Raw genomic sequence first — 143,460 nt, forward strand, 5'->3', positions numbered from 1 at the left:
CCAGACCCAGACAACAAAAAATGCAGTAAAATATGCAAAGTTTCAAATCCAACAGAATGCTTCCTCCAGAGAGAAACTCTGTGGCACTCGCAAGCTTCTTCCATTGGTACAAAATAATAATAATAATAGAACATCTATTAATCGAAGTAAAGAACAAAAATCTACTGAAGGCCCAACAGACGAAACAAGAATACAGAAAAGATGTGATAAAATCAAGAATGGAGAGTTGGCAGAACAAAGCACTGCATGGCCAATTTCTGGAAAAAATAAAAGATAAAGTGGACAGTGAACAAACTTGGTTATGGTTAACAACAGGTACATTAAAGAAAGAAACAGAGTCACTAATCCTGGCTGCGCAAGAACAAGCTATCCGCACAAATGCCATTAAGGCCAAAATCGAAAAATCCTCTGATGATGCCAAATGCAGACTTTGCAAAGAAACTGTTGAAACTGTTGATCACATACTCAGCCGCTGTAAAAAAATCGCGCAGACTGATTATAAATTGCGGCACAATTCAGTAGCACAAATGATCCATTGGAATTTGTGCAAAAATTATAATATTAAAACAGCAACAAACTGGTGGGAACATCAGCCTGAAAAAGTCACCGAAAATCAGATGGTCAAGATCTTGTGGGATTTCCGTATACAAACCGACAAAATACTGGCGCATAATACACCAGACATCACACTGGTTGAGAAAAATAAGGTCACAATCATAGACATCGCAATACCAGGTGATAGCAGGGTCGCCGAGAAGGAACATGAAAAAATCGCAAGATACCAGGACTTAAAAATCGAAATTCAACGACTATGGCACAAACCAGCAGTGATAATTCCAGTGGTAATTGGCACACTGGGTGCTATTCCAAAAGCACTGGAATTACATTTAAAACAGTTAAAAATTGACAAAATCACCATCAGTCAAATGCAAAAAGCCGCACTGCTTGGAACTGCACGCATATTACAAAAATACGTTATGATGTCCTAGGCCCCTGGGTGGGGCCCGACTAGTAACCAATGCCAAATCCGGCGAAACAACTGGCCGCTGTGATACAATTGTATAATAATAATAATAATAATTATTATTATTATTATTATTATTATTTTACAAGATACATCCACAAATTGCAGCTTCTTGCAATAACACCAGCAGAACTGCAAAAAACCGCGCCACTCGGAACATCTTATATTTGAAGAAGGTCCTTGGTTGATACCTAGGACGCTGGCAGCAAACCGTATCAACCATTAGCACCAGTCACTGGTATTTGCAATGCATTTTTGAATGTTCAGTTGGCTGAGTTTCATGTTTAATGAATAAAGTATATAAATGTGCAGAGTTTTGAGTCCTTTCTACCTTCTCTGAATCAGCTGGACTTGATAACCCATGTTTTTAAAGCCCAAAATTCTTGCCTAGCCCAAACCTGGCATTTAAAGATAGAACTGGCCTGAATATGGAAGTTCTACTTAACTCTCTCTCTCCCTCCCTCCCTCCCTCTTTTTGTCTCCCTCCCTTCTCTCCATCCCTCCGTCTCTTCTCTCCATTTGTCCCCCCTCCTCCTCTTCTCTATCTCTCCCTTCTCTTCATTTTTCTCTCTTTTCCCTCCCCTCTTCTCTCCCCCTCCCTCTCTCTCTCCATTTCTCCCTTTCTTCCTCCCTCTCTCTATTTTTACTTCTCTGTTTGTCTCTGTAGATATTCTCCATCATCCGGCCCCAAAGATGCTTTTTTTCAAGAGGCAACTGGATTTTTTTTTGTTTTTTCTTTGAAGACTTTTTCCTTCCCATCCAAGAAGCTTCTTCGGCTCTGACTGGATCCCCCCACCATCCAGGTAGAACTGAAGAAACTTCTCTTGGGTGACGGTTTGCGAAAATACACCAGATTGAGGAAAATGTGTACCTATAACAACGGAAAGAGAGGATGGAGAGAGGAATAGAAGGAAAAGTAGAAAGAGGAGAGGAGAAAGGAAAGGAAAAGAAGAAAGGGGAAAGGAGAGGAAGAAATGGAGGGGAAGTAAGAGTAAGTAGGAAAGGGAAGAGGAGGAGAGGAAGGGGGGAGAGGAAGGGAAAGGAGAGGGGGAAAGCAGTAGAGAAGGAGAGAAGAAGGGAGGGAAGGAGAAAGGAAGGAGAAGAAGTAAGGTTGTTGTAAAACAAGATGGGTGCAGGGCAGGGGTGACCAAACTTGGGAACTTTTAAGACTTGTGGACTTCAACTCCCAGAATTCCCCAGCCAGCATGGGGAATTCTGGGAGTTGAAGTCCAGAAATCTGGCTGGCTGGGGAATTCTGTGAGTTGAAGTCCACAGGTCTGGCTGGCTGGGGAATTCTGGGAGTTGAAGTCCACAGGTCTGGCTGGCTGGGGAATTCTGGGAGTTGAAGTCCACAAGTCTGGCTGTGTGGGGAATTCTGGGAGTTGAAGTCCACAGGTCTGGTTGGCTGGCTGGGTGGGGAATTCTGGGAGTTGAAGTCCAGAAGTCTGGCTGGCTGAGGAATTCTGGGAGTTGAAGTCCAGAGGTCTGGCTGGCTGGGGAATTCTGGGAGTTGAAGTTTAGAAGTCTGACTGGCGAATTCTGGGAGTTGAAGTCTATAGGTCTGACTGGCTGGGGAATTCTGGGAGTTGAAGTCCAGAAGTCTGGCTGGCTGGGGAATTCTGGGAGTTGAAGTCCATAAGTCTTAAAGTTCCCAAGTTCGGACACCCCTGGTGTAGGGGATGGCAGGAAAGTAATCTCGATTACATTTTTAACTTTAATTTCAGGAGGAGGAACCGATTGTTATAAATATTAAAAGATAATATGTATTATGAGATCGTATATCTGTGAATGTATGCATGAAAAATAAAAAAATAAAAACTTTTTTTTTAAAGAAGCTTCTGGAAGAAGTGAAACGTCTTCAAAGAAAAAAACCAAGAAAGTCCAATTGCTTCTTGGGGGAAAAAAAAGCACCTTTATGTCCACAATTTCATTATCCTCCTTTTTAAAATGATTGTCAGCCGCCTAGACCAGCCCCAGGGCGAAACAGCCGGCAAATAAATTAAAATGTAAGGTGCCAGCTGTTTCCCCCAGCCACTGAAATGCCAAAGGGAGTGAGACTCTAGATGAGGCTTGCAAAACAATAATGTTTCTAACACTATGAAGATCTGTGCAAGCTGTGTAAAGGCTATAAGAAGTTTGTCAAAGTTGTTTTTTCCACGCCTGGAGGGTGAATCTCTCTCTCTCTCTTTCTCTCTTTCTCTCTCTCTCTCTGTTAAGGTGGGAGACAAAAACATCTTTTTGCTTTCTGCAGAAAATAAAAACTGATTATCAGTAGCCTCGTTGTTCCGAGTGTCATTGGAATTATCAGATTCTGAGCTGAATTCAAAAACCTTACTGTTCCTTTCTCTATGGGGCCTGATATTCCCGTGTAACAATTTCTTCTGCGTTTTCAAGAATGTGCCTAGCTTCGAAGCCAAGAATAGAAGCTGACACCAGATAAGCCGAGGTGGCGCAGTGGTTAAATGCAGCACTGCAGGCTACTTCAGCTGACTGCAGTTCGGCTGTTCAAATCTCACCCGCTCAAGGTTGACTCAGCCTTCCATCCTTCCGAGGTGGGTAAAATGAGGACCCGGATTGTTGTTGGGGGCAATATGCTGACTCTGTAAACTGCTTAGAGAGGGCTGAAAGCCCGATGAAGCGGTATATAAGTCTAACTGCTATTGCTATTGCTATAATATTTGCAGTAATGCCATCCCAGTATGAAGGCTCCAATTTGCTAGGCTAGAAAACAACTCATTTCTGACAGTATACAAGAATACAAGCAGGAGCAAATATAGATTCATATTGATTCCTATACTCCGTCATAACAATGAATGAATTAATAACGTGTTTTTTTTTTAAAGAAATCCCCCAAATGGTGGGAAACAGGCATGCCTTTCTAATGGCAACCGACTTCTTCTGTCAGGTGTGCAGAAATCGCAGAGACGGTTTTTGCAAAAAAAATGCTTCGCTGCCACACATTTGTGCAACCCCAATTCCGCACGCTTTTCCCGTGCAAACACAGCCTGGGGTGCAAATCTTTGTACGCACCCAACCCGGGGGTGCAAATCTTTGCACGCACCCTTCCGCACGCTTTCCCCGTGTAAACACAACCCGGGGATGTAAATCTGTGCAAACACAAGGGGGTGCAAATCTTTGCCAAGGTGGCGCGGTGGTTAAATGCAGCACTGCAGGCTGACTGCTAGATCAGCAGTTCAGCGGTTCAAATCTCACCGGCTCAGGGTTGACTCAGCCTTCCATCCTTCCGAGGTGGGTAAAATGAGGACCCGGATTGTTGTTGGGGGCGATATGCTGACTCTGTAAACCGCTTAGAGAGGGCTGAAAGCCCTATGAAGCGGTATATAAGTCTACTGTTATTGCTATTGTTATTGCTATTATTGCTATTCCGCACGCTTTCCCCGTGCAAACACAACCCGGGGGTGTAAATCTGTGCAAACACAACCCGGGGGTGCAAATCTTTGCACGCACCCTACGGAGGGGGGATGCGTGTGGAATCGCACCCCGATTTCGCTCTGCTCCACCTTCCTTCCCGCCTCCTCGTTTGCAAGCAGTTACGCAGCGGGGAAGAGAACGCGGTGACGGCATCCGCCGGCCTCAACTGAAATCCTCGGCAGTTGGGGTTAAAAAAGCAAAAGTCAGCCGCCGAGGTGCGTGGGGTGACCGGGAGAAAGGAGGGAGCGGGGCGAATGGAGGTTTTCTTTTTTGCGGGGAAGGGGGACGAAGCGGAGAAGCGGAGCGGGGCTGGTGGCGCAGAGAGAGATCGGAGATCTGTTTGGGGGTGGAGGGGGGGAGAGGAGAGAAAGGGTTAGGGTTAGGGTTCAGCCCACGCGGTACCCCCAACATGTTAACCAAAGCCGGAGAAGGCAACAGCCCTAGAGATGAAAAAAATCCCGAAATCATGAAGATGGGGAGGGGGCGACAATCCGGAATAAAACTTCCTAAAATTTAGGAACTCAATATAAAGTTTTTACCCTCCTTCTGATCTGCGCCCTAACTGAGCCTAGAGTCGTTTTGGATAGTGAGATGGGCGGTGATTGATTGATTGAGGGGCGGGGAAGATCGATAGGTAGGTAGATATAGATAGGAGAGACAGGTGAGGATGGAGAGAGAGAGAGAGAGAGAGGGAGAGATGGATAGAGATGTGGCTGATAGAAGACAGAGATGGAGAGATGATGATGAATAGATAGAGATGGAGAAAGGTATGTAGATAGATGGATGAATGGATAGATAAGATAGATATGGAGAAATGGATAGACATGGATGGATGGTTGGAGAGAGAGAGAGAGAGATGTGGATGCATTGATAGATATGGATGGATGGATGGATAGATAGATAGATACATACATACATACATACATACATAGGTAGATGATAGATAGATAGATAGATAGATAGATAGATAGATAGATAGATAGATACATACATACATACATACATACATATATACATATAGAGGTAGATGATAGATAGATAGATAGATAGATAGATAGATAGATAGATAGATAGATAGATAGATGATAGATACATACATACATACATATATACATATATACATATAGAGGTAGATGATTGATAGATAGATAGATAGATAGATAGATAGATAGATAGAAGATAGATAGATAGATAGATAGATAGATATAGATAGAGGTAGATGATAGATACTGAGAGATATAGATACAAACATAGACTGATAGATAGATGATAGACAGATAGATAGAGACAGAGCTAGATATAGATATAGAAGATAGAGAAATAGATGATAGATAGATAGATGATAGATAGGTAGATAGATGATAGGTAGATAGGCAGACAGACAGACAGACAGACATGAATGTATTGACAGATATGGATGGATGGATGGACAGATAGATAGATATGGTAGATAGGTAGGTAGGTGGGTAGATAGATATGAAGATGATAGATAGATAGATAGATAGATAGATAGATGATTGATAGATAGATAGATAGATAGATATGAAGATGATAGATAGATAGAAGATAGATAGATAGATAGATAGATAGATAGATAGATAGATAGATAGATAGATAGATGATAGATAGATGACAGACAGACAGACAGACGTGGATGTATTGACAGATATGGATGGATGGATGGACGGACAGATAGATAGATATGGTAGATAGGTAGGTAGGTAGGTAGGTAGGTAGGTAGATAGATAGATAGATAGGAAGATGATAGATAGATAGATAGATAGATAGATAGATAGAGATAGAAGATAGATAGATGATAGATAGATGATAGGTAGACAGACAGACAGACAGACGTGGATGACAGGTATGGATGGATGGACGGACAGATAGATATGGTAGATAGATAGATAGATAGATAGATAGATAGATAGATAGATAGATAGATAGATAGATAGATAGAGATAGAAGATAGATAGATAGATTATAGGTAGACAGACAGAAAGACGTGGATGTATTGACAGATATGGATGGATGGACGGACAGATAGATAGATATGGTAGATAGATAGGTAGGTAGGTAGGTAGGTAGGTAGGTAGGTAGGTAGGTAGATAGATAGATAGATAGATAGATAGATAGATAGATAGATAGATAGATAGATAGATGATAGATAGATAGATATGGTAGATATGGTAGATATGGTAGGTAGGTAGGTAAGTGGATATGGTAGACAGATGAATAGATGGATGGATATGGAGGGATAGATAGATAGTAGATAAACAGATTTGTAGTGAGAGTGATGCAATAGATGTATGAATGACTAGAGGTAGATATAGATATAACATACCAATCCCTTTTAGGCTAAACTTTCCTAATTTATTAAATTAAATGTCATGATCGTATTAAAAGGCCTAAGATCGGGAAAGCTGGATATTTTATAAGGCTGTACTGGAAATCTCCTTCCTAGTCTAGAGATTGCATCAAAACCCTCGCCCGCTATTTGTGCACCCCACAGCCATTCTCATGATTTCTGCTCATTTATTTTCTCGGCCTTTCGGAAGGATCGTTTGAATGCCCTCCAGAACCCCCAATGCCCCTTTTCCCTCTACCCATTTACACGTGTGTTCTAAACACACACACACACACCGTGAGAAAAAACGGGTGTATCCCAACGACACGAGAAACCCTGGACGCTGGAAACTTCCCCAGTCTTGCTCCCCACCTCGAGGGTCCGATTGGGGAGTCGCGCGCACGCGCAGACACGAGTTAAATGCGTTCACACGACCCAGAGGTTCATGGAAGCTTGCAAAGGGGATGATCTTTGGCAAAGGGGCCTTTTTAATGTCTCTTTCCCCTCCCCATTTTCAGGGAGCATGGCCCATACCCTTCCTGTTCCCTGCCCGGTCAAACTCGGGACAGTGAAAGTCGAGAGTCCCGAAGCTCGTCTACATGACTACGTCAAGCAAGGCAACTACGTCAAAGTGAAGAAGCTACTCAAGAAAGGTAACGGGAGGTTGGGTGTGAGCAGGAGGGGGCGTGCAAAAGGAGAGGCGGGCGTGTTTTGCGCCGTTGCTTCGCTTTCATGTTGCAAACTGGCGGGTCAATCCTGTTTTCTTCCAAAGGCGTTTTCTCTAGCAAAGATTTAACAAGAGTTGGAAGGGACCTTAGAGGTCATCTGGTCCAGGGTACTGCCACCTGCAGCTCTGGAGCTGCATGTGGCTCTTTCATCCCTCGGCTGTGGCGCCCTGTCGCTCAAAATACATGTCACAACTGCCTAATCTTAAGCATAGGCTATCTGTAATTTCTTAGTCCCATATTTGTTTTGTATATAGTCAATCCATTTTTTCCAGTCTCGTTTATATCTCTCATTTGAATGGTCTTTAAGATATGCCGATATTTTCGCCATCTCGGCTAGGTTTGTGACTTTCAATGTCCATTCTTGAGTTGTAGGCAAGTCTTCCTTCTTCCAGTATTGCGCCACCAACAGTCTTGCTGCCGTTATTAGGTGCAGAACCAAATTAGTCTCTACCACTGTAAAGTCCGTACATATACCTAGTAAAAATAACTGGGGAGTAAACTTTATCCTTCTTTTAAAGATATTTTGCATAATCCACCACATTTTTATCCAAATGCCTTAACCTTTTGACAAGTCCACCATATATGAAAATATGTAGCATCGAGAGAACCACATCTCCAACATTTAGGCTGTACATTCGGTACATAGAAGCCAGCTTTCTAGGATCTAAGTGCCATCTATAAAACATCTTATAAAAATTTTCTCTCAGGTTTTGTGCTTGTGTGAATTTTACATTTCTTACCCAGATTCTTTCCCATATGTCCAACACTATTGGTTCTTCAATATTTTGAGCGCATGTGGCTCTTTCATCCCTCGGCTGCGGCGCCCTGTCGCTCAAAATACGCGTCACAACTACCAATGTGCAATATCCACCGGCACGCGATTTATTGAGGTTTTCGACCCATCTTCCTCCACCACCACCCCGGAGTTCAAAATGTTTTCGTTGCATGCAGAAATAAAAATTTGTTTTCCCGGCAAGCAGAAATCGTTGATTTCATAAATGCAACACGCTATAGTTTTTTTTTTTTAATCCTGTTGGAAGAAATGTCCTTCTGGGTTCCGAGGTGGCGCAATGGTTAGAGTGCAGCACTGCAGGCTACTTCAGCTGACTGCAGTTCAGCAGTTCGGCTGTTCAAATCTCACCGGCTCAAGGTTGACTCAGCCTTCCATCCTTCCGAGAATGAGGACCCGGATTGTTGTTGGGGGCAATATGCTGACTCTGTAAAACCGCTTAGAGAGGGCTGAAAGCCCTATGAAGCGGTATATAAGTCTAACTGCTATTGCTATTGCTATTCACTTCCAAGTGGGGAAAAAGACACTGGAGACACGGAGGCTGCTTGCAAAGATGGTTTAATGGTGGACAAGATCTGGCTTGAGCTCCTGAACAGAAAAAGGGGAATTAGATGCTTCCAGATGTTGGGTGAAGAAGAAGAGAGAGAAGGAGATGCTGAAAGTCCCTGGCTTTATGCCCTCTCTGGCCTTTGATGTTGATCTTGCGTTCTGCTTGGTTGTCAGACTCCCATGGGGCCATGCAGGGGCAACTCTCTAGGCTGTACTTCGAGTCCAGGTTTGGTTGAGCATCGCTTCTTCCCAGGTGCCCTGTGGTGAGATGGCTAAAGGGCTAATCCTATCATGCCTTAATGCCATCCCGCTGGAGCCGAAGGGGGATATCTTTGTTATGTAGAATAGACTGACCCAGGCCTTTTTTTTTAAAATGGCCCATCGGCAAAGGTGGGGGCTATTAAGAGTGAGTCTGCTTCGTGCCTAAAAACATGTTTTCTCCACTTCTGATCCAGGGAATGGTAAATGGTAAATGGTAAATTTATTTATAGGCCGCCCTTTTCCCTGGGGAGACTCACAACAGATAGGGCGGGAAGACACACAATGACATATATAAATAACATATAATTAAAATAAAAGCAACATTCATTCATCATTCGGGTGGGGACAGACTATAATCTTTAACCCCAGGCCTGACGGGATAGCCAGATCTTGAGGGCTATGCGGAAGGTCTGGAGGGTGGTGAGGGTACGAATCTCCACGGGGAGATCGTTCCAAAGGGTCGGAGCTACTACTGAAAAGGCTCTATTCTGCCTTTTTTCAATATTTCCCAGGAGATTTCATTTCTCTGCCGGAGGGATAGGTTTTTAACTCCCTACAATGCATAGCCTCAAGGTAAAAACATAATATAGGCAGTGCTACCTTCACTTTAGATCAGTGTTTCTCACCTTGTCAACTTGAAGATGTCTGGACTTTAACTCCCAGAATTCCCCAGCCAGCGAATGCTGGCTGGGGAATTCTGGGAGTTGAGGTCCAGACATCTTCAAGTTGACAAGGTTGAGAAACACTGCTTTAGATAGTCAAAAGGGTTTTGTGGCTCCAGGTGTTTCCTTTTCTGTGGGAGACAGGTTCCAAAATCACTCTTGGAGCCTTTAAAGTTGCCAATCCCTGATTAGTTCAAACCCCACTTTGCTCAAGCAGGGGACACGTGAAATGCATTTAGACACGGGTGCCTCGTTGTGTTGTTGTTGTTTTCCTGAGCTCGCGGAAGCAGAAAGGGCCTTGCACACAGGGCTTGCATGCTATTTGCGCTGCCCAATTGCAAGGTGGATTTCGGCGCGGCAGGATTCGGGAATTTTTGCGTGGCGCATCGCTTTTTACTTTCCAAAACCGGTGCTCGGATGCAACCTTCTGCCCTCCCATTCTTGCCTTTGCCCGGGTCCCCCCCAAAATCTGCGGGAGTGTTTTCCTTTATTTTTTGCACGCATGGTCCTGATTTACGGTGAAGGCTAGAAGAAAAAAAAGGGGGTTTGAAGGATGGCGAAGGACGTGGAATCCGCAGACTGTAAACGGGGCACTATCAGTTCACCAGATAATAGAATGATTGAATGAGCTGGAAGGGGCCTTGCAAGGTCTTCTAGTCCAGCCCCCCCTCCTCCCACTCAAACATAAATGATGCACCCCAGGGGTGATGCAATGGAGAGTTGCCATAGGTTGACAAGTATCCAGCTATAATGTGATTTTTTAAAATTCCTTTTTCATATGTCTTAGTTTGGGGATCAGCTGAGATCAGAAGTTATGAATTGGGTATGAATCCAGGTGCAATAAAAATTAAGAAGGTTGGTTTTCCCACTGGTGTGGGCATGTATTGTTTAAGAAACAAAAATTATTATTATTATTATTATTATTATTATTATATTATATTATTATTATTATTATTATTATTGTACAATTGTATCACAGCGGCCAGTTGTTTCGCCGGATTTGGCATTGGTTACTAGTCGGGCCCACCCAGGAGCCTAGGACGTCGTAACGTATTTTCGTAATATGCGTGCAGATCCAAGCAGTGCAGCTTTTTGCATTTGACTGATGGTGATTTTGTCAATTTTTAACTGTTTTAAATGTAATTCCAGTGCTTTTGGAATAGCACCCAGTGTGCCAATTACCACTGGAATTACCACTGCTGGTTTGTGCCATAGTCGTTGAATTTCGATTTTTAAATCCTGGTATCTTGCGATTATTATTATTATTATTATTATTATTATTTTAATAACAATTATAGTCAAATGAAAATGGATATATGATGATGGTGACATGTATGAATATTTGAGTTAAAATGCTCGAGTTAATATGAATTATGTTTGTTGACTGTGGAAGAGATGCGCAAAAGTCTATTTGTAACCAACTGATACACTTTCTATAGCATGTAAAGAAGGATGTTGTATTTGTTTTAAATTAAAATTTTTTAAAAAAATTAATAATAATAAAAAAATTAAGAAGGTTGGTTTTGCTGATCCCCAATGCAAATCCCAGAATTGCACCAAATCCTGCCTCTTCTTATTGGCAAAGTTTGCAAAACTTACTTGAATTGAATTTGAAGGCATTCATTGCAATAGACGCGCGCATGGAAGGCATTGAAAGCGAGTTAATGAAGCTCCGCCCCTAAATGAAACCTGATTGGTTGTCCCGTTTCCCCGATGCAAATCTAAAAACCAGGAGGCCTTATGGGCTCTCTCGTGTTTTGTTTTTGCGAATAACATACCCTCCGGATCAATATTTTTCAAAATAAATTCCGCGGGTTGTGTTAGAGACTTATTAGTGCGGAGGCAACGGAGGACGCGGCGCAGCATTGGTGATTACAGTGTCGGTCGCTGTGACCTGAAGAGCCGTCGCTGCGGGTGACGCCGTGGAAGCGACGGAGGGTTCGTTAAGACTATACTTTCAGGGATCATTTCTATAGTATCCAACTAGAGAAATGCACTCGAAAGTGATCAGCTGAGCAAGCCACGAGGAGGAGGCGTAGTGTTCTCTCCTGAGCGCGAAGCCAGCAGGCGGTGCTACTTTCACGTGGCTGCTGCCTGCTATTGATGACCGTTCCGCCTCTTCCTTGCGGAGAGGCTGGAGGGAGAGAACGCAGTCTGAGTGGTTTGCTCGCTTCCCCCACCCCTTTTTTAACAGTGAAATGAAAGAAAAATGTTGTTCTGTAATAATCTCGCGCATGCTCGTTCTTGCGTTTCCCCCGGTTAAATTCCCACTCTGAATTGAAAGCAAGTGGCGGATGCCATTAATGTCCTTTAAAATTGTCTGTGCGGATTGCCATTCTTTTTTTTGAAGAAATTCCATCGTTTTATTTGTTGTATTCAACCTGCACACAGACCTTTTGCAATCTTTCAGGAGAAAACCCACTTTTCCAACAGGTTTTTTAAAAAAAAAAAAACGTTTGCCATTTTTAAGAGGCTGGGATTTCCCCATCCGGTCGGCTGGCTTAGAGGATTCTGGGAGTTGAAGTCCGCACGTGTTAAAAAGTTCTGAAATCCGAGAAACTCTTTTAACACGTGCTTCCGGGTTCTGCGAATGGGTAACCCATTCACATATTTGCAGTATAAGTATCATCTTTATTATCATCGTACTTAAATATGACGAAATTGGTTGTGGTTCAATTAATTGAAATTAGTCCAGGTCTTATGGATTTTGATAGCTTTTAAAAGAATGTAAGAATTTGTTTTTTTTTTGTTTTTTCTTTTCTTTTTATTTTATCAATTTCATATATACATTCACAATTATATGATCTCATAACTGTTATTAATAATATGTGTTTATAACAATTTTTTCCCTACAGTTGACAATATACTTGAAGATTGCTTTTTTAACATCCCATAGATCCATTCTTATCTTACAACGGTCCTACTTCTTCCCTCCCTCCCGTCCCTCTTTCCTTCCCTCTTTCTTCTCTCCTACTTCCCTTCATCCCTCTTCATTCCCTCCCTCATTTCCCCTTCCACTCCCTTCCTCCCTCCTCCTTCCTCCTTCTCTCCCTTCTCTCCTCCCCTCCTTCCTTCCTCATGCTTCCTCCCTCCTCTCCTCCCCCTTTCTACCCACATTTCTTCTCTTTCTTATCTCCTTCATTCCTTACTTCCTTCCTTCACTTCTCTCTTCCCTTCCTCCCCTTTACCCTTCCCCTCTTCTTCCCATACTTCCCCTCTTTCCTACTCTTAGAATGTAAGAATTTGATTCACAGTCCCGATCTTAAGAATTGCAAAAATCTTCAAAGATTAAGAATTTAAATTCTAAAGAACGGTCTGTGAGGATATCATTTCTCTTCTGTTTTAGCAATTCTTTAGCACTTATCTTTTCATGTCTTGGACAATAAAGAATTCCATTCCTTTCCTTTATTTTATTTTTATTTTACTTTGTTTTATTATTTGGTTTTATTTTGTTTTATTATTTATTTATTTTATTTTATTTATTTTATTATATTTATTTATTTATTTTATTATTTTATTATTTCCTTATTTATTTATTTATTTATTTATTTATTTATTATTTTATTTATTTTATTTATTTTATTATTTATTTTATTTTATTTATTTATTTTATTTATTTTATTATTAATATTTTATTATTTATTTTAAATTGTTTATTGTGTAAATCTGCCCAAACCAGTACATTCATTAAGTGGAAGCAAAGTTTTGTAGGGTATTTTTAACCTCTGCAACTTTTAAGACAGTGTTTCTCAACCTTGGCAACTTGAAGATGTCCGGACTTCAACTCCCAGAATTCCCCAGCCAGCTGGCTGGGAATTCTGGGAGTTGAAGTCCGGACATCTTCAAGTTGCCAAGGTTGAGAAACACTGTTTTAAGATACTGGGACTTCCACTCCAGAATTCCTCACCCCCAGGATGCTGAATCAGGGATTCTGGGAGATGAAGTCCACAGGTGTTAAAAGTTCTGAATCCAAGAAACTCTTAACATGTACTTCCAGGTTCTGCTACTGGGTAACCCATTCACATGGTTCCTAGTCCAGGTTATAAGATATTATGAATTCTTAAGATAGAATTTAAGAATTTAAATTTCTACAGAATTTTCTGGAAGGATTATCATTCCTTTTCTCTTTTAGCAGTGCATTAATTGAGTGGAAGCGGAAGTTTCACAGGACCTTGTTGGGAAAGGATATTTTTAACCTCTGCAACTTTTAAGAGGTCAGGACTTCCACTCCCAGAAATTCTGGATGCTGACTAGGGGATTCTGGGAGTTGAAGTCCACACATGTTGCTGAGTTTGAGAAATTTGTTACGTGTGCTCCCAAGTTCTGCTGATGGGTCCCTCATTCACACATTCGCAGTCTAGGTCAGCAGAAGACTCAAAATCACCTAGGCACAACCAGTTCTTTGGAATACAAGTAGTCCTCGACTTATGACCATGTTTCAGACTTAGAACCATTGCAGCATCCTCATGGTTACATGACCAGAATTCAGATGCTTGGCCAGTGACTCGTAGTTATGACGCTTACGGTGTCCCAGGGTCATACATACGGTAGGCAGTCCTGCAGTTAACGACCACAATGAGGCCAAAGAAGGCATGTTGTGAAGTGAGTGAGAACATTTGTGAAGCGAGTTCCATTTGATGGCTTTTCTGGCCACCGTTGTTAAGTGAATCATTGCATTTGTTAAGTCAGGAGCAGTGTCGTTAAGTGAATCTGGCTTCCCCATTGACTTTGTCCCCCTTATCTAATCTCTTGTCTGTCTGTCTATCTATCATCACCCTCTTTCTTCCTCTATCTCTTCGGCCTGCATGTCAATCTATCTAATCTATGTACTTACCTATCTACCTATCACCCTGTCTTATCTATCTCTTTTCTATCTATCATCTACCTACCTACCTACCTACCTACGTACTTATCTATCCCTATCCCCCCTATCTATCTCTTGCCTGCCTGCCTGCCTGCCTGCCTGCCTGCCCATCCAATATTCTGCCCGCCTCTGCATTTCTGTTGGGCGAAGTCTCCATTAATCAGATCCACTTACGGCATTAAGCTACACCGCATGTTTTGCAAGCAGTTGCCCTGTTCCCTGATGCAAAGCGATGACCAGGGGAATTATGGGTATTGCGCGGATTGCTGAACATATACGCTCCGGAACAGTATTTTTCTACATAAATTCTCTGGGATTTCCAAAATGTATTACTGGCTGTGGAGGAAACAGAGGCCGCGAAGCAGAATTTGTGGTTAAGGGAGGCAGTTGCCGTGACCTGAAGAGGGGTGGCTGCGGGTGAGGCCGTGGAGGCGCTGGGAGGTCCATTAAGACTATACTTTCAGGGATCATTTCTATAGTATCCAACTAGAGAAATGCACTCGAAAGTGATCAGCTGAGCAAGCCACGAGGAGGAGGCGTAGTGTTCTCTCTGAGCGCGAAGCCAGCAGGCGGTGCTACTTCATGTGGCTGCTGCCTGCTATGGATGACCGTTCCGCCTCTTCCTTGCGGAGAGGCTGGAGGGAGAGAACGCGTCTGAGTGTTTGCTCGCTTCCCCACCCCCTTTTTTAACTGAGTGAAATGAAAGAAAAATGTTGTTCTGCAGTATAGCATTCCTGTGCTTGGTTATTTCAAGCCTTTTTTTAAAAAAACTCATTGTGAAATAGATACAGATAGTCCTTGATTTACAACAGTTTACTTAGTGACAATGGCAACTGAAAAAATGTGACTTATGTGACAGAGCCGAGGTGGCGCAGTGGTTAGGGTGCAGTACTGCAGGCCACTTCAGCTGACTGCTAACTGCAGTTCGGCAGTTCAAATCTCACCGGCTCAGGGTTGACTCAGCCTTCTGTCCTTCCGAGGTGGGTAAAATGAGGACCCAGACTGTGGGGGCAATATGCTGACTCTGTAAACCGCTTAGAGAGGGCTGAAAGCCCTATGAAGCGGTATATAAGTCTAACTGCTATTGGTATTATGACTGTTTCCCCACACTTAAGACCATTGCAGCATTCCCCATCATCACGTGATCAAAATTCAGATGCTTGGCAACTGGTTCATACTTACGACTGTTGGTTGCGGTGTCCGGAGGATCATGCATTCCGCTTTTACGACCTTCTGACCAGCAAAGGCAATACAGGAACCAGATTCCACTTAACTACTGAGTTACTAACTTATCAACTGCCGTGAATCACTTAACGGCCATGGCAAGAAAGGTTGTAAAATGGGGCAAAACTTGCTTAACAAATGTTTCACTTGACAACAGGTAGTCCTAGACTTAGAGTAGTTTGTTTAATGGCCAAAGTTTTAACGCCCCCCCCAAAAAGCGACTTGCAACCGTTTTCCACACGTACGACCGTTGCAGAATCCCACATGGTCATGTGATCAAAATTCAGATGCTTGACAACTGACTCAGATTTATGACGATTACCGTGTCCTGGGATTGTGTGTTCCTATCTTGCGATCTTCTGAAAACCAAAGTCGATGGGGAAGCCTGATTCATTTAACGGCCATATTACAAACTTAACAACTGCAGTGACTCACTTAACAACTGTGGTAAAAAAAGGTCGTAAATGGGACAAACCTCACTTAACATATGTCTGACCTAATACCACACCACACCAACCTGTTTGCACATGGAAGGATTCGTTTTAGCGGTTGTGTTCACACACCACATATTCATAAACACTTGTTTTTATTTACTACTAGCCGATAACCGGCGTTGCCCGGGAATTTCTTTATAGCTAAATTTTGATCATGTGACCACAGGGGGGGGCTGCACGGTCTTAAGTGTGAAAAATGTCACAGCTCACTTTTTCCAGTGCTGTTGTGGTTTCAAATGGTCACTAAACAATGGTTGGAAGCCGAAGGACTACTTGTAGTATTGTTAGCTGGAGAAAATGATAGAAGATTCTTGATTTTTTTCGCTGCCAGAAACCTTGCACAGACCCATGCATTAAATTCAGGGGAGTCCAATTTTCAACCATGGCAACTTTAAGATGTGTGGACCTGTTCTGCCCTTGAGCATTGTAGCCGTGCTTCGGGACATGCAGTTAACTCCACTCTTAGGAATCTTATTCAGATCAAGTTTATTATCAGGCATTCTTAATAGCAAAAGGTACCGTGAGTGTTAAGTACTTCTGACTTTCCCTAATCTGTCCCATCACGTGAGGGGTAGAAAAATGATGATTTCACTCCCATGTTGAGCGGAGATACAAAACACTACTATTCCCGGTTCACAAAGGCATTCAGACTCACCGGTTATAAACTTTGCCCGTGGGCAAATGCCCCAGTGGCCAATCGTAAACAGAGATGTGATCACATGTCATGGAACCACATTTCCCATAAGGCAGTCTCTGCCTACATTTCCATGAGGTAGTGTTTGAAAGAAATGTCCTTCTGGGTTCAGCTCCAAGTGGGGAAAAAGACACTGGAGACATGGAGGCTGCTTGGAAAGATGGTTTATTGGTGGACAGGGGCACATGGCTTGAGCCCTGAACAGAAAAGGTGATCACATGCTTCAATGTTGGTGGAGAAGAGAAGGGCTGAGGGAGCGGCTTGCTAGGCTTTTTATAACCTGTTCAGTCCCCACCTCTCTGTTTCCTGTTCCTGTGTAAGAAATGTATTCTGACTGGTGTCAGACTCCCATGGTGCCGTGCAGGGGGCTACTCTCTAGGCTTGTGATGAGTTCTCAGTTGCCTTGTGGTCAGTTGAGTAATACCCTTCCCCCTACAGCTGCAGTGGGGAGAAGTCTTATTATGTAAAGTGGGCTAGCCTGGCCATCTTAATGGCCCATTAGCTGGGGATGGCAGAAAGCTATAGGCAACTATTCTGTCTTTTAAAACATGTTTCTTTTCACATCCAGAGAAATATTCTGCCTTTTCAATATTTCCTAGGATATTTCCTTTTTTCTGGGAGAGGGCTGGATGATAACTTCCCACAGAACAATGGATGGAAACTGACCAAGGAGAGATTCAAGCTGGAAATCAGGGGAGGAATTTTCTGACAGTGGGGACATCAACCCATGGAACAGAAGTTGCCTTCGGAAGTTGTGTTAGCTCCATCACTGGAAGCTTTGAAGAAGAGACTGGACTGCCATCTGTCAGAAATGGGGGGGGGGGGTGTGTTGAACTAGATGACCTACAAGGTCCTTCCTTCTGTTATTTCAATTGAAGAAGCCACCTATTAGCCACTATCCAAAGTTACATTAAGCTACACACCAGGTCTATAATCCATGACGTTAAATGAGATCAAATCCAATGAGAGTTTAAGGAATTTGGGAATTAAAGTAGTGTAGTATATTTGCAAGGGACTCAGTGGCTGAGATGCTGAGCTTGTTGATCAGAAGGTTGGCAGTTGAGCAGTTTGAATCCCTAGTGCCGCGTAACGGAGTGAGCTCCCGTGACTTGTCCCAGCTTCTGCCAACCTAGCAGTTCGAAAGTACGTAAAATGCAAGTAGAAAAATAGGAACCACTTTGGTGGGAAGGTTAACAGCATTCTGTGCACTTTTGGCATTTAGTCATGCTGGCCACATGACCACCGGAGACGTCTTTGGACAGCGCTGGCTCTTCGGCTTTGAAACGGAGATGAGCACCACCCCTAGAGTCAGGACACGACTAGCACATATGTGCGAGGGGAACCTTACCTTTACCTATATTTGCCAAAAACAGTTGGATTTGCAATCATAGGATACACATTGATTTACTTATTAAATGTACGTGCACTCCATCTCACTACCCAAGCAATTAAAATATCAGAGTTGGAAGGGACCTTGGAGGTCTTCTAGTCCAACCCCCTGCCTAGGCAGGAAACCCTATACCGTTTCAGACAAATGGTTGCCCAACATCTTCTTCAAAACGTCCAGTGTTGGAGCATTCCCAACTTCTGGAGGCAAGTCGTTCCACCGATTAATTGTTCTAACTGTTCGGAAATTCTTGCAGTATAAAAGCAAATGATAAATATATATAAAAAAAATTAACACAACTTTGATCAAAATTGTACCATGTTCTCCGTCTTTCCGCGGTTGGAAGGCTTTGCAACCCTGGGTCACAAGTTAAGGAGCATTTATTCCAAAAAAAACACGTGCCTAGGACGAATATAAAGCAACTAAAACGGATAGTAGCCTGGTAAGGTCCCATCTGAAAGAAATTCTCTTGTCACCTGCAGCCCTTCGGCAGTGAAATAGTTAACAGAGCGCTCTTTCAAGTGGAGTGACGCCTGGCAGGACCCGCCTATTCCGGTCGCTGTTGCGTTGAGCCCTGGAGCAAAGAAGCTCCTCTAAGTGAAGCGTGATTGGTGTGCCGTTCCTTGATGCAAATCTAAACCCAGGGGCCTTATGGGTTCGCTATTTTAGCTAAAAAATATACGCTTTTGGGGGGTGGGGGGAAGTAGTATAGTAAATAAACTAATCTTGGTTTTTCGAAGTTATTTCCTGGCTGCGGAAGGAACGAAGACCTGGAGGCCGTGTGTGGTTAGGGAGTCGGTCGCTGTGACTTGAAGAGGGGTCGCTTGCGGGTGACGCCGTGGAATCGCGCTACTGCTCGTTAAGACTATACTTTCAGGGATCATTTCTATAGTATCCAACTAGAGAAATGCACTCGAAAGTGATCAGCTGAGCAAGCCACGAGGAGGAGGCGTAGTGTTCTCTCCTGAGCGCGAAGCCAGCAGGCGGTGCTACTTTCACGTGGCTGCTGCCTGCTATTGATGACCGTTCCGCTTCTTCCTTGCGGAGAGGCTGGAGGGAGAGAATGCAGTCTGAGTGGTTTGCTCGCTCCCCCACCCCCTTTTTAACTATGGTTTAATGATAGTCTCTTAAAGGTGACAGGAAACCTATTTAACTTAGTCACTTTTTTTCTAGATATCCTTATCGATGACTTTGGGCCAATCGTTAGGCATAGCAAGAGTTTTAGTCCGGCCTTAGCCATGTAAACTGATTGGGTGATTTTGAACCAATCACCGACATAGTAAGAGGTTTCAGCCAGCTGGTTAACTCAGGGCCAATCACTAAGAGCCTGTGAGTTCCCTCAAGCATGAAAACTGAGTCATTGTGGGTCAATCACCAGGAGACTGTGAGTTCTAGTCCCTCCTTAGGCATGAAAGCCGACTGGGCCACTTTGGGGCAGTTCCTCCTCCTCAGCCCAACCCACCTAGCAGGGTTGTTGTGGGGAAAAATAGGAGGAAGGGTGTGTTGGATATGTCTTGAGTTCTTATAAACAATAAGAAATTGCAGGGAGGAAATAAATTTGGCTCAGCATGTTGTACTCACAAAATGCTGAGTTTCGAGTAGGGTTAGTTTTGTAATCTTTTGTCATTCTTGCAAAATGTTCGGCTTGCTGGTCTTCTGTATTTCTCTTAATAGTAAATTGTTTAATTTATGTAGCAATTTATTTCTCCCTGTGAAATGCCAATTCTGGCCAACTAAGCTATATTTCTAACTAGATGGTATCCGTGCTTCGTGACAAAAGTACGTGATCGGGCAATCCGTCTCGTTCCGATTCAATCTGTTGCTCAGTGGTGGTCAGTGATTGAAACACATAAGGGAATATCGTTCCCGCTGCCTGAGTTCGGAAGCAGTTCCATAGGTGTAAGGCGTAGACATTTTGGTGAGGTACCAACATTAGTACTTTAAAGAGCCCCAGACCGCTCCTGAGTGAAGGAGTGGAATGTCTGCCAATTTGAACTGAGGTAACAGAATGTGAGGCAACTGGCAGTTGGAACAGAGTTTTTTCAGGTGAGGAGGGGGAGTAGAAACTCCTTAACATTAGAGTATGTTAATTACTGTGTAAGAAATACTAATGATCTGATGGTCATTTCAAAAATCCCTTTCTTAGTGATCACCTAGAAGCCAAGAGACAACATACGTGCCAAATTTCAAATTTGTAGGCTTTACAGTTCTGGATATTTTGTGATGGTGCGTGAGTGGCCTTTTTATATATATATATATATATATATATATATAAATATATATATATATATATATATATATATATATATATATATATATATATATATATATATATATATATATATAAAAATTATATATAAATATAAATATATATAGATATATATATTATATATATATATATATATATATATATATATATATTATATATATATATATATATATATTGAGCCTGGTTTCTTAATTGCTTTCCTCCTGTTATTTGGTTTAGTTCATTGGAACAGATGACAATTAGCACATATCCATTCCTGGGGTCTTCAATCTACTTTTTTCATTTATTAAACGATTCACCCTTGTTACAGACATACTCCAGAAGACAACTATTCAAGGTATCTTGGCTGTTGTAGTTGATTTTTCCCTTCTTTTTTCTTCATAATACATAAGAGGGATCACTCTATTTAGAAAGGACTTCTCTGACCGGATGTATAGCACTTCCAGGAAAACCTGATTTCAGATTATGAAATGGAAGAGCAAGGACTGGCGGGAAGTGGAAAGCACTGTGAAGTCCTAAGTGCTAATGCTTTTACACTGGTTTGGTGAATCGACCCCAGCAAATGGAGGGATGTGAGCTGTAGAAAAGGATTTGAGCATGCTCCAATCTCCCTCCCTAAGGAAGATAGTTGTAGGAGAAGAAAGGGCAGAAGCTGGGGGCGGAGTCAAAAGAGGAACCAGCCTAGAATCCTTACGTAATCACAAGCAAACTCAGTCCAGCTCCCTTGAACTCCGCTAACCCAGCGGTGTCCAATCTTTCCAACTTGGCGGCTCAGCCCGGTACAGGTGTGTGTGTGAGTGGCAGGCACGCTCATGGGCACAGCTCCCGTTTGTGTGAGTGACGCACACCCTTCACTCGCACAAATAGAGCTTTGCGCAGAAGGAGAGGGTATAGGTTTTCTTGCTTGATCAGGAGGTTGGACTAGAAGACCTCCAAGCTCCCTTCCAACTCTGTTAGTGTATTTGCTGTGGCCCGCCAGCAAAGCTAGACAGTGAGGTTGGGGAGGAGCATGGGCCAGTCCTGGAGTTTGGGAAAGGCTCAGACGAGGGCTGTGTGTCGGAGGCCGAGACAGGGCCGAGGCTTCCTGTCAGTGATCAGGTGCCTACGGAGCTAGACAGCAGCGAGGCAGAGGAACAGCTGGAGCCTGTTCCCAGGGTGCGCATGCGCAGAGCTGCCAGAAGAAAAGAACAATTCAGAAATCAGGTCGACTTGGGAGTAAACCACAGGTGTAAGGTGAATGGCTTCTCCCATAAATAGGAGCAAAAAGGGAGTGGGATTTTGCAGGAAACAATTCGTTCATTGGGTTGTTAAGATTCGTTTCAGGAGTGTGAAGATCTGTCCGTGAATCTCAGAGACTCTGTGCCAAGTCTTTCCTTGCACAGTCCCTCATTTGGAAAATATTTGCATGGCAGATTTCCAAGATAGATAAGTGTTCTGACCCCTACCTTGTTCGTTCAGAAACGAAAGCCAAATGAAGCTTGCAAAAGAATGTCTTTATCAGTCCCGGCTTTTGCTGGCTGCAAGCCCAAAATAAACATAGATAAATTTCCTGGCAAAAAGTTAAACAGCAAAACAGGTTTATATAAAGCAAATCACTTATCCAAGTGCTTCTTCTCGATTGCAAACAAACAGAGACTTGACTAGGACAGGCACGGAACGGAATGGAACGAACGTTGACTTCTGAAACTCGGGCGTGGCACCATCAGTCATTTTTATCTGCAGGAGGAGAGATCTTAATGAGTGAAAGAGGAGTGGGTTTTTGCGGGAAAGAATTCCTTCCTTCGGTCGTTAGATTCATTTCAGGAGTGTGAAGATTTGTCCGTGAATCTCAGAGACTCTGTGCCCAGCCTTTCCTTGCACAGCCCCTCATTTGAAAAATATTTGCATGGCAGCTTTCCAAGATAGATAAGGTCTGTGGTCCTAAATATTCCTCTGAAAGACTATTTGCTGAATGTGAATGAGAGGAATTCACATACGCTGAATAAAGGGTTTTGTCAGGACCAGGAATCTGCCTGGTGCTTTTGGGGAAAGCCTCAGTCAGAACACTATTCTGTATTTTCCTAGCAAGACTCGGATACGAAGTTCTCACTTTGTAGGGAAGACGGGCAGCACCAAATTTAACGAAGAAATGAAATCAATTGAGTGGAAGTTTTTCTCTTCTCGTTCTGTAGGAATCTCCACCCATTCGGTCAACTCCTTAGGACAAACTCCGCTCTTCACAGCTGCCTTGCTCGGATGGGTAAACTGGTGGACATCCTCTTGGATTATGGATCGGACCCCAACCAGTAAGTATGAGACATAAATGGGTGAGAAGTGGGATTCGGGTAAAATTAGGGTGGTGGGGGGGAGGGTTTGAATAAAATTATTTTGCAATTCTGTGGAAGGTATGAGGAAACCCCACTCCTCGCTCCTCCATTGGGGCTCTTTGGGCCGAGCATCTCCAAAGAATTTGCGGTATCCCAACGGGGGTCAGGCAATAGCAATAGCAGTTAGACTATACCGCTTCATAGGGCTTTCAGCCCTCTCTAAGCGGTTTACAGAGTCAGCATATTGCCCCCAACAACAATCCGGGTCCTCATTTTACCCACCATGGAAGGATGGAAGGCTGAGTCAACCCTGAGCCGGTGAGATTTGAACAGCCGAACTGCAGAACTGCAGTCAGCTGAAGTAGCCTGCAGTGCGCATTTAACCACTGGCACCTCGGTCAAGGATGGGGGGCAGGGGATGACTGGCTGCCTAGGAGAGGTCCTTGCTCCTGACTCGCTCTAGATTTTTTTAAATAATTAATGATATTATTTATTATGCTTTACTAAACACATTCATAAGGCTGCCCCACTCAGACATGATCGATGTGTGCGGCTTACAACATTTAAAATCCACCGCATAATGAAAATACCACCCTACCCCACTCCTGTTAGCTTTGTTAACTTCCTCCTGAAGATACTCCAGGTTTTGTTTGTTTACTTCTACTTTTAGAATAGAATAAACCTGAATAGAATAACAGAGTTGGAAGGGACCTTAGAGGTCTTCTGTCCAACCCCCTGCCTAGACAGAGGCTTTACTTCTACTGCTACTTCTACTTTTACTCCTCCTCCTATTACTTCTACTTTTACTTCTACTTTTTCTTTTACTTCTGTTACTACTACTACTAGTAGTAGTTCTACTTTTACTTCTACTACTACTTTACTTCTACTTTTAATTCTACTAGTACTTCTTTTATTTTTACTTCTAGTAGTACTTCTATACTACTACTTTTACTTCTACTAGTACTTCTACTTTGATTATTACTTCTAGTACTTCTACTACTACTACTTTTACTACTTTTATGTCTACATTTACTTCTACTACTAATACTTCTACTTCGTTTACTTCTACTACAATCTACTATTTCTACTACCTACTACTACTTCTACTTCTACTTTTTCTTTTACCTTCTATTACTACTAGTAGTTCTACTTTTCTTTCTACTACTACTTTACTTCTACTTTTTACTTCTAGTACTTCTACTTTGATTTTTACTTCTAGTACTTCTACTACTACTACTTTTACTTCTACTAGTACTTCTACTTTGATTTTTACTTCTACTAGTACTTCTACTACTTCTATACTTTTATGTCTACATTTACTTCTACTACTAATACTTCTACTTCGTTTACTTCTACTCTACCTACTATTTCTACTACCTACTACTTCTACTTTTGCTTTACTTGTACTCTACTTTTACTTCTACTACTCTACTTCTAGTTTTCTCACTTGTAAGCCTCAACTTACAAATAAAGACACTCGGCAACCGGCTCATACTTACAACCGGGTCTGCCGGGTCCTTGGGGTCACACGATCCCCTTTTGCAAGCTTCTGTCAACCAGAGTCCATGGGGGGGAGCCAGAGATTCACTTAACAACCCTGTTGCTAACTTAACTTGTAGCGATTCACTTAACAACGATGGCCAGAAAGTCATAAAACAATGCGAAACTCATGTAACAGCTTGTCAGCAGTGGAAATTTTGGGGTCAGTTGCGGTCGTAAGTCGAGGATTATCTCTAAAAGAATCCGCTTTAAGAGAGTTAGAGGAAGTAGCGAAATCACGCATGAGTGAAGTTCTATGACTTTGCTGTTCTTGTTGTCGTTTCAGCCGCTGTTATGACGGAGCACCCCTTTCCACGCAGCGGCCTTTTCCGGAAGCCAGTTCATTCTTAGCAAACTGCTGGACGCAGGCGGGGATTGCGCTTCCACGACAAGGATGGGAGGACCCCGCAAAGCTGGGCCGTGACCGCAGGGAAGGAAAGCAGTGCGCAGGTGGGTGGTTGCAGGCGTTTAGTGATGCGCCGTTCGGACGCTTGTGGGGTGACGCTTTGTAGCATTGGGGAGGAAGCGAGAAACACAGAGAGACTCAGTCCGGGGTGTGTGGTTAAAAGCGTGACCCGACAAAAGGGCGAACGTCAAAACCACGCCCGACTAAACCGCGTCGCTGACATCATCAACACAGCAACAACAGCCACGCGCGGAGCGAAAGAAGGGAGTTTACAATAGCGCGTCGAAAGAAAACCGATTTAACTTAAGGTAAGGGTTAGGTTTAGGGTCTAGGTTAAGGGTTAGGTTTAGGGTTAGGTTAAGGGTTAGGTTTAGGGTTAGGTTAAGGGTTAGGTTTAGGGTTAGGTTAAGGGTTTAGGGTTAGGTTAAGGGTTAGGGTTAGGGTTAGGGTTAGGTTACGGGTAGGTTACGGGTTAGGGTTAGGTTAAGGGTTAGGTTTTAGGGTTAGGTTAAGGGTTAGGTTTAGGGTTAGGGTTAGGTTAGGTTTAGGGTTAGGTTAAGGGTTAGGTTTAGGGTTAGGTTAAGGGTTAGGGTTAGGGTTAGGGTTAGGTTAAGGGTTAGGTTTAGGGTTAGGTAAGGGTTAGGGTTAGCTTTAGGTTCGGTTAAGGGTGGTTAGGGTTAGTTAAGGGTTAGGTTTAGGGTTAGGTTAAGGGTTAGGTTAAGGTTAGGGTTAGGTGGTTAGGTTTAGGTTTAAGTGTTAGGTTAAGGGTTAGGTTTAGGGTAGGTTAAGGGTTAGGGTTAGGTTAGGGTTAGGTTAAGGGTTAGGTTTAGGGTTAGGTTAAGGGTTAGGTTTAGGGTTATGTTTCAGGTTAGGTTAAGGGTTAGATTTCGGGTTAGGTTAAGGGTTTAGATTTAGGGTTAGGTTTCGGGTTATGGTTAAGGGTTAGGTTTAGGGTTAGGTTTAGGTTAGGTAATGGGTAAGGTTTAGCGGTAGGTAAGGGTTAGGTTAGGGTTAGGTTAGGTTAAGGGTAGGTTAAGGGTTAGGTTTAGGGTTAGGTAAGGGTTAGGTTTAGGGTTAGGGGTTAAGTTTAGGTTTAGGTTTACTTTTACAGCGCACTTCTGGTCTCCGCCCTGTTGTCGCCCTGTTGATGACATCAGCAACGCGGTTTAGTCGGGCGCGGGTTTTGTCGTTCGCCCTTTTGTCGGTGAACCGGTTAAAAGAACTCCCAATTAGTTAGAAACTGGGAGATGGATATTTGGGTAGCCTCGTTTTTTTTTCCTCTTCCTTCCTCAGGTCCCTTTCACTTTACTTTACTTTATTGTCATTGTACGTATTATTGGAAGAAATGTCTTTCTGGGTTCGGCTCCAAGTAGGGAAATAAGACACTGGAGACTTGGAGGCTGCTTGGAAGATGGTTTATTGGTGGACAGGATCACATGGCTTGAGGTCCTGCACAGAAAAGGGGATCACATGCTTCAATGTTGGTGGTGAAGAAGAGAAGGGCTGAGGGAGGGGCTTGCTGGGCTTTTTATAATCTGTTCGGCCCCCACCTCTCTGTTTCCTGTTCCTGTGTAAGCAATGCATTCTGATTGGTTGTCAGACTCCCCTGGGGCCATGCAGGGGCAACTCTCTAGGATAGATAGAGACTAGTATAGATCTATTTCAAGCTATTTAGCTCTCATCAGCTAGCCATACCCTTACTGGGAATTGAAAATTATATTTGTATAAATTATATTTGATTTAAAACATATAACTTGATATGACATTATAGGTGATGACTGTGGAAGGGATGCACGAAAGTTCTTTGTAACCAATTGACGAACTTTCCACAATTTGTAATGGGAGGTGATTTTAAGGTGTTTGTGTTTATTCAAAAAATAAAATTTTATATATGAAAAAAAATCTACCCCACAGATCATTCCCCCCCCCCCCCACCATTACCATGTATTTTCAAAATTTTCCCCCTTTTCCCCTGGTAAACTAATTTCGGTTTTGCACAGAACCCACAGCTTCACCTGTTGGATTGCGGTTTTACTTTCAGATGCTCGATTTATCCAACGATTGCACCACTCTATGCAAGTCGTCCTGCAAACCAGTCCTTGATTTATTGAGGAAAGTGGACTCCCCCAGAGCCTTAGTGCACAGCCCTTCCAAGTTTGGGGGTTTACTCAAGGGTAAGTGTGCCTTCACTCTCCCATAATAATGCAGCTGTGCTTGGGGAAGGAAATTTCAAAGGCAAGGCATGCTTTCCTGTAGGGCAAGGGTTCCCAAACTTGGAAACTTTAAGACTTGTGGACTTCAACTCCCAGATTCTCCAGCCAGCAGAGCTGTAGGGCTCCTCTGGCAGAGAAAATGCCAAAAATGCCCATGCCAGCTGGGGAATTCTGGGAGTGGAAGTCCACCCCTCTTAAAGCATTCTGCCTGGGGAATTCTGGGAGTGGAAGTCCTCCCCTCTTAAAGCATCCTGGCTGGGGGGATTCTGGGAGTTGGGAGTCCTCCCCTCTTAAAGCAGGCTGGTTGGGGGATTCTGGGAGTGGAAGTCCACCCCTCTTAAAGCTTCTGCCTGGGGAATTTCTGGGAGTGGGAGTCCTCCCCTCTTTAAAGCAGGCTGGTTGGGGGATTCTGGGAGTGGAAGTCCACCCCTCTTTAAAGCAGGCTGGCTGGGGGATTCTGGGAGTGGAAGTCCTCCCCTCTAAAGCAGGCTGGCTGGGGGATTCTGGGAGTAGAAGTCCTCCCCTCTTAAAGCATTCTGCCTGGGGAATTCTGGGAGTGGAAGTCCACCCCTCTTAAAGCATTCTGCCTGGGGGATTCTGGGAGTGGAAGTCCCCTTAAAGCAGCTGGCTGGGGAATTCTGGGAGTGGAAGTCCCCCCGATCTTAAAGCATTCTGGCTGGGGAATTCTGGGAGTGGGAGTCCACCCCTCTTAAAAGCATTCTGCCTGGGGAATTCATGGAGTTGGAAGTCATCCCCTCTTAAAGCATCCTGGCTGGGGGATTCTGGGAGTGGAAGTCCACCCCTCTTAAAGCATTCTGCCTGGGGGAATTCTGGGAGTGGAAGTCCTCCCCTCTTAAAGCTTTCTGCCTGGGGAATTCTGGGAGTGGGAGTCCTCCCCTCTTAAAGCAGGCTGGTTGGGGGATTCTGGGAGTGGAAGTCCACCCCTCCTTAAAGCAGGCTGGCTGGGGGATTCTGGGAGTGGAAGTCCTCCCCTCTTAAAGCAGGCTGGCTGGGGGATTCTGGGAGTGGAAGTCCCCCCTCTTAAAGCAGGCTGGCTGGGGGATTCTGGGAGTGGAAGTCCTCCCCTCTTAAAGCAGGCTGGCTGGGGGATTCTGGGAGTAGAAGTCCTCCCCTCTTAAAGCATTCTGCCTGGGGAATTCTGGGAGTGGAAGTCCACCCCTCTTAAAGCAGGCTGGCTGGGAATTCTGGGAGTGGGAGTCCACCCCTCTTAAAGCATTCTGCCTGGGGAATTCTGGGAGTAGAAGTCCTCCCCTCTTAAAGCAGGCTGGCTGGGGAATTCTGGGAGTGGAAGCCCACCCATCTAAAATGGTTCTAGGCATAGATGTGAGCATTGATATAGTGGGGTTAGTAATAAGTAGCAAATAAGTACATCTGTCCATTTTTAAATATAATAATTATGGTAGGGAAACACAAAACTGCCTCGTTCATTGCTGTTCCGTCCCATTTCCCAAAATCCCCCTCACAGTTCTCCATCTCGTCCTTCAGGGCAACGGACAGTCCTCTTGGGAGGTTCATGAAGCGTGCGAGCAGCATGTCGCAAGAATCTTCAGTTTCGGCTTTGGGAAGGTAAGAAGACCGGTTCAAGATGGCTTGGCGATCCTGAGGCCTCCATTCGTCCAGGGTGTGTACGCACAACACACAAATACACAGGGTCAAGTGTCCAGTAAGGGGCTTTGGGGAGGACTGCCCAAAGACGTTATGAACGCTCTGAGGAAGTGGGTTTTGATGGCCCTCAAAGAGAATCTCCTGAAATTGCGAGCTGTTAGCCGGGGGGGAACAGACTGCCACATGATGTGAAAGCAGCCCTTTTTTTGGATTTTTTTGAGGTCTTCGGAAGAGAGGCTATCTGGTTAAAATTGTAGGATGTTGCAGTTCTTCTCAATTCTTCCTTCTTTCCCTCTTTTTTTCATTCCTTCCTTCTCCTCCCTCCCTCACTTTCCTTCCTCCTTCCTTCCTTCCTTTTTCCTATTTCTTCCTTCCTCTCTTTCTTTCTTCTTTCTTTCTTTCTTTCTGTCTTTTCTCTCTTCTTTTATGTTCTATCCCTTTCTCATTCCTCCCTCCCTTTTCTCATTCTTCCTTCCTTCCCTCTTTTTTCCTTTTCCTTTCCTTCCTTTCATCCCTCACTCTCCTTTCTCCATTATCCTTCCTTTTTGTTTGCTTCATTCATTCTTCCTTTCCCTTCCTTCCCTCCATCTTTATCCTTTTCTTTCTTCTCTTTTTTCCTCTTCTCTCCTCCCTTCCTCTCTCCTTCTTTTCCCCTTTCCCTTTTCTTCCCTTCCTTCCCCCTTTATCCTTTTCTTTCTTCTCTTTTTCTCTCTTCTCTCCTTCCTCCCTCACTCCCTTCTTTTTTGCCTTTCCTTTTCTCCCCTTCGCTCGTCCTTTCCTCCTCATTTTTCTTGCTTTCTTTTCTCATCCTTCCTTTCTTCCTTCCTTTCCGTTCCTTTGATTCTTTCCCTTCCCTTTCTCCTTCCTTTTCCTCGCTCTCTTTTTTCCTTCCTTCCCTCCCTCCCTCCAGTTTTTTTCTCACCAGCAAGAGGCAGCTGGGCTACCTGGCTTCCATCCCCATCATCGCGGACAAGGAAGTGGTTCAAGCCGATGACGAGCCCACCTTCTCTTTCTCCACGGGCCTTACATGAACATGACCAAGTAAGTACGGAGTAGAGATGGGCCCTGTCACCAACACCAAGTGAGGACTTGGCACCCTCCCGGCTAGGCTGCCCTGCCCCCAGCCAGGACCCAGCCTCCACTTCCCAGGGCCCATTCCACCTACCTACCTACCTTCCAAGGCTTGCCGTCATGCTACTCCCACATCCTCGCTCTTCTGACCCCCCTCGTTCCACACCCAAGGACACTCCGAGCCAAAGATAAGTTACGGCATTTAATTAACAGGTCCTTGGCAGCAAACCGGCACAGACAAGCTTGGGCAGCAATAAATACAGATAAGGCTTGGCAGCAATCCAGCCTGCCAAGCTTCTAACAATGTTTCTCCGACATTCGATCTCGTGTTGGACTTCTGCAAAGAGGGACACGTGCACAAGTAGTCTTTTTTTATAGTCTGGAGAGAGCCTAACGACCACCAGCTGAGCTCAATTACCTCCTGTAATTGCATAATTGTTCTTGATGCTGAGTAGCTCTTCGATGGTGTGCATCCAGGAACAACTCACTATTGGTGTCCGGCTCACTCTCCCTTGTCTCCTCCCTACTGGCCCAAGGCTCAGGCGCCCTCTGGTGGCCAACCAGCCTCTCTGCGCCCTGCTCGGAGTCGGAACCCTGTCCAGGGTCTCCACATCCTCCAGAGCCGACCTATGGCCCCTCGCTATCGGATTCTGTTTGCAGCTCCAATGGCTCCTGCTGGGCCACAACACTCCCTAACCCGAATTCTTCCCCTTTGGCCCACCCTCACCTTTCCCTCCTGCAAGCATGGTCCACAGCACGCGTGGGGCGGTAGCTGGGTGGGCAAAACCGACACCCCACTCTTTCTCCCCACAGCCTGATGTTGGGGAGGCAGCCGCGTGACCGTCAAGGAGCTGAACATTCAGCCTCCCAACATTGCAGCAAGCTGCGCCTCTCCGACCTCCTCTTGGCTGAGCAGGAGTACAGCAGGTACGCAACCTGTGTGTGTGTGTGTGTGTGTGTGTAAAGCCACAAAGCTTTTGTGCATTCATGATAGGGTGTGCATGCCCCCCCCCCCGCAATCATCATCTTCTCTTAATGATCCCATAATGCCTTGCAGGGTGGTGTCTGGGCAACTGAAATGGAGTTGAGTGCCGGATGCCCTTCCTGTCCCAGTGCGGAGTTATATTCGGCAGATATCTTCTCATGGTATCCATAGAGAGAAATATCTGCCTCTGCCTGGGGTCTGTTCTGACTGAGACTTCCCGGGAGCATGAAGCCAAATCCTTGTCCCGATAAAAACACCTTTTATTAATTGACTGTGGATTCTGCTCATTCACATCCAGCAAAGTCTTTCAGGGGAGGATTTACAGTCACAGACCTTATCTGGCTTGGAGAGCTGCCAGGCCGATATCTGCAAAACTTGGCAAGGAGTCTCGGAGAGTTACGAAGCAGTGAAGCGAACTAATTGTCTCCTGCAAACTCCACTCCCCTTTTGCTCCTCTTTTATTTCTTCTGGGAGGGGCCATTCACCGTCCACCTGTGGCCTTACTCCCAAGTCGACCCTTGTTCTTTAGCTGTTCCCTTCGTCTGGCAAACTCTGTGCATGCGCACACTTGGAAAAGGCTCCAGCTGTTCCTTCTGCCTCACTGATGTCTGACTCTGAAGGCAGCTGATAACTGTCAGACGGCCCTGGCCCCCCTCTCTGCCTCCGACACAGAGCCCTCATCAGAGCCTCCCCCCCAGACTCCAGGACTGGCCCAGGTTCCTCTCCAACCTCCTCACTGTCTGGAATCGGCTGCCAGTTCCGCCAGCGGGCCACAACACTTTTTTTGCCCACAGTTCTTAAGAAAATTACTGCTAGTTGTTAAGCGTCATTAAACGAATCCGGTTTTCTTCATGCTTGTCAAAAGCCCCCCTGGGAAGGTCATAAAAGGATCATGTGACCCCGAGAACTGCAACCATTATAAACATAAATTTTGATCACATGCTCCTTTGGGAATGCTACAATGGTCGTAAGTGTGGGACTGGACATAAGTACTTTTCCAGTGCCGTGTTAACAGAATGGTCACTAAACCATCATCATTTCACGACCCCCATAGTCCCTTGCGGAGTGGAGTCTGGGCAACTGAATGCAGAGTTTTAGTGGCCGGATGCCCTTCTTGTCGCCAGGGCGGAGTTTTGTCTCAGCAGATGTATTCTCAGTGTGCCAAAGAGAGAAATCTCTTGCCTCTACCTAGGATCGAACTCACAGTTCGATGATTGTGAGGCAGGAGGTCCAGCTCTAGGCCCACGGCACCACTCTTTTGCACGACCGCCGCGGTGAGAGGGAGAAGTGGACTTGGGCTCTTTCCCCCACTTTTGGTTCTGGGTCCTCTTCTTCGAACGCGGGTCCTTCTCTTCCCGCTTTGCAGCCAGCTTCACCACCCTCACCTGCTGCTGCTGATGGCCGTCTGTCTGTCCAGCGACTTGGAGAAGACTCGGCTGGTGTTCGAGAGGGTGAATTTCGGGTCTCTCTACAGCATCCTTCACGAGAGGGTAAATTTGGGGTCTTCCCGTTTGTCTTTTGTCGCTTCCACCCGTGGGGCTCCTGAGCTGCGAATACCCCCCCCCCTCTCTCTCTCTCGTCGGTCCTTGAACAACCCTGCGAGGTAGGACGGTGTGCTGAATGGAAGTTCCCAGATTTAAAGTGTTTTCCGCCTGAATTCAGCATTGGGAGGACAACTATGGCTCGTTAAGACCTGTGGACTTCAACTCCCAGAATTCCTGAGCCAGCTATGCTGGCTCAGGAATTCTGGGAGTTGAAGTCCACAGGTCTTAAACGGGGCCTAGTTGCCCGCCCCCAATCCAGCCTACAAATTTAGTGCTTCGCCAGAGTTTTAGTTCCTCTTTAGCAATTGCCTCTTGCCTGTGTTGTCCACGCGTGGCAGAAACTTGTGTCTGGGGGATTCTGGGAATTGAAGTCCATCCATCTTAAAAGCATGCAAGCTAGGGAATTCTGGGAATGAAATCCATCCATCTTAAAGCATGCAAGCTAGGGAATTCTGGGAATGAAACCCATACATCTTAAAGCGGGGCCTGCCTGTGGAATTCTGGGAGTGGAAGTCCACCCCTCTTAAAGCATGCTGGCTGGGGGATTCTGGGACTTGAAGCCCATCCATTTTAAAGCATTCTGGCTGGGGAATTCTGGGAGTAGAAGTCCACTCACCTTAAAGTATGTTGGCTGGGAATTCTGGGACTTGAAGTCAACCCATCTTAAAAGCATGTTGGCTGGGGGATTCTGGGAGTGGACGTCCACCCATCTTAAAGCATGCAGGCTAGGGAATTCTGGGAATGAAAGTCCATCCATTTTTAAAGCATGCTGGCTGGGGAATTCTGGGAATTAGAGTAGCATCATCTCCTGGCCACATTAGAAACACCAGTTCAATTCTATCTGCAGAAAAGAGTCCCTTAGATAGCTATTATTATTATTGTTATTATTATATTTAATTTTAATTATTATCCATTATTTAATTATTATCCATCCACCTTACTGTGGGACGACTTCCAATATCAAAATCCAAATTTATAGGAACCAAATATTACAAAACATATTTTTAACAGATACAAAACATTTTGTATTGGTTGACCTGTGCAATATTGCCGTACTGCCACCTCCCCCTGGACATTTAAGGGAGATTCCAATTCTTGTAGCCAATGTTTCTTCCCCCCCCCCCGCTTCTTCCCTCTAACCCCCTTCCCATCGGCGCCCCTAGCGCTCCGAGTTCCCTGTGCTGCACATGGAAACGATTGTGCACCTGCTGATGCAGGGTGAGCGACGCCCTCCGCTACCTCCACCTGCGTGGCTTCATTCACCGGACCCTCAGCTCTTACGCCGTGGTGATTGTACTGACTGGGGGAAGCGAAGCTGACCAACTGGAGCACATGATTGAAAGGTATAAGCCCACGCCACCTCCCTTCCCCTTGACTCTTCAATGTCCTTTCCCTTACCTCTCTTTGCCCTCCCTTCCCTTCAAGGAGGAAGACACTGGGCAGCCATTTGTCTGAAATGCTATAGACCAGGGGTTGGCAAACTTAAACACCCAATGAGCCATTAAGGTCCTAACTGGACGCTTTCCGTTTAGTTCTGGAGCCTGACCGGAAGTTCCGGTTCCCCCACTATAGCGTCTACTCCTAGCGTGGCGTCTTTTTTGCCCTGTCGATCAGAAGTCTGCTTCCTCCTCACCCCCCCCCCCCCCCCCCCCCCCCCCCAATAGAGTCTCTCCTAGCGCAGCATCCTTTTTCCACTACCGGTCCTAAGCGGAAAGCCCTATCAATTGGCGAGCCGACTGGCGGCAGGGGCCGCAGCAGAGGGAATGAAAGAGCCACATGCGGCTCCAGAGCCGCAGATTGCTGACCCCTCTATAGACCAGTGATAGCTAACTCTTTTTTTGGCTCCCGTGCCAAAAGCGGGGGAACGCAGGGGGGGGTGGTTGTGCCGTTGGCGGGCCACACCCATAATGCTATGCGTGTGACCTCAGCATGCATGCACGCACGACACCCCCCCACACACATGCACATGGTCCGTGCCACCAGCACTCCCCCCCCCCCTGCATTTGGCACACTTTTTTCACCCTCCCCAGGCTCCGGAGGCCTACCCTGCCCTCCATGGAGGCCCTCTGGAGGCTTCAGGAGCTTCCCTGAAGCCTCCAGAGGGCGAAAAACCGGTCCTACAGCCAAATCCGAAGTTCAGGAACGGTGACTTCTGGTTTGTCCATAGGGGCATTTTTTGCCTTCCGGAGTCTTCAGTCTTCCTTTCCTTTTCCTCTTCCTTTCCTTTTCCTCTTCCTTTTCCCCTTCTTTATTCTTCTTTTCCTTTCCTTTTCCTTTTTTTCCTTTCCTTTCCTTTCCCTTCCTTTTTTTTTTTTCCTTTCTTTTCCTTTCCTTTCCTTTCTTTCTTTCCCTTCCCTTTCCTTTCTTTTCATTTCCTTTCTTTTCTTTTCCTTTCTTTTCCTTCCTTCTTTCTTTCCCTTCCTTCCTTCCTTTTCTTTCTTTTCCTTTCCTTTCCTTTATTTTCCTTTCCTTTCCTTTCTTTCTTTTCCTTTTCCTTTTCCTTCTTTTTCTTTCCTTTCCTTCTTGTTCCTTTTCCTTTTCCTTTCCTTTCCTTTTTATTTTTCTTTTTTTCCTCCTTTCCTTTCTTTTTTCCCTTTTTTCCTTTCCTTTTTTTCTTTCCTTTTCCTTTCTTTTCCTTTACTTTTCCTTCTTTTCCTTTCTTTCTTCCTTTTCCTTCCTTTCCTTTTCTTTCTTTCCTTTCTTTTCCTTCTTTTCCTTTCCTTCCTTCCTTTTCCTTTCCTTTCCTTCCTTTTTTTCTTTTTTCCTTTCCTTTCCTTTTCCTTCTTTTATTCCCTTTCCCTTTCCTTTTCTTCCTTTCCTTTCCTTTTCCTTTTTCCTTTCTTTTCCTTTCTTTTTCCTTTTCCTTCCTTTTCCTTTTCCTTTCTTTCCTTTTCCTTTTCCTTTTCCTTTCCTTTCCTTTTTCTTTCTTTTCCTTCCTTTTCCTTTCTTTTATTTTCCTTTCTTTTCTTTTTTCTTTTCCTTTCCCTTCCTTTCTTTTCTTTTTTTCTTTTCCTTTCCTTTCTTTTATTTCCCTTTTCTTTCTTTTCTTTTCCTTTCTTTTCCTTTCCTTTCCTTTCTCCTCTGCTTTCCTTTCCTTTTCCTTTCCTCTCCTCTCCTTTCCTTTCCTTTTCCTTTCCTTTTCCTTTTCCTTTTTTTTTCCTTTCCTTTCTTTTTCTTCCTTCCTTTCCTTTTTCTTTTCCTTTCCTTTCCTTTCTTTTCCTTTCCTTTCCTTTTCCTTTCTTTCCTTCCTTTCCTTTTTTTTTTTTCCTTTTTTTTTCCTTTCCTCTTTCCTTTTTCTTTCTTTTCCTTTCTTTTCTTTCTTTCCTTTCCTTTTCTTTCTTTTCTTTTCCTTTTCTTCTTTCCTTCCTTTTTCTTTCCTTTCCTTTCTTTCTTTCCTTTCCTTTTTTTTTCCTTTTCCTTTCTTTCCTTCTTTTATTTCCTTTCCTTTCCTTTCTTTCTCCTTTTCCTTTTCCTTTTCCTTTTCCTTTCCTTTCCTTTTCCTTTTCCTTTTCCTTTCCTTTCCTTTTTCTTCCTTTCCTTTCCTTTTCCTTTTCCTTTCCTTTCTTTCCTTTCCTTTTCTTTCTTTCCTTTCTTTCCTTTCCTTTCTTTCTTTACTTTCTTTCCTTTCCTTTCCTTTCCTTTTACTTTTACTTTCATTTCTTTCCTTTCCTTTTCTTTCTTTTCCTTTCCTTTTCCTTTTCCTTTCTTTTATTTCCCTTTCCTTTTTCTTTCTTTTCCTTTCCTTTTCCTTTCCTTTTCTTTTTCCTTTCCTTTCCTCTTCTTCTCTGTTCCTTCTCCTCTGCTCCCTCTTTGCTCCCTCCCCTCCCCTCTCCCCTCCTCTCCCTCTCTCTGACAATATCGCTTTGCAACAAATTAGAATTTGCCAATCAGGTTGCAATTCCAATCTGATTTACCTGATGAACCAACCTCAGTCTCCTAAATCTGAAACTAAAAATAACCCTCCATCCCGTCATCTTTACTCCCTGAGAAACTAGGGAGGGTTCTCTCTGTGTCTCTTTCTCTGTCCCTTATGCAGCAGAGGGCTAAGCTGCCTCTTATCTGATCGCTCTCTCGGTCCCGCTCTCCCAAGGACTTTCCCTCATACCATGGTCGTCCCCCGGCCCCCATGATGCGGGAGATCTCCAAAGGACGGTGGTCTTGGCCCCCCCCCCGGGGGGGGGCACCTGTTCTTCCCCAACCCTGAGCATCATCTTCCCTTGTCGGCAGCAAAGACGGAGGGGAGCGCAGTGACCTGACCCGAGTGCCCATCCCTCCTCAGCTGTACAAGTGGTGCGCCCCAGAAGTGATCCTGGAGCGGACAGCGACTGTCAAGTCTGACGTCTACAGTTTTTGCGCCGTCATGCAGGAGGCGTTTACAGGTAGAGCAAAGAACTGAAGTTTAGTTTTTGATTTTCTTTTCCTATATGCTTTTGTATCTTTTTTAAAAAAAATATTCAGGGTTTTCCTCTTGTAAGGTTAAAGTGTTGTTGGAAGAAACGTCCATCTGGGTTCAGTTCCAAGTGGGGAAAAAGACACTGGAACCATAGAGGCTGCTTGGAAAGATGGTTTAATCCTTGTCTTTCTTTTGATGCCTTCTCGCCTCCCACTGCGCATAACGACGCGTGTTTTTTTTCCCCAGACACAGTTCCCTGGGAGGGATTGGACGGTCCGTCCATCAAAGATCGCATCACCACCGGCCAGTGGTTAGAAGCCGATGCCAGGCTCTCCAAGCCGTATTACGACATGGTGAAGACAGGCCTGGAGTCCAGACCCAAGCAGCGCACGATGAACCTGCAAGATATCCGCTACATTCTGAAGAACGACTTGAAGGTAAAAGTGGAGGGAATTTAATTTAATTTAATTTAATTTATTTAATTATTTAATTTAATTATTTAATTTAATTTAATCTTTAATCTTTAATTTAATTTAATTTTTAATATTTAATGTAATTTTTAATTTAATATTTAATTTAATTTTTAATTTAATTTTTAATATTTAATGTCATTTTTAATTTAATGTAATATTTAATTTTAATTTTAATTTTAATTATTTAATTTAATTATTTTATTTAATTATTTTATTTAATTATTTTATTTTATTTTAATTTTTTAAATATTTAATTTCATTTAATCATTTAATTTAATTTAATTTTTAATATTTAATTTAATCATTAATTTAATTTAATTTAGAATATTTGATTTAATTTAATTTTGAATATTTAATGTAATTTTTAATTTAATTTTGAATATTTAATGTAATTTTTAATTTAATGTAATATTTAATTTTAAATTTTATTTTAATTTAAAATTAAATTTTAATTCAAAATTTAATTTTAATTCAAAATTAAATTTTAATTTATTTTAAATTAAAATTTAATTTTAAATTAAAATTTAATTTTAAATTAAAATTTAATTTTAAATTAAAATTTAATTTTAAATTAAAATTTAATTTTAAATTAAAATTTAATTTTAAATTAAAATTTAATTTATCTTAAAGTTGCCAAGTTTGGAGAACCTTGATTTAGAGCTTTCAATCACGTCCCACTCTTTCCCTTCTTACCAATTCCATGGGGTAGCCTAATTTCATTTTTTTTTTTAAGATTACTGATAGTGGGATCATTGCGATGATGAAGAGAAGAGGTGAAAGTGAATCACCCTGGAAAATTCCTCGCTTGATATTAACCATTCCGTAGATCTCATTCCCTACTGCCAACTCAGTTCTCCATTGTTTCATTGCCTTTTCAGTAAAGGATGTAATATTTTTGCTAATGCCAGTTGTTTCTAAGCATTTTATGATCCAACTATGTGGCAGTGAGTCAAATGCCTTTTTGTAATCAATCCAGACCATATTCAAGTTCGTTTTTCTGTTCTTACAATTTTCTAATATCATTTTATCAATTAGGAGCTGATCTTTTGTGCCCCTGCTCCTTCTTTTGTTGCCTTTTTGCTCTACTGGCAAGATGTTGTTTGTTTCCAAATAATCCATCATGTTATCTGCAATAATGCCTGTGAGTAATTTGAAGGTTGTTGGCAAGCATGTTATTGGTCTGTAGTTTTCAGGTGTTGTTCCTTTAGTTGCATCCTTCTGAATCAAGTATGTTTTTTCCAGTTGTCAACCATTCATCAATTTGCCATTTTGTAAAATTTCATTCAGTTGCCTGGCCAATATTGCATGTAAACTGGTCAGATATTTGAGCCAGAAACCATGTAATTGGTCCTTTCCAGGTGATGTCCAATTCTTTACCATTTTACTCGATTTTTGACCATCTCAGTTGTTATTTCTAATACTTGCATTTGTTTGTTGCCAATGCTTTTCTCAAAGTCCTTATTGTAGTCCTTTGCATTTTCCCACAATTCTTTCCAGAATTCAACCGTGGCCTGCTTTTCTGGTTTTACATTTTTGGTGTCACCATTCACATTAAGACTTTGATAAAAACGCCGTTGGTCTGATCGAAATTGCTGATTTTGTTTATATTGGATGATTCGTGCCTCATATCTTTCAATTTTTCTAGCTGTTGCTGTTATCTGCTGTTTTACTATCTCTACAGCTTCATTGATGTTTCTTGTATCCAATCTATATCTTCTGATTAGCCGATCTATGATTTTGCTGTTTTTAAGCCGTTGCTCATGCACGTTCTTTAAGTAGCTAGCATCTGCCCTTAATTTTTTGATTTTTTGTTCTAAACGGATTTTCCACTTTGGCTTTGATGCTTTTTCCATTGTGTGACTAGGTACTTTAATTTTAATGCCTAGTTCATTAGTGACTATTACAGCTGCGCTGTACATTAACTGATTCGTTTCCAAGATGGATCCCGATTCAATTGTTGAAAACACTGCATTAACCATTTTCATGATAGGGGCCAAAATTTTCTTAGGCAGAGTTTTTAGTGATGGTAAACGTTGCCTTTCCTCATTAAGCAGAAAATGCTCCATGATCTTATCCTTCAATTCTTTTTGTTTTTGAGTTAGTTCATCAGTTGGTTCAATGATAACTGGTTCTGGTGGTAGTGTTGTTATATCTTCTTCTGGGAGTTCTACTATAATGTCTTTAGTTGTGTCTTGAATATCAGTTATTTCCGCTTGTGATGTTGTTTTTTTGGTTTTGTAAATTGCCTGAATTTCCTCAAGTTCAACTTCACTAAGCCCTTTATTTTGTATAATAAACCGCCTTTGATCTGCTAGTCGTTGTTCACTAACATTTGAATCTGGATATTGTTGTTTCCATAATTCATACATTCGCTTTAAATATCCTCTTTTTTCTGGCTCTGAGTTGTAATAACAGGCCATTATGGCACGGTTTTCATCTGCGCTATATTTTTATCGTTTTGTTGACTGGTCCACTTGTAGCCCACTTGTCGACGGATGCCCAGGGATCTCAACATCCACCACGGCCTTTGTTAACCCGCGTGACGACCGATGCGGTATAGAATTTTTATTCGTTTCTTTCACCATGTTGTATGGGTTGGCGGGTTTTTTATGGGGCCAGGTTGCCAACCTGACCCCAACCTTCCTCCTTTCTTATCCGGGCTTGGGACTGGCAACGGCGGAGTAGTAGTAGTAGTAGTAGTAGTAGTAGTAGTAGTAGTAGTAGTTATTCTCTTTCATTCCATTCTATTCTATTCTAATTCTTATTCTCTTCCATTTCCCTCCCCTTCCATTCTCTATTCTATTCTATTCTATTCTAATTCTCTTCCATTTCCCTTCCCTTCCATTCTCTATTCTGTTCTTATTCTTATTCTCTTCCATTTCATTTCATTTCATTCCAATCCTATTCTATTCTATTCTTATTCCCTTCCATTTCCCTTCCCTTCCATTCTCTATTCTATTCTATTCTATTCTATTCTATTCTATTCTATTCTAATTCTCTTCCATTTCTCTTCCCTTCCATTTTCTATTCTAGTCTATTCTAATTCTTATTCTCTTCTCTTCCCATCCCATCCTATTCTATTCTTATTCTTATTCTTCCATTTCCTTTCCTTCCCTTCCATTCTCAATTCTATTCTATTCTAATTCTTATTCTCTTCCATTTCCTTCCCTTCTTATTCTATTCTATTCTTATTTTCTTCCCCTTGTATTCTATTCTATTCTTATTCTTATTCTCTTCCATTTCCTTCCCTTCCTATTCTATTCTTATTTTCTTCCCCTGTATTCTATTCTATTCTTATTCTTATTCTCTTCCATTTTCCTTCTATTCTCTATTCTATTCAGTCTATTCTTATTCTTATTTTCTTCCCATTCTATTCTATTCCATTCACAGAAAAAAAACTATGTCCATCAAATTTAAAGAAAAGAAATCAATAATGGGCCACTATGTGGACCAAGCGTTCTGCTAACTGGTTCTTCGTTTTTCTTTCCTTTCTTTTCCCCCTCCAGGATTTACTAGAATCTCGCAAGCACCGTCCCGAGGGACATCCGGAATCTCCCAAGCCTGAAATCCAAGCCAATATCAATATCTGTTTGCCTTCCGCCTCGGCTTTCGAGGTTAAGAAGCCAAGACTGCAAGAAGAAAAGGCTCACGTAGGTTGGTGTCCTCTTTGGCGGCTGAGAGGCTGGGTGTAACGAGAGCCCGGAAAAGGATGTATGTGTGTTTAGATCTCTGCTTGGTGAGGTTTCCTCACTGCTCAGGAATTCTGAAATGGAGGGCTAAATTGGGGGGGGGGCAGGGAGAAAGGATGTTAGTAGGTGAAGTAGGCTATTTTGAGCCGGAAATTTGGTGTAAATTGTGAAGTCTGGCAACTTTAGGCAACTCAAATATTGTTTTATCGGGTGAATCAAGTAGCTGGTTAATTTCTTTGGCTGTAGAATACGGCATTCAGTTTTGGCCGCCACGATGTAGAAAAGATGCGGAGACTCTAGAAAGATTGCAGAGAAGAGCAAGAAAGAGGATGAGGGGACTGGAGGCTAAAGCATATGAAGAACAGTTGCAGGAACTGGGTATGTCTAGTTTAATGAAAAGGAGGACCAGGGGAGACAGGATAGCAGTCTTCCAATATCTCAAGGGTTGCCACAAAGAAGAGGGAGTCAAGCTATTCTCCAAGGCACCTGAGGGTAGAACAAGAAGCAATGGGTGGAAACTAATCAAGGAGAGAAGCAACTTAGAACTGAAGAGAAATTTCCTGACAGTCAGAGCAATTAATCAGTGGAACAGAAGTTGCCTCCAGAAGTTGTGAATGCTCCAACACCAGAAGTGTAGATGTAGTGGGTTAAGGCACCAGGCTAGAAAGTGGGAGACTGTGAATTCTAGTCCCGCCTTGGGCATGAAACCCAGCCGGGGGACTTTGGGCCAAACACCAGGAGATTTTGAATTCTAGTCCAGCCCTAGGCAAGGTATCTGGCTGGGTAACTTTCGGCCCAATCACCAGGGGACGGTGAGTTCTACTCCTGCCTTAGCCATGAAAGTCAACGTGGGGACTTTGGGCCAATCACCAAGAGACGGTGAGTTCGAGTTCCACCACAGCTACAAAAACCAGTTGGGTGACTTGGAGCCAGTCCCTCTCTCTCAGCTCAGCCCACCTCACAGGGTTGTTGTGGTGAGGAACAATAGGAAGAGGAAACTCATGTTGGATATGTTCACTTGAGAGCCTTGAGCTATTTATCGAAATAATAAAGGCAGATTACAAATAAATACAATTAAAAAGCAAATGATTAGCAGGTGAGAAATTCGATTGTTTCTCCCTCAACACACTTCCCTCGCCATTCTCTCTTTGTTCCTCAGTCCGGAGTTTCACCACCACCAGATGCGCCCTTTCCTCGCCGGAGAACAAACCCGTCGTCGTCCAGGTCTCCGAGCCGGTTCTCCGCACAGCACAGTCGAGCCCCATGTTAGAGGAATGTTTGAGCGACGTCGTCCAGGTCTCCGAGCCGGTTCTCCGCACAACGCATTCCAGACCTTTCTTCAACAGATGCTTGCAAGACGCGGAACAGGACAGCAACGCCAACCTGAGCTTGTCCAGCGTGCAAATTAACGAGATATACACTTGCTATCCAGAGCTGGGCGAAGAGACGGAGGGGGACGAAGAGACGTCGAGAACCGAGCAGGACCCCGATTCCCACGGAAGATCGCCAGGCTCTCCCGGCGATACGGCCGATTTCTCTCCCCCTCGACTCATCAAGATCCGAGACCGCGAGGCGAGTCTGTCCTCGGACAACGAAACGGAATACAGTCACGAGGACCTGAGCGGCTTCTCGGTAATGAACGAGGTGCTCAAGGGCGCCCACGGCAAACACGAGAACGTCCAGTCCCAGTTCGAGCACAAATTCGGCAAGTGCGTTCTCGATCTCAAGATCTGCCAAACTTTGCTCCAGCAAGCTACGGATTCCCTTTCCCGCACCGAAACCAAACTGGGCCCGCTGCAGCGTTTCGACAAACCTCAGGAGCTGTTTTGGGGCGCCCAGGCAAAGGAACAACTCCCCGTCGGGATTCCTGCGCCCGGTTGCCAGGAGAAGCTGGAGAGCATCTTGAGAAATATTCAACCTCCCTCCAACGGCGACCGCGCCCTGCAGTGGAAGACGGTGGGTCCTCCGACGGAGGCCTACGTGCCACCGCCGTTCCGTGTTCCGGGGGCATACAGATCCCGGGTGATCCCGTCTTACCAATCATCTGAAAACAGACCCAAAAGTGCCAACCACAGCCCGGATACCACCTACTGGAGCGATTTTGGACCGGAAACAGCCAAAAGTCCCGTAAATCCAAAAGGAACGGAGTCGAACTATCAGGTAAAGTGGGACAGAGAGGGAAAGCTCTTTTGCACCCCAAGCAGGGTTGGTTGGCAGCGATAACGTTGCTCAGAAGGCTGCTTCCAAGGGGAAGGTTTTTAAGCTCATGAAAAAGGGAGCCAGCCTAGAACTAAGGATAAATTTCTGAAAGTGAGAACAATTATGGTTGGTTCTCGACTTACAATCATTTGCTTAGTGACCGTTTGAAGCTACAATGGCATTGAACAAAAGGGACTTATGGTTGTTTTTCACTCTTACGACCCTGGCAGCATTCCCCTCCTCCCCCGTCACGTGATCAAAATTCAAATGCTTGGCAACTGGCATGTACTTATGACGGTTGCAGTATCTCAGGGTCACTGTCAGCGTGCCAAGTATCATGCACAATTAAATCAGAGTCCAAGGCAAAACGATCCTTAAAGTTCCAATTTAATAAGTCAGACATCTTGGCACATCTGTGGAATCCCAATTCTGGAAGTTACCTAGGATTCCCACCCAGTTGAAAGTTCATGATCTTGTCCCCACACCCACAAATCCATCACATGGTCCAATCTTCTTCTTCCACGGTGGCATCTCCACCCAGCTGGTTCCTGTCAGGTGCAGAGATAAAAGATGACTTTGGGCTTCTAGAAAAGAATGACAACCACACATTCTACAATTCTACTCCTTTCTATTCCCCCCTCCCAACTACTACACTAATGAAACAGCCTAATGAAATAAGAGAGAATGTGGCAGGGCAAAGATCCTAAAAGGGATATAACTGCAGGCCTGACAGTCACTTTGGGATGTTCTTACAAGCAACGTCAACGGAGAAGCTGAATTCACTTAACAACCGTGTTATTAACTTTTTTCGCCACTTAACAGCCGTGGCGAAAAAAGGTCGTAAAAGGGGGCCAAACTTACTCTCGATAAATGTCTCACTTAACAGCATAAATGTTGGGCTCAGCTGAGGTCGTAAGTTGAGGACTATCTGCTGTCGCAGCATCCCGAGGTCACGTGATCGCTGTTTGTGAACTTCCCAACACGCTTTTTGATAAGCAGAGCCCAGTGTTGGAAGCCAGAGTTGCTTAACAACCGCATGACTCGCTTAACAACTTCAGCGCTTCGCTTAACGACCGTCACAAATTTTCACACAAAATTGGAGGCGGTTTGCTTAACAGCCACCTTCCTTAACAGCAGAAGTCCTGGTCATAATTGATTCTGGTCGTAAAATGAGAACTACCTGTAATTTATGTCCAGAAATCTTTCTCCCTTCTCCAGAGGTTGCATTGACAGGGTAGAATATATTTGTGCATCTGATGGAGATTGTATCCCAAAGCTGCAGAGGGTTAATTCAAACTCCCCTCCCAGTTCTAGGTAGTCCTTGACTTACGACCACCATGGAGCCCCAGATTTTCCATGGCTAAGCGAGACGGTCGTTAAATGAGTTTTGCCATATTTTACGAGCTTTCCGTTCTGACCCAGCCTTATCAGAAGCAAGAAACAGATTCCTTGTCCTGAAAAGCTCTTGATTTACCTCTCGTGAATTAATGGCATTCGCACACCGAAAAGTCCAGGCAAAGGTCCTTCAAGGAGTTAACTGCAGTACAGACCTTATCAGTTCCTTACCATAACTGCAAGGCCAAAAGGCTGTAAAGTTCTGGCAAGCAGTCTTTGTGGCATGAAACACAATGAGTAAAATCTTCAGAAATACGAACTGTTGTCTCTTACGACCACCACTCCCCTTTCCTTCTATTTATTCCCCAGCCAGGGAGGGGCCATTCAGCACCCACGTGTGCTTTGCTTCCCGAGTCGACTCCTTGTCCTCCATTGTTCTCCTCTCCTAACAGCTCTGCGCATACGTGCATCTGGAACAGGCCCCAGCTGTTCTTCCTCCTCACTCATCTCAGCTTCCAAAGGCAGCTGCCTCACCATTGGCTGCGATATATCAGACGGCCCTGGCTCTGAACCCAACACAGAACATCCATCAGAGCCTTCCCGAGACCCCAGAACTGGCCCAAGTTCTTCCCCAACCATCTCACTGTCTGAGTCTACCTCCAGCTCCGCTGGCAGCTGGCAGGCCACAACACTTTCTCACCCCGGCAGTTACATGAAACCCCTGCAGTTGTTAAACTAGCAACGCCGTCGTTCAACGAATCCAGCTTCCCCGTTGACTTTGCTTGTCGGACGTTCTCAAAAGGGGGAGTCACGTGACCCCGGGACGCCGCAACCGTCATAAATGTGAGCCGGTTGCCAAGTGTTTGAATTTTGACTGTGAGGATGCTGCGGGCGGTAAATAAGTACGAAAAACGGTCGCGAGTCCCTGTTTTCTGTGCCTTGGTCGCGTCGAACGATCACTAAATGAACAGTTGTAAGTCGAGGGCTTACCTGCACAGAAATAGTTGTGGGGCCCCCACCGGCCCACATCACCACCTCATCCATGTGTGTTTTTTAGCTCTTGCCCCAAGGGGTGACCTTCAGGAAGAAGAAGAGCTCCCAGCTGCGTCGAGGCAGTTCAATGTTGGACGGGATCAAAATTACAGATGGGTGAGTCCTCTTTCCTCAGTCCCTGGCTGTAGCACAAGAGAAATGCCTTCCAAGGCACCTGAGGGTAGAACAAGAAGCAATGGCTGGAAACTAATCAAGGAGAGGAGCAATCTAGAACAGTCAGAACAATTAACCAGTGGGGTTCCACCACAAAACCGCGGTAGACTAAAGCACGCTCGACGAAAGCGCGTACCTGACGTCATCACAGCGCGACGAAAACATCACGCTGTGAGCGGTAAAGTTAAAATTAACGCGAAAACCTTACACTAACCCCCCCAAACCTAACCCTTAACCTAACCCTAAACCTAACCCTTAACCTAACGCTAAACCTAACGCTAACCCTTAACCTAACCCTAACCCTAACGCTTAACGTAACCCTAAACCTAACCCTAACCCTTAACCTAACCCTAACCCTAAACCTAAACCTAAACCTAACCCTAACCCTTACCTTTACGTGAATCGGCTTGCTTTAAAAGCGCTTTTTAAAGCGCCCTTTTTTCTCTGCGGTCGTATTTTCGCGCTGCTGATGACGTCAGTGACGCGCTTTAATCGGGCGCGCTTTAGTGGACCGCGGTTTTGTCGTGCCACGTCCCAGTGGAACAGAAGTTGCCTCCAGAAGTTGTGAATGCCCCAACACTGGGAGTCTTTAAGAAGATGTTGGATAGCCATTTGTCTGAAACGGTATAGGTTTCCTATATACCGGGGGTGGTGGACTAGAAGACCTCCAAGGTCCTTCCAACTCTGCTATTGTATTGTATTGTATTGTAAATCTGCGGGAGTGTCAAAGTTTGCACAGGTCTGTCCCATGTATCAACTCAGGGGCAAGCACAACCAACAGTGGTTTGTATCAAATAGTGGTTTTTATTTACGATAGGAATGTAGGAATACTATACATACACGCGCTACCAGCAGTATCTAAACAAACAGCAATTACAGCAGGGAAGAAGCTCGGCGAACCGCAAACATTCTAGCAGGGCCTCCTCTTATTACCCAGGCTCTTAAAGGGATAACAGCCGAAGATCCTGCTGACCCTTTCACAGCATTGCTTCAACTGGTCAGCTCTAAATTATCACTGTAACGTCACTCCTTCATTTATGCCTACTAGGATCTTGGCAGACTGGAACATTGGGCGCTATCTAACAAAATGAAATTCAAGGGTGGAAAAAGTCAGGTTCCACATTTAGGCAAGGAAAACAAAACGCACAGGTACAGTATAGGTGGCACCTTGCTCAATAAATACAATAGAATAGAATAACAAGAGTTGGAAGGGACCTTTGGAGGCCTTCTAGTCCAACCCCCTGCTTAGGCAGGAAACCCTGTGCCAGTGACGGCTAACCTTTCTGTTGTCACGTGCCGAAAGCGTGCGCCATTGTACCCACAATGCAATGTGCGTGCAACACAGTGGCGGGTTTCAAATTTTTTTAGAACCTCTTCTGTAGGTGTGACCTGCTTTGTGGGAGTGGCTTGCTGGTCATGTGACCGGGTGGGAGTGGCTTGCCAGCCATGCAGCTTCAGAGGATAATCCAGGACTGGAAGGGACCTGGAGGTCATCTAGTCCAACCTCCTGCTCCAGCAGGACATTGTTGAAATGAGTTTCTGTCTTTTGATTCCCCCCCCCCAGTTACATGACTACATAGCCACGCCTACCCAGTCACATGACCCAAGCTACGCCCACAGTAGTAAAAAAAATTAGGTTTCACCACTGGGTGAAAGTCCCCGCGTACATTTTAAAGGCACGGGCTCTGCAGGACTGTCCCACTTTCTGTTGTCCCCTCCTCCCTGATCCTTTTCCCACCCTGCCAACCGTCGTTAGCGAGGTTGGTGTTGGTCGTGGCCGGGTCGGGCTAGTTTCTCTGCCCGGAGAGCAAGTTGCGCGTCTCCCCAAGCGACCGAGGCACGCCCAGCGCCAACAAGGGCTGGAAGAAGCTCCAGGAAGAGTGAGGCTCCTGAGAATCAGCCCCAGCCGCTTCTCTATCCCCTGCCATCGTCCTTACCTTCTCAGGCTAGGCGAAGAGTGACTGGGAGGGGAGGGCGAGTGGCGAGGCCAGCCAGAGGTGGGATCACCTGACAGGGAGCCACAGCAGAGGGCCCAAAGAGTTGCATGTGGCTCTGGATCCATGGACTGCCGACATGCCCTCTAGGCTGCTTAGAGGAAACCTAGTTTAAAGTGGGGTGTAATTGTATATGACCACCTATCTGTGGTCATTAGAAATGATGCTGGTAACCTGGTTTTGCAGGTCCTTGAAAAAAACAGCTCCTGAAATCTACGAAGCAAATTTGAGAAGCGAGGAGAGGAGAATGGCCCAGTTGGAATGGACAAGTGAGTTTTGGGGGTTTCCTGTCCACAGAAATGGGGGGGGGAGGTGTTGGGGTGGGGGCATTCAAGTGAGCTGGGATTACAATACCCAGCATTCTCAGCCCTACAGTTAGAAGATCGACCCCTTTGGATTAGGCGAGGGTGCTAATCTACTGTAGCTGTCAGGTTTCCTAAAAATGCCCTAATTGATTCATGAGTCTCAAGCCAAGTTTCAATGCAAAACTAGTCATTTCTTAGGAGCACCATTAGGCAAGGCCTTTTCGCAGTCAGATCTAAGCTTTCTTTGAGTTATAGCTGACCTTTATCCCTGTTCCTTCCCTCCCCTCAGTCTGTGTCATAAATCACATTCCCCAATGAGGTGCGCCCCCTCCCAAGCATGCTGCAGTAATCAGAGATCCGACTTCAGCCGAAAGTATGCGTGGAATGCACTCCCCACCCCCCACCCCGTCTCACAATGGCAACATTAGGAATTGACACTAGCATTTGGGATCAGTTAGATGCCCTTTGGGGACTCAACAGATGGAGACACATCCCCTCCCCCATTGTTCCTAGCAATGGTGCCCTCAGCTTGGAGGCCTCGTGAGGTCATCAAGATGAGTAACCCTTTATAGACCTTCTTGCAGGAATTTATCCAGACCCCTTTTACGGCCATATAAAGTTTGGGGCAGTGAGTTACATGGATTAGTAATAGGCTTTGGGCTGCTTCACTCCTTCCCACCAAGAATTCTTCATGCTGGCTGGGGAATTCTGGGAATTGAAATCCAGACTTCTTAAAGCCAATGCATGAACAAAGGGATGGAATTAAAACCACGTGAATTGTTCATACCACTTTATCAGGCCTTGGGAAGGCCACACTTGGAATATGGCATCTAGTTTTGGTCGCCACGATGTAAAAAAGATGCGGAGACTCCGGAAAGGGTGCAGAGAAGAGCAAGAAAGAGGATTAGGGGACTGGAGACTAAAACACATGAAGAACGGTTGCAGGAACTGGGTATGTCTAGTTTAATGAAAAGAAAAGAAAAAAAGAATAGAATTGAATAGAATATAGAATAGAATAAAATAGGATAGGATAGAATGGGAATAGAATAGAATTCAGAATAGAATTCAGAATAGAATAGAATTCAGATTAGAATAGAATTCAGAATAGGATAGAATAGAATAGAATAAAAAGGGAGAGGATAGAATAGGAATAGAATAGAATTCAGAATAGAGTAGAATTCAGATTAGAATAAAATGGGAGAATAGAATAGAATTCAGAATAAAATAGAATTCAGAATAGAATAGAATTCAGAATAGAATAGAATAGAATTCAGAATAGAATAGAATAAAATAGGAGAGGATAGAATATGAATATGAATAGAATAGAATTCAGAATAGAATAGAATAGGAGAATAGAATAAAACAGGATAGAATAGAATACAATTCTTTATTGGCCAAGTATGATCGGACGCACAAGGAATTTGTCTGGTGCAGATGCTCTCAGTGTACATAAAAACACAAGATACATCCATCAAGAATAATAAGGTACAACACTTAATGATACTCATAGGGTACAAATAAGCAATCAGGAAACAAACAATACAGTAAACCGTAAGGATACAAGCCACAAATTTATAGTCCTGCAGTCATAAGTGGGAGGAGATGGGGGATAGGAACGATGAGAAGATTAATAGTAATAGTAATGCAGCCTTAGTGAAGAAGGACAAGGGGGGGACATGGCAGCAGTGTTCCAATATTTGAGGGGCTACCACAGAGAAGAGGGAGTCAAGCTATTCTCCAAGGCACCTGAGGGCAGAACAAGAAGCAATGGGTGGAAACTAATGAAGGAGAGAAGCAACTTAGAACTGAGGAGAAATTTCCTGACAGTGAGAACAATGAATCAGTGGAAGCGAAGTTGCCTCCAGAAGTTGTGGATGCCCCAACACTGGAAGTCTTTAAGAAGATGTTGGATAGCCATTTGTCCAGAATGTTGTAGAGTCTCCTGTTTCAGCAGGGGTTGGACTAGAAGACCTCCAAAGTCCCTTCTAACTGTTATTCAGTATTCTGTAAAGTTGCCAAAGGTTAAGAAGCATTGCTCTTTGGATAGTATAGCTGAAGTAGGGATAATCCGAACCTATGTCTTGAGGGAGCCCCTAAGAGAGGACTAGAACTCACAGTCTCCCAGTTCCTTACTCCCCGTCACCTTGCCCGCTGCACCAAACTGGCCGTTTTTGGTGAGAGTAGAATAGGGTGGCATGGAGAGAATCTGCCAATCCGGCCACTAGATGGCAGTAGAGGTCAAAGAAAAGGAAATTGTGCTTTTTTTTTTCTCCCTCCTGCATGAAAAAACTTTGTCAACCTTATTTACTTACCGTATATACTCGAGTATAGGCCGACCCGAATATAAGCCGAGGCACCTAATTTTACCACAAAAAACTGGAAAAGTTATTGACTCGAGTATAAGCCTAGGGTGGGAAATGCAGCAGCTACCGGTAAATTTCAAAAATAAAAATAGATACCAATAATGTTTTTGAATATTTATTTCAAAGAAAAACAGTAAACTAGCGGTGTATTCAATGAAATACTTCACTCACCTCATGATGCTGATGTCCCGCTGTGATGATGATGTCCCGTGCAGCCGCGGGAGCGATGTCCCGCCTCCTATGACACACGGCACAGTGATTCCTATCATTGGATCACTGTACCAGAGGAGGTGGGACATCGCTATGTGGCTGCTTGCCATAACAAGGAGGAGGTGGGACATCGTTGCAGAGCGGCAGGAGGGGGAGGAAGGGGAATCGTAAGACAGCCCTGCATTACATTAGAACGTGAGGAGGGGGGATGGTGCGGTGCGCGCTGCGCGGCAAACTGACACAGAGGGAGGGGAAACTCACAGGGGCACTGGGCCATTCACAAGTGTCACCCAGCGGCATGGCCCCGCCCCTTTTTCTCCTCCATTTCGGGCAAATTTTTCACTGACTCGAGTATAAGCCGAGGCGGCTTTTTTCAGCCCAAAAAGTGGGCTGAAAAACTAGGCTTATACTCGAGTATATACAGTATACTTATATTTATTAAATTAATATGCTGCCCATCTCGCTGATGCAGCAACTTTGGGAAGGTTACAATATAATGAAAAGGCAATAAAAAGTCATTTATTTAAGGAGTGGTGATGACTGCACTGAAAATAGTGCAACTAATCCTCGCACTTACGACCGACACAGCATCCGGGAATTTAGGCCCTTGTTGGTTACATGGTTACAGCATCCTGGGCTCATCTGATCATCATTTGCATCATTTGGGAAAACGGATTTGTTTTATCCCATGTGATTTGGTTAACAACTGCAGCCAAAACTGAGCATAATTCACTTAATGACCGCATTGCTTAGGAAGAGAAGCTCAAGCTGTGGTTTTAAGTCAAGGTCTACTCTTACAGGTGGTCCTACAGGTGGTCCTCGGTTTACGTCCCACGGTGGAGCCCAACATTTCTGTTGCTAGGCAGTGATTGAGGGAGCTTGGCCCCCGTTTTGCGAACTTTCTTGCCAGAGTTGTTAAGTGAATCACTGCAGTTGTTAAGTGACTCGCAGATTTTTTTTAAAGGAATCTAGCTTCCCCCTTTGACCTTGCTTGTCAGAAGGGCGCAAAAAGAGGATCTCGTGGCATAGCGGCCGTCATAATTACTCACCAACTTGGATCATAGGATTTCAGCCAACGGTCGTAAGTGTGAAAAATGGTCATAAGCCACTTTTTTTGTGCATTGTAACTTTGAACGGCCACTAAACGAAACATTGCAATTCGAGGACTCTTAGATAGGCCTGGAGATTTCAAATCCCAGCCAGTTTAGTTATACAGTATATTTTGCAGTTGGTTTATTTATATCCCCTCATTGTCACAGTCTATGGCACGTTTAAACCAATGTACAGAAATTGCATCGTTGGAATTGCGCAATGGCCAAATGGCCATCATTTCTCGCCAATAACGGTAATGCAATTCCCTTTAAATGCGGCGTAGAGGGTTCGAGAATTGCCAGCCCGTTTAAAATATACAAAATGATTATCCATCTGCCTTCTCTCCCTTCCTCCTTTCACCAAAAGGAGGCATAAACTTTAATGAACTGAGGGAATCTGTCAGGACTTTTCCCCGCCTTGTTTATTTTGTTAAAAATCCTATCAAACAGAATAGAATAACAGAGTTGGAAGGGACCTTGGAGGTCTTCTAGTCCAACCCCCTGCTTAGGGCAGGAAACCCTATACCGTTTCAGACAAATGGCTATCCAACATCTTCTTAAAGACTTCCAGTGTTGGAGCATTCACAACTTCTGGAGGCAACTTCTGTTCCACTGATTAATTGTTCTAACTGTCAGGAAATTCCTCCTCAGTTCTAAGTTGCTTCTCTCCTGGATTAGTTTCCATCCGTTGCTTCTTGTTCTACCCTCAGGTGCCTTGGAGAATAGTTTGACTCCCTCTTCTTTGGGGCAGCCCCTGAGATATTGGAAGGCTGCTATCATGTCTCCCCTGGTCCTTCTTTTCATTAAACTAGACATAGCCAGTTCCTGCAACCGTTCTTCATATGTTTTAGCCTCCAGTCCCCTAATCCTCTTTCTTGCTCTTCTCTGCACTCTTTCCAGAGTCTCCGCATCTTTTCTACATCGTGGAGACCAAAACTGTTGTTGCTTCAAGCCATGTCAATAAGAAAGCATAACCGTGTTTCTAACTTAACAGCCGCAGTGATTCACTTAACAACAGTGGCAAGAAAGGTCGTAAAATGGGGCAAAACTCACTTCACAACTATCTCACTCAACGTCATAAAGTTGGGCTTAATTGTGGCTCTCAGTCGAAGGCTACCTATGGAGGGATTCCTCGGCTTGCGGCCGGCAATTGAGCCCCCCAAAAATCTATGTTGCTAAATGAGATATTGTTACGTGAATTTCCCCCCTTTGTTTTATGACCTTCCTTGCCGCCGTTGTTAAGTGAATCGCCACAGTTTTTAAATTAGGCATGCGGTCGTTAAGTGAATCTGGCTTCCTCCATTGACTTTGCTTGTCGGAAGGTCGCCAAAGGGGGAATCACATGACCCCCGGGACACTGCGACGGTCATAAATACGAGCCAGTTCTTGTCTGTATTTTGATCCCACGACCACAGGAGATGCTGCGACGGCCATAAGAGTCGAAAATGGCCATAAATCACTTTTTTTTCTGTGCCGTTGTAACTTAGAACGGTCACTAAATGAACTGTTATAAGTTAAGGACTACGTGTATTTAATTCTAGGTATCTTCCTTACCGTATCGGCTAAGACGGTCACGTCCCACTAAAACCAAAGATTATTTTATGCATTTTTTTTTATTTTTAAACATAAAAAACAAGATAAAAAAATTCTCATCCATTACATACAGCATGTCGTTTGGTTACAAATGTTTTTGCATCCATATTCTCAATTACATATTACAATCACAGATTTTCCATCTAATATAACTAAACACCTCACTTTCATTGTACAACGTATATTCAGTTACGATTAATATTTCTTTCTTTTCAATAAACCTAATTTCCTTACATTCTTGATTGTCTGTTTAATAACAATACATCTTTATGTAATCGCTTATCCCATTCTGAATATTTTTACAGTATAAAAGAATTTACCAACTGTTTATATTTATATATCACTATTTTTAATTACGTATAATCCCACCAATCATCCATCGAGTATGCTTATGTTCATTATTATCCTTGTACATCATACATTCAAACAAAAATGTTATCCCTCCATTTTTCAACAAGGTATTCTAAATAGTCACTTCATATATATGTATGTATGTATGTATGTATGTATGTATGTATGTATGTATGTATGTGTGTGTGTATATATATATATATATATATATATATATATATATATATATATATATATATATATATATATATATATATATATACCAATTTTTGATGACTTCCTTATTAAAATTATTTATCAACAACAGAATATCTTTATAATATACACTTAAAACCAAAGATTGATTGATTGGTTGATTTAAATCCAACCGATTTAAAGGATTGTGGTCGTAAGTAGAGGACTATCTGTATTTATTTATTTATTAAATCCTATTTATTTATTTATTTATTTTCAAAATACTTTTTTTATTTTCCACTTTCATAACATATAATCACATGTATACTATTACATAGCCAATATCCTATTGTGTTAAGTAGTAATTACATCAGTTCCTCTTGCCATCAACGCCCAGAAAGATAAAAACCCATTATTCGCTCTTCTGCTCTCCATACACCTCTTTCTTCTACCTCTCTCCTACCTCCTTTCTTCCCTCCATCATCCTTTTCTACTCTACTTCCCCTTCCTTTCTCCTTCTCCTCTCTCTTCATTCCACTCCTCCTTATTCTCTTCATCTTCCCCCCTTACCCTCTCTCCTAATCCCTCTCTTCCTTTCTTCTCTCCTTTCCCACTCTTCCTCTCATTCACTTGGTGTATTTCAGCTTCTGAGCAAACTCCATTCTATGTTGATGGTATTTATGCTTCCATATCAATATACTTAACATATCTTAGTTTTAAAGAGAAAATAAGAGAAGACAGTATACATGTGCAATCATATTACTTTAAAATCTAACACCCCTCGTCAAGACTAATATACATCCCTCCCTACCCCCCAACCCCCCCAGCCTTCCCTCCCCTATTTATTAAGCCCTCCTGTTGCGCTTTCTCTCCAGCTGAAGTGAAGCAGATGGCCAAGCAGGCGGCTGCGGGGCAGCTTCATTTACCGACGCAGCACCCTGCCAGCAGGTGGATGTTGCAGAGCGAGGCGCAGGACCTCCAGACAGGTTTCCCCAGCCCCACCATCTGTGAGCGGGTCCGATTCTACCAGGAGAACGGCGAGGCAGGGAGGACGCAGCGCACCAGGGCCGTCGGGGACCACAAAGTGCGTTGCGATCAAGAAAAGCAGAAAAATCCAGACGGGGCGTTAGGAAGAGTCCCAGGCCTGGAGAAGGAAGGTAAGTTAAGGGTTGAGTTACAGCTCTGTAGTAGATGGTGTAGTAGGGTCTGCTGCTTGGGTGGTGATTGGAGGGGGGGGGGGGGTTGGACTAGATGACCTACAAGGCCCCTTCAAGCTCTGTTAATCTGTGGACTACAACTCCCAGAATTCCCCTGCCAGCACAGCTCGGTTCAGGGGCGTTTACTTCCATATTACTCATTCTCATAAAAAACAGACCCTCTGCGAAAGTGGCCAAAATCCGTACGTTTCGCTGCCAGATTTTTAGCAGCCCCAGCGATGCAGATATAAGCGTCAATCTTGCCATGGGGGTTTGGTCCAGTGGTTAAGGCAGCAGGCTAGAAACTGGGAGACTGTGAGTTCTAGCCCCACCTTAGGCATGAAAGCCACTGGGTAACTTTAGCCAATCACCAGGAGAGGGTGAGTTATAGTCCCACCTTAGAAGCATGAAAGCCACTGGGTGACTATAGCCAATCACCAGGAGAGGGTGAGTTCTAGTCCCACCTTAGGCATGAAAGCCACTGGGTGACTATAGCCAATCACCAGGAGACGGTGAGTTCTAGCCCCACCTTAGGCATGAATGACTTTAGCCAATCACCAGGAGACGGTGAGTTCTAGCCCCACCTTAGCCATGAAAGCCAGCTAGGTGATTTTGGGCCAATCACCAGGAGAGGGTGAGTTCTAGTCCTGCCTTAGGGATGAAATCCACTGGGTGACTGGGCCAGGAGGCAGTGAATTCTAGTCTTAGGTATGAAAGCCAGCTGAGTGACTTTGGGCCAATCACCAGGAGACGGTGAGTTCTAGCCTTACCCTAGGCATGAAAGCCACTGGGTGGCTTTATGCCAATCACCAGGAGCAGAGGCGGTATTCAGCAGGTTCTGACCAATCCCGAAGAACCGGTAGCGGAAATTTTGAGTAATTCGGAGAACCGGCAAATACCACCTCTGGCTGGCCCCGCCCTCATCTATTCTCCACCTCCCCAGTCCCAGCTGATCAGGAGGGAATGGCGATTTTGCCGTATCCTTCCCCCCGAGTGGGGAGGGAATGGAGATTTTACAGTATGCTTCCCCTGCCACGCCCACCAAGCCATGCCCACCAAGCCACGGCCACAGAACCAGTAGTTTAAAAAAAATTGAACCCCAGAACTGACCCTAGGAGGCTGTGAATTCTAGTCCTTTGGTATGAAAGCCAGCTGAGTGACTTTGGGCCAGTCCTCAGGCGGCTGTGAGTTCTAGTCCCACCTTAGTTCTGAAAGGCAGCTGGGTGACCCTTGGGCCAGTCTCTCAGCCCTGCCCACCTCGCTGGCTTGTTGTTGAGAAGTAAAATAAGAGGAGGAAGGAAGATTCGTTCTGTTCAACCCCTTGGATTATTCTTCAAAACTATTAAGATGGCTTTTAAAAAAAAAAATTAAATTAAATTCACAACCCAGCGCATCTTAATTTTTTTTTTTTGTTTCTTTGTTTGTTTTAAACCCTACCCTACGGGTAACCGTTGAACAAGAAGCAGCAAATTGCTGCTGTTGTGCTGTGAATTGCTCACCCTTTCCCCGGGAAGAAGACTAAATAAAATGGCTAAAGAGCAGGAACGCAAATTGCCTTGGACATAATTGGTGTGCGTTCGAGAGAGGTTGTCTAGCAATTTTAGCGTTCTGGGTATGTTCCATCTTCCCGGCGCTTTCGGTAGGCGAGCGGATTCGCTGCTCTGCCTCCCGGGAGAACCCAAAAAAGAAAAGGATGGAATATTTTTTCAGAGACCGTTTTTACAAAATGCATTTATTGGGGATGCTTTATCCCCTCTCCTTTAAAAAGGATAATTTGGAGGGGAGAAGGGGGAATTTGACTCTGCGGATCAGCTGTTTAATTGCTATCATCCTCCCCGCCAAATCAGCCCCTGTTGGCGTTTTCGGTCTTATTTCTTTTCCCAGCCTGTCCTTCGTCCAAGAAACCCCGGGTTTTTTCCCCTCTGCATGCTAATTCCGACCCTCATCCCTCCCTCCCTCCTTTCTCTGGGGTGTCGACGTTGCATTTCACGTTGTCTTAATTTATTATTAGGAAGAGACAGTTCGGTTCCAGCCTGCGAGACTGGTGCAGCGCCACGCAAGCCGGTTTTCCTTTCTCTTCCGTCGGAGGATTCTTGCCGGGTATGGCTTTTTGCTCCTTCGACTGCTGAATCACTAAGCAATAATTCTTGGTCCAATTGGCCGGTCCCGATCCAGATCATTGAGCAAAATAAAACTAGAGTTAAGCCTGGGGTTGAAAAATATTAGCAACCGATTCTCTGCCCAATTGCTGGGTGGGCATGGCCATGGTGGGTGTAGACTATTCGGCCTCCTGCACCAAGGCCGGAAGGCCTATTTTTCGCCCTCCTCAGGCTCCGGAGGTGTTCCTCGGGGAGGAAGGGCAAAAACGGGAGGGCGAAAATGGCCTCCCCCAGGCTCCAGTGGCCCTCTGGAGGCCGGAAACTGGTCAGTGTTCCAAACAGAATCCAAAATTAAATCAGAGTCCAAGGCAAAGTATTGCTCAAAGTTCCAATTTATTGACAGAGCCATGTTGGCACATCTGGGGAAACCCGAATCTGAAAGCTTCCCGGTTTTCCCCACCCAGTTGAAAGTTCAAGATCTTTCCCCCACACCCACAAGCCCATCCCATGGTTCAATCTCCCACTGCCATGCTGGCAGCTTCCACCCATCCAGTTCCGGTCAGGTGCAGAGGTGGGATTCAGCCAGTTTGCACCTATTCGGGAGAACCGGTTGGTAACTTTCTAAGTAGTTCAGAGAACCGATTGTTGGAAGAAATCTCCTTTTGTTTTTTTCCCATTTTACAGGACTAATCCTGTAAGGAAGGCAGGAAGGAAACATTCTAGTGTTGTTTCTAGCCTAATCTTTATTGCCCTGCTTACAGAAACCGCCTCTCCGGTTAACCCTTGTTACATTGTAACAGCTAAGGCGAAGCGCCCATCGACCTGAGTGGCCTTGAGTTGGCCACGCCCACCCAGTCACATGACCACCGAGCCCCGCCTACCTAGGTGGTCATTAGGGCAGAGAACCGGTTGTTAAATTATTTGAATCCCACCACTGGGTCAGGTGCAGAAGTGCAAAGACAAAGGATGACCTTTGCTTTCTGGAAAGAAATGTTATGGCTGCATATCATCTAACTCCGTACAATCCCCCGTCCCATTTTCCCACAGTAGAAAATGCGTAGTAGAAGAATAGAAAGTGTGGCAGGCCAAAGACCCAAAAGAAAAGATGGCTGCAGGCCTGACACCTAGAACTTCCGGGATGCCGGTTTTTCGCCCTCCCAGAGCCTCCGCGCAGACCCTGCACTTACCTGGCACGATGAACGGGCCACTTGGAGACCCCTGGGAGGGGCAGAGTGTGCGGGGGGGCCATACAGTGCTTGCCACTACCGCCTCGACAAACCAGATGTAAAATTAACATCTGGTTCGCCTGAACCGGTCCCAATCGGCTGAATCCCACCCCTATTTAAGCCATTCCGGAGATAATATTTTAATGCAATCCCGCTCGGAAACAGGCGAACAGTTTTTCACAGCTGGTGCTTTGGATCAAAGCAAAGCGTTTGAGCGAAAGGTTGTCAGTAAATCTCTCTAGAGGGGAGACCTTTCTAACAAAGGTTAGCACGTCCTTGGTGCCCTCCGAGCTTGGTTTGTTTTCTTACAGACGTTTTGTTAACTAGGTAACCTCATCAGTGCTAGAAAGGAGCGGGGTTTGTGGGGAAGAAATGGAGAGGGGAGGAAGAGGACCCTGGGGTCCTTGGTCCTTTCTGAGCTTGGTTGCCCTCGTGACCTCAAGACTGGACTACTGCAATGCGCTCTACATGGGGCAGCCCTTGAAGAGCATTCGGAGACTCCAGCTCGTCCAGAATGCAGCCGCGCGAGCGATTGTGGGTGCACCTCGGTACACCCACGTTACACCTATCCTCCACGAGCTGCACTGGTTACCGATTGGTTTCCGGATACGCTTCAAGGTGCTAGTCGTCACTTCTAAAGCCCTTCATGGTATTGGACCTGGGTACTTGAGAGACCACCTGCTGCCGATTACCTCCCAAAGGCCCATTAGATCCCACAGATTAGGCCTCCTCCGCGTTCCGTCCACCAGCCAATGTCATCTGGCTACTACCCGGGGGAGGGCCTTCTCTGTGGCGGCTCCGGCCCTTTGGAACGAGCTCCCCACAGGGATTCGGACCCTCACCTCTCTCCAGGCCTTCCGAAAAGCCGTTAAAACCTGGCTGTGTCGGCAGGCCTGAGGTTGATGAGTTCCCTTCCCCTCTCGAATCGTGTGGCTGTTGGTTGTTTTAAATTCCCTGTACTTTTTGTTGTAGTTCTTGTGTTTCCCTTCCCCTCCTTTGGGTTTGTGCGCCGCCCTGAGTCCCCCAGGGAATAGGGCAGCATATAAATAAAATGAACTTTGAACCTTGTTTTCTTGTACACATTTCATGACCCAGCTAGGTAACATCATCAGTGCAACTAGGAAGTGGGGTTTGGTCTCTGTTGACATAGAAATGAGTTGCCAAGCCTGTTAGAGTTGGTGGGGCAGTTCTTGGTGATTCCTTCATTAGCCTTAGAAAGAAAGACAGAGGGAGAGAGAGAAAAAGACACAGAGAGAGACAGAGAAAAAGAAAAAGACAGAGTTATAGCGACAGAGAGAGAGACAGAGAGAAAGACACAGAGAGATGGGAAGACACACACACAGAGAAAGAGAGAGAGACACAGAGAGAAAGACAGACACAGAGAGAAAGACAGAGAGAAAGACAGATAGAAAAAGAGAGAGAGACAGAGCAAGAGACACAGAAAGGCAGAGAGAAAGACACACACACAGAGAAAGACACAGAGAGAGAGACAGAAAAAGACACAGAGAGAGGGAAAGACAGAGAGAGAAAGACACAAAGAGAGAAAAACAGAGAGACAGAGAGAGAGAAAAAGACAGACAGAGGGAAAGAAAGACCCAGAGAGAGATAGAGAGAAAGACACACAGAGAGATGGAAAGACACACAGAAAGACAGAAAGACACAGACAGAGAGAAAGACAGAGAGAAAGAGAGAGACACACACAGAGAAAGACACAGAGAGAAAGACAGAGAGAGACAGAGAAAAAGGCAGACAGAGGGAAAGAAAGAGAGAGAGAAAGAGAGAGACACAGAGAAAAAGACACTGAGAGAGAAAGACAGAGAGAGACAGAGAGAGAGAAAAAGACAGACAGAGGGAAAGAAAGACACAGAGAGAAAGACAGAAAGACACAGACAGAGAGAAAGACAGAGAGAGAGAGAAAGACAGAGAGAAAGACACAGAGAAAGAGAGAGACACACAGAGAGAAAGACACTGAGAGAGATAGAGAGAAAGACACACAGAGAGAAAGACAGAAAGACACAGACAGAGAGAAAGAGAGAGAGAAAGAGAGAGACACAGAGAGAAAGACACTGAGAAAGAAAGAAAGACAGAGAGAGACAGAGAGAGAGAAAAAGACAGACAGAGGGAAAGAAAGACAGAGAGAGAAAGACAGAGAGAAAGACAGAGAGAAAGACACAGAGAGGAAGACACAGAGAAAGACAGAGAGAAAGACACAGAGAGAAAGACACTGAGAGAGAAAGACAGAGAGAGAGAAAAAGACAGACAGAGGGAAAGAAAGATAGAGAGAGAGAAAGAGAGAGAGACACACAGAGAGAAAGATACTGAGAGAGAAAGACACAGAGAGAAAGACACAGAGAGAAAGACACAGAGAGAAAGACACAGAGAGAAAGACAGAGACAGAGGGAAAGAAAGACACACAGAGAGATGAAAAGACACAGACAGAAAGACACTAGAGAGAAAGACAGAGAGAGACCGAGAGCAAGAGACTTAGAAAGGCAGAGAGAAAGACACACACAGAGAAAGACAGGGAGAGAGACAGAAAAAAGACAGAGGAAAAGACAGAGAGACAGAGAAAGACACACACAGAGAGAAAGACAGAGAGAGAGAGAGAGAGACACACAGACACAGACACAGAAAAACACAGAGAAAGAGAGACAGAGCAAGAGACACAGAAAGGCAGAGAGAGAGAGAAAGGGAGAGAGGTTAGATAGATGGATGTGGGTTCCTTGGTGGTTTTCTGGGAGATATTTATTGACCCAAATAGGCAACATCATCAGTGCTAGAAGAGAGGGGGGTTTACAGAGGGAGGAGAGGCCTGTGGGATCCTTGGGTTTCTTACAGACTTTTCATCACCCAACCAGAGAAAATCATCAGTACCGCTAGGGAATATTCTCAGTTCGTATACAAATGGTTGACCCTGTTAGCATTCGTGGCTGCATCCTTGGAATGTAGTTTACTGATTGATGGTCTGAGTTGGCAGCTCCTGGATAGGAGTACTGCTGCTATGATAAATAAGCAGAGAACTACTTCCTTAGCAGTCCTCGATTTAACGACGATTCACTTAGTAACCATTCAGAGTGGCAACAGCACTGAAAAAAGGCCCTTCCGGACAGTCCCCACATTTACAACCGTTGCCACGCCCCCAAAATCACAGGATCAGAATTTGGAGGTTTGGCAACTGGCATGTCCTTACGACGGTTTCAGCATGCCGGGGTCATGTGTTTGCTACTTACGACCGTCCCAGCTGGTTTCAGACAAGCAACGTCAAGGGAGGTTCCCTTAACAGCCACACGATCCGTTTAGCAGCTGCAGCGGCTGTTTAAAAAAAAAAAGGTCGTAAAACGAGGAGTAGCTCGCTCAACAACTGCCTAGCTTAACGATGGAAATCGTTAAGCAAACACAATGGGGGGGGGAGGAAGATGGACTTGCTTAAGGACCGCATGGTTCACTTAACAACGGTGGTGATTTGCTTAACAACCCTGCCGGAAGAAGGTAATAACATTAGGTGTGACTCACTTAACAACTGTCTCGCTTAGCAACATAAATTCTGGTCCTAATCGAGGTTGTAAGTTGGACTGTCTTGAGTCTCAAAGGAAAGGTGGTGTCAGGCTTCCAAATAGCATCCAAAATTAAATCAGAGTCCAAGGCAAAGTATTGCTCAAAGTTCCAATTTATTAAGAGAGCGATGTTGGCACATCTGGGGAAACCCACATCTGAAAGCTTCCTGGTTTCCCCCACCCAGTTGAAAGTTCAAGATCTTGCCCCCACACCCACAAGCCCATCCCATGGTCCAATTTCCCGCTGCCATGCTGGCAGCTTCCTCCCATCCAGTTCCGGTCAGGTGCAGAGTTGCAGAGACTAAGGATGACCTTAGCTTTCTAGAAAGAATGTTGTTATGGCTACCTATCATCTAACTCCATACAATCCCCACCTCCCATTTTCCCACAATAGAAAAGGCATAGTAGAAGAATAGAAAGTGTGACAGGCCAAAGATTCACAAGGAAAGATGGCCGCAGGCCTGACCGGTGGAATACTAACTAAACAGATATGGGGGAAGTAACAGAATAAATATTTTCCTCCTTCCTATCCTATTCTTCCTATCCTAAAGATACCGTCTTAATTTCTGTCCCTCTTACAGGAGCATCTGGAAGAGGTGACCCACTCAACATCGACATCCCTTAACATATCCGAGGAATTTTTCACTCCGGACACCGACTACTTTTTGGGTAGTTCTGCTCCTCCCGAGCTTTCAGAATTGGAAGTAAGAGAAAAAATTGGTGTAGTTAGCCAAGATGGCTTAAATTGACTGCTTTGATGAAAGGAAAGAACGTAACTAATTTTGTTTCTACTTGGAAACCATTCCTGGACTTTGTGCCTGAGGTGGTGGTGGTGGTGGGGAAATATGAAACTCTGGTTTGGGTTTTTGCCGATTGGTTAGGTTTGGTGCCCTAGAAATGATTAGTATATATGAATACCTGTTGTGACTCAGCAGAAACCTGTGAGTTGTTTCGGGATGCAGGATGATGAGCAGCTGTTACTCTTTGGGGTCTTCTCCTGCAGATAAAAGACTGATGGTGCCACGCCTTAGTTGCAGAAGTCAACGTTCGTCGTTCGTTTGTTCGTGAGTTCCGTTCCGTTCCTGTTCGAGTTAGTGATTCAAAGAGGCACTTGGATAAGTGATTTGCTTTCTGTAAACCTGGTTTGCTGTAAGAGTTTTGTTTTTGCATTTGCTGTGTAACTTTTTGCCAGAGACTTTATCTATGTTTATTTTGGGCTCGCAGCCAGCTTGAGCCGGGACTGATAAAGATATTCTTTTGCAAGCTTCGTGTGGCTGTAGTTTTGGAACGGGCTAAGTGGGGGCCAGAACAAATACCTAAAAGTAAAAAGTCAAGGTTTCATGTTATGACCTGATTCTACAAGTCATCCTCCACGTACGACTGCAACTGAGCCCAAAATTTACATTGCTAAGTGAGATGCTTGGTGAGTTTTTGCCCCATTTTATGACCGTTCTTACAGCCGTTGTTAAATGGATCGCTCGCCGTGGCTCAGTTAGGGACGTGGTTGTGTTTTCCTCTTGTCTTTGCTCATTTGTTATGACCGTTTTATGACCGTTCTTGCCACCGTTTGTAAGTGAATCACTGCGGTTGTTAAATTAGTCACGCGGTTGTTAAGTGAATCTGGTTTCCTTTCGGCTTGTCAGAAGATCGGAAAAGGGGATCGAAATATGAGTCAGTGGTCAAGCATCCGAACATAAATCACATGACTGTGGGGGATGCTGCTATGGTCACTAAGTGTGAAAAATGGTCGCAAGTCACTTTTTCAGCGCTGTTGGCACTTCAAATGGTCACTAAGCGGACTGTTGTAACTCGAGGACTATCTGTATTGCAACAAAAGGAGTCGGAAGTCAATGCTTTTTTCCCGTCCTTTCCACCTCTTCCTGTTTCTCTTCTCCCCTTTTGCTCCCCTGATTTACCTTTATTTTCAATTTTCTTGATATTCTTGTATAAATTAATATCTTGATCAATTAACTAAATTTTGAGCCTATTTTAAAAAAAGAGAGAGAGAAAGGACAAATATAGAGAGAGAGGGAAAAGAGGAGATCATCCTTAGGGTGGGGAAAACTCTGGTTCTCCTGTGCGCTGCTTAGGGAATCCAAGCATGGGTTAATGTTGTGGCCCAACAGGAGCCGTTGGAGCTGCCAATGGACTCCGATAGCAAGTGATTCTGTGAGTCGGCTACGGAAGATGTGGAGGACCCTGGGCAGGGTTCAGACTCCAAGCAGGGATCAGAGAGGCTGCTTGGCCACCAGGAGGTGCCTGAGGCATGGAGCAGTGGGGAAGATCAAAGGGAGTTTGTCCTTGACGCCAGGCAACAAAGGGTGGAGAAACGGAGGCAACAGTTATGGAGACAGACTCATAAGAGATAATCAAGCCCAGGTGGTTGTGGCTTGGCCCCTCCCAAGAGAGTATATAAGAAGAGACTTTGGGAGGAGTCCTTTTGCAGGACACAACCGTTCAAACTAGCTGGAGAAGCTCTTGTTTGTATTGTATCTCTTGTCTGTGGGAGTCTGAGTTGCTGCTAATGTTTTGTCTGTGAGTAATTGTTGTGAATAAAGCGTGGCTATCAGTAAGCCTGTGTCGGCGTTAATCACCGGACAGAGGGGGGTCAGAACAGGTTAACTTTGTCCATTAGCCTAGAGACTGAGTTATGCAAATTGCTGGCCACACCTCCTCTGACTGGATAGTCCAGTTTTTTAACTCAGTCCAGCTAAAGAGATGCAAAAACATTCTCTAGGTTATTAGACAAGTGCATCATTCTTATGATTCAGCTTGGATTCCCTTCAACAGCCTGAGTTCCTTCCACGGAGCGTTTGATATCTCTGCAAATAGGTTCCTTTCCTTTTCGTTTATAGTAGCAATCGGATCTTAGCGTTCCTGGAGCCTCCGGGGCCAGGGAACCCTTCTTCTTGGAGGTGAGGTCGCTTCGGTGTTATTTGTTGGAAGGTCCGCCTTCGTTTGTCTTGCCGCGGTTGGGAATCGGTTCGCCGCCCTGCGCTGGCTGCTCTAACCGCTGTCCGCCACCTCCCCGAGGTTGCCTTGCGACGCGCGGAACCTGGACCCCCCCCCCCCATTGCCATATGGCTGGGTTCCCTGTTTTTACCATGACCACTGAGAGCCTCTGGAAGCCGCGGCTGCGGTCACTGGCAAGTTACGAGGCTGGCGTTCTCCATTCTGGCGGTGACCATTTTCCCTCGGCAATTTGAATTTCCCGCCCCCGCTGTTGGTTGCGGTGGCCATTTTGGGGCCCATTTCTCGCCGAAAAACAGTCCGGCTGGGCATGGTTTCATTTTCCCGCCCTCAGTGACGTAAAATCACCAGATTCATTGCTCCACAGAGGTCGGTTCGCCACCATTCTACTGGTGCACAAGTTTGATCTCTTGTGGCCACCTGCTTCGATTGCAATCGGCATTTGGTCTTTCATTGAATGTGATCTTGAGCCCTTTCAACCTAGTTTAACATGGCGGTTCCCTCTTCAGAGCAGCGCTGGATCCTATACTGATTGAGACGAGGGACAAGCGAAAAGTGCTCCCTTCGACTGCTAGGCGCACGGATCGGAGGCAACAATTGTATTCTCGAAGGCAGCCCTTTCGTATTGGGGAGTCGGGGTACTCGTCCCTCCCCTACACCCCTCTATCAAATAGATCCTTTTCTCAGTCCCAGGACAGGTTTCAAACAGAAGCAATACTAGGGACAGAGGTAGAAACCAGCACCAACAGCAGGACCAGGCCCGGCGGCCCTTTCGTGGCGCCAACAACCGGTACCTTTTGTAGGTACCGGCGACTCGCTAGAGGGCGGCCCTATTGGCGGGCGTTTAACTACCTTCGCCCACCAATGAAAAACCACAATTTCAGACGCCTGGGCTCTTCAGATTGTGAGGCTGGGTCTCACTCTGGAGTTCCTGGCCATTCCCCCGAGAGGTTTCATCAGATGCCCGGTACCCAGGTGCCAGGTAAAGCGGCGCCTGATGGACACAGAAATCCAGCATCTCATCTCCATCAAAGCCATAGAACAGGTGGATTATGCAAAATATCTTTAAAAGAAGGATAAAGTTTACTCCTCAGTTATTCTTACTAGGTATATGTACTGACTTTACAGTGGTAGAGATCAATTTGATTCTGCACCTAATAACGGCAGCAAGACTGTTGGTGGCGCAATACTGGAAGAAGGAAGACTTGCCTACAACTCAAGAATGGACATTGAAAGTTACAAACTTAGCCGAGATGGCTAAAATATCGGCGTATCTTAAAGATCACTCAAATGAGAGATATAAACGAGACTGGAAAAAATGGATTGACTATATACAAAATAAATACGGGACCAAGAAATTCCAGTTAGCCTATGCTTAAGATCAGAAATGATTTAAATTGTTTAAAGTTAGCTCAGCAAGAAGAAGCTAAGGTCAATGTAGAGATGTTATTAATTTCTTTATTTCTTTTTTCTCAATAGATTTTAGACTGTGTTTGTTAAAAATCCATACCGTGTACGGGTTCTGGGAAGTCGGGGGGGGGGAGGAGGAGGGGGGGAGGGGGGAGGGGGGAGGGAGGGGCATACATTAGGCTAGACAAGAATTTGGTGGTAAACTAGAACTATTTTGACACACAAAAAATGGTACTCCGATGTCTTACTGATTGAGGAATGATGAAATGTTTGTTTGAAAAGAAATAAAACTTTTGAACAACAACAAAAAAAGCCATAGAACAGGTGCCAAAAGGGCAGGAGGGTCTAGGTTTCTATTCCAAACTCTTCCTAGTTCCCAGGACCTCGGGAGGATGGCAGGGCATCCTAGACTTGAAACGGTTCAACTTCTACCTCAAGTACCAAAAATTCAAAATGCAATCACTCAAGAGTGTTCTTGCGAGCATTCGCCAAGGCGATCTCCATCGACATCAAGGAGGCCTACTTACACTTGCCAATACATCCGGAGGTTTCTGCGCTTCCACTTTGCGGGGCGTCATTTCCAGGACTGCGCCCTACCATCTGGCCTATCATCGGCCCCGCGAACCTCTTTAAGGCCTGGAGACTTCAACTCCCAGAATTCCTGGGGCAGGGTGGGCAACTGTGTCCGCTTTAAGACCCATGGACGTCAATTCCCAGAATTCCTGAGCCAGCCAGCTTCCGACAAGCAAAATGAATGAGGGACGCCAAATTCACTTAATGAGCATGTGATCCACTTAACAGCTGCAGTGGTTCGCTTAACAGCCGCGACAAAAAAAGGTTGTAAAATCGGGGGTAGCTCACTTAACAACGGACATACTTAGCATCAGAAATTGTGATCGTAGCATGTCCTTCAGGACCCTGGAGAGTTCCCAGAGAGAAAATGAAAGGACGGGTTGTTCTTTGCCAGTAATCTGGCCACCGTCAGGACCTCGGAGAGCTCCAGATGAGAAGCTAAAATGTTGGGTTACCTCTGTTGGTCCAGAGTTGGTCCCGGCCAATTAATTAGGTCTCCCAATCCAGGAGATCCTTTATTTGCACCCCACTTGATAGCTGCTCTTTTTCCTCAGATTCCTTTCTGGGCAGTATGGAAATTATAGTAAATAATTTACCTTCCTACCTTCCTTCCTCCCTTTTCTGGCTCCCTTCCTTCCTTCCTTCCTCCTTCCTTCCTCCTTCCTTCCTTCCTTCCTTCCTTCCTCCCTCCCTCCCTCCCTCCCTCCCTCCTTCCTTCCTTCCCTTCCTTCCTCCCTCCCTCCCTTATTCCTCCCTCCCTCCCTTCTTTGGCTCCCTCCCTTCATTCTCTCTTTCTTCCCTTCCTTCCTTCTTTCTCCTCCCTCCCTCCTTCTCTGTCTCCATTACTCCTTTCCCCCTTCCTTCCTTCTTTCTCCTCCCTCCTTCTCTGTCTCCGTTACTCCTTCCCCCCTTCGCTCCTTCTTTCTCCTCCCTCCCTCCTTCCTTCCCTCCCTGTCTCCCTTCCTCTCTTACCTCCTTCTTTCCTCTCTCCTTTTCTTTCCTTCCTTCTCTCTTTCCTTCCTCCCTCCCTTCTTTACCTCCCCTCTTTTTTATCCTTCCTTTCCTTCCTCTCTCCTTCTTTCTTTCCCTCCCTTCCTTCACTCTCCTCTCTCTTTCTCCTTCCTTCCTTCCTTCCTTCCTTCCTCACTTTCTTTTACAAATGACTCAAGCCAGTGAGCATAATTAATACGCCTTCCTCCTCCCTTTCTTCCCTACAACGACAACCCTGTAAGGTGAGTTGGGCTGAGATTCCTATGAGGCATTTCTATGAAGTTATTTGATGCTATCATGATCTGTAGATCAAGGTATCCTAAAGCCTCTTTGACTTCTTTCAACTCCTAATTTGGAGGACTCATGAACTGGCAAACGGAGAACGCTAGGTTGAGGTGATTGATTGATCGATCGATCGATCGATCGATGGATTGATTATCTGCCATCAAGACACTCCCAACTCCTAAAGAAGAAAGGGAAAAGGAGAGGAAGATATGGAAGGACAGTAAGAGTAGGAAAGAGGGTAGGAAAGGGAGGAAGAGAGGAGGAGTGAGGGAGAGGAAGGGGAAGAAGAGAAGGGAAAGGAGAGGAGGAAAGAAGAAAGGAGAGAAGAAGGGAGGGAAGGAGAAAAAGGGAGGGAAGGAGAAGTAGGGTTGTTGTAAAACAAGATGGGTGTATGGGATGGCAGGAAAGCAATCTCGATTATATTTTCAGTTTTAGGAGGAGGAATGGATTGTTATAAATGTCAAAAGATAACACGTTATTAATAATAGTTATGACATTGTATATTTGTGAATGTATGAATGAGAAATAAAAATAAAAAAACTTTTCAAAGGAAGACATTCCCAACTCTTAACAATAATACATAGATTTTTCTCCCTGACGATCCATCTCTAACCGGTGTCTTCCAGGACAAAATGGGTTGGCATTAATATTGTGCAGAGTTCATTGTGCCAGAGAGTAAATAATGACATTCACGTTGAGCAAATAAGAATAATTATATTAGAGTACTGTTGAATGTACATTTAGACATGTCACAGAGAATTGCATTACTGCTGCTGGTGGAAAAACAGGATATAAATGAAACAAAAAAAAGGAAGTGATTGTAAATTTGATCATGGCAGCTGGATTAGTGATGGCTAAATATTGGGGACGAAATTGGGATATTCAAAGAAATAAGTGGTACAGTGACATCTGGAGTATGGCAACAAATGATAAATTAACAGTAGAAATTAAATTTAAGAAAGGGATGTTTAAAGCAAACAATTATAATGAAATATGGGAGGGATTTTATAAAACCAGTGCTGGTGGAAGGCAAAGGGAATAAACCTACTCAAGAATATATGTTGTTTTGGAGGGGAAAGGGGCACAATTGGAATATATTGTATATCTTTTAGTTGTTAAAGACGAAGAAATATAAGGGAGGAGGAAAAGGTCCTCGGGTGGTGGTGGTGGTGAGGGAATTGTGTAATATTAGTTTTTTTTTCCTTTTTTCTTCTTTTCGTATTTAGATGTGCATGTGCTATGTTTGTATTATTTGCATTTTAAAAAATAAATAATTATAACCATAATAAAAATGAATAAATATACGAACAATAAGTCATCTCGTGTTCCAGGGTTGAAGCTTCGTTGAGACAACTCAATTCTTCCCTGTTGAGAAACTCTTGATTTATCCTTTTAGTATTCAACAGCTGAGGAAAAAGAAGACGATATTTTAGGAAGAACGGAGGAAATTTCCGGGCAGAAAGAAAAGTTGAAAAAACATCAAGGAATCTGGAGTCAGAAAGCACATCCCATCAATTCAGGGCAGAGTAAGGACTTTTTTTTTGTATGTGTGCGTGCAATATTAACTCGTCTTAATTACAGGTAGTCCTCAAGTTACAACCATGTGAGTGAAATTACAGTAGCAATGGGAAAAGTGACATGACCGTTTTTCGCTCATACAATCTTTGCAGCATCCCCAGGGTCACGTGATCAGAATTGGGTCCCTTGACAAGTGACTCAAATTTATGACGGTTGCAGTGTCCCAGGGGGTCACACAATCAACTTTTGCGACCTTCTTGGCCAACAAAGTCAACGGGGAAGCCATATTCGCTTAACAACTGTGTTCGTAACTTAACGACTGCAGTGATTCACTTAACAACTGTGGCCAGAAAGGTCGTAAAACGGGGCAGAGCTCACTTAACAATTGTCTCGCTTAGCAACGGAAATAAAGGCTTATTTATGGCCGTAAGTCGAGCGCTACTTGTGCTTAGAACAAGTCAGGTCATTTCTGTGAGCGATGGGGGAATAATAAATCAACCTAAGCTTTTCCTAAAATACAGTAAGTTTAATCACTTCTTTAATATCACTTTATAAGGCCTTGGTAAGGCCACACTTGGAATCCTGCATTCAGTTTTGGTCACCACGGTGTAGAAAAGATGTGGAGACTCTGGAAAGAGTGCAGAGAAGAGCAACAAAGAGGATTAGGGGACTGGAGACTAAAACATATGAAGAACGGTTGCAGGAACTGGGTAGGTCTAGTTTAACGAAAAGAAGAACCAGGGGAGACATGATGGGAGTCTTCCAATATCTCAGGGGTTGCCACAAAGAAGAGGGAGTCAAGCTATTCTCCAAGACACCTGAGGGCAGAACAAGAAGCAATGGGTGGAAACTAATTGAGGAGAGAAGCAACTTAGAACTGAGGAGAAATTTCCTGACAGTGAGAACAATTAATCAGTGGAACAGAAGTTGCCTCCAGAAGTTGTGAATGCCCCAACACTGGAAGTCGTTAAGAAGATGTTGGATAGCCATTTGACTGAAGTGATACAGGGTTTCCTGCCTAAGCATGGGGTTGGACTAGAAGACCTCCAAGGTCCCTTCCAACTCTGCTATTGTATTGTATTGTTTTTTTTTTCTGGGGAAGCATTGATGACCAAAGTGGGAAAGTGGAATTTGGAGTCCTTGATGCTCTCTGAGTTTGGTTGCGTTCTTGCAGAACGTTTCATTACCAAGCTAGGTCACATCATCAGTGCTAGAAGGGGGAAGGGGTTGAGGCAGGGGTGAAATCCAGCAGGTTCCGGCAGGTTCTGGAGAACCGGCAGCGGGAAATTTTGAGTAGTTCGGAGAACCGGCAAATACCACTTCCGGCTGGCCCCAGGAGTGGTGGGGTGGGAATGGAGATTTTGCAGTAGCCTTCCCCTGCCACGCTCACCAAGCCACGCCCACAGAAACGGTAATAATTTTTTTGTATTTCACCACTGGGTTGAGGAAATGAGGAGGAGGAGGAGGAGATGGGGTGAAGAAAGAGGACTGGGGGGTCCTTGGTGCTCTCCGAGCTTGGTGGTTTTCTTGCAGAGGTTTCATTGCTCATAGCTAACATCAGTGCTAAAAGGTGGCGTTTACAACGGGGGGGGGGGGGGGGGAGGAAGTGGACGACAATTTGGCCCTCTCTGATGTTGGTTGTTTCCTTGCAAACACTTCATTACCCAACTAGGTAACATCATCAGTCGTGAAGGGAGTGGGGTATGTGAGGAGGAGGAGGAAGAGTAGGTCTGTGGGGTCCTTGGTCCCAATAGTCCTCCTCCCACACCCCACTCTCTTCTAGCACTGATGTTGTTACCTAGTTGTGTCATGAAACATCTGGAAGGAAACTACCAAGTTCAGAGAGCACCAAGAACCCCCCAGTCCTTTTTTTCCCCTCTTCCTCCTCCTCCTCCCATACCCTACTCCCTTCTAGCACTGATGATGTTACCCAGTTGGGTCATTAAACGTCTGCAAGAAAACTACCAAGCTCGGAGACCACCAAAGACGCCCCCCCCCCAGTCCTTTTTCTCCTCCTCCTCTTCCCCTCCTCCCCTTCCTCCTCCTCCCATACCCTCCTGCCTTCTAATACTGATGATATTACCTTGTGGGGGCATTAAACATCTACAAGAAAACTACCAAGCTCGGAGACCACCAAGGGCCTCCCAGTCCTTCTTTTTTTCTCCTCCTCCTCCTCCTCCTCCTCCTCCTCCTCCTCCTCCTCCTCCTCCCCCCCTCCCCCTCCCCCTCCTCGCATACCCCACTCCATTCTAGAACTGATGATGTTACCTAGTTGGGTCATGAAATGTCTGCACGAAAACTACCAAAAGTCAGAGACCACCAAGGATCCCACAGTCGTCGTCGTCCTCCTCCTTCTCCTCCTCCTCCTCCTCCTCCTCCTCCTCCTCCTCCTCCTCCTCCTCCTCCTCCTCCTCCCCTCTCCCTTCTAGCACCGATGTTGTTACCTAATCGGGTCACGAAATGCGAGCTACAAATCACCTCCTTTATTAGAGACAAGGTAATCTCGGGCATCTAACTGTATTAATATTCGCTGGCGCTCGTAAGTATTTCAACATCCCTGGGGGATTCCGAATGCAATTATTAAGGGGGGGGGAAAGAAACCCACCCTCCTGAAAAAACAATCTTGCAGAAGACAGGGAGGCCAATTCAAAAACATTCTCTTTGCAACTGGCCCGTAGCAGGAGACTCCGATAACAGAAAATAAAATAAATGCGTATTTGTCTCCCCCCACCCCTTTTTTTTAAGAGGTCTCTTTATTTCAAGTTCTCTGAGCATCTTCCTAATTACATTCTGTAGGACGAGAGGGTTCCTGTGGGACAGGTACGAACTATATCCATGACAACCTGCCAAGGGGAGACGTGTTTACTTCCGCAAACGGGTAAGAGTTTTCGTTTGATGTTTAGGCTGCCCTTCGGAGGAAATCTCTCTCTTTTTTTTAAACACGGGCTGGCGTTATTTTAACATTTTATGTCTTTTGCTTCTGGTTTTTTTTTTTATTATTTTATTTTATTTTAGACGTACATCACATTTATACAATACGAACAGGAGCTTCCTGTTCTTTCTAATAGCAATCATCAATCGATACCGCTCACCTTATATTATTTCCCCTTCTATTGTATTTCATTCGGATTTCACCCTTCTTAACCCTCTTATTTTACTCATAACTATTTGTTTTTTTGAGTTTTGTTATATTCCTTCATTGATTCTTGTTTCTTTCCTCCATCCACCTATACCATTTATCCCATATCTGGTAGAATTCTGATTCTTCTTTTCCCTGGATTTCTTTAGTTAGTTTGTCCATTTCACCACAATCCATAACCTTTCTTATTATTTCATCTTCGCTTGGAGTTAATTTGTTTTTCCATTTCTGGGCAAAGGCAATCCCTGTCGCCGTAATTATATGTAATATTAAATACTGGATTTCTTTTTTGTATTTTGCAGACATAATCCCTAATAAAAAAAAACTTCAGGTTTCCATTCTATTTTAACCCGTTATTTGCCTCCAGCCAATTTTTGATCCTTTCCCAAAAATTTTTAGCCTCCTCACAGGTCCACCATAAATGGTAATGTGTTCCGTGTATTGATTCGCATATCCAACATTTTGGGGAGGTATTTGTTAAGATTTTAACTAACCTTGCTAAATAGCTGGCGTTATTTTAACAGTGTGTTTTGCTTTTTGTTGATCTTTTTTTTTTGAAACCGCATTTCCTTGTTTTTCTCTTTGTCTTCGGGTACCGAAGATGGATTGTTGTAGAATTATTTTACAGCCGCTTTGGGTACCGTTTCACGAAGACGGAGCATAAATGTTTCCTAACAATAAATAACCATAAATAGATTAAATCCCACACTGTATTACTAACGGTTGCGGCCCGCCGGTGGAGCTGGCAGCAGATTCAGGCAGTGAGGAGGGTTGGGGAGGAACCTGGGCCAGTCCTGGAGTCTGGGGAAGGCTCGGATGAGGGCTCTGTGTCGGAGGCAGAGAGGGGGCCAGGGCCGTCTGACAGTTATCAGCTGCCTTCGGAGTCGGAGATCAGTGGGGCAGAAGAACAGCTGGAGCCTGTTCCCGATGTGCCAACATGGGACAAAATCTAATGTTCTATGACAGTGATGGCTAACCTTTTTCTCCTCACATGCCGAAATCGCATGCGCACATGACCCCCACATTCTCCCCTTCCCCACGCGTACGCGTGCAACTACCACGCATATGCGCGCAACCCCTCTGCCCCATTTTGTGCCTTAGCAGGCTTCCCTGAAGCCACCTGGAACCAAAAACGGAAGATGCGCCTTTCCCCCTGCGTTCCTCCCACCCCGGCACATGTACATGGGCGCACGTCTCCCACACGCATAGCAGGGACCCGAATATCAGCTGGTGGAGCTGGGTGACGCAGAGGGCCATTGGTTGGCCATCACGGTGCTATGAGAATTACTTTGAAATAGTCCTCGGGGTATGACCAGTCACGTGTGAACTCCTTGAACTTACGTCAAACCTCCTGATTCAAGGTCATGATGATGATGGGGTGTGTGTGGGGAGGGGCTGTCTTTTGGGGGGTCCCGTCATCGCACTTCCAGCACCTGACCTGCATTTACGACCATGTGCATTGTCTCACCTTTGTTACAACATTTGGGGGGGGGGGGAGGCTAGCTGGAAACTACCGTATTTTTCAGAGTATAAGATGCACCAAGATTCTGTAGAGGTAAATTTTTTTAAAAAAGTTTTTGCACTCTGCAGATCTCCCAAAAACGGACCGTTTTTCACAAAAATGGCCCCGTTTTTTCCCTCAAAAAAATGGCATGCATAGCCTTTAGGAGGTTTAGAGAGTGCTCCTGGGGTCTGCGGGGGCAAAAGTGAGCAGAAATGGCCCTTTTTTCCCGCTCATTTCTGCCCTGCCCAGCCCCCAGGAGCACTCTGGAAGCCTCCTAAAGGCTATGCACGGCCATTTTGGTGAAGGGGGGCAGGGTTTTGGGAGGCAAAAAATGCTGTATTCAGTGTATAAGACGCCCCAGATTTTCAGCCTCTTTTTTGCAGGGAAAAAAGGTGCATCTTATACTCCGAAAAATACGGTCATTTGGTTTCCACCGCAATGGTGGACAAGGACACTAAACTCAGAGCTCTCCAACCTTGGCAACTTGATGACTTGTGGACTTCAACTCCCAGAATTCCTCAGCAAAATTCTGGGAATCGAACTCTACAAGTCGTCAAGTTGCCAAGGTTGGAGACCCCTGCACTGAACGACGGCGGCCTTCGCCTCCCAACTGCAGCGGGGGGGAAAAAGGCCGTAACATTGGGCACATTCAGTGCTGAGCCACTGAACGGCCGTCCCGCCACACAACCTGGTAATTCTGGCCTCCATTACGACCGTCAGCTAAGGGCTTGTCTTGTGTTTATTCCCTTGCAGCCCCGGGGTGGCGCAACGCGGATGTCTCGGTGAGCCTGCGAGAGAGTTTGGAGCAGAAGACACGTAAGGACTCTTTCGCTGCTTGGGAGCTGAGCGGGTTTCAGTGGGTGGGAAGGAGGGAGGGAGGCAGCGGCGGGTTGCTGCCAGTTCTAACCTCTTCTGTAGAAGAGGTTCCACAAATCTACAGTGCCGTTTAGAACCGGTTCCAGCTCCTTCCCCCGGCCCGTCCGCACATCATCAAGATGAAGAGCAAGAGGAGGAATTGTGGGAGTTGAAGTCCACAAGTCTTAAAGCTGTCAAGTTTGAACACCGCTAGGTTTTTTTTTTCTAAAGGGTTAGGGGTGCAAGGGTCTTATAACTTGACAGCTTTAAGACTTGCACACTTCAATGCCAGAGTTCCTAAGCCAACATGACCGGAGGAGGGATTCTGGGAGTTGAAGTCCACAAGTCTTAAAGCTGTCAAGTTTGAACACCCTGGGTTTTTTTTCTAAAGGGTTAGGGGTGCAAGGGTCTTGTAACTTGACAGCTTTGAGACTTGCGTGCTTCAAATGCCAGAGTTCCTGAGCCAACATGACTGGAGGAGGGATTCTGGGAGTTGAAGTCCACAAGTCTTAAAGCTGTCAAGTTTGAACACCCCTGGGTTTTTTTTTCCTAAAGGGTTAGGGGTGCAAGGGTCTTGTAACTTGACAGCTTTAAGACTTGCACACTTCAATGCCAGAGTTCCTGAGCCAACATTTTGGTTGCTAAGCAAGAGCATTGTTAAGTGAGTTTCACCACATTTTACAAATTGGCCACGCCCACCCAGTCACATGCCTGCCAAGCCCCTCCCACGCCACTCCCACCCAGTCACATGGGCTGGCAAGCCATTCCCACAAAGCAGGCCACACCTACAGAAGAGGTTCTAAAAACTTTTGAAACCCACCACTGGAGGGAGGGGCACAGGAAGCGCAGGTGTGACAGGCCATTCGTGGAGGAAAAAGGGAGATTCAGCCTGGGGAGTCAGCTTTTGATCCAATTTTGTGAATGCCATTGTTCTCCGGAGATTTGCAAATGTATTTTATTGGCTTGGTTGATTGTCCACCTTTATTATTTGGATCGATCACTCGAGCTGGCTAATCTGCTTCATCCTCTTTCCTCCTCCAGTTTTCCCCCACAATGACAACCCTGTGAGGTGGGTTGGGCTAAGAGAAAGAGAGGGACTGGCCCAAAGTCACCCAGCTGGCTTTCATGCCTAAGTCAGGACTAGAACTCCCAATCTCCTGATGATTGGCCCAGAATTACCCAGCTGGCTTTCTTGCCTAAAGCGGGACTAGAACTCACAGTCACCTGTTGATTGGCCCAGAGTCACCCAGGTGGCTTTCTTGCCTAAAGAGGGACTAGAACTCACAGCCACCTGTTCATTGGCCTAAAGTCATCCAGCTGGCTTTCTTGCCTAAGGCGGGACTAGAACTCACAGTCACCTCTTGATTGGCCCAAAATCAGCTGCTTTCTTGCCTAAGGCGGGACTAGAACTCACAGTCACCTCTTGATTGGCCCAAAATCAGCTGCTTTCTTGCCTAAGGTGGGACTAGAACTCACAGCCACCTGTTGATTGGCCCAAAGTCATCCAGCTGGCTTTCTTGCCTAGGCGGGACTAGAACTCAAATTCACCTGTTCATTGGCCTAAAGTCACCCAGCTGCTTTCTTGCCTAAGTCAGGACTAGAACTCACATTCACCTGTTCATTGGCCTAAAGTCACCCAGCTGGTTTTCTTGCCTAAGGTGGGACTAGAGCTCACAGCCACCTGTTCATTGGCCCAAAGTCACCCAGCTGGCTTTCTTGCCTAAGGAGGGACTAGAACTCACAGTTGCCTGTTGATTGGCCCAGAGTCACCCAGCTGGCTTTCAGGCCTAAGGAGGGACTAGAACTCACAGTCACCTGCTGATTGGCCCAAAGTCACCCAGCTGGCTTTCTTGCCTAAGGAGGGACTAGAACTCACAGCCACCTGTTGATTGGCCCAGAATTACCCAGCTGGCTTTCAGGCCTAAGACAGGACTAGAATTCACAGTCACCTGCCGATTGGCCTGAAGTTACCCACCTGGCTTTCATACGTGAGACTAGAACTCACCATCTCCTGGTGATTGGCCCAAAGCCACCCAACCAGCTTTGATGCCTAAGGCAGAACTAGAACTTACCATCTCCTAGTTTCCAGCCTGGTGCCTTAAATCAAATCCATCCTCAAGTTTCAAATTAAACCGCTTCCAAATAATTTATATTTTTTTAAATCCCAATTTTGCGATCCCAGTTTTGCTTTGAACCGGGATCTCGAGAGTCATATTTTGATCGCTGTTTCAAGACTTCCCATCCTTTGGTTTAACAAGTTGGGGCCCTGCCCCCTGAAAAGGCCATCGGTATGGTTTGTTCTAGAATTCTAGAGTTGGAACTTTCCAGATTGTCCCATAGGAGAAATGGGGTTACCGTATCTTTTGGAATATAAGACGCACACCACCACCACCCACCGAAAGGGTGAAAATTTGGGTGCGTCTTATAAACTGAATACAGCATATTTTGGCTTCCCGAAACCCCGCCCCTCGTATCCCGTTTTTTTTGCAAAAACGGATGCGCAGAGGGTTTGGGAGGCCTGCAGAGTGCTCCTGGGGGCCGGGGAGGGCAAAAACTTTTTTTTTTAAATTACCTATTGAAAACCTTGGTGGTTCTTATACTCCGGTGCGTCTTATAGTCTGAAAAATATGGTACTTACGCATCCATAACCTCACGAGTGTTTGGAGAGATGATTGAATTCCCGGGAAGAAAGGCTCAAAAAATAAGATTATTGGAGTCCAGCATTTCTGGACTGACAAGAAACGCAACACTAATGTCTTCTCCGTTTTCTTCTGTTTCGGCCAGATCCCTTGGAGCTATTCAAGAAATGTCCAGCATCAACTTCAAGGATTTGTCAAACACGTCAGCTGTGAAAACTCCAAGAAATTCGAACTCCCCCATTCAGACCAGCACCCCGGTCAGCCCCGGTTAGTCAAGGGTTTGTGGAAGTAGTAACAGTATAGTCATAACACAGGGGGGGGGACAGGAGGAACCCTTCAAAGTTGGGAGAATTGGGGCTCAACTTCAGTCTTTGCCATTTCCAGGGTCTACATTCCTAGAAAGCTGCAGAACAATGTGTTGCTTAAGAGAGGCATGTTACGATAGCACAGAGGTCTCAAACTTAGTAACTTTAAGATGGGTGGACTTCCACTCCCAGAATTCCCCAGCCAGCATGCTTTGAGAGGGGTGGACTTCCACTCCCAGAATCCCCCAGCCAGCAATGCTTGAAGATGGGTGGACTTCCACTCCCAGAATCCCCCAGCCAGCAATGCTTGAAGATGGGTGGACTTCCACTCCCAGAATTCCCCAGCCAGCATGCTTTAAGAGGGATGGACTTCCACTCCCAGAATCTCCCAGCCAGCATGCTTTAAGAGGGGTGGACTTCCACTCCCAGAATCCTCCAGCCAGCATGTTTAAGAGGGGTGGACTTCCACTCCCAGAATCCCCCAGCCAGCATGCTTTAAGAGGGGTGGACTTCCACTCCCAGAATCCCCCAGCCAGCATGCTTTAAGAGGGGTGGACTTCCACTCCCAGAATCTCCCAGCCAGCATGCTTTAAGAGGGGTGGACTTCCACTCCCAGAATCCTCCAGCCAGCATGTTTAAGAGGGGTGGACTTCCACTCCCAGAATCCCCCAGCCAGCATGCTTTAAGAGGGGTGGACTTCCACTCCCAGAATCCCCCAGCCAGCATGCTTTAAGAGGGGTGGACTTCCACTCCCAGAATCCCCCAGCCAGCATGCTTTAAGAGGGATGGACTTCCACTCCCAGAATCCCCCAGCCAGCATGCTTTAAGAGGGGTGGACTTCCACTCCCAGAATCCCCCAGCCAGCATGCTTTAAGAGGGGTGGACTTCCACTCCCAGAATCCCCCAGCCAGCATGCTTTAAGAGGGGTGGACTTCCACTCCCAGAATCCCCCAGCCAGAATGCTTTAAGAGGGGAGGACTTCCACTCCCATAATCCCCCAGCCAGAATGCTTTAAGAGGGGTGGACTTCCACTCCCAGAATTCCCCAGCCAGAATGCTTTAAGAGGGGAGGACTTCCACTCCCAGAATTCCCCAGCCAGAATGCTTTAAGAGGGGAGGACTTCCACTCCCAGAATTCCCCAGCCAGAATGGTTTAAGATGGGTGGGTTTCCACTCCCAGAATTCCCCAGCCAGAATGGTTTAAGAGGGGAGGACTTCCACTCCCAGAATTCCCCAGCCAGAATGGTTTAAGAGGGGAGGACTTCCACTCCCAGAATTCCCCAGCCAGAATGGTTTAAGATGGGTGGGTTTCCACTCCCAGAATTCCCCAGCCAGAATGGTTTAAGAGGGGAGGACTTCCACTCCCAGAATTCCCCAGCCAGAATGCTTTAAGAGGGGAGGACTTCCACTCCCAGAATTCCCCAGCCAGAATGGTTTAAGATGGGTGGGTTTCCACTCCCAGAATTCCCCAGCCAGAATGGTTTAAGAGGGGAGGACTTCCACTCCCAGAATTCCCCAGCCAGAATGCTTTAAGAGGGGAGGACTTCCACTCCCAGAATTCCCCAGCCAGAATGCTTTAAGAGGGGAGGACTTCCACTCCCAGAATTCCCCAGCCAGAATGCTTTAAGAGGGGAGGACTTCCACTCCCAGAATCCCCCAGCCAGAATGGTTTAAGAGGGGAGGACTTCCACTCCCAGAATTCCCCATCCAGCCTGCTTTAAGAGGGGTGGACTTCCACTCCCAGAATCCTCCAGCCAGCATGTTTAAGAGGGGTGGACTTCCACTCCCAGAATCCCCCAGCCAGCATGCTTTAAGAGGGGTGGACTTCCACTCCCAGAATCCCCCAGCCAGCATGCTTTAAGAGGGGTGGACTTCCACTCCCAGAATCTCCCAGCCAGCATGCTTTAAGAGGGGTGGACTTCCACTCCCAGAATCCTCCAGCCAGCATGTTTAAGAGGGGTGGACTTCCACTCCCAGAATCCCCCAGCCAGCATGCTTTAAGAGGGGTGGACTTCCACTCCCAGAATCCCCCAGCCAGCATGCTTTAAGAGGGGTGGACTTCCACTCCCAGAATCCTCCAGCCAGCATGCTTTAAGAGGGATGGACTTCCACTCCCAGAATCCCCCAGCCAGCATGCTTTAAGAGGGGTGGACTTCCACTCCCAGAATCCCCCAGCCAGCATGCTTTAAGAGGGGTGGACTTCCACTCCCAGAATCCCCCAGCCAGCATGCTTTAAGAGGGGTGGACTTCCACTCCCAGAATCCCCCAGCCAGAATGCTTTAAGAGGGGAGGACTTCCACTCCCATAATCCCCCAGCCAGAATGCTTTAAGAGGGGTGGACTTCCACTCCCAGAATTCCCCAGCCAGAATGCTTTAAGAGGGGAGGACTTCCACTCCCAGAATTCCCCAGCCAGAATGCTTTAAGAGGGGAGGACTTCCACTCCCAGAATTCCCCAGCCAGAATGGTTTAAGATGGGTGGGTTTCCACTCCCAGAATTCCCCAGCCAGAATGGTTTAAGAGGGGAGGACTTCCACTCCCAGAATTCCCCAGCCAGAATGGTTTAAGAGGGGAGGACTTCCACTCCCAGAATTCCCCAGCCAGAATGGTTTAAGATGGGTGGGTTTCCACTCCCAGAATTCCCCAGCCAGAATGGTTTAAGAGGGGAGGACTTCCACTCCCAGAATTCCCCAGCCAGAATGCTTTAAGAGGGGAGGACTTCCACTCCCAGAATTCCCCAGCCAGAATGGTTTAAGATGGGTGGGTTTCCACTCCCAGAATTCCCCAGCCAGAATGGTTTAAGAGGGGAGGACTTCCACTCCCAGAATTCCCCAGCCAGAATGCTTTAAGAGGGGAGGACTTCCACTCCCAGAATTCCCCAGCCAGAATGCTTTAAGAGGGGAGGACTTCCACTCCCAGAATTCCCCAGCCAGAATGCTTTAAGAGGGGAGGACTTCCACTCCCAGAATCCCCCAGCCAGAATGGTTTAAGAGGGGAGGACTTCCACTCCCAGAATTCCCCATCCAGCCTGCTTTAAGAGGGGTGGACTTCCACTCCCAGAATCCCCCAGCCAGCATGCTTTAAGAGGGGTGGACTTCCACTCCCAGAATTCCCCAGCCAGAATGCTTTAAGAGGGGAGGACTTCCACTCCCAGAATTCCCCAGCCAGAATGCTTTAAGAGGGGAGGACTTCCACTCCCAGAATCCCCCAGCGAGAATGCTTTAAGAGGGGAGGACTTCCACTCCCAGAATTCCCCAGCCAGAATGCTTTAAGAGGGGAGGACTTCCACTCCCAGAATCCCCCAGCCAGAATGGTTTAAGAGGGGAGGACTTCCACTCCCAGAATTCCCCATCCAGCCTGCTTTAAGAGGGGTGGACTTCCACTCCCAGAATCCCCCAGCCAGAATGCTTTAAGAGGGGAGGACTTCCACTCCCAGAATTCCCCAGCCAGAATGCTTTAAGAGGGGAGGACTTCCACTCCCAGAATCCCCCAGCCAGCATGCTTTAAGAGGGGAGGACTTCCACTCCCAGAATTCCCCAGCCAGAATGCTTTAAGATGAGTGGAGGTCAGCATGCTGGCTGGGGAATTCTGGGAGTGGAAGTCCACACAACCTCTAGTTGCTGAGTGACACTGCCATAGAAGTTTTGATCTTCTTGCGCTCTGGGAAGTAGACAAGTGTCCTTGCATAGATGCACTTTGCCACTTGTGTATCCAGGACCAGGGTTGAGAGTTCGAGGTTCCCTCCTGCAGTGGTTCACCTCTTGGGCAGTGGTGAAATCTAAAAATTTTTTTGCCACCAGTTCTGTGGGTGTGGCTTGGTGGTGGCGGTGGGGGTCATGTGACTGGGTGGGCGTGGCCAACTTTTTTTGACTTTGTAAAGTATTTTTTCCTGCTAATTAAAAAAAAGTGAGCCATGCAGTTGTTGGAATCTCTTTTTCCACTTTTTAAAGCATTTTTTTCCTGCCATTTCGGGCGAATATGCAGGGGAAAAAATGCTTTAAAAAGCATGGAAAAAGCTTCCAAAAATCACGTGGCTCACATCTAATGCGCACGATCCTCGTGAGCTTTTTTTTTTTTTTTTACTACCGGTTCGCAGAACCGACGATAATCGTCCCTGCTGGGAGGATTTCTCCCCTGTTCTTGGGGTTAGGTAGATGGGCAAATGAAAAATCTCTGCAGGATCCGCTCTCCTGTGAAGTGTCCTTCTGTAGGACTTAGAGATAAACCATCACAGCAAAGATATTTAGAGGGTCCCTGGAAAGCTGCTGCTTAAAGAACATTTGGGGGACTAAGATGAGCACAATGAAGGTGTGTAGGGTGTATACATTCAGTTTTGGTCGCCACGATGTAGAAAAGATGTGGAGACTCTAGAAAGAGTGCAGAGAAGAGCAACAAAGAGGATTAGGGGACTGGAGGCTAAAACATATGAAGAACGGTTGCAGGAACTGGGTAGGTCTAGTTTAATGAAAAGAAGGACCAGGGGAGACAGGATAGCAGTCTTCCAATATCTCAGGGGCTGCCACAAAGAAGGGGGAGTCAAGCTATTCTCCAAGGCACCTAAGGGTAGAACAAGCAATGGGTGGAAACTAATCAAGGAGAGAAGCAACTTAGAATTGAGGAGGAATTTCCTGACAGTGAGAACAATGAATCTGTGGAACAGAAGTTGCCTCCAGAAGTTGGGAATTTAAGAAGATGTTGGATAGCCATTTGTCTGAAACAGTGTAGGGTTTCCTGCCTAGGCAGGGGGTTGGACTAGAAGACCTCCAAGGTCCCTTCCAACTCTGCTATTGTATTGTATTATACAGATAAATGTCTACAGAGGTTCTCCGTCATCCGGGTCATGGTTGTCCCAAAGGTGCTTTTTTCAAGAGACAACTGGATTTTCTGTTTTTTTTTTTCTTTGAAGATGTTTCGCTTCTCATCCAAGAAGCTTCCACAGCTCTGCATGGTGGGGAAGGGGAAGGATTGATACTCCGTGCAGACAGCTGGTCATTCGCATCCTTTCAGAGGGTCGTTGAGGCCACTGGGAGGTTTGTCTGCGTCCTCAGGGTCACCTGAGTGGTGCAAATGGGTGTGGACCCTTGTTGGAACTGCCGAAAAGACTGTTTGTAGAAGGCTCCACATCCCTTTGACCCTGAGGACAGAGATAAACCTCCGAGTGGCCTCAACGACCCTCTGAAAGGATGCAAATGACCAGCTGTCTGCAAAAGGACATGTCTCTGTGGCAGCCCCTCAGAGGGTCATCTGTAAGTCATCTAGTTCAACCCTCCACTCAAGCAGGAGACCCTCCACCATTTCCGACAAATGGCAGTCCACTCTATTCTTGAAAGCCTCCAGGGATGAAGCTCCCACAACCTCCGAAGGCAACTTCTGTTCCATGGGTTGATTGTTCTCACTGTCAGGAAATGTCTCCTTATTTCCAGGTTGAATCTCTCCTTGTTCAGTTTCCATCCATTATTCCTTGTCTGGCCTTTGGGTACCTTGGAGAATAGCTTGACCCCCTTCCTCTTTCTAGCAGCCCTTCAAATATTGGAAGGCTGCTCTCCTGTCTCCCCTGGTCCTTCTCTTCCCTAGATTAGCCAGGCCCAGTTACTGCAACTGTACTTCATGTTTTAGTCTCCAGGCTTTTGATCATCTTAGATAGATTCAGATGAACAGAGTTGGAAGGGGCCTTTTAGGTCATCTAGTCCAACCCCCAGCCAAAGCAGAAGACCCTACACCATTTCTGACAGATGGCAGTCCAGTCTCTCCTTGAAAGCCTCCAGTGATGAAGCTCCCACAACTTCCGAAGGCAACTTCTGTTCCATGGGTTGATTGTTCTCACTGTCAGAACAATGTCTCCTTATATCCAGGTTGAATCTCTCCTTGATTAGTTTCCATCCTTTAGTCCTTGTCTGGCCTGTGGATGCTTTGGAAAATAGCTTGACCCCCTCCCCCTCCTCTCTGTGGCTGCCACTCAAATATTGGATCATTGCTGTCATGTCTCCCCTGATCCTTCTCTTCCCTAGACTAGCCAGGCCCAGTTCCTGCAACCGTCCATCGTATGTTTTAACCTCCAGTCCCCTCATCATCCTGGTTGATCTTCTCTGCACTCTTTCTAGAGTCTCAACATCTTTTTTATGGTGTGGTGACCACAACTGGATGCAGGACTCTGGGTGTGGCCTTACTAAGGCTTTATAGAGTGATGTTAGTACCTCTCTTGATCTTGATTGGATTCCTCTGTTAATGCAATTTAGGATTGCATTGGCATTTTTGGCTGCCGCTGGGCACGGCTGGCTCCTATTTAGCTGGTTGTCAACTAAGACTCCAAGAAAGATGCATTGAGATTCGTTTTTAAGGATACCAAATTACTTCCACATCTCTAAAAAGCTTTTACAAATATTTACCTCCCTCCCCCACCCGAACCCATCTACCCCCCCAACCTCCCCCCCCCCCCCGACTTCCCAGAGCAAATACAGGGTATAAATTTTTAACAATCATATTCTAAAATAAACTAAAAGAAACTTGGCTTCATCTTTCATTTGTGCTTTAACTCTTCTTTTGTTAAGCTAACTCTAAACAAATTATATCATTCCTTGCTTTTTCAGTCATAAGCTATCTGGAATTTCTTAGTCGCGTATTTATTTTGAATATAATCAGCAACATATCGGCAGCACATATACTAAAATTGGAACGATACAGAGAAGACCAGTTATTGCTATTAAGCCTGGTTTCACTCAGTTTATATATGTACTTTTCGGGTTTTTTTCTTGCCTAAGTGTAAGACTTTCCTCTTCTCTACGTTGAATTTCAATGAATCTTCTCTTTCTGAACATCTGGCAGTAATTTATAATCCCTCTCCCCTCCAAGAGGTGAACCAAAAGGAGCTATTTAGAACTCGTTTGAATAAATTGTGCGTGGGAGGGGAAAAAAGGACGGATTAAAAACTCGTTCCATTCTCTCTCTCTCTCTCTCTCTTTCTTTTCTTTTCTCAGTGAATCCACCCCCGAAATTTTCCTCCACCGTCACGAAATACAAGGATTATTGTGTGATGACGATAGATACCTCTTGTTGGGCCATGCACGACGTTTCCTTGTTGGGAGTCACTACGTTTCCCGCACCTTGTGAAACAAGGGTGATGATAGAAGAGGCACCTCCTGCCCCACTTCCATCATTCGGCCTCGTACAGCATGTAAGTGGATTCAGGAAATCACACAAATAGAAGGGAATAGAATTGGAAGGGACCTTGGAGGTCTTCTAGTCCAACCCCCTACTTGGGCAGGAAACTCTACGCCGCTTCAGACAAATGATTACCCAATCTCTTCTTCAAAACTTCCAGTGTTGGAGCATTCACAATTAATTCCACTGATTCATTGTTCTCACTGTCAGGAAATTCCTCCTCAGTTCTAAGTTGCTTCTCTCCTTGATTAGTTTCCACCCATTGCTTCTTGTTCTACCCTCAAGTGCCTTGGAGAATAGCTTGACTCCCTCTTCTTTATGGCAACCCCTGAGATATTGGAAGGCTGCTATCCTGTCTCCCCTGGTCCTTCTTTTCATTCAACTAGACATGCACAGTTCCTGCAACCGTTAAGCGTTGTTACGTGTGGATTGCTTATTTCGTATCCTATGACTATGACTGAATGTTCTATTATTTGTGATGATTGTATTTTAAGATTATCCGCATGATATGGGCCTCTAGGTGGCCCTCTCCCCTCACAATCAGGAGGCTGTGAGTTCCATCCTAAGTAGAGGCAAATATTTCTCTCTCTGGGCACAATGAGAATATAGTGGCTGAACAAAACTCCGCAATGGGGACAGGAAGGGCATCGGGCCAGTAAAACACTCAGCTTCATTCAGTTGCCCCAACTCCACTCCGCAAGGGATTATGGGGTCGTTAAATGATGAGGGTTTAGTGACCATTCCGTTAACACGGCACTGAAAAAGTTGCTTATGCCCAGTCCTCACACTTACGACCATCATAGCATTCCCAAAGGAGCATGTGATCAAAATGTATGATGTTTATGACCATTGCAGTGTCCCGGGGTCATGTCATTCCCTTTTGCGACCTTCTCAGGGGGCTTCTGACAAGCATGGGGAAAACTGGATTCACTTAATGACGGCTTGCTTCGCTTAACAACCAGCAGTGATTTGCTTAAGAACCGTGGGAGAAAAAAAGTTGAAACATTGGGTGCGACTCACTTAACGACTTCCTTGCTTAGCAATGGGAACTCTGGTCCCAATTGCGGTCCTAAGTCGAGGGTAAGGCAAATATTTCTCTCTCTGGGCACAATGAGAATATATATATCTGCTGAAGAAAACTCCCCCTTGGCGACAGGGAAGGGCATCCGGCCATTAAAACACCCATGCGCCAATCAATTGCCCAGACTTCACCCCGCAAGGGATTATGGGGTTATTGAAAGAGGATGATCACGATATAGATTCACTTGTTGCTTGTACGTATACGGAGAGCTTCTGCACCGGAGGCGAATTCCAAACACGCTTAGCCGATCAAGAATATTCTGTTGTATTCTTTGCCGTCTCTGCTGCAGGGGGAGAAGGAATTAGAGCAGTGTTTGTCAACCTTGGCAACTTGAAGATGTCCGGACTTCAACTCCCAGAATTTCCCAGCCAGCATTCGCTGGCTGGGGAATTCTGGGAGTTGAAGTCCGGACATCTTCAAGTTGCCAAGGTTGAGAAACACTCAATTAGAGGAATTGTAGATCAAGGCGCTGTCCCTGGTCACCTCCCTCCTCTTTCAATGGACAGCTCAGCCAGACGGTGCTTAATCAGCTCATTAGGAGTGGCTAAGGAAGGAAGGATAAATTATTGAAAAGATTTTGCTTCTTAAGAGTCTCTTCCTTTCCTTTCCCCCCCAAGAAAAGTTTTGGCTTGTGTGCGTGAGAACCAGACAAATTCCCCGGAGAAATTGTAAAATAGCATAGAATAACAAGAGTTGGAAGGGACCTCGGAGGTCTTCTAGTCCAGCCCCCTGCTCAGGCATGAGACCCTCCGACTCTGTTAAAAAGACCACTATCATGTTACACACACACACACACACAGTCCTATTATATCTTATTTTTCATCTTGGCACTTTTTTTTAAAATTGAAAATTTTAGGAAAAAAAAACTTTTACAAATGTTTACCACCACCACCCCTGCCCTCCCCATCCGAACCCCACCCCACCCCAACCTCTCCCCCCCCCCCGACTTCCCAGAACAAATACAGGGTATAAATCTTTAACAAAGATGTTCTAAAAATAAACTTAAAGATAGTTAGTATCATCTTTCATTTGAGCTTTAAACTCCTCTTTGCTAGGCTAACTCTAAACAGATTATATCATTCCTTGTTTCTCCAATCATAAACTATCTGGAATTTCTTAGTCCCGTATTTTGACTATAATCAATCCATCTTCTCCCACTCCAGTTTATATCTCTCATCTGAGTGGTCCTTGAGATATGCTGATATTTTAGCCATCTCTGCTAGGTTTGTTACTTTTAATGTCCATTCTTGAATAGTAGGCAAGTCTTCAAGGTGCTACTTGTCACCCATAAAGCCCTACATGGTAGTGGATCTGGGTACTTGAGAGACCGCCTACTGCCAATCACCTCCACGCGACCTATTAGATCTCATCGATTAGGCCTCCTCCGAGTCCCATCTGCCGGTCAATGCCGACTGGCAACTACGCGGAGGAGAGCCTTCTCGGTGGTAGCTCTGACCCTATGGAACGATCTCCCCGTGGAGATTCATACCCTCACCACCCTCCAGACCTTCCGCACAGCCCTCAGAATCTAGCTATCCCGTCAGGCCTGGGGCTAAGACTGTAACCCGCCCGAATGGTATGAATGTTGTGTTTTTTAATTATGTATTGTCTTATATGTTAAAAAGTTTGTCTCCCCCTCCCTCTTGGATTGTGAGCCGCCCTGAGTCCCCCCAGGGAAAAGGGCGGCATATAAATAAACTTCTATCTATCTATATCTATCTTCCTTTTTCCAGTATTGCGCCACCAACAGTCTCGCTGCCGTTATTAAGTTCAAAATCAAATCAATCATCTTGGCACTTTTAATTGGGTTAGCTATTGGTACTGATGTCCCTCTCGATCTCTACAGCTTTGCCACAATTACAGGTAGCCCTCGACATACGGCCACGATTGATCCCCAAATTTCTCTCGCTAAGTGAGAGAGGGAAGTGAATTCTGCCCCCGTTGGGAAGCGAATCCCTGCACTCGCGAAGTCAGTAACGCGGTGGTTAAGCGATTCCGGCTTTCTCCCCGTTGACTTTGTCAGAAGGGGGACCCCAAGACCTTAGGGAAAACACAACTGGCACAAGTACATGCCAGTTGCCAAGCCAGGTGGGTGAATTAAGAGCCGAGGTGGCACAGTGGTTAGAGTGCAGCACTGCAGGCCACTTCAGCTGACTGTTATCTGCAGTTCGGCTGTTCAAATCTCACCGGCTCAGGGTTGACTCAGCCTCCCGTCCTTCCGAGGTGGGTGAAATGAGGACCCGGATTGTTGTTGGGGGCGATATGCTGACTCTGTAAACCGCTTAGAGAGGGCTGAAAGCCCTATGAAGCGGTATATAAGTCTAATTGCTATAATTGCTATAATTTTGGTCACGAGGGGAAAAGGCATAAGTCGCTTTTTTCACTGCCGCTGCCGTGACTCCGAGCGGCCACTAAAGAGATGGTTGTAAGTCGAGGAACTGCTTCTATCCAGGCAAGCCCAGCCGTTAAGCTACCAGGCGACCAACTTGTCAAAAAGAATAGCCAAAAGGATTATTTTTGAAAAAAATGCGTTTTAAAGGCTTTTTGAAGGCAAAAATTTCCCCTCGGATACAATTTAAAGGAGCTCGTCTCCGCAAACAGCCTTCGGTTAGTTAAATAATATTGTCTGAGGCACTCAGCCTCCCACACAGGGTATAAAAAAGGTAATTGGTACAATATTCTTTCCATTAGTAGCTGTTTTATCCGTTATCAGGCACTTAAGGCCTTTTACAACCTCTGGCAAAATACGTTCCGGTGAAAGAACAAGATTGAACCTGCCAGGTTGTTGCGGGGAGATTTTTTTTTAAAGCTCAAGGAAATAAAAAGTTACAACCAGGCGCAATTGACTGTGTAGGAAGCCTAGTTTTCCCGTGGCAAAAGGATGGATTTCAAAGAGGAGCAATTTGCCAACCGGGCAGGTAATTGTGTGGCTCTGGGCAGACACGGACACGCAGACACACAAACGGACAACACACATTTTCCCAGTTGAAGGTACATTTTCAGGCCGTAGTGAAATTCAAAGATTTTTCTCGACCGGTTCTGTGGGCGTGGCTCGGCGAGCATGTGACTGGGGTGGGTGTGGCTTGGTGAGCATGTGACCAGGGTGGGCGTGGCTTGGTGAGCATGTGACCGGGTGGGCGTGGCTGCACAACTGACTCGTACACAATGCAGAAGCAACTGGAATTCACGCCAAACGCCCCCTGCAACAAGCAGGAACCTCACGGAGTCGCCGAGAGCCCAAAACCCAACTGTCCCACTTTACACAAAAATCACACAAAAGCTGCACAACTGACGCATCACACACAATGCAGAAGCAGCTGGGGCTTCTCACCAAAGGTCCCCTGCGACAAGCAGGAAGCTCGTAGACCATCAGGCACAGCTGATCGTCGGAACTTTTTAAAAAACTTTTTATAGCATTTTTATTTTTTTACTACCGGTTCAGGCGAATGGTAGCATTTTTTTTACTACTGGTTTGGGCAGACTTGCCCCAACCCGTAGCATTTCACCCCTGATTTGAGGAGCCTCTGAGCTCAATCTGGGGGGTCTCCATCTAAGACAGGCTAAAAGCCAGACGGAAGTTTCCCCAGGTAGAAATGGTGGGTTTGAGACCCGAAATAGACAAAACTTCTCATTGTGGTTTGTGTGGAAGTTAGTTAACCTAGAAGGCTGCAGAATTCTCCTCTTCCTCCTCTTCCTCCTCTTCTCCTTCCCCTCTTCCTTTTTGTCCTTCTTCTTTTCTTTCTCTTTTTCTCTTCTTCCTCTCCTTTTCTGTCCTCATCCTTCCTCTTTTTCTTTTTTCCTCTCCCATTTCCTCTTCCTCTTTTTTTCCTCCTCCTACAGCCTTTTTCCCCTTCTCTTCCTCTTTTTCTTCTTTCCTCCTCCTTCTGTTCTCCTCCTCCTCCTTTCTCTCTCCCTTCTCTTTTTTCTCCTCTCTCTTTTCTTTCTCTTCTCTTTGCCTCCTGCTTCTTTTCCTTCCTCCTCCTTTTCCCTCATCTTCCTATTCTCCTTTTCCCTCTTTTCCCTTTTTCTTCTTCTCTCCTTTCCTTTTTTCCTCTCTTCCACCTCCTGCTTCCCCTCTTTTTCTGTTTCTCTTCCTCCTATTCTTCCTTCTCTTCCTCCTCTCCTCCTCCTCCTTCTCTTTTGCTCCTCTTCTTCCTCTCCTGTCCTCCACCTCCTGCTTCTCTTTTTCTGTTTCTCCTCCTTTTCTTCCTTCTCCTCTTCCTCTTTCTCCTCTTCCTGTTCTTCCTCTTCTTCTTCTCTTTTTCCTCTTCTTTCTTTTCCTCCTCTTCCTCTTCTTCCTCCTTTACTTCCTCTTCCTCATCCTACTCTTCCTCCTCTTTTTCCTCTTTCTCTTTTTCCTCTTTCTCTTTCTTCTTCCTCTTCTCCTCTTCCTCCTCTTCCTCCTCCTCTACTACCTCTTCCTCATCCTACTCTTCTTCCTCCTCCTCTTCCTCCTGTTTCTCCTCTTCCTCCTCTTCCTCTTTTCTTCCCTTTTCTCCTCCTTCCTAGCCAAGCCAATCCCAGTGTTGAAAAGGCTGCTACTCACAGCCCAGTGAGGGCAGGGATGGGGATGTACAATACATTGTGTCAGGCATCCCTCGGAGATACGTTGGTGTTAGGTAAGCTCCCCGTTGGGAGAGCGAGTACGTTCAGAGAAGCGTTGCGAGAGTTGTGTTGGAGAACACACAAACCAGCATACAGAGACACTGCAGTTGAAATAGGCTTTTACTTTCGTGGAAAATAGACGTATCAGAGTCCATCAAACAGTCCAAGTCATACACGGGTAAGACAGTCAGTCATCAATGTCTTTCAGTTAAGGGATAATCCAAATAACATAGTCCAGTATCATATAATCAGTTCAGAACTCAAAGTTTGCTAGCAGTTGCAAAACTTACAATAGCTCACGGCACTTTCTAACAGCCAGCTTCCAAAACACTCAGATCAGATCAGCCCAGCATCTAACGAACAGAGAGCTAACAGTCATTCTGGCTCCCTCTTATGGCCGATTGAGGAAACAGCAACCAATCACATTTTACAGTATGATTTAAAGAAACAGGTATAACATTGCTATATGATTTATATATTGCCAACCCAACCGTTAGAATTATATTCCTAAGAGTTGGGCTCTGTAAGGGGAGCTGAAGCCCTGAGCATCCGAGGGCACCAGGTTGGAGAAAGCAATTCAAGTGCCTCCCCCCCCCACCCCCGCCCTGACACCCAGTTCAAACGTTTAATTCTGCACTTTTTATGTGTTTTTTTTCAGGACGGTAACTTTTGGCTCCCCATCTCGAATCTGGCAGAACCAGGAATGGAGATTCCTCCTGCTCAGCAAAACCCACCCCAAAGAGGTAGGTTGAGGTCCTGCAAACGTGTCCCAAGTGCTTCCAAGATACCTACAGTTAGTCCTCGGACCTATGACCGTAATGGAGCCCCAAATTTCCATCACGAAGCTAAGCGAGACCGTTGTTAAGCGAGGTTCGCCCCATTCTGCCATCTTTCCTGCCGCAGTTGTTAAGTGAATCACTGCCGTCGTTAAGATAGCCATATGGTTGTTAAGTGAATCTGGCTTCTCCATTCACTCTCCTTGTCAGAGCACGTGACCCTGGGCGACACTGCAACAGTCATAAGTACGTGCCAGTTGCCAAGCGTCTGAATTTTGATCACGTGACCTGGCGGGTGCTGGCAGCGGGCGTAAGTGTGAAATCCGATCCTGTCCCTTTTCCCAGTGCTGTTGTAACTTCAAGTGGTTGCTAAACGAATCGTCGTCAGTCGGGGACTCCCTGTATTTTGAAAGGGGGAAAATCTAATCCTTTTTTCTCAATTCACCATTCGCGCTTCAAATCACATCGCCAGGGGCTGTGTCCGAACTCCTGGTGGTTTTCTAAAGCGACTAGTCCTCAGTGTTAAGATTTCTGTGCCGTACCTCTTTCTAGGCAGCATCTCAGAAAGGAGAGGCCACGTAAAAGCCCAAAAAAATTGGATAAAAATATATACATGGCTGGAGGAGATGATACAACAGCATATTGATCTGAAATCTGTTGTGGATTTTACCAGAAAATTCATAGTAAAGAACCATGTATATTTGATAATTCACATAATAACTGCAGCTAGAATTGTGTTTACATAAAATTGAACAAATGAAGAGACCCCCCTATGGATGAGAAGGTGATTAGGAAAATGTTAGAATGTGCAGAAACGAATAGCTTAACACTTGAAATTAGAGAGAAGGACCAATGTGATTATTATAACGTATGGGAATTATTTTATCGATGGCTAGAGAATAAATATGAAAAGTGGGGAAAAAAGTGGGGTGAAATAGAGAAAATGTTTTAACAAAGTTAAATGAGAAGAGGACTGTTACAGTATTAGGTATGGCATATATTAGTATTAAGTTAAGAATAGGTAAAATAATAAATATGGCTGTAAATTGTAATTGTTTTCGTATAAAATATTTGCACAAACTGTTTGCACCAAGACAACACACCGTTTAGTGGAAGATGATGTTTGAATCAAAAAATTTAAAAAATTAAAAAGAAAAAGGAACGAGAGGAAAAAAATCAGGAAGACCTTGTGGTGGGTTTACACGTTGCAAAAGTGTTTAGAATGGAATAGAATAGAATAGCAGAGTTGGAAGGGACCTTGGAGGTCTTCTAGTCCAACCCCCTGCCTAGGCAGGAAACCCTATACCGTTCCAGACAAATGGCTATCCAGCATCTTCTTAAAGATTTCCAGTGTTGGGGCATCACAACTTCTGGAGGCAAATCATTCCACTGATTAATTGTTCTCACTGTCAGGAAATTTCTCCTCAGTTCTAAGTTCTCTCCTTGCTTCTCTCCTTGATTAGTTTCCACCCATTGCTTCTTGTTCTACCCTCAGGTGCTTTGGAGAATAGCTTGACTCCCTATTTTGGGGGGCAACCCCTGAGATATTGGAAGACTGCTATCATGTGTCCCCTGGTCCTTCTTTCTATTAAACTAGACATACCCAGTTCCTGCAACCGTTCTTCATATGTTTTAGCCTTAACTCAATAAGAGTTGGAAGGGATCTTGGAGGTCTTCTAGTCCAACCCCCTGTCTAGGCAGGAAATCCTATACCATTTCAGACAAATGGCTATCCAACATTTTCTTAAAGACTTCCAGTGTTGGGGCATTCACAACTTCTGGAGGCAACTTCTGTTCCACTGATTAATTGTTCTAACTGTCAGGAAATTTCTTCTTAACTCTAAGTTGCTTCTCTTCTTGATTAGTTTCCAACCATTGCTTCTTGTTCTACCCTCAGGTGCCTTGAAGAATAGCTTGACTCCCTCTTCTTTGGGGCAACCCCTGAGATATTGGAAGACTGCTATCATGTCTCCCCTGGTCCTTCTTTTCATTAAACTAGACATACCCAGTTCCTGCAACCGTTCTTCATATGTTTTAGTCTCCAGTCCCCTAATCCTCTTTGCTGCTCTTCTCTGCAGTGTTTCTATTTAGTTTGTATTCTGTCATTTACATTTTAATTATGTCTGATATATGATGAGGAATAAATAATTAACCAGAAGCAGTTCCTATCTTTTTATGTCCACAGAAGGATGGCAGTTTTAATTTTTAATCATTTGGTTACGATGTCGTTTTGTCTCTTCGTGCGGGTTCTGTTTTTAACTTCATACCCCAGAAAACCAGTTTTTCATCTTTAAAAACTCTGACGTCCAGGTAGCGCTCGAACTTATGACCACAGCTGACCCCAAAATTTCCGCTGCTAACCAAGACAGTTCATGGAGTTTTGCCCCGTTTGACGACCTTCCTTGCCACCGTTGTTAAGGGAATCGTCACGGTCATTAAATGGTTGTTAAAGTGGATCGGGCTTCGCCAATAATGTTGCTTGTCACAAAACGGGGATCGCGTGACCCCGGGAACACTGCAACCGTCGTAAATACGAATCAATTGGTAAGCATCCGAATTTTGATCTCGTGACCACGGGGGGATGCTGAACGGTCATAAGTGTGAAAAATGGTACTGTCACTTTTTGTAGCTTTGAACGGTCGCTAAACTGACCGTCGTAAGTCGAGGAGTACCTGTATTGTTACATTTCGGGCTTTTTTCCCTAACTTTTGTACGGCTGCAGTCCAAATCCCCCAGCAAATAACAGATGCAGAGGGAGTGGGGATTGTATTTAGTTTTCTATTTTACTCTTTACGTTTTAATTGTTTTTGACAGATGAGGAACGAATAAATAATAAGCCAGGAGCCCTTCCCCAATCTTTTTATGTGCACCTAAGGATTGCAATTTAATTTTAATCGTTTTGTTATTAGATCATTTTCTATTTTTACTTCCTACCGCAGAGTCTCAGTTTTAATATTAAAAACCCCTGTGTAAACCGCTCTAGCATTTTAATTGCACCCTGCTCTACTCTTACACAAGCTGGTAGGTTTATAATACAATAATACAATAGCAGAGTGGGGAGGGACCTTGGAGGTCTTCTAGTCCAACCCCCTGCCTAGGCAGGAAACCCTATACCGTTTCAGACAAATGGCTATCCAGCATCTTCTTAAAGACTCCCAGTCTGCAGGTAGGCGCCGAGTTACAATCGGGCCCGAAATTTGCGTTGTTAAGCGAAACGCATTTGTTGAGTGAGCTTGCCTTATTTTACGTCTCTTCTGGCTACCGTTGTTAAGCGAATCCCTGTCGTCGTTAAGTTAGTCACACGGTTGTTAAGTGAATCTGGCTCCCCCCCCCTTGGCTTTCCTTGTCGGAAGGTTGCAAGAGGGTATCGCATGGCCCTGGGGACACAGTGGCCGTCATATACGTGAGTCAGCTGCCAAACAGCTGAGTTTTGATCACATGACCATGGGGGATGACGCAACGGTCGTAAGTGTGAAACATGGTCACAAGTCGCTTTTTTTTTCAGTGCCGTTGTAACTTCGGACGGTCCCTAAAACGAACTGTTGTAAGTTGAGGACTACCCGAAGGTGTAGAATCCATTGACCCGCCCATAGGCTTGGTGGTTGAAATTGTTGTGCAGGTAGTCCTCAATGTACGACCGATTTGTCGCTTAACAGCCGTTGGAAATTACAATAAGCTCAAAACTTCTGGGAAGCATAAAATATACCACACACACACACAAATATGATGTTTTGTGTACTTGGCAACTGGCTCACATTTGCAACCAGTTGCAATGTCTGAGAGCGACACAAACACCCCTCCAGCATTGATGATGTTACCTAATTGGGTAATGAAATGTCTGCAAGAAAACCAATCAAGCTCAGAGACCATCCAGGACTTCCCAGTTCTCCTCCTCCTCTCCCTCCCCCTCCTCCTCCTCTACTCTACCAAACCCCACTCCCTTCTAACACTGATGAAGTTACCTAACTGGGTAATGAAATGCTTGCAAGAAAACCACCCAGCTCAGAGAGCACCAAGAATTCCGCAGTTGTCGTCGTCCTCCTCCTCCTCCTCCTCCTCCTCTTTCTATTTCTCTCTACAACCCCTAATCCCTTCTAGCACTGATGATGTTAGCTAGTTGGGTGTTCTGACTGAGGCCTCCCAAGATCATGAAGCCGACTCCTCGTCCCGATAAAACCCCTTTTATTTAGTTTAAAGTGAATTCCTCTCCAGCAAAGTCCCGGCCAACAGTCTTTCAAGAGATTTCACAACCACAGACCTTTATCGGGCTTGGAGAGCTGCCAGGCCGATATCTTCTAAACGCCACGCTGTAGCAGCAATTACTTGGCAAGGGGTCAGGAATGGATCTTCACCCTAATGAATGGAGCTCATTGTCTCCTGCAAACTCCACTCCCCTTTCGCTCCTCTTTATTCCCTATGGGAGGGGCCATTCACCGTCCACCTGTGGCCTTACTCCCGAGTCTGCCCTTGTTCCTTAGCTGTTCCTTTCTACTGGCAGCTCTGTGCATGCGCACATCAGGAACAGGCTCCAGCTGTTCTTCTGCCTCACTGATGTCCGACTCTGAAGGCAGCTGATAACTGTCGGACGGCCCTGGCCCCCTCTCTTCCTCCGACACAGACCCCTCCTCAGAGCCTTCCCCAGACTCCAGGACTGGCCCAGGTTCCTCCCCAACCTCCTCACTCTCTGAGTCTGTTAGCAGCTCTGCTGGCAGGTCACAACACTGGGTCATGAAACATCCCTCCTTTCTAGCACTGATGATGTTACCTAGTTGGGTGATGAAATGTCTGCAAGAAAAGCTTAGAGAGAACCAAGGACTCCACAATCCTCTTCCTTCTCCTCCTCCACAAACCCCTCTCCCTTTTTTCAACTGATGACATTACCTAGCTGGGTCATGAAACGTCTGCAAGAAAACCACCACGCGTCGGGGATCCCACATTTCAACCCTCAGCTCCAAATATTCTCATCTCTCTCTAACGTATTTTGATCTGTGGTTGAATTGCGGGGAGGGGGGGTTACCAGATCATCCATCCTGCTCAGTGTTAGCTTCCGACTACAGGACCCATCTTCCACTGAGCCCTTGTGGAGTGGGCAATAGTTCAATATTTTATACCGCCTGACTGTTAATCCAGGGATCATTGAATTCGTTGCTCAAATCTTGTTACTCATCGTCTCTCTCCTGGGAATAAGTCATTTTTTTTCTTGATTGGCCCAATTAGAAAACCATTATGGTAGCGATCGGAGCAAGAAATCATTGTCCAAAGCGGACTTCCTCTTTTCTCCTTCCTTGTCGCTTCCGACAGACCACAGTAAATTAAATCTCTCTCTTTTATTTCTTTCAATTAAAAGGGGATACGGGAGGTTAATCCCACAGAGAACCATTGTTATGGAGGATTCAATACAATAGCAGAGTTGGAAGGGACCTTGGAGGCCTTCTAGTCCAACCCACTGCCTAGGCAGGAAACCCTATACCGTTCCAGACAAATGGCTATCCAGCGTCTTCTTAAAGACTTCCAGTGTTGGGGCATTCACAACTTCTGGAGGCAACTTCTGTTCCACTGGTTAATTATTCTAACGGTCAGGAAATTCCTCCTTAGTTCTAAGTTGCTTCTCTCCTTGATTAGTTTCCACCCATTGCTTCTTGTTCTACCCTCAGGTGCCTTGGAGAATAGCTTGACTCCCTCTTCTTTGGGGCAACCCCTGAGATATTGGAAGACTGTTATCATGTCACCCCTAGTTCTTTTCATTCAACTAGACATACCCAGTTCCTGCAACCGTTCTTCATATGTTTGAGCCTCCAGTCCCCTAATCCTCTTTGTTGCTCTTCTCTGCACTCTTTCTAGAGTCTCCGCATCTTTTCCACATCGTGGCGACCAAAACTGGATGCCGTATTCCAAGTGTGGCTCACCAAGGCCTGATAAAGTGGTTCCATATTGTTTCCCTGAAAATAAGACCTCCCTGGATAATAAGCCCAATCGGGCTTCTGAGCGCATGGGCTAAAATAAGCCCTTCCGGAAAATATTGCCACACAGCAGCAGCCATGAGGTGACCACGCTCGCCCCCTCCTGCACCCCGAAAATAATAAGACCTCCCCGAAAATAAGGCCAAGCGCTTATTTCGGGGGCTCAAAAGAAATTAAGACCCTGTCTTATTTTCGGGGAAACAGGGTATATGTTGGAGTTTGGTGACCTAATTCAGTGTTTCTCAACCTTGGCAACTTGAAGATGTCCGGACTTCAACTCCCAGAATTCCCCAGCCAGCATTCGCTGGCTGGGGAATTCTGGGAGTTGAAGTCCGGACATCTTCAAGTTGCCAAGATAGAGAAACACTGCGCATAATGGGTGAGGTAAGACAGCTGTTCAGGTGTTCGTTTCCCCTCAGGGACCCTTTGGTCTAGTGCCGTTATGCCGAACTTATGGTACACGTGCCACAAGTGGCACACAGAGCCCTCTCTGTGGGTACGTGAGCCGTCGCCCCAGCTCAGGTTCTCTGCCGCACATGCCTCCCACCAGCCAGCTGATTTTGGGGTCTCCGCCACGCATGAGTGGGAAGTGGGGCGCATGCGGGAGACATGCGTGGGGTGGGGAGGTCACATGCCTCCCCGGCTGCCCGTTTTGGTCTGCAGGAGGCTTCAAAGAGGCCTACTAGGCCCAAAACAGGGCACCGGGGGAAGGGGGGAGCACATTTGCAGGGAGGTGGGGGAAGCGCATGGGGGAGCATGGGAGTCGCGCATGCATGTGCAGGGGGCAGGGCCCATGCGGGGGGTGCTGCGCACGCATTGCATTATGGGTGTGGGTCCTGTCGGCACGCAATGACAAAAAAGATTAGCCATCACTGGTCTAGCGATTAAGCTTCCAGGCTACAGAACAGGAGACGGTGAGTTCTAGTTCCTCCTGCAAGCCAGCTGGGTGACTTTGGTCCAACCACCAGGAGGTGCTGTGAGTTCCAGTCCTGCCTTAGGCAGGAAAGCTGCGTGAGTGACTCTGGGTCAATCCCCAGGAGGCTGGGAGTTCTAGTTCCGCCTTAGCCAGGAAAGCCGGCTGGGTGACTTTTAGGCCAGTGCCTCTCTCTCTAGCCCAGCCCGCCTCACAGGGTTGTTGTGGTGAGATTAGGGGAAGGAATATCTGTTGGCTGCGCTAGCTGCTTTGAGTAATTTGTTATTGCTGTTGTTGTTATCTCTTTTATTTATTAAACCTGAAGCTCAACATGTATTATTGTTGTTGTTATTTATACTCCATTATTTATATAATAATAGGCAGGGGAGGGAGAGAGGGAGGAAAAGGGAAGAAGGAGGGAAGGAAAAAGGAAGTGGGGGAAGAAAAGGGGAGGAGGAGGGGAGAAGGAAGAGGGGAAGGGAAAGGGGAGGGAAGGAAGAGGGAAGAAGGAAGAGAGGAAGGAAAAGGGAAGGAGGAAGGAAGGAAAAGGGAAGAAGAGAGAAAGGAAAACAGAAGAAGGAAGAGAAGAAGGAGGAAGGAAGGAAGAGGGGAAGGAAAAGGGAAGGGGGGAGAAGGAAGAGGGGAAGGGAAAGGGAAGGAGGAGGGAAGGAAAAGGGAAGAAGGAAGAGGAAGGAAGAGAAGAAGGAGGAAGGAAGGAAAAGGGAAGAAGGAAGAGGGGAAGGAAAAGGGAAGGGGGGAGAAGGAAGAGTGGAAGGGAAAGGGAAGGAGGAGGGAAGGAAAGGGAAGAAGGAAGAGAGGAAGGAAAAGGGAAGGAGGAAGGAAGGAAAAGGGAAGAAGAGAGAAAGGAAAACAGAAGAAGAAAGAGAAGAAGGAGGAAGGAAGGAAAAGGGAAGAAGGAAGAGGGGAAGGAAAAGGGAAGGGGGGAGAAGGAAGAGGGGAAGGGAAAGGGAAGGAGGAGGGAAGGAAAAGGGAAGAAGGAAGAGAGGAAGGAAAAAGAAAGGAGGAAGGAAGGAAAAGGGGAGAAGAGAGAAAGGTAAACGGAAGAAGGAAGAGAGGAAGGAAGGAAGGGGGAAGAAGGAAGGAAGGACTAAAACCAAAATATGCCACAACATGCTTCTAAATTGACTTCCTGCTCGGTGTTTCTTCCAGGAGATCCGCTGGATTCAAAAACACCCGGGAAGCCAGAGGAGAAGGAAGCGCCCAGCGCCAGCCAAACGGAGGGCAGCCTGTGGTTGATGGGCAGCGTCTGTCAGGCGGAGGATACAGAAAGGTACGAGAGCCTCTCTCGGACAGGAGGTCACATTCTTCTATGGCTTCTAAAAGCAATTGTCTCCCAAAAATATATATCTTTTTTTAAAAAAAGAAATCATTTCACAATCAGAATCCAAAGAGAGCTGGAAGGGACCTTGGAGGTCCTCTAGTCCAGCCCCCTGCTCAAGCAGGAGACGCTCTACAATTTGAGGCCACTGGCTGTCCGGTCTCTTCTTAAAAACCTCCAGCAATATATTTATTCACATTGTACAGGTACTCCTCGACTTACAGCCGTTCCCTTTAGCAACCGTTCAGAGTTCGCGACCAATCCGTACACTTGTTACCGTCGGGAAAGTGACTGAAGCCAAACACTGGGCAGGCGGCTCGCGCGTACGACGGTTTCCGTCTCCTGCTGTCAAGCGATGGTCTCCTTTGGCCAAGTCAATGGGGGAGCTGGGTTCCCTTAACAATCACGCGACTCACTTAACAACCACAGGGATTCACTTAACAACAGTGGCAAGAAAGGCCGCACCCTGGGGCGGAACTGGCTTAACAAAGGTCTTGCTTAGCATCCGAAATATTGGCCATAAATCAGGGAGTCCGTTTAACAATTTGGGCTCAATTGCGGTCATAAATTGAGGACTTGCCTGTATTCTATTCCCACCAGACACAGGCTGCTTCACCGGTATGCCCACTTATGTGTCCTGACACACACACCCCCTCGTCCTACACCAAAGCAAAAGCACGACGAGACAAAGATACTTCAAGGATTTATTAACAAACAGACAAGATGTTGGCAGCAATCCAGCACAGTCCAGACATTGGCAGCAATCCAGCACAGACTAACCTTGGCAGCAATCCAGCCTGCCAAGCTAGCCACAATAGCTTCTCCAGCTCTAGTAAATACGTTGACTCCTTTTATAGTCTGGAGAGGAGCCTAATTACCACCAGCTGAGTTCAATTATCTCCTGTAACTGCGTAACTGTTCCTTACGCCTATTAGCCCTCCGTTGCCGGACATCCAGGACCAACTCCCTTGTCTCCTCCCCACTGCTCCAATGCATGACGTCAGGATCACACTCCCTTGTCTCCTCCCCACTGATCCAAGGCTCAAGCGCCTCCTGATGGCCAACCAGTCTCTCTGCGCCCTGCTCGGAGTCGGAACCCTGTCCAGGGTCCTCCACATCCTCCAGAGCCGACTCGTAGGGCCCCTCCCTATCGGAGTCTGTTTGCAGCTCTAATTCTGGGACTTGAAGTCCAGACATCTTCAAGTTGCCAAGGTTGAGAAACACTGGTCTAGACAGACACCCACTGGTCTTGAAATGGTGCAGGGTCTCCTGACTCAGCAGGGGGTTGGACTAGAAGACCTCCACGTTCCCTTCCAACGCTGCTATTCTCTGCCATACCTTCGGGGCCAGCCAGGTCTTGCGGGAAGAATCGTTCCCTGCGAGGCACAATCTGTGCTTGCTGCCCATTCAGATTAGCCTTGCAAAATCGGGCAGGTTAGCAAATGGCCCTGGATGGGTTTATCCGGGGCCATCAGCTGGAGGGGCGTGGAAATGAGAACCACACCATAACCAGTTGTCTCTCTCTCTCTCTCTGCCACTGAGTCCGACAGCTGTTGTCCTTGCTCATGGTGTTCCTTTGTTATTTTTATTTTGCAGAGCTAACTCAAGCCTTGACAAAGTGTTGGAATTTCTTTGTCCGACTGCCGATAGCCACGACATAAATAAGGGCCTGCCAGATGCCATCCAGAGGTAAGGGTTGGGGTTATGCATCCGTCTCCCTTCAAATGCTTCTGCGGGTTGGAAACACCGAGATGAGGGTTTGTCATATTCCGGGACCTTAAGATGGTGGGGACTTCTAAGTCCCAGAATTCCCCAGCCAGGATGCTTTTAAGAGGGATGGATTTCCACTCCCAGAATCCACAGTTAGCATTGCTTTAACAAGAAGGATGGACTTCCACTTCCGGGATTGCCCAGTCAGCAAGCTTTAAGGTGGGTAGACTTCAACTCCCAGAATTCCCTAGCTGGCATCCTTGAAGAGGGGTGGACGTCTTCTCCTGGAATTCCTCGCCCGTCATGATTTAAGAGGGGTGGAGTTCAGTTCCCAGGATTCCCCAGCCAGCTTGTTTTATAATGGGTGGACTTCCACTCCCAGAATCCCCCAGCCAGCCTGCTTTAAGAGGGATGGACTTCCACTCCCAGAATTCCCCAGCCAGCCTGCTTTAAGAGGGGTGGACTTCCACTCCCAGAATTCCCCAGCCAGAATGCTTTAAGAGGGGTGGACTTCCACTCCCAGAATCCCCCAGCCAGCATGCTTTAAGAGGGATGGACTTCCACTCCCAGAATTCCCCAGCCAGAATGCTTTAAGAGGGGTGGACTTCCACTCCCAGAATTCCCCAGCCAGCCTGCTTTAAGAGGGATGGACTTCCACTCCCAGAATTCCCCAGCCAGAATGCTTTAAGAGGGGTGGACTTCCACTCCCAGAATCCCCCAGCCAGCATGCTTTAAGAGGGATGGACTTCCACTCCCAGAATCCCCCAGCCAGCCTGCTTTAAGAGGGATGGACTTCCACTCCCAGAATTCCCCAGCCAGAATGCTTTAAGAGGGGTGGACTTCCACTCCCAGAATCCCCCAGCCAGCATGCTTTAAGAGGGATGGACTTCCACTCCCAGAATTCCCCAGCCAGAATGCTTTAAGAGGGGTGGACTTCCACTCCCAGAATCCCCCAGCCAGCATGCTTTAAGAGGGATGGACTTCCACTCCCAGAATTCCCCAGCCAGCAATGCTTTAAGAGGGGTGGACTTCCACTCCCAGAATCCCCCAGCCAGCATGCTTTAAGAGGGGTGGGCTTCCACTCCCAGAATTCCCCAGCCAGCATGCTTTAAGAGGGGTGAGCTTCCACTCCCAGAATCCCCCAGCCAGCATGCTTTAAGAGGGGTGGACTTCCACTCCCAGAATCCCCCAGCCAGCATGCTTTAAGAGGGGTGGACTTCCACTCCCAGAATCCCCCAGCCAGCATGCTTTAAGAGGGGTGAGCTTCCACTCCCAGAATCCCCCAGCCAGCATGCTTTAAGAGGGGTGGACTCCCACTCCCAGAATCCCCCAGCCAGCATGCTTTAAGAGGGGTGGACTTCCACTCCCAGAATCCCCCAGCCAGCATGCTTTAAGAGGGGTGGACTTCCACTCCCAGAATCCCCCAGCCAGCATGCTTTAAGAGGGGTGAGCTTCCACTCCCAGAATCCCCCAGCCAGCATGCTTTAAGAGGGATGGACTTCCACTCCCAGAATTCCCCAGCCAGAATGCTTTAAGAGGGGTGGACTTCCACTCCCAGAATCCCCCAGCCAGCATGCTTTAAGAGGGGTGGGCTTCCACTCCCAGAATTCCCCAGCCAACATGCTTTAAGAGGGGTGAGCTTCCACTCCCAGAATTCCCCAGCCCGCATGCTTTAAGAGGGGTGGACTTCCACTCCCAGAATCCCCCAGCCAGCAATGCTTTAAGAGGGATGATCCAGCAGGCTGGCTGGGGAATTCTGGGAATTGAAGTCCACAAATCTTAAAATCACCAAATTTGGCATTTCCTGCATTACACTATGAGAATTAACCATACCTTCCCTGCAAACAGAATCTCACAGGTCTGAAATATTATTCCTCCTCTCCTTTTTCTTTTACTCTGGAGAAACTCCCCTTCCATGGACTGAGATCATTTTCTGTAATGGTTGCTTTATCCGTTACTCGTCCTCCTCTCTCCCAAGGCCCCTTTTCAACAATAGCCTTGCAAACACTCAGTAATTGATAGGAGCTATTAATATTGCATGAGGACGCAAATTGCTGTTCACAGGCTTAAAACTGGTGGTCTCAATGCTGACATGGTTAATAGAAGCTGGTTGGGATTGAAAAAAATATTTATGGTGCCCTCAGGAGCAATCAATAAAAGCATTTTGTACCAAGCTTCCTCCATTACACCAACATGTACTGCTGGGGGGTGGGGGGTCGGGGGAGAACAACAAACATTAATTAGTGGGCCAGAGGCTAAAACCTACAAAGAACAGCTGCAGGAATTGAGAATATCTAATCTTTCCTAACTGAGCAGGAGGCTGGACTAGAAGACCTCTAAGGTCCTTTCCAGCTATGATTCTATTCAATTCTTATTCTATTCTATTCTGATTTCTTATTCTATATTATTCTATTCTGTACTATTCTATTCTATACTATTCTATATTATTCTATTCTATATTTTTTTCTTTGCTTCTCTTCATTCTTCTATTCTAATTCTATTCTATATTATTCTATTCTATTCCATTCTGTTCCAATTTCTTATTCTATTTTAATTCTGTTCTAGTTCTGTTCTCTTCTCTTCTATTGTATTCCATTCCATTCCATATTCTATTCTATTCCATTCCATTCTTATTCTATTCTATATTATTCTATTCTATATTATTCTATTCCATTCTATTCTTTTATTTTCTTCATTCTTCTATTCTATTCCAATTCTATTCTATTTCTGTTCAATTCTAATTCTATTCTATTCCATTCAATTCTTATTCTATTCTATTTTATTCTATTCCATTCTATTCTTTTCTTTTCTTCATTCTTCTATTCTAATTCTATTCTACTTCTGTTCTGTTCTATTCTTATTCTATTCCATTCCGATTTCTTATTCTATTCTATTCTATTCTATTCTATTCTTTTCTTACTCTAATTCTATTCTATTCTATTCTTTTCTTACTCTAATTCTATTCTATTCTATTGATTACACCCATAATTAAATGCCCCTGCATGTTGTGCCCATCTGCGCATGCATGCTCGACACCCCCCCTCCCCACGCTGCCCCTCGCACATGCACGCATGGCTTTCGTGGAGCCTGGGGAGGAGGGAAACAGCCTCTCCACGCCCTCCGGGAGGCCTCGCATGCCCTCAGATATGGGTTGCCATGGGTTCAGCATTCATGGGTGTAGGATGTCCTGTCTTGGGTGGGGGTGGGGGGTTGGGCTAGATGACCTACAAGGCCCCTTCCAACTCTGTTAATCTGTTAATCTGTGTGATCTTCTAGTTCCTCCTTGGATCCAAGGACGAGCGATTTGTTCTGTTCCAACCCCTTTGATAAATTATGCATGCCGATGTTTGCCTCGTCCTTCGAGCGCTTGTAAAAGCCGCATTTGACACGGGCTTCTCTGTCCTTGAAGGGGGGAGCTGAGCTATGCCCACCACGGGAACATCGAGATGAAGGGAGGAGCCGAAGAAAGTTTCAGCGAGTCCGAAGGCTCCATCGAAAATGTTGAAGGACTTTCTTAAGACCCATGAGATAAAACGGACTCTCGGCTGGCTAATTGAGTGACTCCCGTTTCTTTATTTTATTTTATTTTTCTCCCCGTGCGTTTGTTGGAAAACAAACTTTTGAAAAAGGGGAAGGGGGGCAGGATTTGCTGCAAAGGCACTCGGTGGCTAGAAGAACGGGAGTTTGCAATAAATCCGTCTTTTTCAGACTTGGCGATTTTAATGTGGGTGGACATCAACTCCTAGCATGTTTTGAAGTTAGTCAGATTTCAAGTCCCCCCCAAAAAACCCAATTAGCATGCTTTAAGATGGGCAAATTCAGTTCCAAAAATTCCCCAGCCAACCTGCTTTAAGAGGGGTGGACTTCCACTCCCAGAATTCCCCAGCCAGCAGGTTTTAAGAGGAGTGGACTCCAACTCCCAGAATTCCCCAGCCAGCAGGCTTTAAGAGGGTGGACTTCCACTCCCAGAATTCCCCAGCTGAAAGTATTTAAGATATGTGGATTTCAATGCCCAGAATTCCCCAGCTGGCATGTTTTAAGATGGGCAAATTCAGTTACCAGAATTCCCCAGCCAACCTGCTTTAAGAGGGGAGGACTCCAACTCCCAGAATCCCCCAGCCAGCAGGCTTTAAGAGGGTGGACTTCCACTCCCAGAATTCCCCAGCTGAAAGTATTTAAGATATGTGGATTTCAATTCCCAGAATTCCCCAGCCAGCCTGCTTTAAGGTGGGCAAACTTCAGTTCCCAGAATTCCTAAGTCAGCATGCTTTTAAGAGTTGGATTTCCACTCCCAGAATTCCCCAGTTGGAAGTGTTTAAGATATGTGGACTTCAATTCCCAGAATTCTCCAGCCAGCATGCTTTAAGATGGGCAAACTTCAATTCCCAGAATTCCCCAGCCATCCTGCTTTAAGAGGGGTGGACTTCCACTCCCAGAATTCCATCTGGCCTGCTTTAAGACGGGTGCTTAACATATATTTACGACAGTTGAGGTGTCCTGGGGGCATGTGATCATCATTTACATCTTCCCAGGCACCAAGCAAAGTTAATGACGGAAGTTTGATTCGCTTCATGATTGCCTGATTCACTTAATGACTGTGGCAAAGATAAAATTGGGTGCGACTCGCTTAGTAACTGCATAGCTGAGCAATAGAAGCTCTAATCCTAACTTCCTGCAATTTTGTGTCTAATTTAATCAGGGAATTAAATTTGTCTGTTCCCCGATTTGCTAATGTCAAAGGCAGGGAAGATACAGGAAGTCCTCAACTTACGACCGCAATTGGGACCAGAGTTTCCATTGCTAAGCAAAGAAGTCGTTAAGTGAGTCGCACCCAATGTTTCAACCTTTTTTCGCCACGGTTCTTAAGCAAATCACTGCTAGTTGTTAAGTGAAGCAGGCCGTCATTAAGTGAATCCAGTTTTCCCATGCTTGTAAGAAGCCCCCCGGGAAGGTCGCAAAAGAGGATCCCGTGACCCCAGGACACTGCAACGCTCATGAACGTCATACATTTTGATCACATGCTCCTTTGGGAATGCTATGATGGTCGTACGTGTGAGGACTGGGCATAAGTCACTTTTTCAGTGCCGCGTTAACGGAATGGTCCCTAAACCATCATCATTTAACGACCCCATAATCCTTTGCGGAGTGGAGTCGGAGCAACTGAATGGAGCTGAGTGTTTTACTGGCCCGATGCCCTCCCTGTCCCCATTGCGGAGTTTTGTTCAGCCACTATATTCTCATTGTTCCCAGAGAGAGAAATATCTGCCTCTACCTAGGATCGAACTCACAGCCTACGGGGACTTCAGGCCGAGGCGTTGGAATCTCTAGTTTGGATGCATAGAAAAAATGAGGAACGACGTTCAGTAGGACAAAAAAGCAAAACCAAGTTTTGGGAATTCACATTCTTTCAGTTGAAAGTTAGGTAGCCCTCGACTTACAACGGTTCCTTTAGCGACCGAAGTTACAGGGGCAGTGAAAAAAAGCGACTTGCGATGTTTTTTTCCACACCTGGAATCCTGCACCTTTGGTTTTGGTAGCCAAGATATAAAAAAGATGTTGAGACTTTGGGATGAAGTGCAGAGAAGAGCAACCAGGTTGATGAGGGGACCGGAGGTGAAAATATACGATGAACGGTGGCAGGATTTGGGGTTTGGCCAGTCGGGAGAAAAGAAGGAGGGAGGGGGGGATGTGATGGTGCGAGTATTTGAGGGGCTGCCACTAAGAAGAGGGGGGGTCAACTTGTTTTCCAAAGCACCAGAAGGCAGGACGAGAGAAAAATAGATGGAAACTGATCAAGGAATAGAAGGGAAGGGAAAGGAATCTGTTGGGTATGAAGTGGAATGGAATGGAATTAGAATTAGAATTAGAATAGAATAGAATATGATGGAATGGAATAGAATGGAAAATATGGAATGGAATAGAATTAGAATAGAATAGAAAATATGGAATGGAATAGAATTAGAATAGAATAGTAGCATAGAATGAATTTAGAATAGAGGATAGAAAATATGATAATATAGAATAGGAATAGAATATATGGAATGGAATACAATAGAATAGAATAGTAGCATAGAATGAATAGAAGATAAAAAATATGATAACAACAAGATAGAATAGGAATAGACTATGATGGAATAGAATAAAATAAAATAGAATAGAATAGAATAGAAAATATGGAGTGGAATGCAAGAGAATAGAAGAGAATAGAATATGATGGAATAGAATAGAATAGAAAATATAGAGTGGAATAGAATAGAATAGAATAGTAGCATAGAATGAATTTAGAATAGAGGATAGAAAATATAACAATAATATAGAATAGGAATAGAATATGATAGAATAGAATATATGGAATGGAATGGAATAGAATAGTAGCATAGAATAGAAGATAGAAAATATGATAACAATAACGATAGAATAGAATAGGAATAGAATATGATGGATTAGAATAAAATAGAATAGAAAATATGGAGTGGAATGCAAGAGAATAGAATAGAATAGAAAATATGGAGTGGAATAGAATAAAATAGAATAGTAGCATAGAATGAAGGTAGAATAGAAGATAGAAAATATGATAATAATTTAGAATAGAATAGGAATAGAATATGGTAGAATAGAATAGAGAATGGAATAGAATTAGAATAGAATAGAAAATAAGGAATGGAATAGACTAGAAACACACACAGCTCACTCTACGGCCACGCCAGCCGTCACCCCAGCTCAGTTGCACCGCGCAGGTGTGTGTGCCTCCTGCTGGCCAGTGTGTTTTCCGGTCTCGGCCGCGCATGCGTGGGGGGAGTGGCATGCTTTTTTTTGCATGCATGGGGCACAGGGAGACTGCGCACGAATTGCATTGTGGATGTCTTGGCACTTGGCGCTGAAAAGGTGAAGCCACCCCTGGAATAGAAGAATGAAGAAGGGAAGGGAACCAACCTGGAGCTAAGACCATGAGGACAATTAACCAGTGGAACTACTTGCCACCAGAAGTTGTGGATGCTTCACCACTGGAGGCTTTTAAGGAGAGCCTGGACTGCCCTCTGTCGAGAATGGTTGAAGGCAGGGGTGTCAAACTCAAGTTCACGGAGGGGGGCATCAGGGCTGTGTTTGACCTTGGAGGGTTTCAGGGAAGTTGGGGGTCTGTGGCCGTGCTGGGCGTGTGACACAGACATTTATTTATATTCTTTTATATTATGATTTATATTCTGCCTTCATTATTTTTACAAATAATTCAAGGCTGTAAAGTAGCGTCTCCTGCTTGAGCAGGGGGCTGGACTAGAAGACCTCCAAAGTCCCTTCCAGCTCTAATTGATTGATTGACTGATTGATTGAAATGGTCTAGGGTCTCCTGCTTGAGCAGGGTGCTGGACTAGCTCCAAGCTCCCTTCCAGCCCTATTCTGATTGATTGATTGATTGACTGATTGGTTGAAATGGTCTAGGGTCTCCTGCTTGAGCAGGGGGCTGGACTAGAAGACCTCCAAGGTCCTTTCCAGCCCTATTCTGATTGATTGATTGACTGATTGATTGAAATGGTCTAGGGTCTCCTGCTTGAGCAGGGTGCTGGACTAGCTCCAAGCTCCCTTCCAGCCCTATTCTGATTGATTGATTGATTGACTGATTGGTTGAAATGGTCTAGGGTCTCCTGCTTGAGCAGGGGGCTGGACTAGAAGACCTCCAAGGTCCTTTCCAGCCCTATTCTGATTGATTGATTGACTGATTGATTGAAATGGTCTAGGGTCTCCTGCTTGAGCAGGGTGCTGGACTAGCTCCAAGCTCCCTTCCAGCCCTATTCTGATTGATTGATTGATTGACTGATTGGTTGAAATGGTCTAGGGTCTCCTGCTTGAGCAGGGGGCTGGACTAGAAGACCTCCAAGGTCCTTTCCAGCCCTATTCTGATTGATTGATTGACTGATTGGTTGGAATGGTCTAGGGTCTCCTGCTTGAGCAGGGGGCTGGACTAGAAGACCTCCAAGCTCCCTTCCAGCCCTATTCTGATTGATTGATTGACTGGTTGAAATGGTCTAGGGTCTCCTGCTGGTTGAAATGGTCTAGGGTCTCCTGTGGCCGTGCTGGGCATTTGACACAGACATTTATTGATACTCTTTTATATTATGATTTATATTCTGCCTTCATTATTTTTACAAATAATTCAAGGCTGTAAAGTAGCGACTCCTGCTTGAGCAGGGGGCTGGACTAGAAGATCTCCAAGCTCCCTTCCAGCTCTATTCTGATTGATTGATTGACTGATTGATTGAAATGGCCTAGGGTCTCCTGCTTGAGCAGGGGGCTGGACTAGAAGACCTCCAAGGTCCTTTCCAGCCCTATTCTGATTGATTGAATGCAGCTGGGGAGGGGGAGGAAGGGAATCTGGCATTAGCGCCACAAGAGTAATCATATTCCCTGTAATTAGCCACAATTAATGTCCGTTAAATTTAAAACATTTAATTTGCATCTTCAGCTCTGGTCAACTCATTTGCACTGATTAAGTCGGCTTTATGGAGCATGACTGACACAAACATATGTGTGGCGCGCGCGCACACACACACATACACGCCAGACTTAATACTCAAAGGCTGAAGTTGTTTACGAGCCGGAAAACTTCTGTTTCCATCCGCCTTAAGACTAATTGCAGGTAGTCCTCAATTTACGACCACAATCCGAGCCCAACGTTTCCGTGGCTAAGCAAGGCTGTTGTTAAGAGACATTTTGCAAACTTCTTTTCATTAAGTGAATCGTGCAGTTGTTAAGCGAATCCGGCTTCATTTTCCGACTGCTTGCCGGAAGCCATCTGGAAAGTTATACAAAGAAGGATGGCACAACTCCGGGGACACCAAACCGTCATAAATACGAGACAGTTGGCAAGGGTCCGTATTTGGATCACCTGACCAAGGATGCTGCTGCAGCGGTCATAAGGGTGACACCTGGTTGTAAGTCACTGTTCCCACTGCCGTCGTAACTTCAAACGGTCAATATCTCAGGGGTTGCCCCAAAGAAGAGGGAGTCAAGCTATTCTCCAAGGCACCTGAGGGCAGAACAAGAAGCAATGGGTGGAAACTAATCAAGGAGAGAAGCAACTTAGAACTGAGGAGGAATTTCCTGACAGTGAGAACAGTTAATCAGTGGAACAGCGAAGGGAGGGAGGAAAGAAGGAAGGAAGGAAGGAAGGAAGGAAGGAAGGAAGGAAGGAAGGAAGGAAGGAAGGAAGGAAAAGGAAGGAAGGAAGGCCAATGGATGGAAACTAATCAAGGAGAGAAGCAACTTAGAACTGATGAGAAATTTCCTGATAGTGAGGACAATCAGTGGAACAGAAGTTGCCTCCAGAAGTTGTGGATGCCCCAACACTGGAAGTCTTCAAGAAGATGCTGGATAGCCATTTGTCTGAAACAGTGTAGGGTTTCCTGCCTAGGCAGAGGGTTGGACTAGAACAGTGTTTTTCAACCACTGTGCCGCGGCACACTAGTGTGCCGTGACATAGTGTAAGGTGTCCCGTGGGAAAATTACTTTATATATAGTCAATATAGGCACAGAGTTAATTTTTTTTAACATTTTCTAATGGTGGTGTGCCTCGTGATTTTTTTCATGAAAAAAGTGTGCCTTTGCACAAAAAAGGTTGAAAAACACTGGACTAGAAGACCTCCAAGGTCCCTTCCAACTCTGCTATTGTATTGTACATCAAAATAAGAGTAAACTCCAACTCCCTTCAATCACTGATGATGTTACCCAGTTGGGTTATGAAATGTCTGCAAGAAAACCACCAAGCTCAGAGAATACCAAGGATCACACAGTCCTCCTCTTCCACATCCCTCCTCCCTACTAGCACTGATGATGTTACCTAGCTGGGTCATGAAATGTTTGTAAGAAAGCCACCAAGCTCGGAGAGCACCAAGGACCCTAATCAAAGAAGATTAGGGGCCTGGAGGCTAAAACGTATGAAGGGTAGGCAGGGGGCTGGACTAGAAGACCTCCAAGGTCCCTTCCAATCCTGCTATTGTATTGTATTGTATGGTTCAGCGAGACGGTTTTTAATTTTAACTTTCCCCCACTTTACGACCTTTCTTGACCCAGTCGTTAAGTGAATCAGTTGTAATGCGACTGTAAACTGAATCCAGCCTTCCCGTTGACTTGGCTTGTCAGGAGGTCGCAAAAGGGGATCACGTGACCCTGGGACCCTGCAACTGTCATAAATATGAGTCAGTTGCCACTCCTCTGAATTTTGATCATGTGACCACAAAGATGCTACAAAGGTCGTAAGTGTGAACCATGGTTGTATGTCGCTACTTTCAGTGCCGTTGTAACTTCGAACGGTCGTCCTCGACTTTCGACAGTTCATTTACTGACCGTTCAAGGTTACGGCAACACTGAAAAAGGTGACTTATGACCATTTTTCACACTTAACGACCATTGCAGCATCCCCGTGGTCACATGATCAAAACTCAGACACTTGGCAACTGACTTGTATTTATGATGGTTGCAATGTCTGGGTGTGTGTGTCCCCTTTTGCGACCTTCTGACAAGGAAACCCGGGAGGGCAGATTCACTTAACAACCATGTGACTAACTTAACAATTGCAGAGATTCACTTAACAACGGTAGCTAGAAAGTCCACTGGGAAACCAATTCCACTGAACAACCTGGGTTCCTCATTGCAACCTCAGTGATTCATTTACAAAACAGTGTCAAGGAAGGTCGTAAGAGTAAGACCGGGCAAAACTCACTTCACCAATGTTTCACTTAGCAACAGAAGTTTTGGGCTCAATTTTTTGGTCGTAAGTCGAGGATGTTCTATTATTTCAATGTCAAGCTAATGAATACTTTTGATGGGGAATTTTCTTTTTTCTGGTGCCGCAGATTTTCAGCCATTCTGTCCATCCATCAAGGCACTCAACCCTTCCTGCCATCCAACACTTTTATGAGCTCGCAAATCATATAAACCGGAGTTCAGGAATGTCAAACCGAAGTTGTTGTTGTTGTTTTGTGTGCAAAGCTGCTGTGAGAGTTTGATGTCTCCTTTGAGAATTTAAATTTAAAGATAAAAAAAAAAATCAACCAGCCAGGATTAAAGGAGCTACTTGAAATCCAAGCGAAAATCCGGTGAATATTGGATTGCCAGCCTAGGAGTTAAATTAAAAAGGGGGGCGAAAAAATATGGTTCTTATGCCACAAATCCTTTCTTTTATTTCAACAGGTTTAAAAGCTGATGCGGTGCTAGCGGGATTAAGGGGCAGGCAAAGGATGAATCCCTCCCTTGGGGAGATTTCAATCGGGATTAGGGGCTTCTGTGGGAGGGGGAGAAATTGCGAAGATGCTGCAGGCAGGAAAGTCAAAACCTCATCTCTTTCCTTTTTTCCTTTCTTTTATTATTTTATTTTCTTTTATTCTTTTATTCTTTTCTTTTATTCTTTTCTTTTTTTATTCTTTTATTCTTTCTTTTATTCTTTTCTTTTATTCTTTTCCTTTACTCTTTAATTCTTTTATTCTTTTATTTTCTTTTATTCTTTTCTTTTTTCTATTATTTTCTTTTTTATTCTTTTATTCTTTTCTTTTTTCTATTCTTTTCTTTTATTCGTTTATTCATTTATTCGTTTGTTCGTTTGTTCTTTTGTTCTTTTGTTCTTTTGTTCTTTTGTTCTTTTGTTCTTTTGTTCTTTTGTTCTTTTGTTCTTTTCTTTTTTCTATTCTTTTCTTTTTTCTTTTATTCTTTTATTCTTTTTTATTCTTTTTTATTCTTTTCTTTTATTCTTTTCTTTTATTCTTTTCTTTTATTCTTTTCTTTTCTTTTTTTATTCTTGTATTCTTTTATTCTTTTATTCTTTTCTTTTATTCTTTTCTTTTTTCTATTCTTTTCTTTTTTCTTTTATTCTTTTATTCTTTTTTATTCTTTTTTATTCTTTTCTTTTATTCTTTTCTTTTATTCTTTTCTTTTATTCTTTTCTTTTCTTTTTTTATTCTTGTATTCTTTTATTCTTTTATTCTTTTCTTTTATTCTTTTCTTTTTTCTATTCTTTTCTTTTTTCTTTTATTCTTTTTTATTCTTTTTTATTCTTTTCTTTTATTCTTTTCTTTTATTCTTTTATTCTTTTTTGTTCTTTTCTTTTATTCTTTTCTTTTATTCTTTTATTCTTTTATTCTTGTATTCTTTTATTCTTTTATTTTTTATTTTATTTTATTCTTCTTTTCTTTTATTCTTTTCTTTTATTCTTTTTTATTCTTTTATTCTTTTCTTTTATTCTTTTATTTTCTTTTATTCTTTTATTCTTTTCTTTTATTCTTTTTTATTCTTTTATTCTTTTCTTTTACTCTTTTATTCTTTTCTTTTTTCTATTCTTTTATTCTTTTCTTTTATTCTTTTCCTTTATTCTTTTCTTTTATTCTTTTATTCTTTTCTTTTATTCTTTTATTGTATTTTTTTATTTGATTTGATTTTTTATTTTATTATTTTTTTACATTTTATTTTATTATTATTTATTTCATTTTATATTTTATTTCATTTTATTTATTTTATTTTATTTTATTATTTTTTAATTATTATCCTTACTTCATTTATTTTATACTATCTGATAACCTGGCATTGTCCAGGTATTTGTTTATAGGGGGAAAATGTCCAGACCAAACATAATTTCTAATGTTGGATTCCCCTCCCCTCCCCCACCTTACCAGAGGGAGCCCCCTTGTGGAGTACTGTGAAGCCATTACCATGGCAACTCCACTGCGCTGTACAGTAGAAATCATTTTATGTCCGTGCAGTAGAAGCCATTTTAAGGTACAACACACTGTATCTTAACAGAAAACACACCCCAAGAGATGTTAGGAGTGTCCTACCCCCACAGTATTTGTCTCCAGAGAGTAAGTCATCTGTGTACCGAGTTGAAATTGTTCAGGGCGTTCCAGAGTTATTCTGAAACATACACACACACACGTTTATATAGATATTTTCTGTATAGATTCTCAGTCATTCAGATCCTGGTTGTTCCAAATATGCTTTTTCAGGAGGCAACTGGACAACCAGTTTCATAGCGTCCCAAGGACCTTGCAGCCTTCTTCCTCTTCTCCCTCCTCCTCCCTGCAAACCACACACTCTTCTAGCACTGATAGTGTTACCTAGTTGGGTCATGAAACGTCTGAAAGAAAAAAGCCAAACTCAGAAGGCACCAAGGACCTTGGGGGGAAAAAATGATAACCAGGTTACAGCCAACCTGGGGAAAATGCTGAAGGCTTTTCATTCTGCCAATCTGGTGGTTGTGGATAAATATTTTTTTTCACTGTTCCAAATTACCGTATTTTTCGGAGTATAAGACTCACCTTTTTCCGTCAAAAAAGAGGCTGAAAATCTGGGTGCATCTTATACACCGAATACAGCATTTTTGGCCTCCCGAAACCCCGCTCCCTTCATCAAAATGGCCATGCATAGCTTGTAGGAGTTTTTCAGAGGACTCCTGGGGGCTGGGGAAGGCAGACTTTTGCTCAATTTTGCCCCCTCAGCTCCCAGGTGTGCTCTATAAGCCTCCTAAAGGCTATCCGTGCCCTTTTTTTGACAAAAAACGGGCCCTTTTTTGCTCGTTTCTGCCCCCCCCAACCAGGAGCACTCAACAAGCATCCTAAAGGCTATTCATGTCCTTTTTGGGGCGGGGAGGAAAGGGAGCCGTTTTTGCAAAAAATGGGCCATTTTTGGGAGGTTTACAGAGTGCAAAAACTTTTTTTTAAAAAAATTTCCTCTTCAAAACCTTAGTGCGTCTTATACTCCGGTGCGTCTTATACTCCGAAAAATACGGTAGCTGTTTAAACCTTTGGTTCGGTTACCCAAGAATTATTCATGGAATGCAAAGGGGATTAAACTAAGTGTGTGGCATTTGTGAGGTTATGTGCCAATATCTGCAAGAGGGTGCAGAGCAGAGGTAGTATTTGGCAGGTTTGGACCGGTTCACCCAAACCCACAAGAGGAAATTGTGGGCGAATTGCCCCACCCCCACCCTGGCTCTACTGTCCTATTTCAGCACATTTTCAAGCCATGCGTGCGATCAAAGACCATGCACGGAATGCCGAGCGCATGCGTGAACAGGGCACGCGGGAGCAAAGCCTGCACGCACTCACATTTGGGGACCTGTAGGGAAATTAAGTGAATACTGTTCTGCAGAGTCCCAATGGGAGTGGGCGGCATACAAATACTAATAAATTGAAAATTGAAAATTGAAATTGAAATACCATCCCTGGGCAGGTGGCTGGCTGGGATTGAACCCTCTGCCTTCTGAGCTCGAACGTGTGACTTCTTGTGCTTCTAAACATTTCTAAAACATTTCTAAAATCGAAACTCAGGATTATCAAATCAGGTCCACATCTGTTGTGGCCCCGCAGGAGCCGTTGGAGCTGCCACCAGACTCCGACAGCGAGGGGCCCTATGAGTCGGCTCTGGAAGATGTGGAGGACCTTGGACAGGGTTCCGACTCCGAGCAGGGTGCAGAGAGGCTGGTTGGCCACCAGGAGGCGCCTGAGCCTTGGAGCAGTGGGGAGGAGACAAGGGAGTTGGTCCTGGATGCCCGGCAGCGGAGAGCTAATAGGCGTAAAGAACAGTTACGCAGTTACAGGAGATAATTGAACTCAGCTGGTGGTAATTAGGCTCCTCTCAAGACTATAAAAGGAATGACTTTCCACACGCTCGTCGCAGGAATCAATGTATTCACTAGAGCTGAAGAAGCTATCGTGGCTAGCTTGGCAGGCTGGATTGCTGCCAAGGTTAGTCTGTGCTGGATTGCTGCCAATGTCTAGTCTCTGTGTTAATAAATCCTTGAAGTATGGCGTGCTTTGGTGTAGGAAGAGGGGGGTCAGAACAACATCCCTCAACCTTTAGGGGAGCCACGAAGAAGGTAAACTATTTGCACATACATTGTACTATACAGGTATAGTTGACTTACAACTGTTGGAAGAAATAGCCACCTGGTTCTAGGGGTGGGTTGTTGCCGGCATTACTGCCGGTTCGGTGCGCAAATTTTTTTTGCTCCACGCACTTGCACATGCGCAGACCTAAAAAGGTGTGCACATGTGCACAATGATAGAAAAGGGGGAGAAATTACATTTTTGCAATGAAGATTGTTCTGCACATGCGCAGAACAGAAAATCAAGATGGTGGCGCCAAGGATAGAACCGGTTCAGGCACGTGTCTGGCCAAGTTACTACCGACTCGTCCGAACCGGTAGGAATCCACCTCTGCCTGGTTCCATTCCAATGAGTTGAGAGGAGTTTATACTTTCTCTTGGACCTTGCCCTTAAGCTTCCTGTTCCTGTGCAAGAACATGTATTCTGTTTGCTGTTGTCAGACTCCCACGGGGCCATGTAGGGGTCATAGCTGACTCTATAGACAAAGTACAAATCCTAGGTGTTTGAGCTACGTTTGGTTGAAGTTTCTGAGGGTTATGCAATGACTGAAAATATCCTTAGGATATTGTGCAAATGTAGCGAGCTCTGTGTCTTCCACCAAATGTTAGTGGGTTAATCCTATTGTGTCCTGAAGGATCGGTATCCTGTCCTTCTTTATCCCATCACTAGCTGATAATCCAGCGTAACCCGGGTATGTATTTATGCCAGTCCTGTATTACAGGGAGCCCCCTTGTGGAGAACTGCTAAGCTGTTACCATGGCAACTCTACTGTGCTGTACAGTAGAAGCCATTTTAAGGCACAACAGGCTGTATCTTAACAGAACTTGAATCCAAAATGCACACTTATCACTGTCAAAAAATACTGGGACTTGACACTATAGATATAATTCAGTCCCTTTTATTTCAGCGGCTCAGGCGTTTCAGAGTTATCCTGGAACACACGCACACAGACACACACACCCGCCCCCCCCGAGAGGTGTTAGGGGTATCTTACCCCCAGAGTATTTTTTTTCCAGAGAGTAAATCATCTGTGTAGCAAGTGTGGTTAGCCTCCTACACAACCGTCCCTTTAACAACCGTTCAAATTTACAGCACTAAAAAGAGTGACATGACTGGTCCTCGCACTTACGACTGTCACAGCATCGACATGGTCATGTGATCAAAATTTGGCTCCCTTGGAAACTGGCAGATACATATGAAGATTGCAATGTCCTGAAATCACAAAATTGCAATTTGCAAGCTTCCCAGCTGGCTTCTAACAAATACAATCCAATCAGGGAAGCCAGATTCACTTAACGTCCGTAGGATTCACTTAACAACCGCAGCAATTCACGTGATCAAATTCAGATGCTTGGCAACTGACTCATAGATATGACGGTCGCAGTGTCCCGGGGTGTGCGTCATGCAGTCCCCTTTTGTGACCTTTCGCCAAGTCGGGAGTGGGGGTGGGGGTAAGCAAGATTCACTTAATAACCATGTTACTAACTTAATGGCAGCGATCCATTTGAGGACGGCAGCAAGAAAGGTGGCGAAATGGGACTCAACGCAAGACTTAACCGCTGTCTCGTTTAGCAACGGAAATTCTGGGCTCCGTTGTGGTTGTAAGGTTGTAAAACGTTGTGGTTGTAAAACTACCAGTCCTGGACTACCTCCTAACAATTGTTGTTCAAAAGGATTGCAAAGTCAGGTGTGACTCGCCTAACGACTGTCTCCCTTAGTAACAGACATTGTGGTGGTAAGTCAAGGACTAATTATAAGAGCCGAGGTGGCGCAGTGGTTAAATGCAGCACTGCAGGCTACTTCAGCTGACTGCAGTTCTGCAGTTCGGCTGTTCAAATCTCACCGGCTCAGGGTTGACTCAGCCTTCCATCCTTCCGAGGTGGGTGAAATGAGGACCCGGATTGTTGTTGGGGGCAATATGCTGACTCTGTAAACCGCTTAGAGAGGGCTGAAAGCCCTATGAAGCGGTATATAAGTCTAACTGCTATTGCTATTGCTACATTAGCACCTGAGGATGCCACGTAGGCACCACCAATCTGCAAAGTGTTTATTTTTTTTAAAAAAAAAGAGATTTCAGGTTCGTAAGATGAAACCAACTTGACAAACAATAAATAAATAAAGACGCTTATAAAACGATAATGGAATACAAAATTTATGTCCGAAGTTGTAGTCTTCAGCAGTGACCACAGAGTTTTTGTAGCAAAACATTTGGTATCAAACATTTAACAATTCTGTTGCATGACAACCACCCACGGGCATGCAAGGATAAGTATTTCATTTAAATAGGCCTGTTATTTATATATTTATATGCTGTATAAGGATATATCTTATGTATAGGGTCAATTTATACAGAGTTTTCGGGTAGGGAAACCAAAGGGTGTCATACAAAATGAAAGCATCCACCACCACAGATCACGGGGGGGAGTAAAAACCAGCCAGAGAAGAGGGGGATTTAGACAACGTGCAAACGAGGGATGAGAAGAAGGAGGAGAAGGAGGAGGAGGAGGAGGAGGAGGAGGTGGTGGTGGTATTGCCCTGCCGGATCGAGATGGATCTCTTCCCGCTTCCAAACGGGGGAAAAAACGGAGCTTCCTTTGTTCCTGTGCAGTTTTAAAATGTCAATTCCACGTGGGTAAAAATTTAGAAGGAGAAAAACAGAATTTGCCTTCTGCTCTCAAGTGTTGAAATAGGATTCAGAGATTGTGTTTCTTCAAACTTTGCCAGCTTACAGATGGCTGGGCTTCAACTCCCAGAATTCCCCAGCCAATATGCTTTAACATGGGTGGACTTCCACTCCCAGAATTCCCCAGCCAATATACCTTAAAATGGGTGGATTTCCACTCCCAGAATTTCCCAGCCAATATGCTTTAACATGGGTGGACTTCAATTCCCAGAATTCCCCAGCCTGCATGCTTTAATCTAGATAGACTTCCACTCCCAGATTCCCCAGCCAATATGCTTTAACATAGGTGGACTTCAATTCCCAGAATTCCCCAGCCTGCATGCTTTAAGACGGATGGACTTCCACTCCCAGAATTCCCCAGCCAATATGCTTTAACATGGGTGGACTTCAATTCCCAGAATTCCCCAGTCATAATTCTGAATTCCTAGAATTCTAGAACCGAGGAGGAATTTCCTGACAGTGAGAACAATGAATCAGTGGAACGACTTGCCTCCAGAAGTTGTGAATGCCCCAACACTGGAAGTCTTTAAGAAGATGTTGGATAGCCATTTGTCTGAAACGGTATAGGGTTTCCTGCCTAGGCAGGGGGTTGGACTAGAAGACCTCCAAGGTCCCTTCCAACTCTGTTATTCTATTCTATTCTATTCTAACTCCCCAAGTTCCCTAGGTAGTATGCTTTAAATGCATGGAGTTCGTCTCCCAGAATTCCCCAACCAGCCACGCTGGCTTAGGAATTGTGGGAATTGAAGTCCATACAGCTTTTAGCTGTTAAGGTGGAACAAAAGGGATTTCCTTTGGAGTGGATCAACCAAATGAAGATGCTAATCCTTAAAGCAGTGTTTCTCAACCTTGGTGACTTTAAGTCCTGTGGACTTCAACTCCCAGAATCCCCCAGCCAGCATAGCTGGCTGGGGGATTCTGGGAGTTGAAGTCCACAGGACTTAAAGTCACCAAGGTTGAGAAACACTGCCTTAAAGAGATGTGCTTTAATGATGCTGTTGGAGTTGCCATCTTTGACCCATGACTAGATACTCCTAACTAGATCTAATACAGGCAGTAACTTAACAACAGTTTGTTTGGTGACCGTTCTAAGTTACAACGCTGAAAAAAAAGTGACTTTTGACCAATTTTTCACACTTACGACCATTATAACCTCCCTGCGGTCATATGACCAAAATTCAGATGTTTGGCAACCGACTCATATTTACGACGGTCGCAGTGTCCCGGGGTCCTGCGATTCCCCTTTTGCAACCTTCTCACAAGCAAAGTCCGCGCGGGGAGCTGGATTCACTTAACAACCGAGTTACTGACTTACCAGTGATTCCCTTAACAAGGAAGGTTGCAAAAATGGGCCAAATCTCACTTAACGGTCTCGTTTAGCAACCAGGATGTTGGGCTCCGTTGGGGGGGTCGTAAACCGAGAACTGCCGCATTTGGAACGGATGAGAAGTTTTGAGCAGCTCTTTTTAGAATTTCGCACCGTTTTTGTCGATTGGAGGTAAAGCCGGGGAAACAGAAAAAAGAAACGCTATTGGGAGTGTACAATGAGTAATTAGTTACACAGCCCTTTGTGGTTTTTGTACAGATTGTCAGGAAGGGCATCTACAGCACTAGGGACGCCAGAAGTACAGCAAACTTTCATTTGCACACACACACACACTAACACTCATACACGCAAGCACACGAACCAAGAACTAAAATCGCCGTAAACATTAAACGCAGGAAAAGACCCTGCCCCAAATTATCCAACCACTCAAAACCGGAATCTAGAGTGTTTTCTGTTACAGTAGGAGCATCCAACATCGGCAACTTTAAAACCTGTGGACTTCATTGTGGCCCGCCAGTGGCCAGTGGATCTGGCAGCGGATTCGGGCAGTGAGGAGGGTTGGGGAGGAACCTGGGCCAGTCCTGGAGTCTGGGGGAGGCTCGGATGAGGGCTCTGTGTCGGAGGCAGAGAGGGGGCCAGGGCCGTTCCGACAGCTATCAGCTGCCTTCAGAGTCGGACATCAGTGAGGCAGAAGAACAGCTGGAGCCTGTTCCCAGAGTCCACATGCGCAGAGCTGCCAGACGAAAGGAACAGCTAAAGAACAGGGGTCGACTTGGGAGTAAGGCCACAGGAGGACGGTGAATGGCCCAGGGGTGGGTTTCAAAATTTTTAGAACTTATTCTGTAGGTGTGGCCTGTTTTGTGGGGGGGGTGGCTCGGTGGTCATGTGACTGGGTGGGTGTGGCTTGGTGGGCGTGTGACCGGGTGGGCGTGGCCAACTTGGGAAATGTGGTGAAACACACTTAACAATGTTCTTGCTTAGCAACCAAAATTTTGGGTTCAATTGTGGTCATAAGTTCTCTTTCTTTTTCTTTCTCTTTCTCTCTCTCTCACTCACTCTTTCTTTCCTTCCTTCCTTTTGTCTCTCTCCACCTCCTTCTTTCTTTCTTTTCTCTCTCCCACTTCCTTTTTCTTTCTTTTTTCTTTCTCTTTCTTTGTCTCTCTCTTTTTTTCTCACTCTCCCTTCCTTCCTTCCTTCCTTCCTCCCTCCCTCCCTCCCTTCCTTGTGTGTATCTCTTCCTTTCCTGTATGTATCTCTCCCCCTTCCTTCCTTCCTTCCTTCCTTCCTTCCTTCCTTCCTTCCGTGTATCTCTTCCTTTCCTGTATGTATCTCTCCCCCTTCCTTCCTTCCTTCCTTCCTTCCTTCCTTCCTTCCTTCCGTGTAGCTCTTCCTTTCCTGTATGTATCTCTCCCCCTTCCTTCCTTCCTTCCTTCCTTCCTTCCTTCCTTCCTTCCTTCCTTCCTTCCTTCCTTCCGTGTATCTCTTCCTTTCCTGTATGTATCTCTCCCCCTTCCTTCCTTCCTTCCTTCCTTCCTTCCTTCCTTCCTTCCTTCCTTCCTTCCTTCCTTCCGTGTATCTCTTCCTTTCCTGTATGTATCTCTCCCCCTTCCTTCCTTCCTTCCTTCCTTCCTTCCTTCCTTCCGTGTATCTCTTCCTTTCCTGTATGTATCTCTCCCCCTTCCTTCCTTCCTTCCTTCCTTCCTTCCTTCCTTCCTTCCTTCCGTGTATCTCTTCCTTTCCTGTATGTATCTCTCCCCCTTCCTTCCTTCCTTCCTTCCTTCCTTCCTTCCGTGTATCTCTTCCTTTCCTGTATGTATCTCTCCCCCTTCCTTCCTTCCTTCCTTCCTTCCTTCCTTCCTTCCTTCCTTCCGTGTATCTCTTCCTTTCCTGTATGTATCTCTCCCCCTTCCTTCCTTCCTTCCTTCCTTCCTTCCTTCCTTCCTTCCTTCCTTCCTTCCGTGTATCTCTTCCTTTCCTGTATGTATCTCTCCCCCTTCCTTCCTTCCTTCCTTCCTTCCTTCCTTCCTTCCTTCCTTCCGTGTATCTCTTCCTTTCCTGTATGTATCTCTCCCCCTTCCTTCCTTCCTTCCTTCCTTCCTTCCTTCCTTCCTTCCGTGTATCTCTTCCTTTCCTGTATGTATCTCTCCCCCTTCCTTCCTTCCTTCCTTCCTTCCTTCCTTCCTTCCTTGTGTGTATCTCTTCCTTTCCTGTATGTATCTCTCCCCCTTCCTTCCTTCCTTCCTTCCTTCCTTCCTTCCTTCCTTGTGTGTATCTCTTCCTTTCCTGTGTGTATCTCTCCCCCTTCCTTCCTTCCATCCTTCCTTCCTTCCTTTTGGAACAGGTTCCAAAAGGTACACTAAATTTCACCAACCGGTTCTGGCGTACCGGTGTGAACCAGGAGAAACCCACCCCTGGAATGGTCCCTCCCAGAGGACATAAAAGAGGAGCAAAAGGGGAGTGGAGTTTGCAGGAGACTGTTAGTTCACTTAATTGTTTCCTGACTCTCTGAGGCTCCTGGCCAAGTTCTGCAGATCTCAGCCTGGCAGCTCTCCAAGCCAGAGAAGGTCTGTGACCGTAAATCCTCCCTTGAAAGACTTTAGCTGGATGTGAAGGAGCAGAATTCACAGTCAATTAATAAAAGGGGTTTTTGTCCAGACCAGGAGTCGGCTTCATGCTCTTGGGAAGCCTCGGTCAGAACAGACTTCAAGAATTCCCGTCTGGCTGGGGAATTCTGGGAGTTGAAGTCCACAGGTCTTAAAAGTTGCAAAGTTTGTACATCGCCATTTCAGAGAGTCAGTAAACCTGTCGAAACGTATTTAGAGGCTGACTTTTCAAGCCTGAAATTCGGAATAGCCATATAAATCACCACTGTACTACATGCAGCGTTACTTTTCCCCAAACGCACGTACACACTCTCTCACACACACATACGCACAAACACACACAGGGTTCAAGGCATCCCAGAAAGAAAAAACAAAATCTTGCCAAACGACCAAGAAACGAAACCGCTTGGGATTGGAGTCACCGGAAAATGAGCCGTGCCCCCCCGCCCTTGCCCAGCCCATTTCTCCCCTCCGCCCTGGGAGGCCCTGGATGAATTGTGTGCGGTCAAGAAACCCATAATCCACAGCCAGCTGTCTCTCTCTCTTGGCGTTTGGTGGGGGAGGTCCCGGGTTCGAGGTCTGGGCAGTCAGTCACTAAGCAGAGCTCCCGGTAATTCGTTGGTAAGCGTGTGCCACCGTTCGATTTTCTTATCCTTGTTTTTTAAGCAGTCGAACCAATGCTTCAGGCGTTCGCCTTTGGCGTTGATACCCAGAACCACGCCACCTGGAGGCAGAAAAAGGGACGGAAGAGAAGGAAACAAGTAACCAGGATAATCAAGGAAAGCCAGTTTGGTCTAGTGGTTAAGGCGCTAGGCTATAAACCAGGCGATGGTGAGTTCTAGTCCTGCCTTAGGCATGAAAGCCGTCTGTCTGTCTGCCTGTGTGTGTGTGTGTATGTTAGCCTAACCCACCTCACAGGGTTGTTGTGGAAAAATAGGAGGAGGAAGGTGTATTGGATGTGTTTGATTGCCTTCGAGTTATTTGTAAAAAATAATAAAGTTAGGATATGCACAAGTAAATAAATGAATAAAACTAGAGTTGCACAATCTCATAGGGTGACGCATTTCTTAGTGGATGCTGGCAGAGGAATTCTGGGAGTGGACGTCCACCTACTTTAAAGCATGATGGATAGGGAATTCTAGCATTCTGACTGGGGGATTCTGGGAGAGGAAGCCCACCCCTCTTAAAGCATTCTGGCTGGGGAATTCTGGGAGTAGAAGTCCACCCCTCTTAAAGCATTCTGGCTGGGGAATTCTGGGAGTGGAAGCCCACCCCTCTTAAAGCATTCTGGCTAGGGAATTCGGGGAATGGAAGCCCACCCATCTTAAAGCATTCTGGCTGGGGAATTCTGGGAGTGGAAGCCCACCCCTCTTAAAGCATTCTGGCTAGAGAATTCGGGGAATGGAAGCCCACCCATCTTAAAGCATTCTGGCTGGGGAATTCTGGGAGTAGAAGTCCACCCCTCTTAAAGCACCCTGGCTGGGGAATTCTGGGAGTAGAAGTCCACCCATCTTAAAGCATTCTGGCTGGGGAATTCTGGGAGTGGAAGCCCACCCTTCTTAAAGCATTCTGGCTAGGGAATTCTGGGAGTGGAAGTCCACCCCTCTTAAAGCACCCTGGCTGGGGAATTCTGGGAGTGGAAGTCCACCCCTCTTAAAGCATTCTGGCTGGGGAATTCTAGGAGTGGAAATCCACCCCTCTTAAAGCACCCTGGCTAGGGAATTCTGGGAGTGGAAGTCCACCCCTCTTAAAGCACCCTGGCTGGGGAATTCTAGGAGTGGAAATCCACCCCTCTTAAAGCATTCTGACTAGGGAATTCTGGGGGTGGAAGCCCACCCCCCTTAAAGCACCCTGGCTGGGGAATTCTAGGAGTGGAAGCCCACCCCTCTTAAAGCATTCTGGCTGGGGAATTGTGGGAGTGGAAATCCACCAACCTTAAAATTTCAAAGTTAGAAAAACTCTGGCCTAACTGAATCGTAACTGCTATTAGGTGGATTTAGGAAGGGGATGGAAACATAGCTGAGAGTGGGTGATGACATATAGAATCAGAGCCAATGGGAACTTGTGTGGCCCACTGCCAAACAGCACTGTGGGAGCCCAGAGTTCCAATCCTGAGCCACCCCCCATCCAATACTCAGATTTACCAATAAAATCGTTGGATTTGCCAATGTCGTAGTCCCAGACTGTAACCTCCAAGGTCTTCTTGGTCAAATCGCCATGCTTTATCTCGTACAAAAATTCCTACAAAAATGGAATTTAGAAAGGAGGGAAATTATTCAGTCCATAATTAAACAGTAAACTTACACCAGAAATGAACAAGTCTCCTAAGCTTTTTAAACAAGGATGTGAGCTTTGGTCATCCACAATTAGAATATAGAGAAGAACGGAGTTGGCAGGGACCTTGGAGGTCTTCTAGTCCAACCCCCTTGCTCAGGCAGGGGACCCTATACCACTCCAGACTAATGACTGTCCAATCTCTTCTTAAAAACCTCCAGTGTTGGAGCACCCACAACCTCTGGTGGCCAGTTGTCCCACTGACTAATTCTTCGAACTATCAGGAAATCATTGTGTCTTCCCTTCCCTTTATGGTAATACAAAAAGTCCATGATGGTGAACCTATACAGAGCCCTCTATGTGGGCAGGAACGTATCACCAGCGGGTCTTTGCGGGTGCCGGAGTGACAGAAAACAGCCCGAAAAACAGCAAAAAAAAATTCATTTTTCGGGCCGTTTTCAGGCTGTTTTCAGGCCATTTTGGGGGTCATTTTCAAGCCATTTTTCAGGCCGTTTTCTGGCCCATTTTTCAGGCTGTTTTCTGGGCCTTTTCAGGCCTTTTTCGGGCCGTTTTCATAGCCTTTTCAGGCCGTTTTTCAGGCTGTTTTCAGAGCCTTTTCAGGCCGTTTTTCAGGCCTTTTTCAGACCATTTTCAGGCTGTTTTCAGAACCTTTTTCAGGCCGTTTTTCAGGCTGTTTTCAGAATCTTTTTCAGGCTGTTTTCAGAACCTTTTTCAGCCTGTTTTCAAGCCTTTTTCAGGCCGTTTTTCAGACTGTTTTCAGAACTTTTTTCCGCCTGTTTTCAGAGCCTTTTTCAGGCCGTTTTCAGGCCTTTTTCAGACCGTTTTCAGAACCTTTTTCAGGCCATTTTTCAGGCTGTTTTCAGAACCTTTTTCAGGCTGTTTTCAGGCCTTTTTCAGGCTGTTTTCAGAGCCTTTTTAAGGCCGTTTTTCAGGCCTTTTTCAGGCTGTTTTCAGAGCCTTTTTAAGGCCGTTTTTCAGGCCTTTTTCAGGCTGTTTTTCAGGCTGTTTTCAGAACCTTTTTCAGCCTGTTTTCAAAGCCTTTTTCAGGCCGTTTTCAGGCCTTTTTCAGACCGTTTTCAGAACCTTTTTCAGGCTGTTTTTCAGGCTGTTTTCGGGCCTTTTTCAGGCTGTTTTCAGAGCCCTTTTAAGGCTGTTTTTCAGGCCTTTTTCAGGCTGTTTTCAGAGCCTTTTTCAGGCTGTTTTTCAGGCCTTTTTCAGACCGTTTTCAGAACCTTTTTCAGGCCGTTTTTCAGGTTGTTTTATGGCTCATTTTTCTGGCCATTTTCAGGCCTTTTTCAGACCGTTTTCAGAGCCATTTTCAGGCCGTTTTCCAGGCTGCTTTCTGGGCCATTTTCAGAGCCGTTTTTCAGGCCGTTTTGTTGGAAGAAATGTCCTTCTGGGTTCAGTTCCAAGTGGGGAAAATGACACTGGAGACATGGGGGCTGCTTGGAAAGATGGTTTAATGGTGGACAGGATCACATGGCTTGAGCTCCTGCACAGAAAAGGGGGATCATGTGCTTCCAGATGTTGGGTGAAGAAGAAAAGAGAGGGAAAAAGTTACTTGCTGGGATTTTTACACTCTCTGTTTGGCCCCACCTCTCTGTTTCCTGTTCCTGTGTAAGAAATGCATTTTGATTGGTTGTCAGACTCCCATGGGGCCATGCAGGGGAAACTCTTTAGGTTGTGCTTTGAATCCAAGTTTGGTTGAGTTCCTAGGTGCCCTGTGGTGAGTTGGGTAAAGGGCCAATACTATCATGCCTTAATCCCATCCCCCTGGATCTAAAGGGGGGACCTCTTTGTTATGTAGAACAGAGTGGCTCAGGCATTTTAATGGCCCGTTAAGGAAAGTGAGGGCTATTAAGAGTGAGCTTGTTTCCTGCCTAAAAACATGTTTCTCCGTTTCTGATCCAGCAAAATATAATATTCTGCCTTTTCAATATTTTCCAGGATATTTCATTTTTCTAGGAGGGGGTGAGTGCTAACACACACATATATTTAGATGATAGATAGATAGATAGATAGATAGATAGATAGATAGATAGATAGATAGATAGATAGACAGACAGACAGACAGACAGACAGACAGACAGACAGACAGACAGACACTGTAGATAGATAGATGGATGGATAAATGGATGGATGGATGATAGGTGGATGGATGGATGGATGGATTGATTAGAGGATTGTTTTCCAATCGTGACAACTTTAAGATGGGTGGACTTCAACTCCCTGAATTCCCCAGCCGCTGCATTGCAGGTTATCAAGTGATGTGTGTCTTAAAAATCCTTAGTAATGAAACTTAAATTGGCATCTAGTAGTGTGTGTGTGTGTGTGTGTGTGTGTGTGTGTGTGTGTGTCTCCCAGGAGTGGGTTCCTGCCAGTTCTAAGCTCTTCTATAGAAGAGGTTCAACAAATCTACTGTGCCATTTAGAACCGGTTCCAGCTCCCTCCCCCCGCCATCCGCACATCATCAAGATGAAGAGCGAGAGGAGGAATTCTGGGAGTTGAAGTCCACAAGTCTTAAAGCTGTCAAGTTTGAACACCCCTGGGGGTTTTTTTCCCTAAAGGGTTAGTGGTGCAAGTGTCTTGTAACTTGACAGCTTTAAGACTTGCGTGCTTCAAATGCCAGAGTTCCTGAGCCAACATTTTGGTTCCTAAGCAAGAGCATTGTTAAGTGAGTTTCACCACATTTTACAAGTTGGCCACGCCCACCCAGTCACATGGCCGGCAAGCCACTCCCACAAAGCAGGCCACACCTACAGAAGAGGTTCTAAAAAAAAATGAAATCCCCCACTGGACACCTCCCCTCACAAACTGACATTGCTGATGCCTTCACCCTTCTTGTGTCTCCAACACAGAGGTGTGTTGCTACCAGTTCGTCCAGGATTGGACGAACTGGTAGCGGCAGCGGCGGGAGGCTCCACCCACCCGCCCAGACACTTTTGCCCAGGCGCAGAACTGTCGCGCGATTGAGCGAGTGCACACGACTCGAGCAAAGTGGTAGTAACATAAATTGCAACCCACCACTGCTCCAACATACGTCAACAATTTTGAAAAAAAATCCTTAGTAGTGAAACTTAAAATGGCATCTTGTACTGTGCGTATGTGCTTGTGTGTGTGTCCTATTTCCTTGCCTGCTTGGACATTGCTGGTGCCTTCACACTTAACTGTGTCTCCAACATACGTCGACAAATTAAAAACACAACAAAACAGGGATCTGCGAAAGCTAATCTGTTGCGATTGAGATTTGTTTAAACTCTGCCCAACTTGTCTGCGTTTTTATCATGTTTCCCAATTTGCCAACGTGACGCCGTGCCAGGCTGCCTCATAGACAGATACCCTTCGCACGGTTTTTTTTTTTATATAGGACATATTAATCATCTCTTTCGCGGGTGTCTTGTCTTTTCGCAGCTCCTTTCCCCTCCTGAACACGAGCCGTTTCAATTAGCAAGCGACTGCTGCAAAATTTGGAGGTTCTGCATTTTGGAAAATTAAGCTTTGCTTCACGTGTGACTGGCTTGAAAGTGTGAAATGAAATGTGAACGAAACCAATTCCACCCCCATCCTGATTTTGAGACTCTGGAAGGTGCAACTTTGAGCAAGGAGACAATTCCAGGCAGAAGTCAGTTCTGTTCCTTTGCAAAATTGATATTTAGAAGGACTGGATCCAGATTTTAATATTTGTGCCTGAGCTTCAATTAGGAACTGTTCCTGACGTTAAAATGATTTTGGGTTAAAAAGGGAAGAGACCCAGGAGAATATCTTCAACTCAGGGTTGAATGGTTGTGAAGGAGTATATGAATCAATATTGGCTGTTTTGCTTTTATTATGAATTGCTTATGTTACTATATAATTGCTACTGATTAAACCAGTATTTGCAGCCCTTGAAGAGCATTCGGAGACTTCAGCTTGTCCAGAATGCAGCCGCGCGAGCGATCGTGGGTGCACCTCGGTTCACCCACGTAACACCTATCCTCCGCGAGCTGCACTGGCTGCCTATTGGTCTCCGGATACGCTTCAAGGCGCTAGTCGTCACTTATAAAGCCCTTCATGGTACTAGACCTGGGTACTTGAGAGACCGCCTGCTGCCAATCACCTCCACTAGACCGATTAGATCCCACAGATTAGGCCTCCTCCGAGTTCCATCTGCCGGCCAATGCCGACTGGCGACTACCCGGAGGAGGGCCTTCTCTGTGGCTGCACCGACCCTCTGGAACGAACTCCCCGTGGAGATTCGAACCCTCACCACCCTCCAGGCCTTCCACAAAGCCCTTAAAACTTGGCTGTTCCGACAGGCCTGGGGCTAAAGAGCTGTTGCCCCCGTCTCGAATGGTATGACCGTTGTGTGTTTTTAAATTATGTATTGTTATGTTTCGTCTTTTTATTTTCTGTCTGTACCCCCCCTTCCCTGATTTGAATTGTGAGCCGCCCTGAGTCCCCTTCGGGGGAAAAGGGCAGCATATAAATATAATAAAATCAAAAATCAAATCAATCAAAAAAATCAATGCTGTTTGCTTCTGATATGATATACTGCCAGAAATCATTTATGAAGAATTAAGCTTTGTTATGGGCTTCTGCTTATATTATTGTACGCTGTCAGAAATGAGTTGTTTTCTAGCCTAGCAAATGGTAACCTTAATACTGGATGGCCTTAACTGCAAATGTTATCTCACTGCTGCGTCTCGGCTTCTTGGCTTCAAGGCTAGACACGGACAATGCCGGCTGGTGACCACTCGGGGGAAAGCCTTTTCTGTTGCTGTTCCGGCTCTGTGGAACGTGTTACCAACAGAGATCCGGACCCTCCCCACCCTTGCAGCCTTCCAAAAAGCCACCAAAACCTGGCTGTTCTGGCAGGCCTGGGGTTGCTGACTCAAACCAGGTCAACCCCCAATTCACTGTCCTGGAAACAGTGAAGGACCGGCCCGCGGTGCCTCTGCCAGCGAAAACAGAGCTCGACTCCATTTTCCCTGGCAGAGGGTTGCAGGAGGCCGTGCAGCCGAAAACGGAGCTCGGAAGCCCGTTTTTGCTGGCGGAGCACTTGGGCCACCACAGCCTCCCCCCCCCCACCAGGTGGGTTCCTGCTGGCATTACTACCAGTTCAGCACGCACATTTTTTTTCATTCACTGGCGCATTTGCACCTAAAAAGGCCTGCACATCTGCATGTTTAAAACGGGAAAAAAAATACATTTTTTTCAATGAAGATTGTTCTGCGCATGAGCACCACCGAAAACCAAAGATGTTTAAAGACAAATCAGCGAAATGTTGCAAGTGTCAACAAGCGGTAGGTTCCTATTATCATATGTGGTGGGCATGTGCAGAAGCAAGGAGATATTGGACTAAGATTAGACTATGGTTAAGGAAAACGTTACGACAAGAAATAGAATTCAGAACCAGAGATATTTTTTACTAGGCATTATCCCAGGGAAATTCAAGAAAGAGGATACCTATCTGATTATACATGTAACTGCAGCAGCAAGAATCGTATTTGCCCAAAATTGGAAATGAAATAAGCTACGAACAGATGAAGAGATAGTAGAAAAGATATTAGATTGTGCAGAGATGAATAGGTTGACAGTGAAACTAAAGGATAACAAACTTAGCAGAGATGGCTAAAATATCAGCATATCTCAAGGATCATTCAGATGAGAAACATAAGCTGGAGTGGAGAAGGTGGATTGATTATATTCAAAATAAATATGGGACTGATGAAAGAAATGTCCTTGTGGGTTCAGCTCCAAGTGGGGAAAAAGACACTGGAGACATGGAGGCTGCTTGGAAAGAGGGTTTATTGGTGGACAGGGCCACATGGCTTGAGCCCTGAACAGAAAAGGGGATCACATGCTTCAATGTTGGTGGAGAAGAAGAGAAGGGCTGAGGGAGGGGCTTGCTAGGCTTTTTATAACCTGTTCAGTCCCACCTCTCTGTTTCCTGTTCCTGTGTAAGAAATGTATTCTGATTGGTTGTCAGACTCCCATGGGGCCATGCAGGGGCAACTCTGTAGGCTGTGTTTTGAATCCAGGTTTGGTTGAATTCTCAGATGCCATGTGGTCAGTTGGGGCCAATATTATCATGCTTTCCTGTAGCTGAAGTGGAGAAGTCTTTGTTATGTAAAGTGGACTGGCTTGGCCTTCTTAATGGCCCATTAACAGTGGGGATGGGCCGGAAGCTACAGGCAACTATTCTGTCTTTTAAAACATGTTTCTTTCTTTTCACATCCAGAGAAATATTCTGCCTTTTCAATATTTCCTAGGATATTTCATTTTTCTGGGAGAGGGCTGGATGATAACTTCCCACAGGACTAAGAAACTCCAGATAACTTATGACTGAATGAGCAAGAAATGATACAACTTGTTTAAAGTCAGCTTTACAAAAAGGGAGTTAAAGCACAAGTGAGGGATAATGCTAAAGTCTGTTAGTTTATTTTAGAATATGGTTGTTAAATGTTTATATCCTGTATTTGCTCTGGGAGGTTGGGGAGGGGGAGGTTGCGGGGGGGGGAGGTGGGTTTGGGTGGGGGAGGGGAGGTAAATACTTGTAAAACCTTTTTAAAACTTTTAATTAAAAAAATGAAACTAAAGGATAAAGAGGAATCGGAGTACTTCAAGACATGGGGAAGATTTTACGATTGGCTAGAGAAAGGAAGCTAGAAAAGAAAGAAGGGAGAAGATACAGAACCCAGGTGATGCACTGTTAAATGGAAAAGGGGGTGAAGAAGGGGAAAACAGAAAAGAAAATTAAATATATAAGTATATATATACAACAGCGAGATACAAAGTGTGTGGGGAAATATAGTTAGCATAGATTAGCAAAGGTAAGGAAATAAGAAATGATACTAAATTATGTCTGGGTTGGCGGAAATACCATCCCAAGGAAACATAAACTGAGATTTAAAATAGACACACCAACAATAGAAAAAGAAAGGGAGAGAGGAGGAGAGAATGAAAGGAAGACGGGGGAAGGAAGAAAGAGGTAAGGAGAGGAGGATGGAAAGGAGAGAAAGAGGAGGAGAGAGGGTAGGAAGGGGAAAAGGAAGAGTAGGAGTAAGGGAGAGGTAAGGGAAGATGGAAGGGGAAGGAGAGGAGGAACGAAGAAAGTAGAGAAGGGAGGGAGAGTGAAAAGAAAGGGAAAGGAGAGGAGGATAGAAGGGGGAGAAAGAGAAGGAGAGAGGGTAGGAAGGGGAAGAGGAAGAGTAGGAGTAAGAGAGAGGTAAGGGAAGAAGGAAGGGGAAGGAGAGGAGGAACGAAGAAAGTAGAGAAGGGAGGGAGAGTGAAAAGAAAGGGAAAGGAGAGGAGGATAGAAGGGAGAGAAAGAGAAGGAGAGAGGGTAGGAAGATGAAGAGGGAGAGTAGGAGTAGGAGAAAGGTACGAGAAGAAGGAAGGGGAAGGAGAGGAGCAAGGAAGGAAGGAAGGAAGGAAGAAAGTAGAGAAGGGAGGGAGAGAAAAGGGAAAGGGAAAGGAGAGGAGGATGGAAGGGAGAGAAAGAGAAGGAGAGAGGGTAGGAAGGTGAAGAGGGAGAGTAGGAGTAGGAGAAAGGTAAGGGAAGAAGGAAGAGGAAGGAGAGGAGAAAGGAGGAAAGTAGAGAAGGGAGGGAGGGAGAAAAGAAAGGGAAAATAAGGTGGTGTTACAATAGGTGGAAGGGATGGTAAACAAAGCAACCCAAACTGTATATTATAACCTATTAAATAAAATAATAAATGTATAAGAATGATAAATGTAAAGAAGAATTATGTGAATGTATACTTAAAATGGTATGTAAGAGAATAAAGAAATAAAAGTTTTCTGGAAAAAAAAAAGAAAATCAAGGATAGAATCGGTTCGATGTCCGGCCGAGTTACTAACAACTCGGCTGAACTAGAGCCGAGGTGGCGCAGTGGTTAAACGCAGCACTGCAGGCTACTTCAGCTGACTGCAGTTCTGCAGTTCGGCTGTTCAAATCTCACCGGCTCAGGGTTGACTCAGCCTTCCATCCTTCCGAGGTGGGTAAAATGAGGACCCAGATTGTGGGGGCGATATGCTGACTCTGTAAACCGCTTAGAGAGGGCTGAAAGCCCTATGAAGCGGTATATAAGTCTAACTGCTATTGCTATTGCTATTGCTAACTGGTCCGAACCAGTAGAAACCCACTTCTGGCACCCCAGACATGAGTGATGTCAAAGGCTAAGCTGAACCTGGCCATGCCCACCCCGGCCCGCAAGTTCAAACCCAGCTCTGATGCAGCCCTCAATGAAATCAAGTTTGAAACCCCAGAGGGTAGAACCACAGCCGAAATAACTAGTGGAACAGCTTGCCTCCAGAAGCTGTGAATGCTCCATCAGTGGAGGTTTTAACGAAGAGATTAGAGAGCCCTTTGTCTCCTGCTTCAGCAGAGGGTTGGACTAGAAGACCTCCAAGGTCCCTTACGATTTTGTAATTCTGTTCTTTTGAATGTTAGTTAGAAAAGTCTTTCTCAATCTTTACCACTTGAAGATGAGTGTGTCAGGCCCGCAGCCATCTTTCCTTGTGGGTCTTTGGTCTGCCACACTTTCTAATATTCTACTATGCCTTTTTCTATTGTGGGAAAATGGGAGGTGGGGATTGTAAGGAGTTAGATGATATGCAGCCATAACAACATTCTTTCTAGAAAGGCAAGGTCATCCTTTGTCTTTGCACCTCTGCACCTGACTGGAACTGGAGGGGTGGAAGCTGCCAGAATGGCAGTGGGAGATTGGACCATGGGATGGACTTGTGGGTGTGGGGGCAAAATCTTGAGCTTTCAACTGGGTGGGGGAAACCAGGACGCTTTCAGATTCCGGTTTTCCCAGATGTAACAACATGGCTCTCTTAATAAATTAGAACTTTCAGTAATACTTTGCCTCGGACTCTGATTTACTTTTGGATGCTATTTGGAATGCTGACAGAGTGGACTTCAACTCCCACCAGCCGGCTGGGGAATTATGGGACTTGGAGTCCACCCGTCTTAAAATGGCCAACAACAGATTTGCTGCTCTATTTCTGCTCATCGTTTCAGAGAAAGGCTTCCAGATATATTTAGAGATATTAAAAAATATATATATTTGCTGCTACATCCTGGTTACCATTTCAGAGGGAGGCTTAACAGTTAGATTCCATCCAGCCCAAATCTCACCCTTTGGAACAGGAAACATCCTGGCAGACATACCTCATTAAATTCAGGATTGAGCGTTTTCTTCTTCACGGCTGTCTTGTGCTTCGATTTCTTGTCCTCGTCCGGTTTCAAGTAGCTGCGAAGAAAAAAACATTGCAGTTCTGTTAGCTGGGCCAAAAGTCAGGATTTAGATAATAACAGAATAATGGAGTTGGAAGGGACCCTGGAGGTCTTCTAGTCCAACCCCTTGCTCAAACAGGAGACCTTACACCATTCCAGACAGCTGGCTGTCCAGTCTTTTCTCCAGCCATGGAGCACCCACAACTTCTAGTGGCGAGCTGCTCCACTGGTTCATTGTCCTCACTGTTTAGGAAGTTTCTCCTTAATTCCGGTTTGCTTCTCTCCTTGATTAGTTTCCATCCGCTGTTTCTTGTCCTGCCTTCTGGTACTTCGGAGAATAAGTGATAAGTTGAGAACTACCTGTATAATATCTGAGACTCCATTGGATTCTTAGAATCAAAGTCAGAAGCTGTCTCAAAGTTTCTTCCTCCTGTTTCAGGTTTGACTCACCTATTGGTGAGTTTGGACCAACTACCAGGAGACAGTGAGTTCTAGTTCCACCTTAGGCATGAAAGCCAACTCGGTCGCTCGCCACCTTCTCCAGGATAGTAACAATCACTAATGAAACAGCTGTCTGTATGCGGTATTGCGTATTAACACCAACTCTCCTTTAGCTACGTCTGGGTCCATAACCAGTGTTAGGTAAGCTCCCCGTTGGGAGAGCGAGTGCGTTCAGAGAAGCGTTGTGAGAGTTGTGTTGGAGAACACACAAACCAGCATACAGAGACACTGCAGCTTAAGTAGGCTTTTACTTTCGTGGAAATAGAGGTATCAGAGTCCATCAAACAGTCCAAGTCATACACGGATAAGACGGTCAGTCATCAATGTCTTTCAGTTAAGGGATAATCCAAATAACATAGTCCAGAATCCTATAATCAGTTCAGAACTCAGAGTTTGCTAGCAGTTGCAAAACTTACAATAGCTCACGCTGATCACTATACCGCACTTCTAACAGCCAGCTTCCAAACACTCAGATCAGATCAGCATCTAACAGTGATTCTGGCTCCCTCTTATGGCCGATTGAGGAAACAGCAACCAATCACATTTACAGCATGATTTAAAGAAACAGGTATAGCATTGTTACATGATTTATATATTGCCAACCCAACCGTTAGATTATATTCCTAACAGTGACTTTGGGCCAATCACCAGGAGACAGTGAGTTCTAGTTCCACTTTAGGCATGAGATAACTGGGTGACTGGACCAATCACCAGGAGACAGTGAGTTCTAGTTCCACCTTAAGACATTACAGCTAACTGGGTGACTTTGGGCCAATCGCCAAGAGACAGTGAGTTCTAGTTCTCCCTTAGGCATGAGAGCCAACTGGGTGACTGGGACAATCACCAGGAGACAGCGAGTTCTAGTTCCACCTTAGGCAACTTTGGGGCAATCACCAGGAGACAGTGAGTTATGGTTCCACGTTAGGCATGAGAACTAACTGGGTGACTTTGGGCCAATCACCAGGAGACAGTGAGTTATAGTTCTCCCTTAGGCATGAGAGCCAACTGGGTGACTGGGACAATCACCAGGAGACAGCGAGTTCTAGTTCCACCTTAGGCAACTTTGGGGCAATCACCAGGAGACAGTGAGTTATGGTTCCACGTTAGGCATGAGAACTAACTGGGTGACTTTGGGCCAATCACCAGGAGACAGTGAGTTATAGTCCCACCTTAGGTATGAGAGCTAACTGGATGAATGTTGGGTTTTTATTGCTAATTATTTTTATTCACATTTTCTTTTTGTGTTTTGTCCTGCACTCCCCTCCCCTATCATTGTAAGCCGCCCTGAGTCCCCTCAGGGAAAAGGGCGGCCTATAAATGCTAATAAAATGAAAATGAAAAGAAATGAAATGACATTGGACCAATCACCAGGAGACAGTGAGTTCTAGTTCCACCTTAGGCATGAGAGATAACTGGGTGACTTTGGGCCAATCACCAGGAGACAGTGAGTTCTAGTTCCACCTTAGGCATGAGAGATAACTGGGTGACTTTGGGCCAATCGCCAGGAGACAGTGAGTTCTAGTTCCACCTTAGGCATGAGAGATAACTGGGTGACTTTGGGCCAATCACCAGGAGACGGTGAGTTCTAGTCCCACCTTAGGCATGAGAGATAACTGGGTGACTTTGGGCCAATCACCAGGAGGCAGTGAGTTCTAGTCCCACCTTAGGCATGAGAGATAACTGGGTGACTTTGGGCCAATCACCAGGAGGCAGTGAGTTCTAGTCCCACCTTATGCATGAGAGATAACTGGGTGACTTTGGGCCAATCGCCAGGAGACAGTGAGTTCTAGTTCCACCTTAGGCATGAGAGATAACTGGGTGACTTTGGGCCAATCCCTGTCTCAACGCAATCCATCTCACAAGTTTATTGTTGTTGGGAAAATAGGAGAGATGAGAATTAAATATATTATCTGCCTTGAGTTGTTTACAAGGAATGAATGAATGTATAAATAAATAAAATAGTAAAGTAAAATAATATCAAGTAAAATAATATCAAGTAAAATCAAGTAAAATAAAATAATAAAATAAAATGTTGAAATAATATAATGAAATAAAATAATAAAAAATAAAATAATAGGAGAGATGAGGATTAAATATACTCTCTGCCTTGTTTACAATAAATAAATAAATAAAACAGTAAAGTAAAATAATATCAAGTAAAATTAAGTAAAGTAAAATAATAAAATAAATGTTGAAATAATTTAATGAAATAAAATAATAAAAATAAAACAAAATAATAGGAGAGATGAGGATTAAATATACTATTTGCCTTGAGTTGTTTACGATAAATAAATAAATAAAATAGTAAAGTAAAATAATATCGAGTAAAATCAAGTAAAATTGAGTAAAGTAAAATAATAAAATAAATGTCGAAATAAAATAAAATAAATAATAAAATAAAAATTAAACCAATAAAATAATAAAATAAAATATCTGGGACACTTTGATCCCTGCCCAAACTGAGGATTGGACTAAATGACCTTGAGGGGGCCCTCCCCACTCTAGGCTTGAAGAGACTCCCATGCCCTCCCTTTCAGGCAAAATAAAACTGCAGCCATTAATTGAGGCACCAGAGTAAAGCAATTATTTTCTCTGGGGCTTTTAATTAAACAGAAGGAGCGCACTGTTTTATGGTTACTTTGGCATTTAATCCTGTGGCTGTTTTATCATCTCGCGGCTTTATTACCATATTTTATTTATCTCTTTTCCTTCGTCGTCCCTGCGTGGATGTGCGTGTGGGACCTCTGCCTGTGCTACAAATTAAGATCTTGTGGATTGCCTTATAAATATACCCCTTGCGCTGCAAAGCTTGGAGATTAAAATGTTGCGTGCAATAAATCATGCTTGCCTGGCCCAAACAGCAGAGCTGAGAAATTGAGGAGAAAAATGAAAAGCTTGGATTTTTACCGAAGAGAGCAAGGTTGGGATCGCCAATCAAAGGTAAATCGCGTTTAAACCTTGGTTTGTTGAGCAAGCAGCAATGCCTTGGATTCACTCAATGGGCAAAAACATCCGAGACAAGATCTGTGCCAGGTTTCCAAACTATGCGCTAATTAATTTACGAGCTGACATTTGGGAACACCCCAAAGGTGGTTTTTTTTTTCAAGAGAAAACTGGACTTTCTGGTTTTTCTTTGAGGAAGGTTACAATTCAATAGCAGAGTTGGAAGGGACCTTGGAGGTCTTCTAGTCCAACCCCCTGCCTAGGCAGGAAACCCTATACTGTTTCAGACAAATGGCCATCCAGCATCTTCTTAAAGACTTCCAGTGTTGGGGCATTCACAACTTCTGGAGGCAACTTCTGTTCCACTGATTAATTGTTCTCACTGTCAGGAAGTTTCTCCTCAGTTCTAAGTTGCTTCTCTCCTTGATTAGTTTCCACCCATTAAGAGCCAAGGTGGCGCAGTGGTTAAATGCAGCACTGCAGGCTACTGCTAGATCAGCAGGTCAGCGGTTCAAATCTCACCGGCTCAGGGTTGACTCAGCCTTCCATCCTTCCGAGGTGGGTAAAATGAGGACCCAGATTGTTGGGGGCAATATGCTGACTCTCTGTAAACCGCTTAGAGAGGCCTGAAAGGCCTATGAAGCGGTATATAAGTCCACTGCTATTGCTATTGCTATTGCTATTGCTATTGCTATTGCTTCTCTTCATTAATACAATTACAATACAATACAATACAATACAATACAATACAATACAATACAATACAATACAATAGCAGAGTTGGAAGGGACCTTGGAGGCCTTCTAGTCCAACCCCCTGCCTAGGCAGGAAACCCTATACCGTTTCAGACAAATGGCTATCCAGCATCTTCTTAAAGACTTCCAGTGTTGGGGCATTCACAACTTCTGGAGGCAACTTCTGTTCCACTGATTAATTGTTCTAACTGTCAGGAAATTTCTCCTCAGTTCTCAGTTGCTTCTCTCCTTGATTAGTTTCCACCCATTGCTTCTTGTCCTGCCCTCAGGTGCCTTGGAGAATAGCTTGACTCCCTCTTCTTTGGGGCAACCCTTGAGATATTGGAACACTGCTATCATGTCTCCCCTAGTCCTTCTTTCCATTAAACTAGACCTACCCAGTTCCTGCAACCGTTCTTCATATGTTTTAGTCTCCAGTCCCCTAATCCTCTTTGTTGCTCTTCTCTGCACTCTTTCTAGAGTCTCCACATCTTTTCTACATCGTGGCGATCAAAACTGAATGCCGTATTCCAAGTGTGGCCTTATCAAGGCTTTAAAAAGTAGTATTAACCCTTCACGTGATCTTGATTCTCTCCCTCTGTTGATGCAGCCTAGAACTGTGTTGGCTTTTTTGGCAGCTGCTGCACACGGCTGGCTCCTATTTAAATGCTTGTCCACTAGGATTCCAAGATCCCTCTCATAGCTACTACTATTGAGCAAGGTACCACCTATACTGTACCTGTGCATTCTTCAGTTTTGATCAGATGGTGGGTAATGGAAGGATTTACACAGACAGCTGGTCATTTGCATCCTTTCAGAGAGTCATTAAGGCCACTTGGAGGAGATTTATCTGTGTCCTCAGGGTCAACTGAGCAATGGAAATGGGCGTGGAGACTTCTTGGAACTGCTGAAATGATTGAGTGGTAGATTGGAGATAGATGATGTTGATGTGGTATCCCCAATGTACAGATCTGCACATGGCTCACTGCATTGTACTGACCAGCTTGACTGCAAGGCGTATAAATCTTGCCAACTTCCAGAATTCCCCATCCAGCCTATGGGCTTCAAATGGGAGTTGGCTGACTGAGGAATTCTGGGAGTTGAAATCCACACAGTCAGGGTTCCGATGGATGCCCTAATTAAACCATGAGTCTCGAGCCAGGCTTCAAAAGAAATCCAGTTATTTATTATACCCAAGTGAAGCCAGCTCTGACCCCACATAGAGCCGAGGTGGCGCAGTGGTTAGGGTGCAGTACTGCAGGCCACTTCAGCTGACTGTTATCTGCAGTTCAGCGGTTCTAATCTCACCGGCTCAAGGTTGACTCAGCCTTCCATCCTTCCAAGGTGGGTAAAATGAGGACCCAGACTGTGGGGGGCAATATGCTGACTCTGTAAACCGCTTAGAGAGGGCTGAAAGCCCTATGAAGCGGTATATAAGTCTAACTGCTATTGCTATTGCTATAATTTACAACCCAATTATGACCCTGTTTTCCCCCTTCCTGAATGTGTCATAAATCACATTCTCCAACGGAGCATTTTGCGGGCTGTAGAGATCACGCCCCTCTGGCTGCTGTGGGTAACCTGGGAGACAGCCTTGAGTACGATATGCCTGGAATGTGCTTCTGTTTGTGGCTGCCGTGTTGCGTCGTCAGTTCCCCCTCCCTCTTGCCTATGGCTATTCGAGAGCAAGCCAGAGATGCTTTCCGAGTTGACACACACATCTTAAAGTTTGGAGACCCCCTTGCTCTAAACCATGCTCACTTACGTTTTCACGTAGGGATCAGAGTAACCGTTGGCGTCCATGGCAGCCAAGTGCGCGCAGCGGACAATGCCGACTAGCAGGCCCTGTTTCTGAGAACTGTACTTTAACGAAACAAGGATCCGGCCACGTTCCTCCAGCGACTTGTCTTCCATTTTGTCCATCTGTGAAACAGAGAAGGAAAGGAAACAGCTCAGCCCTAAATTCCTGTGTCAAGCCTGCAGCCATCTTTCCTTGTGGATCTTTGGCCTGCCACACTTTCTATTATACTACTACGCCTTTTCTATTGTGAGAAAATGGGAGGAGGGATTGTATGGAGTTAGATGCTATGTAGCCATAACAACATTCTTTCTAGAAAGCCAAGGTCATCCTTTGTCTTTCCACCGCTGCACCTGACCAGAACTGGATGGGTGGAACTCCCAGCATGGCAGTGGAAGACTGGACCGTGGAACGGGCTTGTGGGTGTGAGGGCAAGATCTTGAACTTTCAACTGTGTGAGGAAAACCAGGACGCTTTCAGATTCGGGTTTTCCCAGATGTGCCAAGATGGCTCTCTTCATAAATTAGAACTTTGAGCAATACTTTGCCTTGGACTCTGATTTAATTTGGAACCCTGAATATTCTGCTTCCAAGCCAGTGATGGGATTCAAATAATTTAACAACCGGTTCTCTGCCCTAATGACCATCTGGGTAGACGGGACTCGGTGATCATGTGAGTGAGTGGGCATGGTCAACTCAATGCCACTCACATCAATGGGCACTTTGCCTTAGCTGTGACAATTAAGGGTTAACCGGAGGGACAGTTTCTGTAAGCAGAACAACAAAGATTAGGCTAGAAACAACACCAGAATGTTTCCTTCCTACCTTCCTTACAGGATTAGCCCTGTGGAGTGGGGGGAAAAAAACAAAAGGAGATTTCTTCCAACAACCGGTTCTCCGAACTGCTTAGAAAGTTACCAACCGGTTCTCCCGAATAGGTGCGAACCGGCTGAATCCCACCACTGTTGCAAGCCCAATGTTCAAGGAAAAGATGATGCCCCAAAAGCAGAGCATGATAGAAAAAAGATGTGGAGACTTTAGAAAGAAGTGCAGAGAAAAGCATCAAAGACGATTAGGGGACTGGAGGTTAATACATATGAAGAACAGTTGCAGAAATTGGGTATATTTCTTGCTTAATGAAGAGAAGGACTTGGGATGACATGATAGCAGTCTTCCAATATTCAAGGGGCTGCCCCAAAGATGAGGGGACTGACCTATTTTGAAACGTTATAGGATTTCCGGCCCTAACCTGTGGGATGGACCACAGCAGGAGTCACCAACTTTTCGGACCTCAGGAACCACTAAATTCATAATTTTAAATCCCGCGGATCACTAATATGATCTGTCTAACGACCGGGTGGGTGGGCGTGGCAAGGTGGTCATGTGACTGAGTGGGCGTGAACAACTCGATGTCACTCACATCGAGGGGCACCTTGCCAGCCTCTACTCGCCACTCCCCTCCTGCCCGCCCGGGCTCCTTAGGGCCCCAACAGGAAGCAGTTGCTGGAGCTAAGCAGCCACCAGGAGGAAGAGTTGGCACAACAGCTCAGTTCAAATCGGATCTGACAGAGAAGGAGACTCAGCAGAAGCACCTCACTGAGGATTAGGAACATAGGCTGTCCAAGCAGAGGGAAGACCTGCGAGAGTGCAAGGCCAGGTGCTGGCGCCTGGAGGCTCAGCGGGCTGAGATGATCAGCTAGTTCCAGGCCATGATGCAGCCCCACTGGAACGAGACCCTCCGGCTCTTCGCCACCAGCGGCTCTTCCCTCCAGCCTTCGCCCAAAGCCCCCCACCAGGAGGCTGAAGCAGACCCCAAGTCGGAATTTCTGCCCCCCTCCAACCCGCACAAAAAGACCCCGAAGGGGGAGACTCTCTGCAGCAACACAAGCCTTCGTTGCACGTATCCAGCCCAGGGGGCATAGTTTGAGGACCCCTGATTTAATGCAATATAAAAAAGGCAAATCATTTTTCTGCAGACCACCAAAATTTTCTTGCTGACCACTAGTGGTCCACGGACCACCAATTGGTGACCGCTGGATTAGAAGACCTCCAAAGTCCCTTCCAACGATTATTTTCTGTTCTGCTCCGTTATGTTACGTTCCATTCCATTCTCTAAAGCACCACAAGAAAAAATATTTGGAAAAATCATCATAGGCGTTCCTGGACTTACGACCATTTATTTAGTGACTGAAGTTGCAACGGCACTGGAAAAAAAAGTGACTTATCCCTGTTTTTCGCACTTACGACCATTGCAGCTTCCCCACAGTCCCATGATCAAAATTCAGATGCTTGCCAAACTGACTTCTATCTCCTATCTAGTAGCTCTGGATTGCTTCTCTCCTTGATTAGTTTCCATCCGTTGCTTCTCGTCGTGCCTCCAGGAGCTTTGGGGATTAGATGAGCTCGAGGGTCTCACATCTTATGGCCTCTCTCTGAGCTCAGATGTTCAGGTCTGACCTACCTTAGAAGGCTTATCGTCCCATGAAAACCTCTCGTCATTCCTGCCGCCGTATTCCCTTTGGATCTTTGGCCTGCCACACTTTCCCTTATTCTACCATGCCTTTTCTATTGTGGGAAAATGGGAAGGGGGCTTGTATGGAGTTAGATGATAGGTAGCCATAACAACATTCTTTCTCGAAAGCCAAGGTCATCTTTGGTCTCTGTACTTCTGCACCTGACCGGAACTGGACGGGTGGAAGCTGCCAGCATGGCAGCGGGAAATTGCACCATGGGATGGGCTTGTGGGTGTGGGGGCAAGATTTTGACCTTTCAGCTGTGTGGGGAAAACCGAGAAGCTTTCAGATTTAGGGTTTCCCCAGATGTGCCAACATGGCTCTCTTCATCAATTGGAACTTTGAGCAATAATTTGCCTTGGACTCTTAATTATGGATGCT

General features: G+C 45.3%; 2 protein-coding genes and 3 non-coding genes across 5 annotated transcripts in view; 4 read left to right on the forward strand and 1 right to left on the reverse strand.

Moving 5' to 3' along the window:
- Nucleotides 1-11,738: 11,738 nt before the first annotated feature.
- Nucleotides 11,739-11,956, forward strand: LOC116508539. The gene has a single exon (XR_004255358.1). It is a non-coding gene; the product is annotated as a small nucleolar RNA U3 (small nucleolar RNA).
- A 3,149-nt stretch (nucleotides 11,957-15,105) lies between these two features.
- LOC116508541 lies at nucleotides 15,106-15,320 on the forward strand. The gene has a single exon (XR_004255360.1). It is a non-coding gene; the product is annotated as a small nucleolar RNA U3 (small nucleolar RNA).
- Nucleotides 15,321-19,317: 3,997 nt separating this feature from the next.
- On the forward strand, nucleotides 19,318-19,535 carry LOC116508540. Its single transcript, XR_004255359.1, has one exon. It is a non-coding gene; the product is annotated as a small nucleolar RNA U3 (small nucleolar RNA).
- A 3,189-nt stretch (nucleotides 19,536-22,724) lies between these two features.
- TEX14 (testis expressed 14, intercellular bridge forming factor) lies at nucleotides 22,725-105,300 on the forward strand. Its single transcript, XM_032216134.1, is given in 32 exon segments — nucleotides 22,725-22,959; nucleotides 22,962-23,010; nucleotides 24,857-24,870; nucleotides 24,873-24,944; nucleotides 24,947-25,020; nucleotides 25,710-25,736; nucleotides 27,057-27,150; nucleotides 28,676-28,776; nucleotides 29,727-29,836; nucleotides 30,680-30,744; nucleotides 30,747-30,813; nucleotides 32,238-32,361; nucleotides 33,579-33,632; nucleotides 33,634-33,758; nucleotides 36,643-36,794; nucleotides 37,055-37,245; nucleotides 40,788-40,935; nucleotides 42,130-43,130; nucleotides 45,562-45,653; nucleotides 47,891-47,973; nucleotides 54,667-54,948; nucleotides 56,999-57,087; nucleotides 62,448-62,570; nucleotides 69,491-69,620; nucleotides 72,409-72,490; nucleotides 75,009-75,071; nucleotides 77,895-78,016; nucleotides 85,026-85,222; nucleotides 91,554-91,638; nucleotides 99,715-99,835; nucleotides 101,480-101,572; nucleotides 105,003-105,300. Coding segments are annotated over 32 exon segments (4,245 nt in total). The 5' UTR covers nucleotides 22,725-22,853; the 3' UTR covers nucleotides 105,112-105,300.
- An 18,318-nt stretch (nucleotides 105,301-123,618) lies between these two features.
- DOC2B (double C2 domain beta) overlaps nucleotides 123,619-143,460 on the reverse strand; it is a 207,574-nt gene continuing 187,732 nt past the window's right edge. The window contains 4 exon segments of the mRNA XM_032217082.1: nucleotides 123,619-123,797; nucleotides 125,218-125,314; nucleotides 134,526-134,607; nucleotides 140,535-140,692. Of these exon segments, the coding sequence (XP_032072973.1) occupies nucleotides 123,661-123,797; nucleotides 125,218-125,314; nucleotides 134,526-134,607; nucleotides 140,535-140,692 (474 nt within the window). The 3' untranslated portion in view covers nucleotides 123,619-123,660.

The sequence above is a fragment of the Thamnophis elegans genome, chromosome 4, assembly GCF_009769535.1.
Source record: "Thamnophis elegans isolate rThaEle1 chromosome 4, rThaEle1.pri, whole genome shotgun sequence".
NCBI lineage: Eukaryota > Metazoa > Chordata > Lepidosauria > Squamata > Colubridae > Thamnophis > Thamnophis elegans.